The following is a 111,988-nucleotide window of genomic DNA, read 5'->3' as shown; positions in this document are numbered from 1 at the left end:
GTCGGAAGCACAGCCTACACTGTATAGACAATATTTTGTCAAATGGAAAAAGCACTGGGTATTGGTAGGATATGTGGAAAAATGATGATGTTGTTTTTATGCTTTTTTAAATCATCTACACCCTAGATTTGACAAACCTCTTTGAATATAAATACAGTGCTTTTCACTTTTTACATTGAGCCATCCCCTACATCTGTCGTCGTCGTCGCCGTGCGCTTTTAGACAAAACACAATTAGTGAAGAAATGTTTTAACTCTTGTCTTCAAACTTATAGAACTGATGAATATTCATTAAATACAGGGAGTGGAATCCTGCACCAATTCCACATTGTGTAATCATAGTTAATCAACATGATATTATGTAATTTGTGTATGTCCTGCATACATAAATATTATTTTCTGTAGAGGCCCATAGGTAGGCCTATGCCTGAGACAGATGCATATCACCTTTTAATATTGCACAACAATTAGTATGTAAATAAGAAGCAGCCACATGTACACATAGATTCCCTGTAGATAATCTGTATATAACTTGAAACTTGCCCATAATAAAGACACTTTTGATCTGAGACTGAAGATGTAAGGTTGTTCTGTTATGCTTCTCTGTGCACGTAAAGTGAAAGACTGAGTCGAATCTGGAGTCATGTCGGAGCCCATAGATTAGTTAATTCGTTAGTGGAAATACTTACACTGAAATTTAGTACAATTATTTATTAAAGTGAAAGTCATTTTGGACGGTTCGGGGTCTAGTTTTCGATAGGCAGCTTGGTTGGACCATTTTTTCTGCATATTTTGAAAATTAATGCTAAATTCAGGGGTAGATCCAGAGATGTTTTCTGACAGTCTTCCAAATTTTCTTTGTTACTTAAATAATAAATAAATAAATATAAGGACGTATAATATATATATATATATATATATATATATATATATATATATATATATATATATATATATATATATATGGTAACTTCAGTAGAGGAACGAAATTAATTTTGCAGAAACATTTCTCAAAAATCACAAGGAAGAGCTACTCTCCAGCTGCACACAAAGTCCGGGATCGACTTCATGTTCTTTATTTTTCCAATATATTTTGAATAAAATGTGTCACTTTTGGGTCCCAAGATGGTGGTGCATTTGGTAAAAATAAAAGCATTATAGAAAGGGTTTTGAATCATGAATTGTGTTAACCAAAGCCAAGGGAATCTATGCTGTGGGGGAGCATCGGTGCGCGGAAGTATCGGTGCGGGGATGTAAATAGGCGGGAGAATATCGGTGACGGGATATATAAGGACGTAACCGATATGATAATGTCTCTTTAGTGCATCTGAAATATTCTCTTCGGGTTCCCAGGTAGGATTCCTTATAACCATTCTATTTAACCTTGTAATGTCGTTTTTTTATTTATAGTTTTACAAGATAAAATTTTAATTTCATAATATTCGTAAGCGTAACCTACGTTCTTTCATCCCCGTACTAGCAAGGTATGAATTGTATATTTTTCAATGATTTATTTAAAAAAAAGCCAGATTTATCACTTGCTGTTATCAGAGATTCAGAAAAAGTAGAATTTGCGACTATATCTTTTACTTCATTTTTCACTATTTTTTGTTTTCTTCAAATAGACTTGTATGTTGAGAATCATCATCAATCATCAAGAACGACCCAACCCAACGTGCCGGCCCAACGTGCCCCCCTCGCAAAAACTCTCCATTGGTCACTGTCTTGTGCCATTCAGTCTGCTTGAAGCATGGACCCACAGAAGTCCGTCAGATCGTCGCTGTATCCCAGTTAAGGTTTACCGCGTCCTCGAGATCCGTTTTATAAGGAGCATTAAAGATATAGAAAACACTGATAAAAAATCTAAATATGGTTATGGACACTATATCTACCTGGCTGCAGTTGACACCCTGCTGTCCATATATTCCTATCGCATTGATGGCTATCTTGTTTTTTTTTTTCATATTTCCCATGATAGGATTCCCTAGACTTTTAGTATGTCATTTTGGAGACTTCATAGGAAAGCACTGTGGTAAAATAAAAACTGTTGCAATTACTTTCCAGATGGGCCCAAATATGGCTTAGATTGCCTGGACTATTCGTGCCCGTGGGAGATCCAAGTCCCACAATGAAAATGACAGTGTGTGAAAAAAGCCAATTAGACTGCTTTTCCAACCGGGGCTGCATTTTAGTCCTATGTTTCTTTTTTTGTAAGTTTGAGAATGATAAGTAACATGGTTTTCCCTTAATGGTCATCATTCCAGCAGTGTCCAAAATAGGATTTTCTTCAGTTTTGATGCAAAATTACATAATGCTTTACACCATTATGACCAATTTTAATGGTAAAATAAAAGTGTCCTGAATATTCATAAAATGAGGCTAACAAAGGTCTTGAAGCTCACGGAGGTTCAAATTTACACCTTGGAAATGCCATTATGTGAAAAATTAAATTTTCACAAAAAAATTGAAAATCTTCCAGAAAAATTAACCAGTCAGACTGGTGTTCCACATGAAGCTGTATTTCAGTCCTATGTTTCTTTCCTCTAAGTTTGTAAAGAGTAAGTGGAATGGTTTTTCTTTAAGCGTCACTCGGGCAGCAGTGCCTGAAATAGGGTTTTCTTAAATTTTGATGCAATATTACATGCTAGCATATTCACCAACAAAATATAATTATGCGCTGCAAGTAAAATGGATATTTAGAAAATTTGACTAGTAAAGGTCTTCAAGCCCATGGAACTTCAAAGTCACACCTTGCAAATGCCAAAATGCAAACAAGAGTTAATTGTAATGAAATTAGTTTAATTTTGCACTTAATGCCAATCAAACAGCTGTTTTGATGTGACACAGCAATCAGCATGGGACATAACTTCATTCTTATTAGAAATTACTACGGAAATGGGCATACTTGACCACAAAGTTATGGGCTTCAACATTTTGTGGTCATTTTGGTTTAAATATTTTTTTATTATGGAATTATGAGCCATAATTACAGATTTTCATTGAGCTAAGGCATTATTTGGCTTTATAAGCAATACAATCTAAAATAGAGCTTTTATAAAAATTGCTGGCAGGGTTTTGAAGAACTACCTAGTGTCATTAAATTGGTGTTGAAACAGTGTTCATGGGTGCTCAGGTAAAGAAATTTGAGAAATGGATTTTTCCATAATTCATCGAGATCTGAAGATTTATTTTTCATTAAAAATAATGCATGTTGGGCAGTAAATAAGGAAATTTCGGCAAAGACTGACAGTTTCTTTAAGTTTCATATATAAAATGGATATCTCAGGAAAATGATTAGATTTTTTTCATATCTCTCTGAAATTTTGGTCAAATATTATCCACCAAAGCATTACACAATAGATGAGTGATTAATCCAGTAGTGAACTAGAGGATCAGAGAGGCGATACCGCCTCCGAATATTGTACCACCAGCTGGGGTAAGCGCGATCGTATAGACCCCCACACACACAAAAAAGGGACACCACCACCAGTCTTGTGCTTGACAAGCTGTAAAAAATGCAATCAACAAGAATTCTCAAAATATGCAAAAAAATATATAACTAAAAATGGTACAATCAAAGTTCAGTTCATAGTAAGGTAGATCAAAGGTCAATTTCAAGGTCACAGTAAATTTCCAGTATATGACTTCCCATTCAAGTTCAATAGCAACTATGGACCTATCTCTGCCAGTTTTGGAGATAAAAGGGAACGGAAATTTGCAAAGTTCAATTCCTGATGAAAAGTAGGTCAAAGGTCAATTTCAAGGTCACATTTGTATTGCCAGCATATGACTTCCTATTCAAGTTCAATAGTAACTATGGACCTATCTCTGCTAGTTTTGGAGATAAAAGGGAACAAAATTTGCAAAGTTCAGTTTATGGTTAAAAATAGGTCCAAGGTCAATTTTAAGGTCACAGTAAATTACCTCGTATGACTTTCTATTCAAATTCAATAGTAACTATGGGCGTATCTCTGCCAGTTTTGAAAACAAAAGCATTAAAAAGTTGCAAAGTTCAATTTATGGTGTAAAGTAGGTCAAAGGTCAATTTCAAGGTCACATTAAGATTGCCAGTATATGACTTCCTATTCAAGTTCAATAGTAACTATGGACCTATCTCTGCTAGTTTTGGAGATAAAAGGGAACCAAAATTTGTAAACTTCATATCATGATGAAAAGTAGGTCAAAGGTCAATTTCAAGGTCACAGTAAATTGCCTCGTATGACTTTCTATTCAAATTCAATAGTAGCTATGGGCGTATCTCTGCCAGTTTTGAAAATAAAAGCATTAAAATGTTGCAAAGTTCAGTTTATGGTGTAAAGTAGGTCAAAGGTCAATTTAGATTGCCAGTATATGACTTACTATTCAAGTTCAATAGTATCCATAGACCTATCTCTGCCAGTTTTGGAGATAAAAGGGAACCAAAGTTCAATTCATGATGAAAAGTAGGTAAAAGGTCAATTTCAAGGTCACATTTAGATTGCCAGTATATGACCTCCTATTCAATTTCAATAGTAACTATGGACCTATCTCTGCCAGTTTTGGAGATATAAGGGACTAAATGTTATAATTTTGGAGTTACAATAATGTGCCATAAATTTCGTACAGAAAGAAATAATTAAAATAAAGAAAAGGTCATTTTGGTCAAAATTCTTGAAATGCGAGGTGCTCTGAAGTTCCAGATGTTCAAATTTGATGAAATAATGTCATTTTTAACCACAGGTTGTCTGCCTCGCCAAGCCTTATGTTTTATTTTTCCGGAGTTCAAAATTTATTATCCATTACCGTACTGCACATTTTGCTTTCACCACCAATATGTACTTTTTGATACAGCGTAACTCGAAAACCATATGGAATACAAAAAAACAGAGAACACCTTCAGTGTTGGGCTTTACATGCTCTACAAAAAGCAAAAAAGAATGGGTCTGTAGCATTAACGGTTCCCGAATTAGAGACAGTTTTCAGTTTCGGTATCTTATGGCCGCTACTCCCGTGAAAATGCACCAATTGACCCCAAATTCACGGAGATGAAAGATGACCTGAAGGGTAACACTTTCCAATAATATTATTGGTTAAGTCTGTGTGGTGTCTGAATAACAGGGCAAATAATTTTGCTTTTGTAAAAAAATTCGTTTTTTTGAAAATTTTGGCCTGTTTGACCTTGAAATAAAGGTCAAAGGTCAAATCCAAGGGCATATTTGAAATCTACACATATGACTTTTGGAAAGCCGTCTGTAGAAATTTTTCCCATAATTCCTTCCGTAGGGTAGATAATTAGCATTTAATTTTGCCCTATTTCGACAAGGGTGCATTGCAATGAGTGCCACACCTAGACCCCAATACCGACAAAGCCCAAATTTTACGTGGAACGAGTTGAGATTATAGGTGACCTAAATCCAAGAGATGGGTACGGAGGCCCTTACCGTCTAGGAGGAGAAGTGGTAACGGTAGCCGTCCGGCGGAGTCGGCGGAACGATCCGGACGGGACTAAAACCATGTGTACCGCCAGCGCTAACGCTGGTGGTACAATAAAATGCTAGTTTTTGGAATTCTGAAATGGAGGGTATTATGTAATTAGTGCAACAGCGTAAAACAATACCTGAGACAAGAACAGTATGTATTATTATTATCAATTACAACTTCAGATACATCTTCACATAAATTCATATTCTACCTGTAAAGCACAATATTTACAGTTGAAAGCTATTAATTTCCTAAATATGAAAAACGAAATGCCAGATGGCTGTGTATGAGGTAAATTACACTAACAGTGAACAGTCTGTATCTTTGGCCCTTTTTCCCTCCATCTTTGCTGAAACGTAAAATTTTAATCTGAAAATTGTAAATCATTTACCATACATGAGTATCATTCATATGATATTATTTAACTATATGTATTTTGAATTCGTACTTTGTATATTAATCAAAGTACAGATGTCAATAAAATGGTCGACATTTTCAACTAACAACTTATTGTGTTGTAATTGAAGAAATTCACGAAATTGCTGACAGCAAACTAGCCTCAGAGACTCCTCTCAATTCATGCACACATAAATTACACTAACCAACAGTAGAACCCGACTGTGATCAGGATAGAAAAGTTCTCTTTTTCATTATGATGACTTTTGTATATCAAAACCACTTCCATTCTATAAATTAAAAATAACTGATATTAAAAGTAACCACGCTGTAAAGTGCACACATTTATGCAGAATTCCATGACAATCCAATTTAAAATCCAATATGCAGCATACACTTGATATGTAACTGATGTGCTTAAAAGTCATATTCTACATCTGTATATTTGTACATATACAATAATGACAGACCATTTTAGGGACCTTTCCCATAACCTTATCAACTAGCTGGATCAATCTAACTCCTGGGCGATTCTCCCCAAATTGCATTCAGTTTAAGCAGGCTTAAATGTTTGGTACAGCCCCTTGTAACTTAAATTGGAAAAAAATTGTAGTCCGTGATGTTGTTGATGTTGCTTTGCAAAGGGGTGTGCCAGACAATTAAGCTGATGACAATGACTGCACCTTAGCAAGAATACCAGCTGATACAGATCAATCCTGCTAGTACCATAGGGTTATGGCTGGTAACACAGTCTTTAGCTGCAATATTCCTTTCATAAATAGTCTAACTACTGTAGTTTTATTCCAATAATATCAGGCAAACCATTACATCACAGCCAAAGTTATTGAATGATTAACCATTTTTATAAGATCTTTCACTAATTGGTGGTCTTGCTATAAAACAGAACAGATTTACAGATACTCTTGTTAAGTAACAGTGAAAACAGTTAAGTAGAAATGAAAAAAATACCCTGATAGTTATCATCCTGTTGTTTAACTATGCATGTGTACATTAGAAAACAAGTTCACAAAAAATTAGAGAAAAAAAGACATCTTACAGAATCTGATATAAAGATATACATCACAAGAAATCAAAAGCTTTTCTTCAAATATATGCAGACTGATTATAAGAATGATAAAATTACAGAAAACAAATAATTACAATTTTGTGCAGTTGAAGAAAGATTATATTGCACTAGGAATCCTAGGCTAAAAAAAAAATAAACATTAAAAAGATTAAAAAAAATTTAATAAATTATAATGAAGAAAATAATAAAAAATAAACAATGGTGATCATAATAATAAAATCATGGATTATTAAACAAGTGAAGTAAGGCCTCTTGTTCATGAGAACTATAAAATACAAAAAAAAAAAAAAAAAAAAATATATATATATATATATATATATATATATATATATATATATATATATATATATATATATATATATATATATATCAGTGAACAGCTAAAGCTATTTTATATATATATATATATATATATATATATATATATATATATATATATATATATATATATATATATATATTAGCCATACTGGGCCCTGTTTCGCAAATAATAAATGAATAAATAAAATAGCTTTAGCTGTTCACTGAAACAAAGCGATGAAGAGTGCAAACAGTAACAGTATTTTGAATAGGACATTACTATCTTCCATAACATACTTGGCATTACACCGAATAAATTTGTTTTATTCTGTGAAATTCAGGTAAACAAAGTTATTCTTGTATGTTATTCACTGATCTCCTTGGTGACATTCCTTTGTTATCCCAAAAGACAGCTATTGTATATTCTCATTACAAATGAGGGAACCCCCATCTATATTTGGAAAAGTCATATTTGATTGTCTGTTTACCTCAGCAATATAACTGTTATTGCAATGCTGTCATAAAAGTTATGGTTGATTTTAAAGATGCAATAGTCACATAATCCTTTGTATGCAAAAATCACTTTGGTAAAGGTGGAAGCTTCCTTGGGACAGCTACCCTCTGAACTTCTGGTTTTAGTTCTTTCTTCTTCTTCTTTTTCTTTTTGCGCCTGTATATAAAACAATGAAGCTTCCTAAGCTTTTATAACACATTTTAAAGCACGTGCCACACTTCCCTTACCTATACAAGGGGAAAACAGAGGGAGTGCAAGCTCGACAATGAAATATATGCTTTAAACAAATGAAGCTGACAAATATAATGTTATAGTTATCTTTATATATCTAGATAAAGCAACCAGCAATGAACTGTGAAAAATGTTTATAAGAGCAATTTTCTTCATATTTTTGGCAATAGGGGAATTTAAAATACAGAAATGTCAATACACATTGACTATAATTCAAACAGGATTAAAATTTGATTGTCAAAAAAAAATAAAAAATAAAAAAAATAAAATAAAATAAAATAAAAATAATAATAATAAATAAATAAATAAATAAATAAATAAAGTATTCAAAATAAGTTTGCCGCCCCCACTTACTTTTCTGTATCAGGCGAAACAGTGTTTTCATAATGATGGATTTCACTGCAGCCATTTCCACCTAAGATAATGGAAATATATTTGGAAGTACAATTAAAAATATTACAAAATCATTTTATTCGATCATTTTAACATATGCTACATGACATCGAAAATATGAAGTAACATGGAATAAAATGATTTGCAACATGGGTTAAATTTGTGTATTGATAAAGAGTGACCAAAACTAAATCATTCATTAGGAAAAAATTGTAAAAAAAAGTACACACCTGCTTCTATCAAGACATAATTATCTTAGCAGATAACTATGCTAGTTTACTTCATTTTATGAGACATTTATGTGATATATCTATAAATTAAAGCAATACATATGCCACAGTTGACCATCCTAACCCAAGCAGATTGGTGGTTATCTACCTAGGTGAGATTTTAGTGTATTTTCTAGCTAGCAATGCTTTATTCAATTTTATAAATACAGCATTTAAAAAGAAAAACAACATATTAAATCCCTACAACGATATACCTAATACAAAATATGACAATTTGAAATTTAGTTTAATACCTTCAAAACAATTTCTAAATTACTTGATGTTAATTTAAGTGTTTAAAGCACAGATATGCCAACAGAGTAGCAATTATTCTAAAGTCACAGATGCAACTATTTTAATAACTATGTGATCAGTATGATGAAAGTTACTGCAGACATTGGCTTTAGCTATTAATAATGACATTGTTCAAAACGCATCTCTTTATTTTCACCCTGAACTTATAGCACAGAAAGAAAAAAAGGTAATTTACACATAGAATATCAGAAAATCTTACAAACAAACAGGCAAGTGGCAGCTTTTAGCACCTTCTCTAATCTTTCTAATGCATTTTAAAACAAACAATAAATCACTTTGTTAATCCTATGACACCCATAATTTTATAAAAAACAAAGAGGGTCAGATGATTAAATCACAAAGGCAGACATACAGAATATAAACCATACAATTGTAAAAGTGTAAGTTTTTAGTATGAAAGCAGGTAAAACGTATCAAAATTAGTATTACTGTTAAGATCACAAAGCAAGCTGAACTGAGTCAAAGAAATTAGGCAATTGAAAATGTGTTAGACTTAAAGAAAATAGCAAAGCAATCAAATGTATTGATAAAAAGAGCACCTTCAAGTATTGTTTTATAAAATTATATAACTAATGAAAAATATAGTACCTGTACGTAAAATAACCATCTAAGTCGATTACTTTGTCCTCAAAAGTATGACCCATATATTTAACTGACACTAATTTTCAACTCTTTTCCCCCAATTTGGCAAATTTTTGACTCACAATTCATAAAAATCAACACTACATATGGTGTGATCAAACACAAAATATGGACAAACTATTTCTACTAAAATTTAACATGCCTAACCATGAGTTAATATAATTTCAAATTAGAATACAGCTATAATGCAATTTATATATCTGCAGTAACATGTACACTATGTATGAAGAGTATAGCCATCATGTATTAATTCACCATACTACAGCAACCCATTTGTTTCAACCAAATTAATTTGTCTTTAAGCAATTTCAAAAAATTTCTACTAGGAAGGAAACGTGATAATCTGACTGCATACCTTGAATTATTTTTGAAGATGGCTCCTCAAGTCACTTCAAAGGCCATAAAACTTTTTTACTTTCTGACTTGGAATAATATACCACACTTCAATACCTTGTATGTTCCACTTGCTTTTTTCAAGCTTAGTCCCATTAAATATAAAAGTATGCAACATTACAAAAAGTATCTTGGTTTCTTTTGTAGCACCGACAAATTTTGTGTTATGCAAATTAAGTCAACATTAGATAAGAAGTAAAGAGGACATTTGCAGTCCTCCTGCAACATCTCTCAATATATAATATCTAAAGTTCCAATGCATTGCCTTCCCTGTATGTAACAATCTAAGAATCAAATATCTACGTTTCTCACTCTAAATTCAGGAATAATTTGTGGGTCTAACATAAAACCAAATATTTACATAAAACTACAAGGCATGAAATTGATCAAACACATCTGTAAGGTAAAATGAGCTGTAATAACTATCTTCAAACATTCATTTTCCAAAGTGATGAAGGACTCTGGATCCATGTTGGATGAATAAGTAGAACACTTATACTCGTTGGCATCCTCCACCTACAAAACATTGATGTTAACTTTAAATATAATACCAAATTTATTCAAAGTGCGTCTTTCTTTAATATATATTTAGACTTGACATTTAATATGGAATATTTCAGTTTCAAGGTATGCCTAGGTAAAATGTGTTCTTCATAAAAAAAACAACTCAGATCTTATATAAGATATAATATGAATGGATAAGTGTGTAGTCAGGTGGGTCACTATCAATTAACTGACTACCATGTCTGCTGCACTGCTGCATTATGTATTGTGCAGTGATTTAATTGGCTGGTGCACCTTTGGGCTGGTAAAGTTTGGCTTTGGCGAGGCATGGTTCTCTCAAAAAAGTATCCATATGTAGGCTACTACTGAATATAAGAATTTGATATTTCACATGCAAGTGGTTGGTTTTGCAGTGCTCAAAATGAGTTAAGCAGTGTTTTATAAAATTGTTAATTTGTGCCAGAATGGCTCAAAAAAGACATATGCAGACATTGCCAAGCAGATTACTGTGTAACAAGGAATGGTCAGCACAGTTTTATAGAGCTATGCCCAGACTGATGTACCTACACAGAGGTCACACCCAATGGTCACACCCAGGGCTCACTGTCCTTCCAGGTATGCTGCTGCAACTAAATAAAAACAGCCAATTTTGTTCAGAATGAGGCAAATCGCCATCAGAATGCATTTTTCAAGGCCCTAAGCAGACATCAAACTGGTTTTAGATAACATTTGAGGAAGCCACTGTAAATAGCAAAACATCATTGGCTGTTTCTCGTATGAATTGGGGGCCATCACCGTTTCTGGGTAGAACACTGAAACTGCACGGCTTTCTTTATTGAAGTCAGATTCCATCTAGTCAAAACAGAGTTTACAGACATCTTAATGAAGCCTACAATGAAGCATGTGCCGTATCTAAGTGATTAGCCTAAGGGTCATTAAAAGCATCAGCATTTGGAGTGGATTTCACATTGGTGCCAAAAAAACAATGACAGTCATCTGAAAATATGAACATCAAATAAAGGAATAATATGGAAACTAATTTGCTATCATTTGATAAAAGGCACCTTTCGAACAATTTATCATGGCACAATGAGATTGCTGGTTCACACAGAGCACTTTTAATAGCAGATAACTTTGATCAACCAAGTGAATGAGCAGCTACTAAGGCCATCAAAATTGCCATATTTGAACCACATACTAGTACTAGGCAATATGTGGGTAGATCAATACTCGCCTAATCAATGGTCTACATGTCCCACAAAATAACTGAACCAAACTAGACAAGTTTTGACCAATGCCTGGAATGTTATTCCAGATTAAACTCTAAAAACCTATCCCAAGGAATGCTTTTCTGCTTAAGAGTCCTGGTAGCAACCAGATGAGGCCAAGCGTAACAGTGAACTTTTCTGTGACTAGACACTGACATGAGGGTCCTTTGTGAGGTATGTTACTCTTTTACACACGATAATTTGGAAAATATGGAGATCCAAAGTATAATTTTTAATGCTCGTTTAATGACTTAGAATAAAGAATGTATTTTTGTTTGCTTCACTGGTATGACCTGATGTCACAATAACATCAGAGAGATCATTATTTTAATCCTTATTTTAAGTTATCAGTCAGCAAAAAAAAAAAAAAAAAAAAGAAAAAAAAACTGATGAAAAATGATGTGGAAAAAATATTCCATATAAAATGTCAAGTCTGTATATTACATCCTAGTAAGTTATAAAATGTTCAAATGTTGCTACCTGAGTTTCAGATTCTGGCAGGCAAATTTTATTGCTGTTAATGGGGTTATAGTCTGCTTGAACTCTCATACTTTACAGTACCAAATAGGGGTCTAATAAAGTGTCATAGCTACACTGGTTTGTAACACCCACAAAATTGAACCATGAGAAATTCATGAACAGTTCAGTTGTGATTTCAGGTAAATAAAACCATCTAAAGCTACCACTAAGAAGTTGATTTATATAATCAGTAAATCATTCCCCCATATACAACTTCCAACATCTATGCAATCCAATGGCCTTGTGCAACCTTTATTAATTGGCAAAAAAGAGTTATAATAAAAATAAATGAGGGTCAGGATATACTTATTATATCATATACCATACCAGAAGCTGAATCTGATCTGAAGCTCAAGGTGCAATCGCAAGCCATTATTTAAAATTAACATCATTCTGTTTGGTGGGTTGAAAGGTTCAATGACAGGTGTACTACAGTCTTATGGAATGTACAGTGTATGCTATTTTAGGAAACTACTGACACTTCAAAAAGTAAGTTCTGGTTTCAACCACCTACTTACATGCAATACACCTATCATATTTGTGGTTTAAGTGCAGAATCACATTTTTTAAATCATTTTCTCATTTGGAGACAAATTCTGACACTTGAAATGTTTATTTGATGCCAAGATAACCCCCCAAAGAAATATATATTTATATACAAAAATAGAGTAAATACTAGTGTTAAGTTTAAACATATCATCCAATTTATTAATATTTCTAGTGTGATAATACTACTTCATCATTAAACAAACGAGTTGCATGATAACACTAAAAAATATTTGTTAAATATATGAAAACAAGGCAGCAAAGCTGTCAAATGTACAGACAAAAAACAGAAAATAAAGATGCAAAATAGGTCATTTTGTCAATTTTGATGCAATAATAAATAATGCTTATAATAGCACTGTCAGTCAACACTAAATTTTAATCATGCACAACAGGTAAAATGGTCAATAACATGAGTGGACCCAGAGATATTTTCTGACAGTATTCCAAAGTATCTATTTTGATCCATCCTCCATTTTGATGGTCTTCCAACAGAAGAAAAAATAGATACCAGGCAATATAAACTTAATAACCTGACTGTCTTCCGGAAGACCCAGAAGATGGTATCAATCTACCCTTTCAATAAGATTACAGTTTCAGGACCATGAGTTTAAATTCACATGATGAAAGTCTCAATATTTGAAAAATGATGACAGTGCATAAAATAATATTACATAAGTAACAATGTTTAAAGACATAAAAAACAATACAACTGCTTATGTGGAAATACAGAAATGTCAGAGGCTCAGGCGGATGAGAGTTAAAAGTCACAAATGCAAGCGTTTGAGAAAAAATTATAAAGGAAAACATAACAAAACTAGAAAAGCACTCCGAGAGTGCAGACCTCTGCCAAGGTAGCAATTGTTGATTATTATTGATTATTGTCCTCTTTGGCCCACTTCTGACAGTTCCTGAAAATTTCAGCAAAATCGGTCCATAACTTATGTTGATGACAAACAGGGGTGAAAATATAACCTCCTTGGCAGAGGTAAATATAATTCCAATGAAGCTGCTATTCAAACTTTTAATCTTTGAGTTTGATATATATATATATATATATATATCTTAAAAACTTATTTGCAATATTAAACAAAATTCACCTGCATAATTATCACTGCTTCCTTATTATTAATCTAGCAGAGAGCTTAACCTATGGGAGTTTACAGGGAAATATCAACAAGTGTGCTTTATGTAATCTCATTTAATGGCCGTTTAATTAGGCAAATTACTTTATAACACTGAAATTAGCTAAGTGATACCCAAGGGAAATTTACAGACTGACCCTCTCAAAGGTCTTTCAGGCCCATAAGTCACAACTTAAGAAAAGCACAAAATAGGAGACTACCAATTCTGATGCAATAATACATTATGTTTAACTGCACAGTCAACATCAAATTTTAATTTTGCACAACAGGTAACATCAACGAAAGTAAAAGCATAAGGCTTCAGGCCCATCAGAGTTCAAGTTTATACTTAGAAAGTGCCAGAATGAGAAAAATGAAATTTCACACAAAATTGCATAAAATTCAATAATAAATGATAACCCAATTGACCTGGCTTTCTAATTTGAACTGCATGCCAATCCTAAAAATCATACTTGTAAGTTAAAAATAATAATAAGTTACACAGTTTTCTTTTCATAATGTTTGCAGTAGCAGTGCAAAAAGATTGTTGTCAATTTTGATGTAACATTACTTAATAAATTACAGAATAATTATCACCAATTTTTGATTATTGACTATAAATAGCATGAACATGTAGAAAATTTGATTACCATCCATGTCCATGGGAGCTCCGAGTCCCACAATGAATATGCCAAAAAGATAATGAATATTTCACTAAAATGTATAACTTCCAGAAAAAGAAGCCAATTAGACTGCTTTTCCAACTCGGGCTGCATTTTATTCCTGTGTTTCTTTTTTGAAAATTTGACAATCATAAGTAACACGGTTTTCCCATAATGGTCATCATGGCAGAAGCACCAAAAATTGTGTTTTCTTCTATTTTGATGCAACATTACATAATGCTTAACAGCATAATACATCAATTTTAATAATAAAATATATGTGTCATGGATTTTCAGAAAATGTGACTAGCATGGGTCTTCAAGCCCGTGGAGGTTCTAAGTCACACCTTGAAAATGCCAAGAAGTGAAAAATTAAATTTTCACAAAAAAATGTTAAATTGCCAGAAAAATTTACCAAACAGACTGCATTGCCTACTGAAGCTGTATGTGAGACCCATGTTTCTTTCCTGTAAGTTTGAGAACAGTACGTGACATGATTTCCCTTAAATGGTCATCATAGGAGCAGTGCCCAAAATAGGGTTTTTTTTTCAAATTTTGATGTAACATTACATAATGTTTAACAGCATAATGACCATCAAATGTTATTAATAAAATATTAGTAACATGGACATTCAGAAAACATGACAAGCAAAGGTCTTCACAATCATGGAACTTCAAAGTCACACCTTAAAAATGCCAACATGTGAAAAATTAAATTTTCACAAAAAACTGTTTAACTGCCAGAAAAAGTTACCAAACAGACTGCATTGCCTACTGAAGCTGTATTTTAGTCCCATGTTTCTTTCCTGTAAGTTTGAGAACAGTAAGTGACATGATTTTCCTTAAATGGTCATCATCGGAGCAGTGCCCGAAATAGGGGTTTCTTCAAATTTTGTTGCAATATTACATAATGTTTAACAGCATAATTTTTAATTATAAAATATTAGTATCACAGATATTCAGAAAATGTGACTAGCAAAGGTCTTCAGGCCCATGGAACTTCAAAGTCACATCTTGAAAATGCCAAAATGTAAACAAGACAGCACTGTTCTGAAATGGGTTTATTTCCGTTTTTAACACTTTTTTAACATAAAACAAAATAAACATTTTACTGCCATTTTTTATGACCAACTAAGAAAATTGATGAGATGAGAAAATGTATCAATAGAACAGTGTTAAATGTCCAATTTCCTCCATTCTGAGATTCTGAACATAGTGGATGATTGAATCTGACAAACTGCAATGATATGAGTTTATTTCCGTTTTTGACACTTGATTACACAATACATGATAACAAGTTTACCATCATTTTTACATAATCAACTAACAATGTTGTAAAGATGCAGGAAATGTCAAACAAACACTTTTACGTATCTTATTACTTAAATAATAAGGCTATTAACATTCCTAAGAATTAAATCTGAGGAAATCTGAGGAAATGTGAAAAAACAGCATAACTTCTAAAATAATGCCCCGATTATGCTGATTTTTGAACTCAACCTGCGTTTTAGTAAGACTGACCATTCCTGTGAGTTTAATGACAATTGGGCTTTCTGTTTTTCTTATATTGTGTTTACAGTGTTGCATATATGCTGAACAATGAAAAAAACGCATAACTACTAAAATAGTGGCCTGATCATGCTGATTTTCGAACTTGACCTGCGTTTTAGTAAGATTGATTACTCCTGTGAGTTTCATGACAACAGGCCTAGTGGTTTTCCTTAAAATGTGTTTACAAGGTTGCATATATGCTGAAAAGTGAAAAAACTTCTACAATAATGGCCCGATCATGCTGATTTTCGAACTTGACCTGCGTTTTATGAATATTCATCAGCTCTGTAAATATAAAGCCAAAAAGTTTTACAAGGAAAGTGCACGGCGCCGGCGACAGCATCGGCATTGGCGACGGCAATGACAGACGCAGGTGATGGCAATATGTACGGACACATCTGTGTCTGTACATAAAAATTGAATGTTTTACTCTTCCTCTATATTTGTATATAAATGTATATTCTTGGGGAGTGGGGGATTGTCCTGGGGGGCATTGTCCGGCACTAGTGGGCTTGATTTGATCTTAAAGTGCAATTTAAGATCACAGATTGTCTTACATGAACTTAAACCACGAGTAAGGCTGTATTCCCAGAGCTTTTAGATCGATCTATCCCCACGGGGAGTCTCACTAGATTACTGTCAGATAATCCGGCTTTAATGTCCGTCCTGTCACATAGTGGTGCGTCATGCACATTATGTAATATTATCCAATTAGAATAAAGCGCGGCTGTGTGCTGCAGTTGAGTAATTATTAACAACGTGTCGTCTGGTGTGCGCTCCTCCGCTCGTAACATTACATGGTGTCAGGATCGGGATGAATGACTTCAAGCCCCCACCAAAGTTTTCTTTTGATGGCGATGTTAGCTAGAATTGGAGGGAATGGAAACAAATGTTCCAACTTTTTCTGGTAGCCAAAGAAGCAGTGGAGAAAACAGACGCCACAAAAATCGCCATGCTACTCACGTGCATGGGACCGGAGGGAGTAAAACGTTTCAACCAGTTTAACTGGAACGAAGCAGGTGATAAAGAGAGTTACGAGACAGTCTTAGATAAATTTGACACTGAACTGTGCGGTGAGAAGAGGATCGTTTTTAATAGATTCAGCTTTTGGAACTTAAAGCGAGACTCTATGCCTTTTGACGATTACCTGGTAAAGGTCAAGGCCATTGCGGCAAAGTGTGATTTTGCTGAGACCGACAACATGGTAAGGGACAAAATAGTGTTTACACAGGACAAAAGGCTGCAGGAAAGGCTCTTACGGGAGAAAAATTTGGACCTCGAGAAAACTATAGACATTTGCCGGGCGGCGGAGATCACTAAGCAGGAAGTTGACTCTATGTCTGGGCTCGCACGTGGTGCCGCAGCTGCAACTTCCAGTGTATCCACGATACAGAAGGGTAAGAGACAACCCTCAACGAAGTTTTCTCAGAAGAAAGATAATCGACACACCAAGTTATGCACACGTTGTAAGAGAATCCATGGTCCAAATCAGCACACAGACTGCCCTGCGTGGGGACGGACATGTTACAGGTGTAAAGGTAACAACCACTTCAAAAGTTGTTGTAGAGCTACTGTAAATGTCCATGAACTAAGTAATGATGATAACAGTGCAGTTCAACACAGTGATGAGTGTTTTATGGGAACAATAGAGCTGAGTATAGGCAGTGTGTCCAGGAATGAAGATCAGCGTGCATGGTTTGAAAATGTAAAGGTAGCTGACTCTCATATTAGAATGAAGATAGACACAGGTGCAGAAACCAGCTCCATACCCCAGAAAATATGGAGAAAGATAGCAGGTAGACCCAAACTAGAACAATCTCATACCATACTTAAAGCGTTTGGTGGTGCAGTGGTAGAGCACATTGGCAGAGCAAAAATAGATATGAGCATGTCAAATGGACGTAAAACCATTGGAGAAGTGTTTGTTACAAAACAAAAAACAGTGCCAGTACTGGGACTGCAAGCTTGCATTGCTCTAGGTCTTGTTTCAGTGGAGAAACAAAGGAATCTTGATTCAGTAACTGCTTCAATTACAAAAGATTCAATAGAAAAGGGATCTTATAAAAGTGCATTCACAGGCCTGGGAAAGTTCCCTGGGCAGTATCACATCTCATTGAAGCAGGGTGCCAAGGGTCACATTGCTCCTACACACAGGGTTCCACAGAAGTTGATGGCCCCATTGAGAAATAAACTTGAAGAAATGGAGAGACAAGGAGTTATTGAGAAGGTGGATCACCCCACAGATTTTATTAGCAATATTGTCATAACAGAGAAAAAAGACGGTTCCATAAGGTTGTGCCTCAACCCCCAACATCTCAACAAAGAGATAAGAAGAGAACATTTCAATATGCCAACATTCGAATCAGTAGCAGCGCAGATAGGAGGAAGTAAAGTCTTCACTATCATCGATCTCAAGGATTCCTACTACCAAGTGGAATTAGATGACTCCAGTTCAGAACTTACTACTTTTTCCACACCTTTTGGACGTTATAAATTTAGACGAATGCCATTTGGAATTTCGAGTGCTGCAGATATTTTGCAGAAAAATGTTTACCGTGTCTTTGGTGACATTAGAAATACATACGCTATAGCAGATGACATTCTAATAGCAACAGAGACAGTTGAGGAACACGATCGAATCCTGGGGGAAGTGGTCAAACGTGCCATGGAGAACAATGTTCGCTTTAATGCCAAGAAAACCCAATTGAAACAAAGCAGTGTATCATATTTTGGGATGATTGTTGGAGCGCAAGGAATACGACCAGACCCGGAGAAGATTCGCTCAATTCTGGAAATGCCAGACCCAACTGATACTGAGGGAGTGAAGCGTTTAACAGGAATGTTGAATTTCCTATCACCTTTTATTCCAAATAAGTCTGCTACCATGAGTCCAATCAGCAATTTGTTGAAAGCTGGAGTACCTTGGATTTGGGGACCAGAGCAGAAAGCTGCCATGCAACAAATAAAGGATGTACTCTCAGAAGAACCAGTGCTGAAGTTGTTTGAGCCAGCCAAGCCAGTGACAATACAAGCAGACGCGTCATCTACAGGATTAGGTGCATGTCTGTTACAAGATGGTCAACCTATTGCTTATGCCTCGCGTGCATTAACTGATACTGAGACGAGATATGCACAGATCGAGAAGGAACTTTTAGCTATTTTGTATGCAGCAACAAAGTTTCACCATTATATTTATGGCAATGAGGTTATGGTGGAGAGTGATCACAAACCTCTAGAGGCAATTATAAGGAAACCATTACACCAGGTGTCTCCTAGAATGCAAATGATGTTGTTAAAATTGATGAAATACAATCTATGTGTGACATATGTACCAGGTTCAAAGTTGTACATTGCAGACACGCTGTCACGTGCATATGTTGATGACACATCTAAGGAGAGCATAGATTCTCAGTTAGAAGAGGGACAGTACAGGATTCATACTGTTACCCAGTATTTGCCAGCATCCACGCACAGGATTCAGGAACTTCGAGATGCTACTCAGAGTGACCGTAGCCTCCAGCTGGTCCGTAACCATATTGTGAATGGTTGGCCTCAGCATAAGTCTTCCCTAGCACCAGAAATTCAGGTCTATTGGAGTTTAAGAGGACAAATGCATGTGGAGGAAGGACTGATATATGCTGGAGAGCGACTTATAATTCCTGTTGCCATGAGACAAGAAATGCTTGTTACACTTCATGAAGGACATGCCGGCAGTGAAAAGTGCAAAGCACGAGCCTCTGAAATTATGTATTGGCCTAATATCAACAAGGACATAGAGACCAAGATTGCTGATTGCCCAGTATGTGCCACATATGCGCGTCAGAATCCCAAGGAACCAATGATTCCACATTCTTTGCCAACTCGTCCATGGTCAAAGCTGGGTTCAGATATATTTGAGTTTGCAGGTCATGATTACTTGTTGATAGTTGATTATTATTCAAAGTTTCCTGAAGTTGTCAAGCTGCAAAACAAAACAGCAGCTGGTGTTATTGCAGCAATGAAACCAGTGTTTTCAAGGCATGGTATTCCAGATACCTTAGTTAGTGATAATATGCCTTACAATAGTGCTACTTTTAAGCAGTTTGCGAAAGAGTGGGGATTTACTTGTGTTTATACTAGTCCCACTTATGCTCAGTCTAATGGTCAAAGTGAGCGATTTGTGCAGTCAATTAAAGGAATGCTTAAGAAAGCACAAGCAGAGGGTAAAGATCCTCACATAGCTTTGTTAGAATACAGAAATACACCTTTAGCTGGTATAGGTTCATCACCAGCTCAATTGTTAATGAGTAAGGGTTAAAAGATAAATTGCCTACTACAAATAATTTGCTGCGACCAAAGGTGGTAAATGATGCACAGTCAAAGCTGCGCAAGCGTCAGCAAAAGCAGAAATTCTATTATGATTGAAGTGCTAAATATCATCAGTCATTTAATGTGGGTGATAGTGTTCGTGTGAATTTAGGACAAAATTGGGAACATGCCAGAGTGACGGATATTCATAACACACCGAGGTCATATGAGGTGACTACTTCGGATGGACATTCATATCGTAGAAACCAACGCATGATAAACAAGTCTCCTGACACGGTGCCCGAGTCGCATGTTATGGACACTGAACCATCAGATACTAGCATGAGTAAAACAGTGCACCAGAACAATGAAACTGGAAAACAAATTGCTCAGCCACAAATGTGTAGGCGTAGTACTCGGGAGAGACATCCGCCTAGGTGGCAAGCAGATTATGAAATGAAGTGACTGCATGTTTATTTGTTGTTATTTAAAAAAAAAAAAACACTTGTTGATTGTACACAGTGCCTGTAACCCATTTAAATGTGTTTGTAAGAAAACACTGTTGAAAAGTACTGCATTGACTTTATGCACTCAGGAAGATCAACATTGACTGTTTAGAGACATGTTGTGTTTAATGTTACTGCACTTATTATAAAATGCATTTTGCTGATCAAAGACAATCATAACAGAACTTTTACTCTTTATTTGTATTTTATTACTTTAACTATGGTAGTAATACAATGTTTAAGACAAGCATGTGTATCACATTTTGTAGCTAAACATATAAGTAATTGTTAAGTGATTGTCTGTACAGTCATAAGATTATGTATGTGTGCATTTATTCCATCTAACGTAAGAAGATTAGATACAATTATAACGTCAGAAAATACAATAGAGGGAGTGTGATAATGATAGGGTCGCTAAACGAATTTGACGGAATATAGTGACTAGCCTAATCCTCTTGTCGCCTGGTTAGGCACGCCCCCTTAGAGTACTTATGTAAACAAAATGTCTTCCATAGAGAACTATCCTTTTGTTCAACAGCTTCGCGCGTGCAGCGGATTATGTATATAGTGACGCTATACAGCTAACTGCAGTTAAATCTGTGAAAGCTGTTATTTAATTTATTCTGCTGTGTCGGACGTTGTGGGCCAGCCCAATGGTTCATTCACTCATTCTTTTCTGAAGATTGGTGATGCATATTTTGAATGCTTAATTATTTGCCCTCCTTCTTACAAGAGAAAGGAAAAGGGGAGAGAAACAGAGACAGTGTCAAATAAAAAGGGTAAAGAGTAATATAATACATTAATTAAAGGGACTCGCGGTAGGAGAAACGATAGACTGTTTTGCATCAAGGTATGCAATTATAATCCCACATGGCCATCGCATATACGGCATATACGCATATACGGTTTAAATACATTACTCATAGTTGTATTAAATTACATTATTTTGCTGAATAGACATACATTTTAAAGTTGGTCTTTCAGGAAATCGTTTTGTTTGAAATAACACAAACGACAGAGGTGAAATCACATATAAATTTATTCTGAAATAAAATGTTTCGCTAGATCGTGTTTACACTCAGCGAAATGCACATAGTGATTATATTCAATGTGCCACCATTTAATTGCTTTCTCGGTTTAATTAATTGACGATAATAATTGCAGTAAGCAGGAAGGAGGAAATGCTGAAGACAAAACAACGCCGTGGGTATGTGTGACTTTCTCCCTTAACATTTTCTATGATGCTGTCAAAGGAAAAATAACCGAGATAGCGATCATTTAAACCGCTGCTGTTTACAGGTGGACTTCTTCGTTTATCATTTAAATGCCCCCTCCCCCAGCAGACCCAACTTGAGGAATGCCATTGTAGCTACAGTACACTGTATATCAAACTCCGGTCCAAGTTATGAACTTTTTTAAATATCGATTACAACATGCTGTACAATGACTGAGTCGTGAAAGGGGTATTGGACTTCTTTACGTTAAAAACAAATTCATTTCGAAATCAAAAGAGGATTTTTTTTTTTTTTGGGGGGGGGGGGGGGGGGAGGGGGGGCGTGGGGGGAGGTAAATAGTAACTCATTCCGTAATCCTTATTGGACATTTATTTAATCGTATCAAAACGTTTGATATACAATGTTCACTAGTGTCATGATTTTGGCGATTTATTAAAACCATATTTGTACAAAATAGGTTAGCATAAGTTAGGCAAAAACCAGTGTGAAGAACAACTCCCTTTTTAAGTGAGGCAAGACAACCTATTCAAACTGATTATAACCTTGATAAAGACACAAGGCAAAGGAGTTATGTAAACTAGCGTGTGAAAACACATTCTTTGTCACTGTTACAAGACAATGGAGGCGACCAAGTGGAGTAATTACAATATACCCTTGTACAGTCAAAGAGAAATTAGTTATGCCAGCTTACTTCGGGTCAGCCCTTAATTTGCTTGTTCGAAAGAAAGAGATAGATGTCGCAACGCGAATCCTTTTATTAACCCTTCATGGGTTTGTGTAAAAGTGTGAAAGACAGCTAGGCAACGATCTCGAGTCGCTGTTGATATTGTTCGCAATTAATATTGGAGTACTACATGTAAACATCAGACAAGGCGTTGAGATCGATAAAAGTGGAGGTTTATCTGAAAAATTAGATGCCATTTTTGTGAAATGACTTATTAAATGATGTGCATGTACCTAACATGTTTAAATTCTTGATTCTTATTATTTGAAACATCTTCATACACGGCCTCATATTTATATTTCTCTCAGGCCATACTCATTTGCTTGTATAACATGGGACTCTAAAGCACAGGGCATTGTGAAAGTTAATTGGCTACAGAGACTTGTTATCCTTCATGTATTTATATAGCGTGGATGAACTAGAAACATGCTTTACTTAGCTTTACTTAAATTGACTTGATGTTAACCTAACACTGGTTTTAAAAGAAGAAATATTAATATGTTCGATGGATTAAATCACCGACACCGTTCTATTTTAACTTGGTCAAATACACAGTAACACAGATAATATTTATAAGTTGTCTGTCGTTCAGCACGCATTATAGGCGAGTAGCCAAACAGTGACGATGATCAATCCAAGTAAAATTTAGGCATGTGTTGTTTACAAAATGGATCATGATGAATAAACCTACGCTTTAATAAACAATCACCACACGGTTCTGTTTTTGTCACTTAAAAGCTTTCGTTTAAAGACGCTCAATGATATCAAAAATCATTCGACCCTGTAAAAATGGACCGGTTCAAGGGGCATTTTTTGTTTCAGCTAGGGGGATTTCAGGAAGAGGATTCAGTGTAGGTGTTTCCTCGGATGATAGCAGCATCACACCCTAGGTCTAAGCCAGTTGACTAGAAGCTTTTTGTCCAACCATCCTATTCCTACTACTAAACTTATAACTCTAAACCACAAAGGTTTATGCGGTAAAAATATTTAAACTAAATGAGGTGTATTGACAGAGGCACAAGTACAATCCAACGCCAACGTGCAACAGGGGAAAGTCTGTCAGTGTATTACATAATATATGAAAGTGCGGTCAATATTAACAGTGTAAGACATCAGTTAAAGAGGAGGGGGTCTTACTATCTTTTGTTAAACGCGACTGTTATTATCTCTCGAACAAGCTTAAACCATGCCTTATACAATTACTGTGTCTCTGGCTGTGCAGAAACGGCATGTCGAACATATTTTGCTACAGTTACAAACAGGGCAAACTAGCGACTTGTTCTAGATCGCTCTAGTAAGAAAGCATAAGTGCGGCGCCCGGGCAAAACAATCAACTACCCGGTATAACATTCATATCTTAGCGTTTACATATGACGCGCAAAGAGCTAAGTACATATGACGCGCAATGAGCTAAGCAATTAGCCTTAACAAAGTGGTCCGTTTTAAAACAACAACGAGAAAAAAGAACGCCTTGTCATAGTTATGAGACAAATCGCTTGCAACGTGCAACAAGGGGGATGGCTGACACTGTGGTCACACTACATGTTTATGTACGTTGAATTAACAGTCTTAGACATCGCCCAAAGAGGCAGGACTTACTATAGCCCTCAATCTATTGTTAAACGCGATCATTATCTGTTCTCATGCAACCTTAAACAAAACCTAAGCAATAAGATTGTTAAATCAGATAAGTGATGTAAAATCATATAGGAAATTTACGTTAACGACGGAGACTTTCATTCGCAAAGTTAATGAAACAAGACTGGTCCAAGTTAACTGCCCATATTGAATATATCTTAGGCTGATAAACCTATAGCCCTGCTTTACTTTGGTAATAGTTAATTAGTAAGCTAGGTTTATTCACATCACTTATGCTGCAAACAACCCATTTTGAACGCAATCGTCATCGCTCCAGAACAACCTGAAATCATGCCTATACAATATTAGGAGATGCACGTCGAGTAAAAGATTCAACACCTGGGTGCCCAGCACTATTATGAAAAGGAAAAATGACTTGATGTTTCATGCACAATCATCATCGAAAGCCTAATATCATTATGCTTCGTGCGCAGTCGATTTTTATCAGAATAAAAAGTGTGTTTTATACAAGCAAAATCTAACTTTCCTTTATAACTGTTACTGAACAGCGAAGAGTTACATACACCCGGTTATAATTTACAAATGTAATTATGAGGCTAATTTCTCTAATGTGGAATGAAATATTTTGTTGGCTTTCAAATGATAGGACACTCACTTTAATCTTAAAAGAAATTAGTTTATATGCTCGTTCCCCTAACGCGCGTGCAAAAAAGTCCCATCAAATAAACAGATACATATCTGTCTATACTGGCAACTAGTGAAAATCTATCTGTGGCCCGGATAATGGGTAGACTTCACAGCGATTATTAAATCAAAATTTATTTATGAAATTATTTAAAATAATTTATCTTTTATTTAATGATTTATACCATCTAATTTCTATCTATCTTTTTTATTTGATTCTTAATGTCATCTTATTATTTACTTTATTCTTTAAATAATTTATTTATTTATCAAGCCCGTAGCCAGCAATTTCAAAAGGGGGGGGGGGATCCTTTTCTGACAAAGTGGACCTTTTACCGGAAAATCTCCATGTAATTATGTCAAATTTTACCCAGAGTGGACTTTTTTTCAGCAAAAGGGGGGTCTTTCGAACCTCCCGAACTCCCCCTGGCTGCGGGCCTGTTTATTTATTTATTTATTTATTTATTTATTTATTTATTTATTTATTAAGACTTTCTATTATTATCCTTTGACGGATTCGCTCTCTTATTTTATATAAAATGTAACTTAATGTAGTAATTGAGGCAACACGTCAGCTTGTAATGTGAAAAAATTGTTTTAATAATGTTTCTTTCTTTGTTATTTCTAAACAGTTATCTATTTTTACACAGGAAGCGATGATGGAAATTTGTGTACGGAGCATCTTTAAACTTTTTGAGACGGGGTGATTTGTTGATCATGCTGATGTACGTTGCTGATACATGTATATCAAATTCAATTTTTGACCACAGAACACTTCATATTGAATAAAATAACTGATACTAAATTAAACTAGCAGTTTTCTTGCAACAATTAATTAATACATGATCTGCTGCGCGTGCCAAGCTAGTGAACAAAAGGATAGGTGGCCACGGGAGTGGCACGCGTTAGCATGGGTTCTAGCATCTTAAAGCTATAATCTTATCGCCGCAACAAACAATAGGCACCTTCTGGCTGATGTATCCTGCTGTTAATTACACCTGGTCACAGCGGATTGTCCCGCTCGCGCTGGACCACAGAAACAGGCGTCATGGGGTTCACTCGCCTAAGGTATTGTGTGTTATTACGTCTAAACTATTGTGTTTTGGCGTTCGAATTTTGAAGGGATTAGACGGCTCTCCATTGTTTGTCCGCCCCCTTCTATTCATAGGATAGGGATTAAAACGTTTCTGACGTTTTTAAAACGTCGTACAACGGAAACTTAATTTTTATTACTACTGTATGTTAATTAGTTTTTCCTTTAAAAGGGGGGGGATGTCACATAGTGGTGCGTCATGCACATTATGTAATATTATCCAATTAGAATAAAGCGCGGCTGTGTGCTGCAGTTGAGTAATTATTAACAACGTGTCGTCTGGTGTGCGCTCCTCCGCTCGTAACATTACACGTCCCGCCTACTACAAGCTGTAAGGCGTGAACACCCAGAGATCTAATCTCTGGAAATGGGGTCTAAGACCATTTCTAGTCTAACAGCCAATTTAGTTGTCTCCCCTTACACATTCTCCTATTGAGAGCAGAGGTGTCCTCTGTTGTGAGGGGAGGTGTCCCCCATTATGAGGGGAGGAAACTGCTTGACCATTTAAGTAGATGTTAGACCACTTTTGAACTTAAAAGCAGATTCAGTCCATTTTAAGACTACTGCTGTAATGATTAAGATCGCATAAGATAACTAGTTATCTTAAATTGCACTTTAAGACCATATCCAGCCCACTAGTGCGGGGCGGGGGGGGGGGGATATTCCTGATACCTGTTTATTTACCTATATAATATAGACAAATGGACAGGCATATCTAAATAAAGCTATGGAAACAGCCACAATACAAGATGACCATAATTTACCTTTGCTCATTTTGTACATACATATGACTTATGGTATATCTTCACATTTTGTATTAAAACTGATAATAGCCAGACATGTTCAGCATTACATACTTTGCAGGTCTTTCACAAAGCCATCATTTTAATTAAAAAAAAAAAAAAAAAAAACTTTGAGTCCAAAGCCTTGTACGGTAATGTGCCAAGTATTTCGACGGGCCCAGTCAATCCGACCACAAAAATTATTTTATAAAATTAATTTTTCTGGGCTCAAACATTTAGTCCATACGTCAAAATCATGCGACATAATTTTTTTCTTGTTCCGATTGTTCGACCACATCGTCGGCAAGACTCGGTAAATTTTCAAGCCAGTGAAATAGATGCTGCATGCCTTGGCCCTTTGTCAATTGTTGTTCTTTCAATAGCTCTCGTCAATGAGGAAGAAACAATTAATTGAAGATCTAATCTGGAAGCATGACGTACCTGTCATTTCTTTTGTCCCCGATGACAATAATAGTGCTTATAGACATACAAATTGTGCTAATTAAGCAGACTTGCCCTCGCTGACTGATTCATCACGCCCGTAACTGGGGGGGGGGGGGGGGGTTTAAAAAAAAAAGGTCTATTATGGATGAAACCAAGTATCGACAGTGGGTAGAATACGTGGTAAACACCTTCATAAAGACCATATACTAGTATTATAATAGCGTTTGCTGGCAATAAAAAAGTTTGGGAAGAATAAGCAATTTATTTTCAAGTTCGATTGAAATATATATGCAGATGGGGAAACGTTCTTGAAGTCAACACCGCAAGATCTCACATTTACTACAATCGACCGAAAGATCAGCGGGATCGACCGCCCAGACTTCTTGGCGCCAAATACCACGCGCTGTCAAAATCTGACGAACACGTGTAGCTGTTCACCTACATGGATAACTGATTTGTCAACAATAAAAATGACGTCTTCCTTAACTCCATGGGAGCTTCATAGAGAGTTCCACTGGGTATTTACGTTACCTGTGAGTCACTTTCTATTTCCCCAGGTGCCACCCTGAGCTTCAGAGATAACTTGACACTAACCTCTTCACAATAGCCTATCTTCATCGTGTCAAGTTACCTCTGACGAAAATAGTTTGACCTAGTTTATATAAGCCAATCGAATCCAAGTTTCAAAATTTTTCACCAAAGTTTGGTGAAAACGCTGATTGGTTGACCGTCAATCGGTAATCCTCGGCTGATTCCGCAAGCTCCATACTAACAACAAAGTTATTGTCGAGTGCGGAGACATCCGAGTAGTGCCGAGTGCATAACCGTACACAAAGAAAGCATGGCGTCTTCTACGAGTGACTACGTAAAATAATGTGTTAAGTTATCTCTTGATTCTTTGCAAAATATGAGTATATCGGAATTGAAACCAGAGCAGTTTGAGGCCCTGCATCATTATCTACTGAGGGATGATGTATTTTGCGTGCTGCCCACAGGTTACGGCAAGTCCCTGATATTGAGCCTTATCTCTGATTGGTCCGGATTTGAACAAAGCGCGCTTTGACTCGTTCGCGTTCATTGGCTAGATCGTTCAATGAGTCATTGAGTGCGGGCTTTAAATTTGGTTGGCGGGCGGCGCGGGCAATCGAATGTGGTCAGAGGTAACTTGACACGATGAAGATAGGCTATTGTGAAGAGGTTAGTGTCAAGTTATCTCTGAAGCTCAGGGTGCCAGGTGCATGAAATGTTGATAATATTTAGCGTAATCCACGAAAAAACTCCATTCCTGTGACCCCCCCTCCCCCAAAATGGAACCGTCTTCATTAACATGTGGTTTGCGCTATGCTAGATCAGACCGGATAAGACCAGTCTTTCTTTTCTGCATGTTCTCAATTCTCACGTCAAATTATAAAAGCACCTGTTTTGTGAAAATTATGGCAATTAAATGCTTTTTTACGTTCGGGTTGTATCAGTGGGGTTTTCAATATGCACCGTGGTTTGTGCACAGCGAGAGCATATAAGTAAGAAAATCGGAAGAGTGCCAGCAAGATACTGTATGTCTATCGGCACAGGTAGGCTTCGTATTTTGCCTTTTCCCAATATGTTTTAATATGACATGCTTTTTAAATAAAATACTTAAAAGTAATTTGAAGTTACACTGATTTTCGTTTGAGCACCAGTTGGTATTCTTTGATACGGGTGATTGAATTTTCTTCGGAAGTACTAGTACGTACGTCTATGCCTCGACGCTGAGCAAGCCTTGCGGGTTGAAAACAACTGATCTCAGACTGGTAAAAAAAATTCAATTCGGTTGATTTCAGTTGTCATATTAAAATTCAAATAGGGCGTACGTAGATCACATAACTAGTTTAAGTCCACTAAAGCTACCGGTTTCAAATATAAATGACCGGCCTTTGTTTACAACACCTGTCTCCGGGGAAATACTCGTCCCACTTGTGAAGCGCATCATGAAAATGATCGTAGGTGAGGGAAATATATAATTAGAAATTATAATTGTCGTCTTTTTTAATGTTAAGTAATGTTAGCACATACATTGTATTGTACACAGCAAAATAAGATTTCAGAAGAAGGATAAAACATGCCTGAAACACGTGTTAGGCGAAAATTGCGGCTTATCTTGCGTAACACTTCCAGTAAAATGCAATGCTTCCGGAAAGATGGACGTTTTGGCAGATGCCCCTAACAATCCGACGATATCAAAGGTTTCCAATTGCTGTATTTTAATCAATTCGACCAAACTGACATTTCCATGAAATTAATTAATTAATCTTGGTCGAATTGTTTGGCATATTACGTATATAGATTTAAAATGCTGACAGAGTAATACACATGTAGTGCATGTATGTTGCCCATATAATTCTACAATAAGTGAAAATTAAAATCATACCATTAATACATTTGATAATCTTGTCTACATGTTTTCCATCTTGATTAAATAAATTCACTGTAGCCATCTTGGTTTTTGGCTATTTAATGCATTAATTTTCATCATCATCATGAACCTATTTGCCATTTCCACCTCAAAGCTCATACTGGCCATGCAACTCAAGTATGTACAATGGGTGCATGATGTACTTACTAGTAGTTGTTAGTTTAGATGTAACTGTGCTATGAGCAGATATGGTACCAGTAGGAATGTACAATTTGATCAAAGAAAGAAAGAGTTTAGAAAGACATTGAATCAATCAAGTCTGAGTAAGTAGCACACAATGAAGACAAAAATGACAGAATTTTTGAACCATTTTCTTATTTTACTTAAAAAATATTTCTGACCAAAACTGAGAGAGGTGCATCAACATATGAGACTGAATACAAAATCTATTTCAGTTTTTTTATGCTTAAACAACACCAGGCAAATGAGAAAATATAACATGTTAAGCCTTCTATTGGAACATGTTAAATATGGCAAACCTGAAAAAAAATGTGCTAATTAATTCACACCTAAACCAGGGAAATTTTGTTGTATTCAAAATGAAAATAATCACACCTTACACATTTAAAAAGCTGCAGGTTGTGAAAAATAGATTATAGCAAGCTCATTGGCATTTTGAATTGACAATTTACTAAATTTGACCTTATAAGCACTAGTGGGCTGGATTTGATCTTAAAGTGCAATTTAAGATCACAAATAATCTAACACGGTCTTAATCATAATAGCAGTAGTCTTAAAATGGACTGTATCTGCTTTTAAGATCACAAATGATCTAACATCTACTTAAGGGGTCAAGGATATTACAAATATGTCTAAAACTCGATTTTCAGTTTTTTTATACGTTAGAAATAATCAATATTGAATCTAATACTCAATTAAGTTATATTTTTGCAACACGGACTAAAAATATACATTTGGACTAGTTTTTCTACCTGTCCGTGGCCTCTAGGCTCGGCCTCCGTTGTCAAGCACCGTTACTATGGGGGGCGGGGCAAGAATGGTTGTCTAACTTGTCTTAAGCTGTTACGCGTGCACTGGCAGCTAATAAGTCTTATGTCAGCTAAACTGAGATTATATTGTTTCCATTACATTGTTAACAATATATTAAATTTTCTCCCTTAGCGTCTCAATCACATCTAGGGAAAGACTCAAGATCACACTTGAGCTGCTGAGAATTCGTACAACATCTGGGGTTGTCAGAAAAAATCGTGAGGCAATCATTTTATTCACAAAAAAATTGTAACAGCAATCAAGTTTATGAATAATATTGCCACCCAAAACATTTTCAAACTAGCATATTATGGTCTTGGCACTCTCTGGCATCGTGGCTGATACGTACCCACATTTGGCCATTTCTTGGAGTAATTCTTTCTTTGCTTTCTCCATTTTCATGTCTTGGTGTGTAGAGTGGCGTCCACGCACGACGGGTGGCATTGTCCTCTGCTTGCACCTCAAGTAACTTTCTTTTTGTTTGTTAGCCCTTCCTTAGACACTTCCTAGACAGTGCACAGACTTCTACTGCGTCAGGCACAAGTATGATTAATTACGTCAGTGAGAGTAGGTAGGCCTACTCAGCTGTCAATCATTTCTCAGGGAAGAGCGGCTTTCATGGTGTGAATAAGTTTGCGTACAAAAGTAAGATTTTCTGGCATCTAGATAGAAACAAACAACCCACATAATGGTTTATAGACCTTCCCGATCAATAAGATGATAACAGGTGGAGGTGCAATTAATTTGCTAAATTAGCCCAATTACCTGAGCCAAATGGTTTATGAGCGATTTCTCAGCTTTGAAAATTGATAACATAGCCTAAACTTCAATCCCCATATCTCATTCTTTAACTGTCAGATTGATATGAAATTTGATGTGTCTGTGTTTCAGTATAATATCTAGTCAACAGAGTCTTGAATTTTTGATTGACCTTTTATTTTTGAAGTTATTAAAACTGAAAGTGGAAGGTCTATATATATTTCGTAAAATTCACGTTTTATCAAAATAAAATCAAAAGTAAAGATAATAAGAGAAAATCCTGACTAAGTTTACTGGTTTTTGTGCTAACCTTTAGCTATTTCAATCGTATTTATAGGGCTTTTTGTTTAAGAGAAAATCTTGATTTAAAAAATGACAATTTTAGCCCCAAAATGCTGATATTACGTCACTCGTGTTACACTGTGACTACAAACTTTGGAAAATTGCTTTGCTTGCTAGACCACATCCTTTAGTTAATAGGAAATTTGATTAGCTGCATTAGTTTTGGACTTTTTCGTTAATATCCTAGACCCCTTAAGATGTCAAGCAGTTTTCTCCCCTCACAATGGGGGATGCCTCTCCTCACAAAAGAGGTCACCTCTGCTCACTATAGAAGAATGTGTAAGGCGAGACAACTTAATTGGCTGTCAGTGCAGAAATGGTCTTACTCAAGATCACATAAGACTATTTGGAATCTTAAATTGCACTTTAAGATCAAATCAAGCCCACTAGTGAAGACTAATGCCATGTAAGGAACTTTTATCAAAAAAACCATTTGTATGTAGCAAAATAGTGGTACTTCTAAATCACTGTTATTTAACATACTATTTTATAATAATATGATATTCCTGCTCTTATATTGCACTGGGTTACCTGCACTTTAATTGTTATTGGAAAATAATTCCACTGAATAGATAATCATAAGGTTATAGGTACACACTATCTCTTACATAAAGATAATTACATACCAGAGGCAACCTTTAAATCAAAAGACATTTCTCCTCTTGGATCCTCCACACATCTCTCCCATCTACAAATATATTTCCCTCCATGCTCTTTCTTGATGGTTTGGATAGTCAAACAGCCATCCTCTCCAGATAAACCTGATTTACTGAAAGATCACAGCACATCAATGTTTAGGCAAAACTAAAATGGCATAGCTTATAAAGTTAATGATGTTTCTGTTATAATAATATGCTTGGTGATGAATAACTCAATAACAGTCCTATCTATTAAACAAAAAAATCTGGTTCAACATATCTTACTAATGGTATCCAGGTAAATCACAAACAACTGTACCCCCCCTAGCATATGTACATAGTTATCAGTTCAATGTATCAATTTATTTTAAGAAGCTCATTTATTTATTTTTTTTTTTCACAATTTACCTTGAATCAGAGTTTATTGCCCTTCCTCTGGGATCAAACCAGGAGACCTCCATTTGCTGGTTGGTTGTTTTGTCTTTCACAGTTGCAATCACCTTCAAAGTGTCACCAACATCTTTCTCTATTTCTTTTCCGCTTGGTTGAAGAATAAGGGTTTCACTACAGGAGCAAGATCGATTACCTGGGATAATGTAAAAAAGAAGTTAACAGAAAAGACCGCTGTGTCAGGAAGCAACAGAGCAAAACAAGTTTCATACAACCTAGTAGTGTTGAAAGATTAATTCATTTTGTGCACTCCTAACAAATAACTAATCCTTGCACTTGTGAAGTTTCAGAGATTATCTACTTAAAATGAAACACACTGTGACATTCAGCATTAAATAAAATCTATAATTAGCTATTTGCACTGCTAGTTTGTATTTTTTTTAGATTGTCACAAAATAACCAGTATTTAAAATTTACTGCTTTGGCTAGTTTCAACATAAATTAAAGGTACTAACAATGGACCTTGTCAGGGAGTCAAAAGACCATAACATAACTACTTAACAATATGATATCACTGCTCCTGTATCGCACAGGGTGTCTCACACTTAAATTTTTATTGAAAACTAGATGATCAGAGAGGCGATACCGCCTCCGAATATTGTACCACCAGCTGGAGCAAGCGCATTCGTACAGACCCCCACATACACAAAATAAGGGACACAGCCACCAGTCTTGTGCTTGACAAGCTGTAAAAATGCAATCAACAAGAATTTTCAAAATATGCAAAAAATATATATAACTAAAAATGGTACAATCAAATTAAAGTTCATCGTAAGGTAGGTCAAAGTTCAATTTCAAGGTCACAGTAAGATTGCCAGTATATGTCTTCCTATTCAAGTTCAATAGTAACTATGGACTTTTCTCTGCCAGTTTTGGAGATAAAATGGAAGCAAAATTTGCAAAGTTCAGTTCATGGTGAAAAGAAGGTCAAAGGTCACAGTTAATTGCCTCTAATGACTTTCTATTCAAATTCAATAGTAACTATGGTCGTATCTCTGAAAATAAAAGCATTAAAAAGTTGCAAAGCATTAAAAAGTTGCAAAGTTCAGTTTATGGTGTAAAGTAGGTCAAAGGTCAATTTCAAGGTCACATTTAGATTGCCAGTATATGACTTCCTATTCAAGTTCAATAGTAACTATGGGCCTATCTCTACCAGTTTTGGAGATAGAAGGGAAGCAAAATTTGCAAAGTTCAGTTCATGGTGAAAAGTAGGTCAAAGGTCAATTTCAAGGTCACAGTAAGATTGCCAGTATATGACTTCCTATTCAACTTCAATAGTAACTATGGACCTATCTCTGCCAGTTTTGGAGATATAAGGGAAGCAAAATTTGCAAAGTTCAGTTCATGGTGAAAAATAGGTCAAAGGTCAATTTCAAGGTCACAGTAAGATTGCCAGTATATGACTTCCTATTCAACTTCAATAGTAACTATGGACCTATCTCTGCCAGTTTTGGAGATATAAGGGAAGCAAAATTTGCAAAGTTCAGTTCATGGTGAAAAGTAGGTCAAAGGTCAATTTCAAGGTCACATTTAGATTGCCAGTATATGACTTTCTATTCAACTTCAATAGTAACTAAGGACCTATCTCTGCCAGTTTTGGAGATATAAGGGAAGCAAAATTTGCAAAGTTCAGTTCATGGTGAAAAGTAGGTCAAAGGTCAATTTCAAGGTCACAGTAAGATTACCAGTATATGACTTCCTATTCAACTTCAATAGTAACTATGGACCTATCTCTGCCAGTTTTGGAGATATAAGGGAAGCAAAATTTGCAAAGTTCAGTTCATGGTGAAAAGTAGGTCAAAGGTCAATTTCAAGGTCACATTTAGATTGCCAGTATATGACTTCCTTTTCAACTTCAATAGTAACTATGGACCTATCTCTGCCAGGTTTGGAGTTAAAAGAGACAGAAATTAGCAGAGTTCAGTTCATGGTGAAAAGTAGGTCAAAGGTCAATTTCAAGGTCACAGTAAGATTGCCAGTATATGACTTCCTATTCAACTTCAATAGTAAGTATGGACCTATCTCTGCCAATTTTGGAGATATATTTAAGGGACTAAATGTTATAATTTCGGAGTTACCTTAATGTGCCATAAATTTCCTACAGAAAAAATTAATTAAAATAAAGAAAAGGTCATTTTGGTCAAAATTCTTGAAATGGGAGGTGCTCTGAAGTTCCAGATGTTCAAATTTGATGAAATAATGTCATTTTTAACCACAGGTTGTCTGCCTCGCCAAGCCTTATGTTTTATTTTTCCAGAGTTCAAAATTTATTATCCATTACCGTACTGCACATTTTGCTTTCACCACCAATATGTACTTTTTGATACAGCGTAACTCGAAAACCGTATGGAATACAAAAAAACGGAGACCACTTTCAGTGTTGGGCTTTACATGCTCTACAAAATGCAAAAAAGAATGGGTCTCTAGCATTAACGGTTCCCGAATTAGAGACAGTTTTCAGTTTCAGTATCTTATAGCTGCTACACCCGTGAAAATGCACCGATTGACCCCAAATTTACAGAGATGATAGATGACACCAAGGGTAACACTTTCCATAAATATTACTGGTTAAGTCAGTGTGGTGTCTGAATAACAGTGCAAATAAATTTTTTTTCGTAAAAAAATTCATTTTTTTGAAAATTTTGGCCCGTTTGACCTTGAAATAAAGGTCAAAGGTCAAATCCAAGGGCATATTTGAAATCTACACATATGACTTTTGGAAAGCCGCCTGTAGAAATTTTTCCCATACTTCCTCCCGTAGGGTAGATAATTAGCTTTTAATTTTGCCATTTTTGGACAAGGGTGCATTACAATGAGTGCCACACCTAGACCCCAATACTGACAAAGCCCAAATTTTACGTGGAACGATTTGAGATTATAGATGACCTAAATCCAAGAGATGAGTATGGAGGCCCTTACCGTCTAGGAGGAGAAGCGGTAACGGTAACATGGCCACAGAGCCGGCAGAACGGACCGGACGGGACTAAAAACATGTGTACCGCCAGCGCTAACGCTGGTGGTACAAATAATTCCACTGATAATCATAAGGTTGTAGGTAAACATTATCTCTTACATAAAGAGAAAGTTTGAGAGAATTACATACCAGAGGCAACCTTTAAAACAAAAGACATTTCTCCACTTGAATCCTCCACACATCTCTTCCATCTACAAATATATTCCCCTCCATGCTCCTTCTTGATGGTTTGGATAGTCAAACAGCCATCTTTTCCAGATATACCTGATTTACTGAAAGATCACAACACATCATGTTTTGACAAAACTAACAATGGCATAGCTTATAAAGTTTGTTTCTGTTATAATAAAATGCTTGGTTATGAATACCTTCATAACAGTCCTATCAATTAAACAAAAAAGTCTGGATCAACATATCTAACTTAATAATGGCACCCAGGTGAATCACAGCTCAGACAACTGCCCCCCCCCCCCCTCCACACACACACACACCATATTACATAGTTATCAGTTCTACCGTATGTATCAATTTATTTAAAGAAGCTTATGCATTTGTTCTTATTTTTACACTGTACCTTGAATCAGAGTTAATTTTTCTTCCATTGGGATCAAACCAGGAGACCTCAATTTGCTGGTTGGCTGTTTTGTCTTTCACATTAGCAATCACCTTCAAAATGTCACCAACATTTTTCTCTATTTCTTTTTCGGTTGGTTCAAGAATAACGGTTTCACTAGAAGGGCAAGATCTTTGACCTGAGAGAATTTTAAAAACAAGGCAGCAAAGCTGTCAAATGTACAGACAAAAAACAGGAAATAACTATGCACAAAATAGGCTACTGTCAATTCTGATGCAAAAGTACATTATGTTAAACTGCAAATTCAACATCAAATTTTAATTATGCTCAAGCAGCACCCAAAATTGTGTTTTCTTCTATTCTGATGCAATATTACATAATGGTTAACAGCATAATGACCGTCAATTTTTAATAATAAAATATACATGGATTTTCAGAAAATGTGACTAGCATGGGTCTTCAAGCCCGTGGAACTTCAAAGTTACACCTTGAAAATGCCAATATGTGAAAAATTAAATTTTCACAAAAAAACTGTTAAACTGGCAGTAAGAATTACCAAACAGACTGCATTGCCTACTGAAGCTGTATTTTAGTCCCATGTTTCTTTCCTGTAAGTTTGAGAACAGTAAGTGACATGGTTTTTCTTAAATGGTCATCATGGGGGCAGTGCCCAAAATAGTTTTTTTTTTTTTCAAATTTTGATGCAATATTACATAATGTTTAACAGCATAATGATGAGTATTATGGATATTCAGAAAATGTTACTAGCAAAGGTCTTCAGGCCCATGGAACTTCAAAGTCACAACTTGAAAATGCCAAAATGTAAACAAGACAACACTGTTCTGAATTTTTTTTTTCCATTTTTAACAATTTTTAACATAAAACAAAATTAACAGTTTACTGCCGTTTTTATATGATCAACTAAGAAAATTGATAAGATGGAAAAAAATATCAATAGAGCAGTGTTAAATGTCCAATTTCTTCCATTCTGAGATTCTGAACATAGTGAATGTCAATGATTGAATCTGACAAACTGCAATGATATGAGTTTATTTCCATTTTTTGAAACTTTATTACACAATACACGATAACAAGTTTACCATCATTTTTACATAATCAACTAATAATGTTGTAAAGATGCAGGAAATGCCAAACAAACACTTTTACGTATCTTACTAATTAAATAATGAAACATGCATGTTAACATGCCTAAGAATTAAATCTGAGGAAATGTGAAAAAACAGCATTTCTTCAAAATAATGGTCCAATTAAGCTGATTTTTAAACTCAACCTGCGTTTTAGCAGGAATGACCACTCCTGTGAGTTTACTGACAATTGGCCTATCTGTTTTTCTTATTTTGTGTTTACAGTGTTGCATATATGCTGAAAAGTGAAAAAAAAAGCATAACTAAAATAGTGGCCCGATCATGCCTATTTTCTAACTTGACCTGCGTTATAGTAAGATTGATTACTCCTATGAGTTTCATGACAACAGGCCTAACGGTTTTCCTTGAAATGTGTTTACAGTGTTGCATATATGCTGAAAAGTGAAAAAACAGCATAAGTTCTACAATAATGGCCCGATCATGCTGATTTTCGGACTTGACCTACATTTTATGGATATTCATCAGCTCTGTAAATATACAGCCAAAAAGTAAAACTGCCTTCCACTTATCGCATTTACAATGAAAGTGCACGGCGACAGTGACAGTGACAGTGATGGCAACGCCAGCCACGACAGACGCAGGTGATGGCAATATGTACAGACACATCTGTACATATTTACTGTACTGTTTGAGAACAGTAAGTGACATGGTTTTTCTTAAATGGTCATCATGGGAGCAGTGCCCAAAATAAGTTTTTTTCAAATTTTGATGCAATATTACATAATGTTAAACAGCTTAATGACCATCAATTTTTAATAATAAAATATTAGTATCATGGATATTCAGAAAATGTGACTAGCAAAGGTCTTCAGGCCCATGGAACTTCAAAGTCACAACTTGAAAATGCCAAAATGTAAACAAGACAGCACTGTTCTGAAATGTTTTTTTTCTATTTTTAACAATTTTTTTAACATAAACAAAATTAACAGGTTACTGCCATTTTTATACGATCAACTAAGAAAATTGATGAGATGGGAAAAATATCAATACAACAGTGTTAAATGTCCAATTTCCTCCATCCTGAGATTCTGAACATAGTGAATGATTGCATCTGACAAACTGCAATGATATGAGTTTATTTCCATTTTTGACACTTTATTACACAATACACGATAACAAGTTCACCATCATTTTTACATAATCAACTAACAATGTTGTAAAGATTCAGGAAATGTCAAACAAACACTTTTATGTATCTTATTAGTAAAATAATAAGACTGTTAACATGCCTAAGAATTGAATCTGAGGAAATGTGAAAAAACAGCATAACTTCTAAAGTAATGGCCCGATCATGCCGATTTTCGAACTTGACCTGCGTTTTAGTAAGATTGATTACTCCTGTGAGTTTCATGACAACAGGCCTAACGGTGTTCCTTAAAATGTGTTTACAGGGTTGCATATATGCTGAAAAGTGAAAAAACAGCATAAGTTCTACAATAATGGCCCGATCATGCTGATTTTCGAACTTGACCTGCGTTTTATGAATATTCATCAGCTCTGTAAATATAAAGCCAAAAAGTAAAACTGTCCTCCACTTATCGTGTTTACAAGGAAAGTGCACGGCATCGGCGACGGCATCGGCATCGGCGACGGCATCGGCGACGACAGACGCAGGTGATGGCAATATGTACAGACACATCTGTGTCTGTACATAATAAGTTAACAGGAAAGGCCTTTTGAAGCAACAGAGCAACACAAGTTTCATACAACCTAGTGGTATTGAAAGATTCATCCATTTTGTTACTTCCTGAAAATACACTCATTCTTGTACTTGGGAAATAGCTTATCAATGAAACACTCAATGACATTGCATTCCACATTTACAAAAATTCATAGTCAGCTATTCGCACTGCTATTTTTGAAAGATTTAGACATATTTATACATTATCATTCCATATTAATTTGGCATCGATCATGAAATAAGCAACATTTAAAACTGCACTGTGCGCTGCCAATAGATGCCATCGGTATTTAAGCAGAAATAAACTTAGTTTATCTATGTGTAATAAATGTCTTAGTGTCGGTAAAATAGGATGTAATGCCTTATTTGTAAACAGATGATTTGCAATTTAATAATGAGTAACACTGCATATATTTTGCTTATATATAATAATATAATCAAATACAAATTACATTTAAGTGTGATATGTCTGTTTTTAGAATATTTAATCTGATCAACATGCTACTTTTAGTATTACAAATTAAAGTAGGAAAAGTTAATTTATTCAAAAAGCATTTTTATCAGAACTTTCCCTTGCCTAGTATTTTTTTATCCAGACATAACAAATATAACAAAATGCACAATGACGTTAACTAAAATGGTTAAGTGCTTTTTGCACCATTAATTAAGTGTTCAACTTTACCTTTTAACAACTTACTCGGTTTCTTATATATGACGATGGCAACAATAACAATACCAATAACAGCTACTACAATAACTGCGATTACTATTCCCACAATCTGTCCTGTAGTCAGACCATCATTCACACCTGAAAAGAAAGGAACATTGCAAATTTGGTGATTTTCTATAAGCTTCATTAATAATCAAAATCTTAATATACAATTTATCCTGTATCAGTATCACAGTATATATATTCAAGAGAAACAGTCTATGTGAAAAATTAAAATTTTTATCTTTCCAACAACATGAATTGTTATTGTTGAAATATGTGATGACTTAGGCAACTTCAGTTAACAGTAAAAAAGTCACAATATAACTGCATGTTGTTGTGAATCACAGTTGCCAATTGCAATATTGAGTTACTTCAGTTCTCTCCGATACAAATTAAAACAATCTAAACAATTTTAAAAGTACTAAATCCAACTTTAATATGATTTTTCAAAAATTATGTTTTAAAAACAAACGTAAGAGAAACCTAGAAAGAGCTGAGAATATGTAAGCCAAAAGAAATGGAATACACAGACTCCTAGCAGGAAGCATAACACATTGCTGCTGAGATAAGACATGTAGATATCATTTGAACTATTCTTTTCCTGAATGTCATGATCTAGGACAACAGGTAGTAACACTTCCCCATTTTATTGGCTAGGCTATGTATTCCAATGAATTTATCACTGTACAATAAACTCATACCACCACAAACATGTTAATCTATGACTTCCTTAGTAGGAGGTGAAGAAGGAAATACAAATGAACAAAACATAGTAAGTGCAAAGTCACTGCAGTGTAATCAAGTGACAAAAATATTCAAGGAGAATAAGAGAAAAATGAAAGCCAGATCACAAAATGGGATGAAAAGTTTGATTGGTCAAGACAACTGCAGCAATGAAATAAGCAAGTTATAGTTTATAAACTATATAATGATTTTGACCTAGAGGCTATCAATATTCAGATAAACATAAAGGCACTGATACTAAGAGCATGTGTCTAAAACAAGTAGTTTGAAGTTACAGAGTTACATAAGATTAACTCAAAAGAGAGACAGAGACTTGCTAGGTTAGGATACTTATTAAGTTGTAACGTAAATTGCATCCATCAACGTCTTTTATTTTACCTTCAACATGTATACACACTGTTCTATTTGCAGTGACTGCACTATCAATAGTTGTTATGCACATATAGCAACCTGCATCTTGCTCAGTAACATGCAGTAGTTGCAGTCGATATGTGGTAGACTTTACAGTGCCATCCTTCACCCACGTCACATTTGGTGGAGGATTCCCGGATACATTGCAGACCAATGCAAAGGCATCTCCTACTTGCAACTGGGTATCATTTGAAATCTCATCTATTGCTGCATAACCTATATTAATAATGCAGATCCTAATCTTTACTTCAAAATGGCATTGTCAATGCAATGAAAAACAAGGCAGCAAAGCTGTCAAATGTACAGACAAAAAACAGAAAATGAAGATGCAGAAAATAGGTCATTTTGTCAATTTTGATACAATAATAAATAATGCTTATAACAGCACAGTCAATCAACACTAAAATTTCATCATGCACAACAGGTAAGATGGTCATTAAGATTACAGTTTCAGGACCAAATGTGAGAGTTCGATTCACATAATGAAAATCCCAATATGTGAAAAATGATGACAGTGCATAAAATAATATTACATAATGTTTAAAGACATAAAAACCAATACAAATGCTCATGTGGAAATACAGAAAATGTACACAACTTCTGGTGAATGGTAGTTAAAAGTCACATCTTGAAGATGCTAGCGTTTGAAAAAAATAATCAAAAAAAAAAAATTAAAATAAAACATAACAAAAAATTCCAATGAAGCTGCTATTCAAACTTTTAATCTAGCTGTATTAACATGATATGAATAACCCCATTGAGTTTGAGAATAATAAGGCACTGTTATTCATCTATAGCATTAATGTTGGTGTTACACAAAATTTTTTCTTTTGTAAACTTGTTTGCAATATTAAACAACATTTACCTGCATAATTATCACTGATTCCTAATTACGTGACACAGTTAAGAAAGCTAAACCTATGGGACTTTACAGGGAAATCTCAACGTTTTTTTTATGTAATCTCATTTAGTGGCCACTGGAAAGTTAATAAGGCAAGTGACATAATAGCCCTTAATCTAGCTAGTGATTACCCAAGGGACAATTACACATTGACAACCATCCATATACAGTAGCACCATATAGCACTCTATAGAACTGCACTGCTTCCAAAACAGAAAACAATTGCACTGATTTTCCAACACCAGCTGCACTTCAGTCCTATGAAACTTTTCAGTAAGTTTTAGTATCATAAGTAACATGGTTTTCCCTTAAGCCCCCTTTACACTGGATGGCGTCCTTTCTGCTTCCCGAAGTGCGGCCCCACTTTAAGAGTTAAAAATAATAATATATTATGTGCCAACAACTGGCCGATCATTGAGCATTCATTCTGCAACCAAAGTGATGCTTGTGCCTCCTTTTTACGACCACAGCAATGCCAATTTCATGGTCACACAAAGGACGCAGAAAGGACGCCGTCCAGTGTAAAGGGGGTTTTAATGGTCATCCTGGCAGCAGTGTCCAAATAAGGTTTTCTTCAACTTTTATGCAATATAACATTATGCTTAACAGCATAATGACCAATTTTTAAAGCAATAATAACTCCTCCTTTGAGATTCAAAATTTCGCAAGAAATACATTGAAAACAATGCATGGAAATATATTATATTGCATTTTACCACTAAAACAGCTGTTATTGTAATAAAACTATAATCTGTGCTTGTCAAAAGGGCTTTCAATGCCTTTCTTCCCGGTTGTCAAGGCATCTGTTGCCAATGACGTTGGGGTGTCATGCGGATTCTCGAGTTCATTCGAGACCAAAATAACATATGGCAGCATAAGAAAGCAGACGTGTGATGCAATCCTCAGTCATAAGTTGCGAGTTTTTGTACAGAGCGTCGGATAATGAAAAGCCCAGAACTGCACACCTTGTAGATATAAATGCATCTTGAGCAATAAGACAAATATATGTTATGAACCTTATATTATTGTTATATAGTGTTGTTGTTGTCTGCTTTTCCCACGGTTTTAAGTAGGTCACCAGATATCGCGTGACTATGCAGTGTCAGAGAGGGCTCTGTCAGTTAAAATCTCTTAAGAGATTTTAACAAAAAACCAAACGTTTAGGAAAAAAAACCTGGACTAACTTTGAATGCAGGAATGGGGTCGTTGACCATTGGTAAGAAGGGGAAAATTGCCATTTACTCCTGGAAAATTCAATTCTTTGCCAAATGAGGAGTTATTGTGACTGAAATAATAAAGTAAAAGTATCATGGATATTCAGGAAATGTGACTAGCAAAGGTCTGGTCTTCAAGCCAATGGAAGTTCAAAGTCACACCTTGAAAATGTCGATATGTGAAAATTATAATTCTTATAAAAAACTATAATATTTCCAGAAAAGTTAACCGATTAGCCAAGTTTTCCAACTGAAGCTATTAATTAGTTCTATGCTACTTTTCTGTAAGTTTGAGAAAAGCAAGTGACATGGTTTTCCTTTAATGGTCACTATGGAGGCAGTGCCCAAAACAGGGTTGTCTTCAATTTTGATGCAATATTACATAATGCTTAACAGCATAATGGCCATCAATTTTTAGAAATAAAGTAAAAGTATTATGGACATTCAGAAAATGTGACATGGAAAGGTCTTCAAGGCCATGGAATTTCAGTCACACCTTCAAAATGCCAAAATGTAAACAAAAGATAACTGTACTGAAATGATTTTCTTTCCATTTTCAACATTTTTTTCATAAAACAAAATAATCAATTTACTATAATTTTTAAATGCTCAACTAACAAAATTGTTGACAAAGGAAAATATCAAAAGAACAATTTTAAATGTCCAATTTGCTACATTCTGAGATTCTGAACATCTGACAAACTGTTAAGATATAAGTTTATTTCCATTTTAGACACTTTTTTAAAAAATATAAAATAACAGGTTTACTAACAGCCCGGGAGCCACTGGCTGATTTGACGGTTATTTTGGAAAATATTAGATTTGGCCTCGTTTTCAAAACGTGGAGTGGTAGCCCCAAAAAAATTTGGCGGGAGACGAAGGCATAGAGACAGGTAAGTTGTACATGTGTTTGTGGAATGAACAGTAGATTTAAATACTAATGAATTTGACGGGACAATACAGTATATGCTTAAGTTACATTTTATACACCGAATAAGTCTTCGTGTATCGATTTCACTGAGTATTCTCTAAAGTTACTGGCGATTAGCAAAATGGCCGCACACAAAACGTCATTGTAAACATTGACTTTTGAACTGTGCCAAATGCAGCTTAAGGGTTTTTTTCTTTATCTGTTCCTGTTTTTTCATAGTTTGGCAATATTTTTTGAACATATCAAATTTTTAAGATGTGCGATGGCCTGTAATTTGTAGAATTTCAACATTTCCAACAAGCTGTATATTCACCGTGCCGGGTACCTATCATTTAGTTGATCGAGTGATGGCAGTGGCTTTCTGGTCTCATGCATGGAATGAATGTCACCGTATAAGTGAAATGTTTGAATCTTGGCTTCTCATGCAATTTCTTCGTGTTTTAATGTGAAAAGGATGAAGTGGATTGCGAAATAACATTGTCATCCAACCTGCATACACGCATGTGCATATCGTGGTGTTCCAGTACTTGTTTGCAAAGCGGTGGGGAGGGGGGGGGGGGCATTGGTACCAGTAGTTGTGAAAGATACAGTATTGTAAACTAACCATAGGCATGTTTTGAAATATATGAATCGTAAATTATGTCTTTTTTGCTGGGGGCGGGGGGGGGGGGTTAAATGTATCAATTGTGTTAATTTTTTTAGAAAAAAAACATGTAAACACAAAATAAGTTTTATTGCATTGTTTGGGGGTTTTGAGGACAAGAATGTCATAAAATGCAAGTTTAAAAAAGGTGAATAATATATGTATTTGTGTATGTACATTAAATGAAACAGGCTCTTCAATGATGAGGCCATATGATAGTGATGTGGTGCTCTGACTTGCATGTGTTTTCTAATTTTTTCATGCCTTGATTCAAATTGGGTTTTTGAATTATGATGGGTGTGCAGCTTTGCCCAAAGTTCAGTTTCAAGTGTTTTTTTAATAATCACTGTTATGAATTAAGTATAAATAGTGCAGTTTAAGGTAAAGATTGTAAATATAGTGCTGTTTAAGATTGATTGTTACAGTTTACCTATTACAAAGATTGCAATAAATTATGATTAATTTCAGTGTGTATGTGTGTGAGCAATTGATAAATGTAGTTAGAATTTGTTTATGATATTCTTTTAAAAACTCTATTATTTATTCTAGGCTTGAATAGCATGAATGGGACCAGGATTATTCCTTTTGCCGTGCAATTATCATAACAAAAGCGCCCATCATTTCCAAATGCTGTGTGGCAATGAACACCACAACCTCTGGGATACTTCTAAGGGATGAAAAATATGTGCTCTTGCTAATATAAATAGTTATTGGTTATCAGTACATAGAAATGCAGTTTGTGAAATCAATTTAGGTTTTAACCACATGAAGTTAGTTAAAAGTGTATGTGCAACTAAGTTAACAATACATTGTTTTATTTTTACTGTGCAGGTTTTTTATATATGTGTAGCTTATAGATAGTATCTACTTATCAGAATACGTAACAAGTAAAACAAGTTTATTCAAATGCAAATATGGATTGATACCTGGTATCACTGAAAGAAAATTAACATGACATCTTTGGGAAAATTTATGAAATTATATTATTTGTAAAAATTCTGGTCCACTGTGTAAAGGGAAATTGTGTGTTAGATGGTTAAATATATATAAATGTGTACCAATCAAGTAAAGTAGCATTGAATTATCACCTACTGGGTAATTAATGTACAATGTAATGTAAAATAACTATTTTGCAATGTACATGTCTCACTGGTAAAATATTTCAAGCTAGTTGAATTTTATGTAAAATTAAAATAAAATATATAGCAATGTGATTAAATGTAAATTGTCTTTCATTTGTTATTTTTCATATTTAATGAAAGGAATACCCTCATCAGTTGGCCTCATGTAATAAAAAGGTTTATCTACAATGAAAAAAAATGTTAAAGTTCATTTGTATTAGCACCGTGGTAAGTGCCAAGAAAAAAATTATTTCATTGTCCCCAATACCCAGTTGCTCTATATAAGTAATACTGTGTGAAGGAAAAACTAAAACGAGACTGAAGCTCATGAGAAAGCCCTAAGTCAAAGCGAGGCTTATATGCGGATATCGTAAGTGAGAGTTTTCAGGCTGACATGGCCGTGAATTGATTTCTGCCATTCACAGCTTAAGGCAAAGTTCTTTATATGCTTACATTGACAGAAAGCTGAATAAATTTTCCACAACTTGTAGTAATTTCAAGTTGTGCGGAGGCCTCTATAGGTACAAAAATCAAAATCAAAAACGAACTTCCGTAATAGCTTTAATAAAGTTTCGATTTCAAACTCATTTTTCAACATTAAATATGCTGTAGATCAACTTTTGGGTCATCTCACATTATTCGAAATTTATTTCTCAATATGACAATGTACATATTGTAACCCCAAGTACGTTAATAGCCGAGATAATACACCGTTTATGACACCCTATAAATCTCAAAAAATATTGCCCAATTCAAATTCTCGAATTTCCGGTTTGTTTAATAGCCACCTAGCGGCAGACCAGTGGCTCCCGGGCTGTAATCATTTTTATGTAATCAACTAGCAATATTGTTATGATGCAGAAAATGTCAAAAGAACACCTTTATATATCTAATTAGTTCAAAAATGAGACTGTTAACATGCCTTAAAATTAAATCTGAGGAAAAAAAAAACTTATACAAAAAAAAAAAAAAAAAAAAAAAAAGGCATAACTTCATCAAAACTTTCGAAATTGACCTGCATATTATGAATATTCATCAGTTCTGTAAGTTTCAAGCCAAAAGGTAAAACAGTTTTTCACTTATCGTGTTATGGGTTTTGCATATATGCTAAAAAAAGTGAAAAAACAGCATAGCTTCCATAAAAATGGCCTGATCATGCTGATTTTTGAGCTTGACCTGCATATTATGAATGTTTATCAGTCCTGTTAGTTTCAAGCCAAAAGGTAAAATGGTTTTCCAATAATTATGTTATCGGTGAAAGTGCAAGGTGTCGGCAGACGCAGGTGACAGCTATATGTACAGACACGTGTGTCTGTACATAAAAATTATCATGAAAGACACCCAAGACTAAACTATATCTTACACTTACTGTACTCATGCACATAATCATTTTCTAAATGTTCAAATCAGTAAGCCATAAAACATTTCAATTTTATATATGTGGTCATTCTCATAAATTAAAATATTTTAAAGATAAGATATATATTTTTGGTTATAGACTGACTACGATGATTTCAAAGATTTCATACCTTCTTTTGTATCTGTCACGCTTGTTACAGATTTGTTAGAATGTAATAAGCAATACTGAAAAATACACACATTCATCTACTTACTCTGGATACCATTTTCACAATAATTATATTACATTTGGAATATATAATTCTACAGATAATTTTTGTAACTTAAACCATGCCAAGCACTAGTGGGCTTGATTTAGTCTTAAAGTGCAATTTAAGAAAACAAATAGTCTTACATGATCTTAAACCACAGCAAGCACGTAGAACAACAGACTCGGCCGTGCTGTATTTGACAGACAAGCACGTCATGTACGAGTGCATTCCATGGTCTGTTGCATTACTAGTGTAGTAGCCAATCAGTGGCCGTGGTTTAAGCCTGCGGCTCGCCAATACACTCGTAATATTTCACGTACAGTTCGGCGACTCATATTGTATCTATCACTTAAAACATGAGTAAGACCATTTCTAGTCTGACAGCCAATCAAGTTGTTTCCCCTTACACATTCTCCTATTGTGAGCAGAGGTGTCCTCTAAGACTACTGCTGTAATGATTAAGATTGTGTAAGATCACTTGTGAACTTAAATTGCACTTTGAGACCAAATCTAGCCCACTAGTGAAGGCACTTTATATCAGTAGGTAAAAATGGGTTTGAAAATTCTGGAAAATTGCTTAATAATCATTCAACCACAATTACTTTGTAAATATTAAAACCTCTAAACTTCTTAAAAGGCAACTATATAATACAAAATTTTAAAAAGAAACCAAAACAATTTTTTGTAGTTATCACCCATCTGGATTTCTTACGGTAATGTGCCATGAATTTCGAACAGTAGAAAATAATTAAATTTGGGAAAAGATCGTTTTGGCCGAAATTCATGAAATGGAGGTGCTCTGAACTTCCAAACGTTCGAATTTCATGGAATTCTGTCAATTTTGACCAGAAGTTGTCTGTTCGTTGCTAGGCCTTCTATTATCTTCTCCCGACGATCTATTTAGAGTTACCATAATGTATGATGTGTGAGTGTCGGTAACTGTGACCAAAGGGATACACGTACTTTCACCCGATCACTGTGTACGGCCCAAGGTGCTAGATAACGAGCAGTACTGTTGTCTAGGGCCGCAAAACAGCATCGTTATCAATAGTGTCGTTTTTCAAAAGCGATTCTGGCAGCTAGAAACTAGTGTCGTTTTTCAAAAACGATCCTGGCGCTCAGAACCGGAGGGGACGGAGGGAGAGACGGCCGACGATTAGCATCTACCACGGCCAGATAACCTTTACTATGGAAGCTTAGTGTTACCGTTGCTCCTTTCTGTGCGCTGAAACCGAGACGACAGCCGATCGGTGTCTATGGCACACGTACAGGTAGCCTTCATCTGCGATAAGTGTCTTCCGCGACCAGGTTCGTTGCCTTTACCGTTGAAGTCGGGCGGAGCTTTACCCGCGAGTGCGTCCTCATCTCGCCGTTTGGGGTCAGTGGCTTCGACGCATACATACTGTAGCCTTCCCTGCAGAAGCCGGCCTCAGCACTACGGCTCCTCTCCTCCGTGCAGGGAGGCCACTACGACCGCAGATCGGTATGTGCGGCGCACAGGTAGCCTTCGCCACTGTGTATTACGGTCTCTCTCCGTTGTGGGCTGCGACCAAGATGACCGCTGATTGTTGTCTGCGATCAAATATACTAGGTTTGGGGGGGGATGCAGGGCCGTTTTATTTTCGCTCAGGCTACCCAATCTTGACCAGCAGCAGAAACTGATTTCCTGGCACATACATGTAGTTGCGCCAATGTACACATTTGAAAAGTGTGTACGTTTTGTCATTTAAACCATCTTCAAACAAACACGCGAGAGATAAGTAATTTAGAGTAAACTGAAAAGGCAGTTTTTACATTCGTTAGCAATTCGAGTGAGACAGAAAGGCCATTCAAGGGACTGGAAGATGGTCAATGGGAGATCGTGAGCGATCTGAGCGCGACAATAATCCAATTTCCACACTAGTACAAGGGACTTCGTTACTGTATTTGTCAGCAAGAGATCGTCAGCGATCCGAGCAAGCATAGAAGCTTGGACTTTTTGTCCATGCTAGCAGACAATTTTCATGTAGTCAGCGGGATATGGTTTGCGACCGGGGTGTAACCAGGCCTACGCACGGATACACTGTGCGTATAATTTTTTGGCCAGCCATGATAATTATTTTCTATAAATCTAGTGTACTTTTCATGGAATATTATCGAAAATCCCCTTCGATTATAAGTTAACGTCACCTGAATGTACAAATCCTCTGTATAATTTATATATGCACCATTGTTCTGACACCCTTCTCGTTTGATTTCACAGAACTGAGGTAAACAATACTAGTTATCTTAATCGTCCATCTAGCTGGAACTTCCTTTACCTCTTAATTAGAGGGTAAAGAGCCCTTCAGCTCACAGGTAGCTTTTGTCTTGAGTGTATAGAATGCACTCTCGCTGGTGATATTTATCTCAGATAAAAATCTACCTGTGTGTTATTTTTAAAGAGCTGCTCCAGCAGACCTGAGGGCACTAGATAAATCTGATCATCGGGTTAAACAAGGAGCCAGAGTAACAAAGGAAGATTGATTTTTCCCGGCAAAGCTTCAAAGAATTTTGACACGGACTTGATCCAGCTTAACCCTTCAAACTAACGGGGTGGCATGGGCAATTTTTACAAAATTTACAAACAATTAAACTTACATATTTTACAATTTTATCCTTTAATATAATTTTGGGAGGCATGCACCCGAGCGTTCAGTTTTTCAGATTATTTTTCGAGACTTCAGGATAGATACAGCAAACCCCAACAAACAGCAGTACCGCACCGTTTTCAGAATTTAGCTTGATACAAGCAGGCACAATCTATGTAAGTTGCCAAAGTTTGTGTCAGTAAGCCCCTAGTTAAATAAATATACCCTTATGAGCAAGGCTTTTCCCAGCGAACCGTCCAGCCATCATTTGGACAGCCGCTGACATCACCGGATGGCCTATATTTTCAAAGACGGCTAGACGGCTTACGACTTTTTTATTTGAAAAATGACGTTTTGGCTTGTCGGGACAGCCGTGGACGTTGTAAGAAATTTTCATAGAGTAATATCAACGTATCCAGCTTTTATGATGCGTCACAGATGAATGGTACTACTTTGTAGTGTACGCTGATATTCAGTCACGACAAAACTACTTCCCAAAGCTTACAAAACACAATAAAATGTTTCTATTAACTTTAAGATACACATTCCACGCCGTATGCAACAGTGACAAGAGTGACCTTCATGCGGTACAAAACACTCTAAGCAACTAACCGCCAATTTGTTAAAGGGGACACCTTCCGGACCTTCATACGCACGGCAACTGACAAACCTGATTGACAAAAAGGCAATTTTCAAATTTTCAGCGAGAGATCGTTCGCAATCCGAGAGAGACAGGAGGCAATTTTCATATTTGTTAAAGAGACTTCGTAAGCCAAAGGGCGAGACGAGAACGCAATTTTCGTATCGTCAGCGGGAGATCGTTCGCAATCCCAGCGAAACGAGAAAGCTCATACTTGTTCAGTGGCTTTGGTTTGCAGAAGATCGTCAGCCGGAGATCGTTTTAACCCTCCCTCCCCATTGGAATTTATAATTTTTTAAAATACTTGTCATTTCATTTGTACATTTCAAGGGACTTCATTAGCGGAAGATCATCAGTGGGAGATCGTGAACGATCCGAGCGAGACAAGAAAGCAATGATGGTTATCTTTATTGCAGCTCTTAATATTGCTTCTTTTGTTCTGTTATTGAAGTCTCTACTGTTAACTATGCTATTGTGCGCCTCAGCAAAACTACCGATCGCTATTCACACCGAGTACTGCGGTAAAGAAACAACAGCCCCACAGTACAACTCTCAATAGATTCTCCTGTTATCTGAATGAATGGATATGATAATGTTGTTTAGCGTCCTAAACTAACTGTACCGATCGTTATCTTGCACCTTGGGCCGCACACGTAGTACTCAGGTAAAAGTACGCTAGGGCAACATTGCCGACTGTTATATCATTATGAGCGAGAAAATAGCCCCGTGGCCGATTTTAAGGTGTACGAAATTCACGAAATCAAGATTGCGCAAAATTGCTTACTGGCCGAAATTCATGATCCAGAAAAAACTCCAGACGGCCGATTTTAAGATCGTTCGAAATTTAAGAGCCGTTCTAAATTCATGGCACATTACCGTATTTTAATAACAAAAAATGCACGTAGACCTTATTGTAACCTTGAAACTTTGTAAAAAGCGGCATACAAACCAAGAGAGGGTGCTATTATGGTTGTTGAGACGACATAAGAGTGGTGTCTAATACTGTTTACCTTAAATAATCAGCACCATCAGATGCATATATTATTCTCCAAAACATGGTTTCAACTTTGTTTTTTGTCCTTTCTTCTCGTTCAGTTTTACGCTATACTGTCTCTGAAAACAGTTTGCACGCACACAATTCAATCACTGCGTGGGCACTTTTCACTAGTAATACTATCAGGGCTTTCTAACCATTGCATCATTCAATGTTGTCTTAGTGCAAGGTCTCATAATGCTTTATGTCTTATTTACCTCTGTTGACGTGCCACTGCCCTCTCTATTACAATCCTACTTTTATTCATACAAGTTTTGCGTCATGCTCCTTTCTTCTTTATAACCTTCTTATGTGCTAAAAAGTTTTTTGACTGCAATGACTGCATTGACTTATTAAAATAGAGTAGTCACATGGTATGCCTGCTCACTCGGCCTTCACTGATAGATTGTAGATTGAGCAGTTTTTCCACACTTCTTCCCGCCCATTCATTCATAGGCTTGTATCTGAGTCACGTGACACACAATATGTATGTTACAATCCCAGGATGTAAATGCAATTTTTAGTTCTTTATTTCTATGTACTGGACGGCTGTTAGACACTAAATATGAAATAGATGGTGTTTACTTGAAGTGCTTGATTCTGTGGAAGTGCTGTTTTTGTGAATAATGTCCATCTAAAACTCCTTTGTATGCCCATTTAGACACTTTACCCAAATAGCAATCCAATTTCAATGACATTCATTAAGATACTATTAAAAGATTATGCGGCCTTCCTTTCGTGCAGGTCGGTCATATCTAGGCCTCGTCCTTGCTAGACCTCGGCTCTTCTCGATGTGAATGCTCTCTTAGTTCTGGCTTTTCTGTCAAGCTTTACAGTTAACTTTCAACAAACAAGGAAACAAAACTCCATTTAAAATGTGACAATGGCAGTGCTAACATAAGGGAAAAAATTTAACCCTAAAAACATAAAAAAGTGCATATTCTGGGGTAGCACTAACACTCGCCAATTTAGCCAAATGCTAAAACTGACTTAAATTGGCCAGGCAAAAAGGGCTTGATTTGACTAATTTTAGTCAAATTAGAACCATTTGGATATCAAATTGACATAAAAGTGGTGATTTGGCTAAGGGAAAAAAACTGCTAGCACTACCCCAGATATTGCAAACTGTCTCTCCTTTAAATGTAGATAATGAAACTATCATTTTGTCTGCCATTATGAAAATTGTCATTTTACCAACTTAGATGGCTGTTGTGAAAGTAAATCAGTTGTCACATAAGTGCTAAGCATCATATTCTGTTATAGAAAACAATGACTAATCAAAAATTTGTGTTTCAACCAACCCTATTTAATACAGGTATATACATGCATATAGTTACTGTATGTAGTACACATGCTTTGTATGTGTTTCCAAAAATGGTGAAATTACCGACCTAAAGAAAGCTCATAGCTCAAATTTCTCATCAGAAATTAACTTTTTCACTTATTTCGCCTCTAAAAACACTTGTTCCTCCAGAGATTTCTACAAAAAAGTTATTATTTTTCTTATCCCACTAGTAGGTCCAAGCACAGTCAATGTTCTTACCAAATATCTCCTAACATAAATAAGCAGTTCAATACTGATTAATAGGATAATGAAAAATTCAATCTTATATTGGACCTTACCTGAAGTGTACTAGTAGAGATGCTCGTTTCAAGTAAGATCCAGTATAAGATACAATTTTCCTTATCCTAATTAAAATGCAACTTTATGAATCAAAACATTCACTTTGAGTTCAATACTATGATATCCACATTTTATTTTCTAATAATCATCATGACTTGACATACAACACCATTTTTAGACAAAAAAGAGGAAAAATACAAAAAAAAAAAAAAGTTTCTATAAAATAGAAAGATCTTCAAAAAATAGCAAAACATACGAAACTGACACCCTGAAATAATAATAAATAAATAAATTCAGGGTCAGAGAATACTGCCATCAGGTATTGCCCAACCCAGGTTTATTAACCCCCATTCAAGTTCAATGGTAGCTTTGGGCATATCTCTTTTAGTTGTGGAGAAATAGGGTCTGGTAAAATGCAAAGTCCAGTTCATGATAAAAAGTAGGTCAAAAGTCAAACTCAAGGTCATTATCCTAATTAAAATGCAACTGTATGAATCAAAACATTTACTTTGAGTTCAATACTATGGTATCCACATTCTATTTTCTTATAATCAACATGACACATAACACCATTTTTAGACAAAAAAGGGAAAAAAGAATAGTCTCTAGAATCACTAAAAAAAAAAAAAAGCCTACCTATGTTTTAATTGTGCTTTACAACTTCAAAGGAAAAATAATAATAAATAAATAACTTCAGGGTCAGAGAATACTGCTACCAGGTATTACCCAACCAGGCTCTCTCTCTGTTTTATTAACTCTATGGGACCCATGGAAACTTAACAGCATTCATTTTAAATACTATAACTAATTCTGATGTATTTTTTTTTTTTTTTTTTTTGCTTTATTGTAGACAAGTATGGAAATCTAAGATCGTTTTATGTGGTTTTAAAGTCTATGCATCATTTTTTTAAATTATGGAAAGTGCTGTCTGAACACTTAAAATGAGTCAAGGGGATATATGGTCTAAATTTTTTACCCATCTTTTTTTTTTACGTTAGTTTGTCAATTAACTCATAAGTGGATGTAATAAAAGTATGAATTGTTATTACAAATTTGTGTTCTTAGACATCTCCCCCCCCCTCCTAAAAAAATGCTGAAATGATTTCCACTCTTTTTTTATCTTCATTTGCAATATTGTAACATTGATCATGATAGGTCAAATTTCATATCAAGTAACTGCTGGTTATACACGTGACTATCCATCTGTTTGTGATACTGTCATTCAAAAACACTGTTCAAAATGGAGTGTTCTTTTTATATGCACCTATACAGATACTTTGCACTTTAATACTTCCTTAACTTAATGAATTAAAAACATGATTACATGTATATTGGTGTTCTAACTCATCATTAGAAAATCAGCTTTCTAGGACATACATCTGAATGAAGAAACATACACAGCACTAGTACAAGGATCAAATCTTGAAAACCTTACATTGAAAAAAAAAAATTAACAATATTGAGTAATGTAAGAAATTGAGAAAAACTTGGTAGATTACTGCCTTTGATTTACATGTGTGTCATCTTCACCATAAACTAATGCGTTTTATAGGTATATCAGCAATATCCTCCATCAAAACCGCACATCTTAAGCAGTTACTGTAGTAAGGTAACCACATTCTTCAATTCTTACTAATCCTAGCCACTTCCTCTTCTTTTGTGAAGCCATATAATCATCCCAATGATTGCTGTTATAAATGCTATACCTCCAACAACAATAAGCAGCAGCACCCACCAGGCAAAATTTGTTGCTAAAAGTAAATGGGTATTTGTTTTTCTATAAAGAATGTTGTTTTTTATACTGAAGATTTGGGATAAAAGAAACCAGCTAAAACTGGCAAAATAACAATACAGATAATGTACATGTAACTTGGTTAAAACAAAACACTAGGGACGGAAAAACCCTGTGTTTTTAATAACTGCACCTGCTACATAACCCTGCATAGGACACCAATAAGAACTAGAGGATCAGAGAGGCGATACCGCCTCTGAATATTGTACCACCAGCTGGAGCAAGCGCATTTGTATAGACCCCCACATATACAAAATAAGGAACACAGCCACCAGTCTTGTGCTTGACAAGCTGTAAAAATGCAATCAACAAGAATTTTCAAAATATGCAAAAAATATATATATTACTAAAAATGGTACAATCAAAGTTAAGTTCATCGTAAGGTAGGTCAAAGGTCAATTCCAAGGTCACAGTAAATTGCCAGTATATGACTTCCTATTCAACTTCAATAGTAACTATGGGCCTATCTCTGCCAGGTTTGGAGTTAAAAGAGAAAGAAATTAGCAGAGTTCAGTTCATGATAATAAGTAGGTCAAAGGTCAATTTCAAGGTCACACTTAGATTGCCAGTATATGACTTCCTATTCACGTTCAATAGTAACTATGGACCTATCTCTGCCAGTTTTGGAGATAAAGGGGAAGCAAAATATGCAAAGTTCAGTTCATGGTGAAAAGTAGGTCAAAGGTCAATTTTAAGGTCACTTTTAGATTGCCAGTATATGACTTCCTATTCAACTTCAATAGAGACTATGGACCTATCTCTGCCAGTATTGGAGATAAAAGGGAATCAAAATATGCAAAGTTCAGTTCATGGTGAAAAGTAGGTCAAAGGTCAATTTTAAGGTCACATTTAGATTGCCAGTATATGTCTTCCTATTCAACTTCAATAGTAACTATGGACCTATCTCTGCCAGTTTTGGAGATATAAGGGACTAAATGTTATAATTTTGGAGTTACCATAATGTGCCATAAATTTCCTACAGAAAAAATTAATTAAAATAAAGAAAAGGTCATTTTGGTCAAAATTCTTGAAATGGGAGGTGCTCTGAAGTTCCAGATGTTCAAATTTGATGAAATAATGTCATTTTTGACCACAAGTTGTCTGCTTTGCCAAGCCTTATGTTTTATTTTTCCGGAGTTCAAAATTTATTATCCATTACCGTACTGCACATTTTGCTTTCACCACCAATATGACTTTTTGATACAGCGTAACTTTAGAGATAAAAGGGAAGCAAAATTTGCAAAGTTCAGTTCTTGGTGAAAAGTAGGTCAAAGGTCAATTTTAAGGTCACATTTAGATTGCCAGTATAAGACTTCCTATTCAACTTCAATAGTAACTATGGACCTATCTCTGCCAGTTTTGGAGATAAAAGGGAATCAAAATTTGCAAAATTCAGTTCATGGTTAAAAGTAGGTCAAAGGTCAATTTTAAGGTCACATGTAGATTGCCAGTATATGACTTCCTATTCAAGTTCAATAGAGACTATGGGCCTATCTCTACCAGTTTTGGAGATAAAAGGGAAGCAAAATTTGCAAAGTTCAGTTCATGGTGAAAAGTAGGTCAAAGGTCAATTTTAAGGTCACATGTAGATTGCCAGTATATGACTTCCTATTCAACTTCAATAGAGACTATGGACCTATCTCTGCCAGTTTTGGAGATAAAAGGGAAGCAAAATTTGCAAAGTTCAGTTCATGGTGAAAAGTAGGTCAAAGGTTAATTTTAAGGCCACATGTAGATTGCCAGTATATGACTTCCTATTCAAGTTCAATAGAGACTATGGACCTATCTCTACCAGTTTTGGAGATAAAAGGGAATCAAAATTTGCAAAGTTCAGTTCATGGTGAAAAGTAGGTCAAAGGTCAATTTTAAGGTCACACGTAGATTGCCAGTATATGACTTCCTATGCAAGTTCAGTAGAGACTATGGACCTATCTCTGCCAGTTTTGGAGATAAAAGGGAAGCAAAATTTGCAAAGTTCAGTTCATGGTGAAAAGTAGGTCAAAGGTCAATTTTAAGGTCACACGTAGATTGCCAGTATATGACTTCCTATGCAAGTTCAGTAGAGACTATGGACCTATCTCTGCCAGTTTTGGAGATAAAAGGGAAGCAAAATTTGCAAAGTTCAGTTCATGGTGAAAAGTAGGTCAAAGGTTAATTTTAAGGTCACATGTAGATTGCCAGTATATGACTTCCTATTCAAGTTCAATAGAAACTATGGACCTATCTCTGCCAGTTTTGGAGATAAAAGGGAAGCAAAATTTGCAAAGTTCAGTTCATGGTGAAAAGTAGGTCAAAGGTCAATTTTAAGGTCACATGTAGATTGCCAGTATATGACTTCCTATTCAAGTTCAATAGAAACTATGGACCTATCTCTGCCAGTTTTGGAGATAAAAGGGAAGCAAAATTTGCAAAGTTCAGTTCATGGTGAAAAGTAGGTCAAAGGTCAATTTTAAGGTCACATTTAGATTGCCAGTATATGACTTCCTATTCAACTTCAATAGTAACTATGGACCTATCTCTGCCAGTTTTGGAGATAAAAGGGAAGCAAATTTTGCAAAGTTCAGTTCATGGCGAAAAGTAGGTCAAAGGTCAATTTTAAGGTCACATGTAGATTGCCAGTATATGACTTCCTATTCAACTTCAATAGTAACTATGGACCTATCTCTGCCAGTTTTGGAGATATAAGGGACTAAATGTTATAATCTTGGAGTTACCATAATGTGCCATAAATTTCCTACAGAAAAAATTAATTAAAATAAAGAAAAGGTCATTTTGGTCAAAATTCTTGAAATGGGAGGTGCTCTGAAGTTCCAGATGTTCAAATTTGATGAAATAATGTCATTTTTGACCACAAGTTGTCTGCTTTGCCAAGCCTTATGTTTTATTTTTCCGGAGTTCAAAATTTATTATCCATTAACGTACTGCACATTTTGCTTTCACCACCAATATGTACTTTTTGATACAGCGTAACTCGAAAACCGTATGGAATACAAAAAAACGGAGACCACTTCCAGTGTTGGGCTTTACATGCTCTACAAAATGCAAAAAAGAATGGGTGTCTAGCATTAACGGTTCCCGATTTAGAGACAGTTTTCAGTTTCGATATCTTATGGCCGCTACTCCCGTGAAAATGCACCGATTGACCCCAAATTCACAGAGATGAAAGATGACCTGAAGGGTAACACTTTCCATTAATATTATTAGTTAAGTCTGTGTGGTGTCTGAATAAGACCGCATATTATTTTTTTTTCGGCAAAAATTTTGTTTTTTTTTTGAAAATTTTGGCCCGTTTGACCTTGAAATAAAGGTCAAAGGTCAAATCCAAGGGCATATTTGAAATCTACACATATGACTTTTGGAAAGCTGTCTGTAGAAATTTTTCCCATAATTCCTTCCGTAGGGGAGATAATTAGCATTTAATTTTGCCATTTTTGGACAAGGGTGCATTGCAATGAGTGCCACACCTAGACCCCAATACCGACAAAGCCCAAATTTTACGTGGAACGAGTTGAGATTATAGGTGACCTAAATCCAAGAGATGGGTATGGAGGCCATTACCGTCTAGGAGGAGAAGCGGTAACGGTGACTTGGCGGCGGAGCCGCAGGAGCCGGCGGAGCCACAGGAGCCGGCGGAGCCGCAGGAGCCGGGGGAGCCGGCGGAACATACGGGTCGGGACTAAAACCATGTGTACCGCCAGCGCCTACGCTGGTGGTACAATGATGGGGAAAAAATAACAATCTTAGAGTTACTGAAAAATTTAGGAAATTGCCCATCGATTTCCAAACAGGCAACCCAAGAATTTCAGCACCTATTACCTGAATAACAAAGTGTCAACAAGAACAGATTCACTGGTAACATCTAAACTAGACAGCAAAGCTGGCAAATATACAGACACTCTATACAGAAAAATGGTTTTATTATTTAAAATATTAAATTTGATGGAGGCCCTGAGGACAGTGCTCTCAATCTAAACCATGTGAGCACTCATCAGGTTCAGTTGCAAAATATCACAGTTTTAGTGAAAACTAATCAGATTGGGCATATTGAACATTTCACGGCCATTCAAATTAATTATATGCTTCAGATAAAAGACCATAACATGAAGTGTTGAATGTAGTAAATATCATTCTATTAGGTATCCAGGACTTGCCCCATTTGTCATCAAGCTCATTTTCATGCTGCACTGAAAGCTTCAATGATTTTTTATATATGTTTACAAAGAGGCTACCTGGTACAGTGTTATAGTGAGCAGTTCTCACTAGACTGTTCACTGTACACTGTCACATACCTTCAGTGTGACTGATGGAGTCCCAAGTGTAATGGGACGAAAGCTTGTACAGGTATGTTTCCAGCTTATGTGTAGAAATTGAACAGTTTTAAACTCCACAGGGATTAGGATGGGTCGCCTTTTTGCACTACTAGCGCGTACATTAATGATATACCAAAAAGCGCAACAGGCTATTGCATACATGCAAGAAATAGTGAATCCTGATAAACTCCGATACAATGCCATTATCCCAATCAAAATTGTAACCTGAAATAATTTAATTGACTATCACAGGAACATAGGTAAAGTTTTCTACTTTGTCACTTGTTTTTTACACAGTTTATAATTGACAATATGATCATTCCATGCTGCTCTTCTCTGGATTTCAGTAGCAACATGCACATTACATTTGTGATGACATTACTACAGTGCAAATAAATAGCATCATACATTTTAAACTTATTTTCATTTTTTTTTAGAGACAGTATTTGAAAGGTGGTAGGAATTAAGAGAATTTTTATTTCTGATGCAATGTCTGGACTTGAAATTTCTATAAATTTGGACATGTTGGTAAAATTGACTAATATACAATTTAGCCCACAATTTTTGAAAATAGCCCACCGTTCATGTTTAAATAATAAAGAGGTGTCCAATAACAGTGCATTTATAATAATAAGTCTTGTCCTACTTATTAGTAAGCTTGCAGGGGTCGAAATGTTGCTTTCCTGTTTTCCCGAGGGAAAGCTATTGCAATCTCGGCAAATCTATGTCATATCTTACTTTATGGGCGGCCAAAAGGGCAAAAATTCATGTCTTCGATTCAGTTATGTTTTGTCGATTCACTGCCTTCCCATCGATTCAGTTTCAAGTTTAAACGATCCTGTCATAAATTTAACATCTACTTTCGTCAATAATTGTCAAATATTTCTCATCTACGGTGTATTAAAACCAATGCTGTCACTATTTTCGTCGATTGTGTAACTATTCTCGTTGATCATCTAATCTCGTCGATCGTCCAACTAATCTCGTCAATCGTGTAATTATTCTCGTCGATCGTCTCATCGATCGATCGCCAGAGGGCGCTGCGGTACCAACACATGCTTCTGTCTGTCAATCCCGCGGTAATTTTTAACTCGGTCAGCCATTTTCCTGGAGTAAACAACAATTTTCCCATACTTACCAATGGTTAATGAATCCATTTTTACATTCAAAGTTAGTCCCTGTTTTTTTTCTAAAAAGTTTGGTTTTTTGTTCAAATCTCTTAAAGGGATAATAACTCTTCGTATGAGATCTATATTTCACAATAAAAACATTGTAAACAACTCCTAGAAATTAAATAAATTCTGTTGTACCACAAAAACGGCAGTTATAGCTATTATTTCGATATCTGAGCTTGTCTTTAGATCATGTGACCTCCACTGATGGCTATACTCTGTTATAATCTCTTAAGAGATTTTAACAAGGCAGCAAAGCTGTCAAATGTACAGACAAAGAACAGAAAAAATAGATGCAAATAAGTGAAAATTAAATTTTCACAAAAAACTGTTAAATTGCCAGAAAAATTTACCAAACAGACTGCGTTGCCTATTGAAGCTGTATGTTAGACCCATGTTTCTTTCCTGTAAGTTTGAGAACAGTAAGTGACATGATTTCCCTTAAATGGTCATCATAGGAGCAGTGCCCAAAATAGGGGTTTCTTCAAATTTTGATGCAACATTACATAATGTTTAACAGCATAATGACAATCAAATGTTATTAATAAAATATTAGTAACATGGACATTCAGAAAATGTGACAAGCAAAAGTCTTCAAGATCATGGAACTTTAAAGTCACACCTTGAAAATGCCAATATGTGAAAAATTAAATTTTCACAAAAAACTGTTTAACTGCCAAAATAAATAAATAAATAAATAAAAATACCAAACAGACTGCATTGCCTACTGAAGCTGTATTTTAGTCCCATGTTTCTATCCTGTAAGTTTGAAAACAGTAAGTGACATGATTTTCCTTAAATGGTCATCATGGAAGCAGTGCCCAAAATGGGGGTTTCTTCAAATTTTGATGCAATATTACATAATGTTTAACAGCTTAATGACCATCAATTTTTAATTATAAAATATTTGTATCACAGATATTCAGAAAATGTGACTAGCAAAGGTCTTCAGGCCCATGGAACTTCAAAGTCACGCCTTGATAATGCCAAAATGTAAACAAGACAGCACTGTTCTGAAATGGGTTTATTTCCATTTTTAACACTTTTTTAACATAAAACAAAATGAACATTTTACTGCCATTTTTATATGTCCAACTAAGAAAATTGATGAGATGGGAAAAGTATCAATAGAACAGTGTTAAATGTCCAATTTCCGCCATTCTGAGTTTCTGAACATAGTGGATGATTGAATCTGACAAACTGCAATGATATGAGTTTATTTCCATTTTTGACACTTTATTACACAATACATGATAACAAGTTTACCATGTTTTTTACATAATCAACTAACAATGTTGTAAAGATGCAGGAAATATCAAACAAACACTTTTAGGCATCTTATTAGTTAAATAATGAGACTGTTAACATGCCTAATAATTGAATCTGAGGAAATGTGAAAAAACAGTATAACTTCTTAAGTAATGGCCCGATTATGCTTATTTTCAAACTCAACCTGCGTTTTAGTAAGATTGACCACTCCTGTGAGTATAATTACAATTGGCCAATCCGTTTTTCTTATATTGTGTTATCAGTGTTGCATTTATATTGAAAATAGTGAAAAAACAGCATAAATTACCTAAAAGTGACCCGATCATGCTGATTTTTGAACTTGACCTGCGTATTATGAATATTCATCAGTTCTGTAAGTTTCAAGTCAAAAGGTAAAATGGTTTTCCACTTATCGTGTTATCGGTGCTGCATATATGCTGAAAAAAGTGAAAAAACAGCATAAATTCCCTAAAAGTGACCCGATCATGCTGATTTTCGAACTTGACCTGCGTATTATGAATATTCATCAGTTCTGCAAGTTTCAAGTCAAAAGGTAAAATGTTTTTCCACTTATCGTGTTATCGGTAAAAGTGCACGGGCGACGGCGACGACGGGGACGGCAGACGCAGCTGATGGCTATATGTACAGACACATCTGTGTCTGTACATAAAAAACCAAACTTTTTAGAAAAAAAACAGGGACTAACTTTGAATGTAAAAATGGATTCATTAACCATTGGTTAGTATGGGAAAATTGTTGTTTACTCCAGGAAAATTCATTTTTGGCCAAAATGAAGAGTTATTATCCCTTTAAGAGGTTTTAACAGAGTATAGCCATCAATGGAGGTCACGTGGTCTAAAGCCAAGCTCAAATATCAGAATAACAGCTATAGCTGCCGTTTTTGTGGTAAAACAGAATATATTATATTTCAGTGAGTTTTTCATAATGTTTTTATTGTGAAATATAGATCCCATACGAAGAGTTATTTTCCCTTTAAAATAAACAAATTTAATATCAGGGAAATCAGTTTTCATGATTTTGTTGTCAGGGAAAGCTACTCATGTACAAAATCACTTTCCCGGCAGGGAAAGTATGATTTTCTAAACATATCGACCCCTGGCTTGTAAGTGACACTGAACTGTTCCATGAACAAGGCAGCAAAGCTGTCAAATGTACAGACAAAAAACAGAAAATAAAGATGAAAAATAGGTCATTTTGTCAATTTTGATTCAATAATAAATAATGCTTATAATAGCACAGTCCGTTAACACTGATTTTTAATCATGCACAACAGGTAACATGCCCAATAACAGGAGCAGATCCAGAGATATTTTCTGACAGTATTCCAAAGTATTTTTGTTGATCCATCCTCCACTTGAGATATTTTCTGACAGTATTCCAAAGTATCTTTGTTGATACATCCTCTATTTTTGATGGTCTTCCAACAGAAAAAAATTGATACCAGTCAATGTAAACTTTAAAATCTGACCGTCATCTGAAAGACCCAGAAGACAGCCTCAATCCACCCCTGCAATAAGATTACAGTTTCTGGACCATGAGAGTTCAAATTCAGATAATGAAAATCCCAATATTTGAAAAATGTTGACAGTGCATAAAATAATATTAATACATAATGTTTAAAGACATAAAAACCTATGCAATTGCTTATGTGGAAATATAGAAAATCTTAAGAGCTTCAGGTGGATGGGAGTTGAAAATGCCAGTGTTTAGGAAAAAAAAATAACAAGGCAGCAAAGCTGTCAAATGTACAGACAAAAAACAGAAAATAAAGATGCAAAAAAGGTCATTTTGTCAATTTTGATGCAATAATAAATAATGCTTATAATAGCACTGTCAGTCAACACTGAATTTTAATCTTGCACAACAGGTAACATGGTCAATAACAGCAGCGGACCCAGAGATATTTTCTGACAGTATTACAAAGTATCTATGTTGATCCATCCTCCATTTTGATGGTGTTCCAACAGAAAAAAATAGATACCAGTCAATATAAACTTAATAACCTGACTGTCTTCCGGAAGACCCAGAAGATGATCTCAATCCACCCCTTCAATAAGATTACAGTTTCAGGACCATGAGAGTTCAAATTCACATTATGAAAGTCTCAATATTTGAAAAATGATGACAGTGCATAAAATAATATTACATAATGTTTAAAGACATAAAAAACAATATAACTGCTTATGTAGAAATACAGAAAATGTGCAGAGCCCCAGGCAGATGACAGCAATGCCCAACTTCCTCCATTCTGAGATTCTGAACATAGTGGATGAATGCATCTGACAAACTGCAATGATATGAGTTTATTTCCATTTTTGACACTTTATTACACAATACATGATAACAAGTTTACCATCATTGTTACAAAATCAACTAACAATGTTGTAAAGATGCAGGAAATGCCAAACAAACACATTTACGTATCTTATTAGTTCAATAATGAGACTGTTAACATGCCTAAGAATTGAATGTGAGGAAATGTGAAAAAACAGCATTACCTTTTAAAATAATGGACTGATTATGCTGATTTTCAAACTCAACCTGCGTTTTAGTAAGATTGGCCCCTCCTGTGAGTATAATGACAATTGGCCAATCTGTTTTTCAATCTGTGTTGCATATATACTAAAAAAAGTGAAAAAAAAACAGCATAAATTCCCTATAAGTGACCCGATCGTGCTGATTTTCGAACTTGACCTGCGTATTATGAATATTTATCAGTTCTGTAAGTTTCAAGCCAAAGGGTAAAACAGCTCTTCATTTATTGTGTTATCAGTGTTGCAAAAATGCTGAAAAAAAGTGAAAAAATAGCCTAAATTCACTAAAAATGACCCAATCATGCTGATTTTCGAACTTGACCTGTGTATTATGAATATTCATCAGTTCTGTAGGTTTCAAGCCAAAAGGTCAAATGGTTTTCCATTTATGGTGTTATCGGTGCTGCATATATGCTGAAAAAAGAGAAAAAACAGCATAAATTCCCTATAAGTGACCCGATCATGCTGATTTTCGAACTCAACCTGCGTATTATGAATATTCATCAGTACTGTAAGTTTCAAGCCGAAAGGTACAATGGTTTTCCACTTATCGTGTTATCGGTGCTGCATATATGTTGAAAAAAGTGAAAAAACAGCATAAATTCCCTAAGAGTAACCCGATCATGCTGATTTTCGAACTTGACCTGCGTATTATGAATATTCATCAGTTCTGCAAGTTTCAAATCAAAAGGCAAAATGGTTTTACACTTATCGTGTTATCGGTAAAAGTGCACGGTGACGGCGACGGCGACGACGGCGACGACAGACGCAGATGATGGCTATATGTACAGACACATCTGTGTCTGTACATAAAAAGAAAACACAAACAAAAAAAAAACAATAAAAAAATTCCAATAAAGCTGCTATTCAAACTTTTAATCTTGCTGTATTACATGATATGAATAACCCCAATGTGTTTGAGGATAATAAGGCACTGTTATTCATCTATAGCATTAATGTTGGCATTACACAAATTTTTTCTTTTGTAAACTTATTTGCAATATTAAACAACATTTATCTGCATAATTATCACCAATTCCTAAATATGTGACCGAGTTAAGAGAGCTTAACCTATAGAAAATACAGAAAATGTGCAGAGCCTTAGGCGGATGAGAGTTAAAAGTCACAAATTATAAAGGAAAACATAACAAAACCAGAAAAGCACTCCGAGAGTACAGACCTCTGCCAAGGCAGCCATTGTTGATTTTTATTGATTATTGTCCTCTTTGGCCCACTTCTGACAGTTCCTGAAAATTTCAACAAAATCGTTCCTAACTTTTTGAGTTATGTGGATGACAGACAAACAGGGGTGAAAATATAACCTCTTTGGCAGAGGTAAATATAATTCCAATGAAGCTGCTATTCAAACTTTTAATCTTTGAGTTTGATATATATACATATATATATAAACTCATTTGCAATATTAAACAAAATTTACCTGTATAATTATCACTGCTTCCTTATCATAAATCTAGCAGAGAGCTTAACCTTTGGGAGTTTACAGGGAAATATCAACAAGTGTGCTTTATGTTATCTCATTTTATGGCCTATAAATTAGGCAAATCACTTTATAACTCTAAAATGAGCTAAGTGATACCCAAGGGAAATTTACAGACTGACCCTCTCAAAGGTCTTTCAGGCCCATAAGTCACATCTTAAGAAAAGCACAACACAATAATGTACAAAATAGGAGACTACTAATTCTGATGCAATAATACATTATGTTTAACTGCACAGTCAATATCAAATTTTAATTATGCAGAACAGGTAACACGGACGAAAGTAAAAGCATAAGGCTTCAGGCCCATCAGAGTTCAAGTTTATACTTAGAAAGTGCCAGAATGAGAAAAATGAAAATTTCACAAAAAATGCATAAATACAATAAACATGATAATCCAATAGAGCTGGTTTTCTCATGAGCTGAAGGCCAATCCTAAAAATCGTACTTGTAAGTTTAAAATTATAATAAGTAGCACAGTTTTCTTTTCATAATGTTTGCAGTAGCAGTGCAAAAAGATTGTCAATTTTGATGTAACATTACATAATAAATTAGAGAATAATTATCACCAATTTTTGTTTATTGACTATTAATAGGATGGACATGTAGAAAATATGATTACCATTTGGCTTCATGTCCATGGGAGCTCCGAGTCCCACAATGAATATGCCAAAAAAGATAATGAATATAACACTAAAATGTATAACTTCCAGAAAAAGAAGCCAATTAGACTGCTTTTCTAACTGAGGCTGCATTTTAGTCCTGTGTTTCTTTTTTGAAAGTTTGACAGTCATAAGTAACACGGTTTTTCCATAATGGTCATCAAGGCAGCAGCACCAAAAATTGTGTTTTCTTCTATTTTGATGCAACATTACATAATGCTTAACAGCATAATGACCATGGATTTTTAATAATAAAATATAAGTGTCATGGATTTTCACAAAATGTGACTAGCACGGGTCTTCAAGCCCATGGAGGTTCTAAGTCGCACCTTGGAAATGCCAATATGTGAAAAATTAAATTTTCACAAAAAACTGTTTAATTGCCAGAAAAATTTACCAAACAGACTGCATTGCCTACTGAAGCTGTATTTTAGACCCATGTTTCTTTCCTGTAAGTTTGAGAACAGTAATTGACATGATTTTTCTGAAATGGTCATCATGGGAGCAGTGCCCAAAATAGGGGTTTCTTCAAATTTTGATGCAACATTACATAATGTTTAACAGCATAATGACCATCAATTTTTAATTATAAAATATTAGTATCACGGATATTCAGGAAATGTGACAAGCAAAGGTCTTCAGGATCATGGAACTTCAAAGTCACACCTTGAAAATGCCAATAAGTGAAAAATTAAATTTTTACAAAAAACTGTTTAATTGCCAGAAAAATTTACCAAACAGACTGCATTGCCTACTGGAGCTATATTTTAGTCCCATGTTTCTTTCCTGTAAGTTAGAGAACAGTAAGTGACATGATTTTCCTTAAATGGTCATCATGGGAGCAGTGCCCAAAATAGGGGTTTCTTCAATTTTGATGCAACATTACATAATGTTTAACTGCATAATGACTATCAAATTTCATTAATAGAATATTAGTCACATGGACATTCAGAAAACGTGACTAGCAAAGGTCTTCAGGATCATGGAACTTTAAAGTCACACCTTGAAAATGCCAAAATGTGAAAATTTAAATTTTCACAAAAAACTGTTTGACTGCCAGAAAAAATTACCAAACAGACTGCATTGCCTACTGAAGCTATATTTTAGTCCCATGTTTCTTTCCTGTAAGTTAGAGAACAGTAAGTGACATGATTTTCCTTAAATGGTCATCATGGGAGCAGTGCCCAAAATAGGGGTTTCTTCAAATTTTGATGCAATATTACATAATGTTTAACAGCATAATGACCATCAATTTTTAATTATAAAATATTAGTATCACGGATATTCAGGAAATGTGACAAGCAAAGGTCTTCAGGATCATGGAACTTCAAAGTCACACCTTGAAAATGCCAATAAGTGAAAAATTAAATTTTTACAAAAAACTGTTTAATTGCCAGAAAAATTTACCAAACAGACTGCATTGCCTACTGGAGCTATATTTTAGTCCCATGTTTCTTTCCTGTAAGTTAGAGAACAGTAAGTGACATGATTTTCCTTAAATGGTCATCATGGGAGCAGTGCCCAAAATAGGGGTTTCTTCAATTTTGATGCAACATTACATAATGTTTAACTGCATAATGACTATCAAATTTCATTAATAGAATATTAGTCACATGGACATTCAGAAAACGTGACTAGCAAAGGTCTTCAGGATCATGGAACTTTAAAGTCACACCTTGGAAAATGCCAAAATGTGAAAATTTAAATTTTCACAAAAAACTGTTTGACTGCCAGAAAAAATTACCAAACAGACTGCATTGCCTACTGAAGCTGTATTTTAGTCCCATGTTTCTTTCCTGTAAGTTTGAGAACAGTGAGTGATATAATTTTCCTTAAATGATCATCATGGGAATAGTGCCCAAAATAGGGGTTTCTTCAAATTTTGATGCAATATTACATAATGTTTAACAGCATAATGACCATCAGTTTTTAATAATAAATTATTAGTATCATGGATATTCAGAAAAAGTGACTAGCAAAGGTCTTCAGGACCATGGAACTTCAAAGTCACATCTTGAAAATGCCAAAATGTAAACAAGACAGCACTTTTCTGAAATGGGTTTATTTCCATTTTTAACACTTTTTTAACATAAAACAAAATAAACAATTACTGCCATTTTTATATGACCAACTACGAAAATTGATGAGATGGGAAATATATCAATAGAACAGTGTTAAATGTCCATTGTCCTCCATTCTAAGATTCTGAACATAGCGGATGATTGAATCTGACAAACTGCAATGATATGTGTTTATTTCCATTTTTGACACTTCATTACACAATACACGATAACAAATTTACCATCATTTTTACATAATCAACTGACAATATTGTAAAGATGCAGGAAATGTCAAACAAACACTTTTGCGTATCTTATTAGTTCAATAATGAGACTATTAACATGTCTAAGAATTGAATCTGAGGAAATGTGAAAAAAAGCATAACTTCTAATATAATGGCCGGATTATGCTGATTTTCATACTCATCCTATGTTTTAGTAAGATTGACCACTTCTGTGAGTACAATGACAATTGGCATATCTGTTTTTCTTATATTGTGTTATCAGTGTTGCATATATATGCTGAAAAAAAAAAACAGCATAACTTCCATAAAAGTGGCTCTATCATGCTGATTTTCGAACTTGACCTGCGTATTATAAATACTCATCAGTTCTGTAAGTTTCAAACCAAAAGGTAAAACCATTTTCCACTTATCGTGTTTACGGTGTTGCATATATGCTGAAAAAAGTGGGAAAAAAAGCATAAATTCCCTAAAAATGACCCGAACATGCTGATTTTCGAAGTTGACTGGCGTATTATGAATATTCATCAGTTCTGTAACTTTCAAGCCAAAAAGTTAAACCGTTTTCCACTTATCGTGCTTACGGTGTTGCATATATGCTGAAAAAATTGAAAAAACAGCATAACTTCCCTAAAAATAGCCCGATTATGCTGATTTTCGAACTCGACCGGCGTATTATGAATATTCATCAGTTCTGTAACTTTCAAGCCAAAAGGTAAAACGGTTTTTCACTTATCGTGTTTACGGTAAAAGTGTACGCCAACGGCGACGGCGACAACAGACGCAGATGATGGCAATATGTACAGACACATCTGTGTCTGTACATAAAAAGTAAGGTGCGTACGCAGATACTACAAGTAAGTCTCACCCTGAACAAGCATTTGCTATCCTCCTTGGGATGTTCTGGAGTTTATATCTGAACAAGAAATGTGCACCACTGTGGCACCAGCTGCAGGTAAAGGTGACAGGAATATGTACAGGCACTTCTGTGTCTGTACATAAATATTGCCTCAGCCAGGATCTATATAAAAGTAAGCCATTTGCATAACTCCTGTAGTTCTTGACACACAAAACAAAACCATGACACATTTAATATGGACACATTCTAAATCCTTTAAAATCCACAATTGTATTATTTTAAAAATTTAAGTTCTAAACAAAGCAGCAAAGCTGTCAAATGTACAGACAAAAAACAGAAAATAAAGATGCAAAAAAGGTCATTTTGTCAATTTTGATGCAATAATAAATAATGCTTATAATAGCACTGTCAGTCAACACTGAATTTTAATCTTGCACAACGGGTAACATGGTCAATAACAGGAGCAGACCCAGAGATATTTTCTGACAGTATTACAAAGTATCTATGTTGATCCATCCTGCATTTTGATGGTCTTCCAACAGAAAAAAATAGATACCAGTCAATATAAGCTTAATAACCTGACTGTCTTCCGGAAGACCCAGAAGATGGTCTCAATCCACCCCTTCAATAAGATTACAGTTTCAGGACCATGAGAGTTCAAATTCACATTATGAAATTCTCAATATTTGAAAAATGATGACAGTGCATAAAATAATATTACATAATGTTTAAAGACAAAAAACAATACAACTGCTTATGTAGAAATACAGAAAATGTGCAGAGCCCCAGGCAGATGAGAGTTAAAAGTCACAAATGCAAGTGTTTGAGAAAAAATTATAAAGGAAAACAACAAAACTAGAAAAGCACTTTGAGAGTGCAGACCTCTGCCAAGGCAGCAATTGTTGCTTATTATTGATAATTGATTGATTATTGATCCAGACCACCACCAAAAATTAATCATTGTCCACTTTGGCCCACTTCCGACAGTTCCTGAAAATTTCTGCAAAATTGGTCCATAACTTTTTGTGTTATGTGGATGACAGACAAACAGGGGTGAAAATATAACCCCCTTGGCAGAGCTTGAGGTAAATATAATTCCAATGAAGATGCTATTCAAACTTTTAATCTTCCAGTTTGATATATATATATATATATATATATATATATATATATATATATATATATATATATATATATATATATATATATATATATATAACTTATTTGCAATATTAAACAAAATTTACCTGCATAATTATCACTGCTTCCTTATTATTAATCTAGCAGAGAGCTTTACCTTTGGGAGATTACAGGGAAATATCAACAAGTGTGCTTTACGTAATCTCATTTAATGGCCTATTAAAGCAAATGACTTTATAACTCTGAAATTAATCTACTGATGCCCAAGGGTAATTTACAGACTGACCCACTCAAAGGTCTTCAGGCCCATAAGTCACACCTTAAGAAAAGCACAAAACCATAATGCCCAAAATAGGAGACTACCAATCCTGATGCAATAATACATTATGTTTAACTGCACAGTCAACATCAACTTATGCACAACAGGTAACACAGACGAAAGTAAAAGCATAAGGCTCCAGGCCCATCAGAGTTCAAGTTTATACTTAGAAAGTGCCAGAATGAGAAAAATGAAAATTTCACAAAAAATGCATAAATACAATAAACATGATAATCCAATAGAGCTGGTTTTCTCATGAGCTGAAGGCCAATCCTAAAAATTGTACTTGTAAGTTTAAAATTATAATAAGTAGCACAGTTTTCTTTTCATAATGTTTGCAGTAGCAGTGCAAAAAGATTGTTGTCAATTTTGATGTAACATTACATAATAAATTAGAGAATAATTATCACCAATTTTTGTTTATTGACTATAAATAGGATGGACATGTAGAAAATATGATTACCATTTGGCTTCATGTCCATGGGAGCTCCGAGTCCCACAAAGAATATGCCAAAAAGATAACGAATATTACACTAAAATGTATAACTTCCAGAAAAAGAAGCCAATTAGACTGCTTTTCTAACTCAGGCTGCATTTTAGTCCTGTGTTTCTTTTTTGAAAGTTTGACAGTCATAAGTAACACGGTTTTCCCATAATGGTCATCAAGGCAGCAGCACCAAAAATTGCGTTTTCTTCTATTTTGATGCAACATTACATAATGCTTAACAGCATACTGACCATCGATTTTTAATAATAAAATATAAGTGTCATGGATTTTCACAAAATGTGACTAGCATGGGTCTTCAAGCCCGTGGAGGTTCTAAGTCACACCTTGGAAATGCCAATATGTGAAAAATTAAATTTTCACAAAAAACTGTTTAATTGCCAGAAAAATTTACCAAACAGACTGCATTGCCTACTGAAGCTGTATTTTAGTCCCATGTTTCTTTCCTGTAAGTTTGAGAACAGTAAGTGACATGATTTTCCTTAAATGGTCATCATGGGAGCACTGCCCAAAATAGGGGTTTCTTCAAATTTTGATGCAATATTACTGTACATAATGTTTTACAGCATAATGACCATCAATTTTTAATTATAAAATATTAGTATCATGGTTATTCAGAAAATGTAACTAGCAAAAGTCTTCAGGCCCATGGAACTTCAAAGTCACATATTGAAAATGCCAAAATGTAAACAAGACAGCACTGTTCTGAAATGGGTTTATTTCCATTTTTAACACTTTTTTAACATAAAACAAAATAAACAGTTTACTGCCATTTTTATATGACCAATGAAGAAAATTGATGAGATGGGAAAAGTATCAATAGAACAGTGTTAAATGTCCAACTTCCTCCATTCTGAGATTCTGAACATAGTGGATGAATGCATCTGACAAACTGCAATGATATGAGTTTATTTCCATTTTTGACACTTAATTACACAATACATGATAACAAGTTTACCATCATTTTTACAAAATCAACTAACAATGTTGTAAAGATGCAGGAAATGTCAAACAAACACTTTTAAGTATCTTATTAGTTCAATAATGAGACTGTTAACATGCCTAAGAATTGAATGTGAGGAAATGTGAAAAAAGAGCATAACTTCTAAAATAATGGACTGATTATGCTGATTTTCAAACTCAACCTGCGTTTTAGTAAGATTGGCCCCTCCTGTGAGTATAATGACAATTGGCCAATCTGTTTTTCTTATATTGTGTTATCAGTGTTGCATATATACTGAAAAAAGTGAAAAAACAGCCTAAATTCACTGATTTTCGAACCTGACCTGCGTAGTAAGTATATTCATCAGTTCTGTAAGTTTCAAGCCAAAAAGTAAAATGGTTTTCCACTTATCGTGTTATCGGTGCTGCATATATAAATTCCCAATAAGTGACCCGATCATGCTGATTTTCGAACTCGACCTGCGTATTATGAATATTCATCAGTTCTGTAAGTTTCAAACAAAAAGAAAAAACAGTTTTCCACTTATCGTGTTATCAGTAAAAGTGCACGGCGATGGAGACGACGGCGACGACAGCAACGACGGCAACGGCGACGACAGACGCAGATGACGGCTATATGTACAGACACATCTGTGTCTGTACATAAAAACAACTTGAATAAGTTACTAGAAACCTTTTTTTTTTTTCCAGAGCTTTATACTAACTTTTTATATTTGGGAAAGTAAAGTTGCTGCAGATTCTTGAGCCAGTTACACAGCATTTGACTTGCTCTCCATCGTACCCGGTATTCACTTTAATATCAAACTGTGTATCTGTAGATCCATATAGTGGATCATACACTGGATTGCTCAGGTTATATGATGGTTGACTTCCACTTAATTGTTCCCCAGCTATTTCACAGGAATGCTTAACAAGCGGTCTTGCATGTGTGGATGAAACAAATAGTTTAAGGGTACCATCTTTTTCCAAATCCCCTGAATCTTTCCTCTGAACATATATACTGTCAGGATCAACTGAAGAAAATATATCAGTAAAGTAAACAATAATCAAGAAAAATCATCATTATGGGTCAAAATGTGTTATACAATTATGCAATACAGCTAGATCAACTTGCCCCATTAAACTGTAGAATCATGCATGCTCGTTATAGTTAGTATCTTTATTTTTATTAATTAATTTTTAATGTGTAAGTTGAAGCTATTGTGTCTGTGCACAAAGATATCATCAATGCACCGGTGTAAGTAATGAAAATATATCAGTACCTTGTATCATCATGTACACCTGTGATGTGTTCTTTTCTCCAGTGTTATAATTTTCTACTGAGCAGTTATAAGTTCCAGCATCAGTTGCATTTGTGAAAACAAAAGTTATAGAGGATCCATTTGATAACAGTTTGTTATTGTAACCAGGTCCATATGTACCGGTTGGCAATGTAGAAATTTTACTATATATTGGATCTACAACATCCACCTTATACCATTTAATGGCAGCAGGATCTGTAGAATTGTCAAATGTATATCGGCAACTCAATGTTACCTGTTCTCCAACTCTGCTCACATTCACTTGTGGATCGGTTGTCACCGTTACGATTGAAAAGGCACCTGAAAAAACAATCACAAACACATCAATGAGACCAAGGTTAAAAGTAACAGGGCAGTCCAGTCTCTTTGTAATGACCCTTTAAATATATATGATGACCTAAACTTCTAACGCAAAAGTGCCCAAAATTGTAACCAAAGTCAATGCAATGTACTGGCTGGCAGTACTAGACTACAGTAGTTAATTGGATTTTAACTGTTAAAACACATGTCGATTAAAAAGTTATTTATTGATTAGTAAGTATCTAGTAAGAATCTTATATTTACTTTAACAAGGCAGCAAAGCTGTCAAATGTACAGACAAAGAACAGAAAATAAAGATGCAAATAAGTGAAAAATTAAATTTTCACAAAAAACTGTTAAATTGCCAGAAAAATTTACCAAACAGACTGCGTTGCCTATTGAAGCTGTATGTTAGACCCATGTTTCTTTCCTGTAAGTTTGAGAACAGTAAGTGACATGATTTCCCTTAAATGGTCATCATAGGAGCAGTGCCCAAAATAGGGGTTTCTTCAAATTTTGATGCAACATTACATAATGTTTAACAGCATAATGACAATCAAATGTTATTAATAAAATATTAGTAACATGGACATTCAGAAAATGTGAAAAGCAAAAGTCTTCAAGATCATGGAACTTTAAAGTCACACCTTGAAAATGTCAATATGTGAAAAATTAAATTTTCACAAAAAACTGTTTAACTGCAAAAAAAAAAAAAAAAAAAAAAAAAAAAAAAAAAAAAAACCAAACAGACTGCATTGCCTACTGAAGCTGTATTTTAGTCCCATGTTTCTATCCTGTAAGTTTGAAAACAGTAAGTGACATGATTTTCCTTAAATGGTCATCATGGAAGCAGTGCCCAAAATGGGGGTTTCTTCAAATTTTGATGATTTCTTTATGATGTCCCATCTAATGTCATACTGGGTGTTATTTTCCGTTAATTTCCAAATGTATTTCGATAACTCAGTATCTGCAGCATATTTCTTGTCCCTAAATGACTTGGTATGATTATTGTATCTCAATTTAAATTGCCCACCACAAAGACCTATATTAAGTAATTATGATGGTTTAGGCTGTGCAAGTTAAAATCAAGTGTTTATTAGGATGGGCATAAAGGGTATATTTTCATGAATTATATATTTAGTTGGAGCAAAAAACGTGCACATGTTTATCTATTAGTATATTTTAATCTTTTTGCTGCATATAGACCTAAACCAACTAGGTACTTACATTGTACAGTGAGAGTAATATACCCAGTAGAGATAAGATCCCCATGTCTGGCCGAGTTGGCTGTTACACTACAGGTGTACTGTCCTGTATCATACTTGGTCAGTTGTTGTATAGTATGGTTAGCTTGTCTTGTTGTCCAGCTACCTTTCTGCCATCTATAGGAAGTGACAGTTGGGTTGCCGTTTGCTGTACATATTAAAGTAACAGACTCGTTGACCTCCCTGGTACTGCTGGGAGAGACACTGACCTGAACTATGGGGTGGTCTATGGAAATGTAGAATATGAAAACGACTATATAATACTAATTCATGTGCATAAATGAGAAAACAGTTATATAATGTTTGAAGATATGAATGTATGAAATATAAAAACCAAATTAGTAAGGAAAGTAGAAATAGCTTCTTCCAAATTTATTTCCAATCAAATTAATTACAGTATCTTTACATACATCACTATGGCAGTCCACACCCTGATATGCCAAAAAACACCAGGCCAAATTGACACCATGCACTGTACATACTTACACTGAACGTCAGGGCGTAGCGCCTTCTGAACAGTAACTCCCTTTGTTGTAGTGTATTCATTTGAAGCCAGGCACTTGTATTCCACTTGGTTTTCACTGATGTTTACAGACTGGAAAGTGTATGTTGTTGACCCTGGTACAGACACAGAGTTACGTTGCCATGACAACGTTGGTGTTGGATAACCACCAGTAGCCGAACATGTCAGCTGGGCATTGGTGGTTGGGTTCTGTCCTGTCGCCAACCACGGTAATGGAGGACTTGGTGTGATACTCACACTTCTTGGGGGATCTGGATGTTTAGATAGAAAAATAAAAGATTTGATAAACATACCTATCACAAAAATGTTTCTAGCATACTTATATCGAACACTGACAATTACCGGTACATATACATGAACTTACAACTGAGTATTGAGTCTAATTAAAAAGACAGAAAGCTATATTTTCACTTAATATTTAAGATAATAACAAATGTATTTTATTGATCTTATCTCATGATAAAATTTACTGAATACAAACAATTACTCACATATAGCAAGAAAAGTCACTTAACCAAAATTCGAAAAAATATATTACGTACGTATAACAAAGAAGGTGACTTGTCTCTCCCTAGATGAAGGTGTTCCCTGTGCATGTGTAGCACGACAACCACACGTGGTTTGATGGTGACTGGTTTGTACTGTAAACTGAAGTCTGATCTCTGACGTGTTTGAGGTGGACTGATCACTCCTTGTACCACTTGGACACCCTGAAGTCCAGCTTAAGGATGCTAAAGGATTCCCGCCAGGTGCACTACAGGTCAGGGTCACAGATGACTCCCCAGTGACCAGTTTGTCTACTGCTGAGTTGTAACCTGTCAGTGTAGGTAGGTTCTGCCAGTTGTCAGGGGCATCTGAAGAAAATATAATACCACTTTATGTACCAGTTCTCTTTTTACAATTGTATGAGGAGTGGACAGCTACTGCATGTAGTGCTGAGTTGTAACCTGTCAGTATGGACACTGAGATTAAAAGTATATACCCATTTATGTTTCAATGTATTACTTTATATTACCTTTTTTTACAGGTTAATGCATAATCGTTTAATGCAATCTCTGTATATGTTAATTGCTTTACACCTTCATGGGTCTGCTTTGTATAATAACTCTAGATTTCATTATTCGATCCCCTTTCTTTAAGGCTATATACATGTACTTATTGTTTAAATTCACTGAAAGAAATCATTCTAACAGTTAACCATCAATCGAAGTTGACAATTTTTGTTCAGAGACACTTACACAACACATTAAATGTGAATGTTCCTGACTGTTGCCATGATATGGTGTTGCTGACATTACATCTGTATGGTCCTGCTTGGTTTGGTTGTATATTGCTGATTGTCAACTCCCTGCCAGTCTGCTGTAATGGTGTATTGTTCAGGAGCCATGTATATGTTATGGGTGTCGATCCTGATGTTGTCGTACAACTCAGATATGCGGTGTCTCCCTTGGTTACATCATGTCCTGTGGCACGTGAACGGGATACAGAAACACCCCCAACTGGAACTAAAACAAAGCTGTTGAACTTTAAATGGGATTGTGACAAGAATTCATCTGAAGCAGATGAGAAAATAATATTCTGACATTTTTTGTGCCACGTTATTAACATACTCAGTTATATTACATAATCTGTTTATTATAAAATTGTTTTTTCATTCCCAGTAGAATAACATATGGTTTGTTTACATGCTCCACTTACATGTATCTTTACAGCAATATAAAATATCCATTTTCAATATTTTACAAGAATATGCAACATTGACAACTGTCGGATTCACCTGTAATAGAGAGGGTTGTATCTGATGCAAAATAGCGACTGTTAGCTGGTGAACATGTTGATGGGTATGTTAATGTTATCTTCACCCCACATGTGTAGGTCCCAGCATCTGCTGCAGTGACACCACTGATGACAAGTGAGGCTGGAGACTGGAATGACAACCTTCCATTCCATGCTGGCTGTAGAACACCCCCATTGGGACGTATTGCAGGTGTACCAGTTAAGTTACCTATAACTAGTTCATACTCCTCTGAATTCCACGACCACTTCACTTGGTACTCCACTGCATAAGGAGTAAATGTACACTGCAGTGTGACGCTGTGTCCAGTGCGTACAGAGTAAGACGAGGGTAGAGTAACACTGATGGCGTCATCACAACTTGGCAAGGAAGCTGGAATGACATAATTAGACAGCAAGCTACTTTCCTAGCAAATATGAGGTCTATTAATAAATTAATTCATTTACTTAATGCTTTTTTTATGGTTTGTATGTTGAATGTCAGAGTGAAATTGGGTTCATTTTCACGTATTGACTTCAACATCAATTGGGGTGATCACAATATGCAGAAAAGAGTGCACCATAATATGTTTTGGTCATTTCTGATGAGCTGTTACATAATGCTTTAAAACATCATAATTACTCTTGCCCTCTTACATATGTACTACAGGTAACATGGACATTGAAACACTAGCAAGTTTCACGGAACATAAAATCTCTCAGATCATAAAATCTTTCAACTTGAGTTTAAACAGTGTAAACAACTCGCAGAAATATAATATATTTTGTTTTACTACAAAAAGGGCAGTCATAGCTATTATTCTGATATCTGAACTTTTCATCAGACCATGTGACATCCATAGATGGCTATACTTTGTAATAATATCTTAAGAGATTATAAAAAAAAAAAAAAACACTTTTTAGAAAGAAAATTAATTATTTGCCAAAAAGAACAGTCAAGTTGCAAATATTGCACAACAGGTAGTATCAATAAAAGTTAAATGTTACATGTCCTTGGGAGTTTTAAGTCCCACAATTAAAATTCCAGTATGTGAAAGATAAAATTACACAAAATGTACAACAGAATAACATGGTCAATAAGATTACAGTTTCAGGACCATATGTGAGAGTTCAAAATTCACATAATGAAAATCCCAATATGTGAAAAAAGATGACAGTGCATAAAATAATATAATTAGACATAAAAACCAACACAACTCCTTATGTGGAAAAACAGAAAATGCACAGTGCTTCTGGTGGATGGGAGTTGAAAGTGATATCTTGAAGATGCTAGTGTTTGAAAAATAATTAAAAGAAAATGTAAAATAAAACAAAACAAAAAATTCCAATAAAGCTGCTATTCAAACTTTAAATCTAGCTGTCTAATTACTAACATGACTAACATTTACCTGCACAATAATCATTGATTCCGAATTATGTGACACAGTTAAGAAAGATATACCCAGGGGACTTTAGAATGAAATCTCATCGTGTGTTTTATGTAATCTCATTTAATGGCCACTTGAAAAATTATTAAGCAAATTACTTTATGAACGTGTGTTTTATGTAATCTCATTTAATGGCCACTTGAAAATTAATTAAGCAAATTAGTTTGTGACCCTGAATTAATATACTGCCATATACATTTATAGCACCACAGTTCACTCTATAGAACTGCATTGCTTCCAAAACAGAAAACAATCACACTGGTTTTCCAACACAAGCTGCACTTCAGTCTTATGAAACTTTTCAGTAAATTTGAGTATCATAAGTAACATGGTTTTCCCTTAATCGCTATCCTGGCAGCAGTGTCCAAAATACAGGTTTCTTCAACTTCCATGCAATATAACACAATACTTAACAGCATAATGACCATCAATTTTTTATAAAAAAAAAATAAAAGTATCATGGATATTCAGAAAATGTAATATGGGAAGGTCTTCAAGACCATGGAAGTTCAAAGTTCAAAGTTCAAAATGCCAAAATGTAAACAAGAGATAACTGTACTGAAATGATTTTCTTTCCATTTTCAACACCTTTTTACATAAAACAAAATAATCAATTTACTGTCATTTTTAAATGATCATCTAGGAAAATTGTCGACATAGGAAAAATATCAATAGAACAATTTTAAATGTCCAATTTGCTCCATTTGCAGATTCTGAACATAGTGAATGATTGGATCTGACGAACTGCAATGATGAGTTCCTTTCCATTTTTGATACTTTATTACACAATGCATGATAACAGGTTTACCATCATTTTTATACAATCAACTAACAATATTGTTAAGAAGCAGAAAATGTCAAAACAACATTTTTACATATCTAATTAGTTCCATATTGAGACTGTTAACATGCCTAAGAATTAAATCTGAAGAAAAAAAACACTTATATACAAAAAGGCTAATAACTTCATCAAAACTTAACTGATCAAGCTTATTTTCAAACTTGACCTGTATACTAGTCAGACTAATCACTGCTGTGAGTTGCAAGACAAAAGGCTGATTGGTTTTCCTTAAAATGTGTTATCAGTGTTGCATATATGCTGAATAAGGAAAAAAAACAGCATAACAGTTGTAAATATAGTCCAATCAAGCCAATTTTCAAACTTGAAATGTGTATTATGAATATTCATCAGTTTCAATCCAAAAAGAAAAACATTTTTACACTGATCCTGTTTTCTGTGTTACAAAAATGCTGAAAATTTTGAAAAAAAAAACTATCATAACTTCCCTAAAATTAGCTGGATCATGCTGAATTTCAAACTTGACCTGCCTATTATAAATATTAATCAGTTCTGTAAGTTTCAAGCCAAAAAGTAAAATGGTATTTTACTTATCGTGTTATCGGTGCTACATAAATGCTGAAAAAAGTGAAACAAGACAGCACTGTTCTGAAATGGGTTTATAACCATTTTTAAGACTTTTTAAACATAAAACAAAATAAACAGTTTACTGCCATTTTTATATGACCAACTAAGAAAATTGATGAGATGGGAAAATATCAATAAGACAGTGTTATATGTCCAATTTCCTCCATTATGAGATTCTGAACATAGTGGATGATTGAACCTGACAAACTGCAATGATAAGTGTTTATTTCCATTTTTGACACTTTATTACACAATACACGATAACAGGTTTACTATCATTTTTACAAAATCAACTAACAATGTTGTAAAGATGCAGGAAATGTCAAACACTTTTACGTATCTTATTAGTTAAATAATGAGACTGTTAACATGCCTAAGAATTGAATGTGAGGAAATGTGAAAAAACAGCATAACTTCTAAAATAATGGACCGATTATGCTGATTTTTCAACTCAACCTTCGTTTAAGTAAGATTGGCCACTCCTATGAGTATTATGACAATTGGCCTATCTGTTTTTCACTTATCATGTTATGAGTGTTGCATATATGCTGAAAAAAGTGAAAAAAAAACAGCTTATCTTCCATAAAAGTGGTCCAATCATGCTGATTTTCAAACTCGACCTGTGTATTATGAATATTTATCAGTTCTGTAAGTTTCAAGCCAAAGGGTAAAAAAGCTTTTCATTTATTGTGTTATCGGTGTTGCAAAAATGCTGAATAAAAGTGAAAAAATAGCCTAAATTCAGTAAAAATGACCCAATCACGCTGATTTTCGAACTTGACCTGCGTATTATAAATATTCATCAGTTCTGTAAGTTTCAAGCCAAAAGGTAAAACCGTTTTCCACTTATTGTGTTTACGGTGAAAGTGCACGGCAACAGCAACGGCAACGGCGACGGCGACGACAGACGCAGGTGACGGCTATATGTACAGACACATCTGTGTCTGTACATAAAAATAACAAAAAAATACAGGTAACTATATTACAAATGGTTAAGTGCCATTTCACGAGAAAATCAACCAAATAGCGGCAAGGTGGGGGTCAACAGATTCAACCCAAATTTTCTGTGTTTGATAACTGTTACAAAAGATGTTGAAAACACACTTTAAAAAAATTCTGAAAATTCTGGAAAAAATAGATATTGCCATCTGAAATTTGGGGGTCTTGACTACACAAAATATCGTAACAAAAGTAGTGGAAGTTTGCTTGTAAATTCCATGAAGGATTTGACATTTCAGCCTTAACTATTCCCTTTTTCTAAGGATCCATGCCAAGACCTTTCGGATGATATGTGACTAAATTGTCAATCACGTTGCTATAGTAACGAAATTGGCCCGTGAAAAGAGGGTACAAAATCAAGGTAAAAAATCAGCACTCGCCGATTGGCAAATTTAGCCTAACACGGCGTCAAATTTGAATAAAATAAGGCAATTTTTGAACAGTTAAGGACTTGAGCTTTGTAATTACGCAATAAAAAATACTGTACCTCGTCAGGATACGTTGGGGTGGACGTCTAGAATGAGGGGTGTGAGCGGTGAGTTATACAGTGATTCCGGTCGATAGTGCCGTTCAAATGCGTCTCATCTTTATAAATCGTACTTTTTTTGTTTATATTAACATAATAGAAAATATTTTAAAGTTTTTTCCGAATTATAAAGGTTATTGTAACGATTAGAGGATAAAGAAAATATTTCGAAACTTTCGTTTATGACTCTGCGTCATTGACCCCAAAATGTACACAACATGGCGGAAGGAGGCGGACTTAGATGTGAGATAGCGAATATTCCTGGTGCAGAAAGTATACCGTGCGGACTCAGCATTCCATACAATACCACAGGAGGTGTGTTTTGCTTAGGGAGTGTACCAGAGACGTTAAAAACCACTTAAAAACCTGAAAGTGCTTCATGTCCAGAAACAAGCTAAAGGAGCTTATTCAGGCTCGGCCATTTCGACTTTGCCCAACCTCACGTAAGCTTGATAATCACCAGCATGATAATGATAGTCACTAAACGTTAATCCCTTTCATTTATCATTTTCAAAGATTGGTAATGGCTAATATCGTCTGTTCCCCTCTCCGCGAAATCCATTTAGTTTGGTTTAGTTCAAAATTCCGCGCACGCGGTGTCAAAACTTTCCACATGGGTGCCGACATTAAAGCCTACATTTCCAACCAATCAAGCGCCATAAATAAATCACGTGCTACGGTTGTGACTAGATATTGTGTTGAAACGCAGCTCTGTCGCAATGGTTGAAATGCGACGTTCCTCTGACGCATCGTTCGTCCAGTCCGCGACCACGTTAAAAACGAGAATTCCGGAACAAAATATAGTACCAGAAAATTTTATAACTGGACGCAAAAAACCGGAATTCCGGTAAAAACCGGAAGACTAGCATCCCTGAAATTAGAGTAACTCACTTGCATGTATTCAATGATTGTTTGTGCACATACATATATATATATGTATATTATGAAACAACTTTTTATTAATATTGTAGAAATTTAAATAGTATATTTGACTGATACTTATTTGAAAGGTGATACCATTCTTTTTTCAGCTCTATAAAAGGTGAAAAGAGAAAGAGACTGCCCGTCACAGGTACGTCTCGATAGTCTGAAGGTCCCCTTGTCACCATAAGAAGTATACAGCAACTAAACATACAACTGTGGCTTCTATGTCTAAACTTTCCTTTCTTCAGCCCAAGAAGAAACTGATGTAAGTTATAATATCATTTCCATGCATAGTTTTAGCAATACTGTAATTATAAAGGTGCACACTACTGATATAACTATATAGCAATTCCTCCACTGTTCTCATATTAAAGTAGAGATTTTGTAAATCACTCAGTCTGTTTTTACATTGTTAAAGTATCGAGTTAATTTGTAAATCAGGACTTTGAGGTTTGTGACCATTTAGATCGTTTATTGAGGATTTGATATGAAAAGCTTCTTTTATTTAGGTACACCAATTCTTTTTTCACCTCTCCCATTATTAAGGTTACAATAACCAAAGAACCTCTGTTTTCAGCGTGCAGGGTTAGACATGCCAGTGTCAGGCAGCAGCAGCAGCTCACAAAGTAGTGGGAGGACAGACCTTGAAGCTTCTTGGGCCTCTACACCTGTAAAGCCAGGATCTGGGGAATTTGAATTATTTTCTTGTTCGTGGTGGGTTTGAACCAGCTATAGGTCAACTTAAGTCTAGCTATGATACTGCTGCCCTAAGAACGAGAAGGTATTACAAACAGAAAGCAAGAGAAGGCATCAACTTGGTTCTGAATTGTTTGTCACCTGGTCAGGAAGAAGCTGTATGGAGAGATATTCAGAAAGCAGATGAGGAAAGCAGTACCATTAACACACTGATAGCCTGTTATGAAAGTGCAGATTCAAGAACAACTAAACACATTAATCTGCTACTTTATATATATTTGTGCAAGACGTTTATAGTCTAATAAAAGGTTGTACAGTGCATTTTTTTGGTGCTTTTTTTTAATTTTCAAAATTACAATAAAATATATATCATTATCTTTAAGCAATCTGATTTTCTTTGAATGAGAAATGGAAATGAATAAAAACAGGTATCATGCACCTGAAATGAGTGCTTCAATAATAATTTTTAAAAATAAAAAGTAACATAAAAAGTACCACCTTGCTCCAAAGATAAAAATGTAATAGTTTACAATGGATACACTGTGGAGCATTATGTATACTTTTAAAGGGGATGCTGACATTGCATGCTTATATAACATTCTGCATCAGCCATATGGCTTGTTCCCAATGAAATATTATCCCACATAGGTCGATCCAACTCCACAGATAAACAGATTTTAAAAACATGAAAAATAACCAATGATTTGCTGAACACTCAGTTATGCATCCTTGTTTAACAGTTTCTTCTTTGTTTTTTATTCATCCTTTCTTATGAGACTTTAAGGGGAGCAATTTTTGTTCACATTTGTCCTCTCCTGCTTGTGCTGAACAAAAAAGCCTGTCTGTTCAGATAAAGCTGGTATCATTATGGACAAAATGTTGGAGCACAGTGATAGTACCCAACAACATCTAAACTAATATTTCTCCAAAGCTATCCATGTTAGTTTTCAGCTGGCAGACAGATTTATCTAGCAGAAATATAACTGCAACCCAGTTCTAACTGGCTTTCTCCACTCAGTTAATCTGAAAAACAAAATGAAAATATAATTTTACATATATATCCTTGCTTATAATTTTCTGGAAACTATAAAATTTACCCAGATGAAAGGCTTTTTATTAGCAGGGTCCTATCTAGCAATGATAAAATCCACATTTCAAGCTTTAGAATTATCACAACAAACATCAATGATATTGAAACAAACACTGATTGGAATACTAAACAACAATATTTTTCAAAGAGAAACGCATATAATAAGCACAATGAAGGTTTTTTTTTTCAGTAAAACTAATAAGACATATAAAGGATGATGAATCTAAGGCATGGCACAGAATCTTATTTACCTCATACCCTAGGCCTAGTGAGTAGGGCAAACAAATCTTTGAAATCTAGACACCAGTCGCTTGGCTAGCAAAGGGTTTTCCTTTCTTTGTGTGAAGTGGGTGTTGGCACTCTCTGGATTGAGTCTATTCCGTCCCTAGTCGAAATATACCGTTAGGCTCAGTAGCTCACACACGGAGCGTCTGAAGAATGTGCTCCCTATCATCCCTGATTTGACCCTGGACGCGAAGCACATTCAGATTCTCAACATGACTGGTTCACTCCCGAAGCAAGATACAACTCGTCTGATATTTGTAGACAGGTTTAAGTCCGCATGCTCCCTTTTCTGCATCAAAAATATTGACTTCTCACACCGACGTCCACATCTTACCGCCATGTTGATTGTGAGGAAGCACGCAGAGTTATGGACGTAAGTTTCGAACTATTTTCTTGGTCTTGAAACCAATTACAACGATGCTAATCATTCGGAAAACTATTTAGAGTATTGTCATTTGTGTTAACATAAGCAAAAAGTACGATTAATAAAAACCAGGCGTATTTCAACAGTACCATAGAAATGAACAACTGGTTCACTCCCGAAGCAAGATACAACTCGTCTGATATTTGTAGACAGGTTTAAGTCCGCATGCTCCCTTTTCTGCATCAAAAATATTGACTTCTCACACCGACGTCCACATCTTACCGCCATGTTGATTGTGAGGAAGCACGCAGAGTTATGGACGTAAGTTTCGAACTATTTTCTTGGTCTTGAAACCAATTACAACGACGCTAATCATTCGGAAAACTATTTAGAGTATTGTCATTTGTGTTAACATAAGCAAAAAGTACGATTAATAAAAACCAGGCGTATTTCAACAGTACCATAGAAATGAACAACCGCGTAACTCACCGCTCACACCCCTCATTCTAGACGTCCACCCCAACGTATCCTGACGAGGTGCAGTATTTTTTATTGCGTAATTACAAAGCTCAAGTCCTAAACTGTTCAAAAATTGCCTTATTTTATTCAAATTTGACGCCGTGTTAGGCTAAATTTGCCAATCGGCGAGTGCTGATTTTTTACCTTGATTTTGTACCCTCTTTTCACGGGCCAATTTCGTTACTATAGCAACGTGATTGACAATTTAGTCACATATCATCCGAAAGGTCTTGGCATGGATCCTTAGAAAAAGGGAATAGTTAAGGCTGAAATGTCAAATCCTTCATGGAATTTACAAGCAAACTTCCACTACTTTTGTTACGATATTTTGTGTAGTCAGGACCGCCAAATTTCAGATGGCAATATCTATTTTTTCCAGAATTTTCAGAATTTTTTTAAAGTGTGCTTTCAACATCTTTTGTAACAGTTATCAAACACAGAAAATTTGGGTTGAATCTGTTGACCTCCACCTTGCCGATTTTTGGCTGATTTGGTTGATTCTCTCGTGAAATGGCACTTAACATTTAACAAAACAAGGCAGCAAAGCTGTCAAACGTACAGACAAAAAGTAGGAAATAACTATGCACAATATAGGCTACTGTCAATTCTGATGCAAAAGTACATTATGTTAAACTGCAAATTCAACATCAAATTTTAATTATGCTCAACAGGTAATACCAATGTAAGTAAAATGTGTAACAAGCATAAGGCTTCAGGCCCATGGCAGTTCAAGTTCACACTTTGAAAATGTATAACTTCCAGAAAAAGAAGCCAATTAGACTGCTCTTCCAACTCAGGCTGCATTTTAGTCCTGTATTTCTTTTTTGAACGTTTGGCAATCATCAGTAACATGGTTTTCCCATAATGGTCATCATGGCAGCAGCACCCAAAATTGTGTTTTCTTTTATTCTGATGCAATATTACATAATGGTTAACAGCATAATGACCGTCAATTTTAATAATAAAATATACGTATCATGGATTTTCAGAAAATGTGACTAGCATGGGTCTTCAAGCCCATGGAACTTCAAAGTCACACCTTGAAAATGCCAACATGTGAAAAATTAAATTTTCACAAAAAAAACTGTTTAACTAGCAGAAAGAATTACCAAATAGACTGCATTGCCTACTGAAGCTGTATTTTAGTCCCATGTTTCTTTCCTGTAAGTTTGAGAACAGTAAGTGACATGATTTTTCTTAAATGGTCATCATGGGAGCAGTGCCCAAAATATTTTTTTTCCAAATTTTGATGCAATATTACATAACGTTTAACAGCATAATGACCATCAATTTTTAATAATAAAATATTAGTATTATGGATATTCAGAAAATGTGACTAGCAAAGGTCTTCATGCCCATGGAACTTCAAAGTCACAACTTGAAAATGCCAAAATGTAAACAAGACAGCACTGTCCTGAAATGTGTTTTTTTTCCATTTTTAACAATTTTTTAACATATAACAAAATTAACAATTTACTGCCATTTATATATGATCAACTAAGAAAATTGATGAGATGGGAAAATATCAATAGAACAGTGTTTAATGTCCAATTTCCTCCATTCTGAGTTTCTGAACATAGTGAATGATTGAATCTTACAAACTGCAATGATATGAGTTTATTTCCATTTTTGAAACTTTATTTCACAATGCACGATAACAAGTTTACCATCATTTTTACAAAATCAACTAACAATGTTGTAAAGATGCAGGAAATGTCAAACAAACACTTTTACTTATCTTATTAATTAAATAATGAAACTGTTAACATGCCTAAAAATTGAATCTGAGGAAATGTGAAACAAGACAGCGCTTTTCTGAAATGGGTTTATTTCCATTTTTAACACTTTTTTAACATAAATCAAAATTAACAGTTTACTGCCATTTTTATATGATCAACTAAGAAAATTGATGAGATGTGAAAAATATCAATAGAACAGTGTCAAATGTCCAATTTCCTCCATTCTCAGTTTCTAAACATAGTGAATGATTTAATCTTACAAACTGCAATGATATGAGTTTATTTCCATTTTTGACACCTTATTACACAATACACGATTACAAGTTTACCATCATTTTTACGTAATCAACTAATAATGTTGTAAAGATGCAGGAAATGTCAAACAAACACTTTTACATATCTTATTAATTAAAAATGAGACTGTTAACATGCCTAAGAATTGAATATGAGGAAATGTGAAAAAACAGCATAACTTATAAAATAATGGTCCGATTATGCTGATTTTCGAACTTGACCTACATTTTAGTAAGATTGATTACTCCTGTGAGTTTCATGACAACAGGCCTATCAGTTTTCCTTGAAATGTGTTAACAGTGTTGCATATATGCTGAAAAGTGAAAAAACAGCATAAATTCTACAATAATGGCCTGATCATGCTGATTTTCGAACTTGACCTGTGTTTTATGAATATTCATCAGCTCTGTAAATATAAAGCCAAAAAGCAAAACTGTCTTCCACTTATGGTGTTAACGCTGAAAGTGCACGGCGACATGATCAGCGATGGCGACGACAGACGCAGGTGATGGCAATATGTACAGACACATCTGTGTCTGTACATAAAAATATTGCTAACTATTGAATATAACAGCATTTATTTCTACCAGCACAAGATAGAATTTATAAATCAAACTCAATTAAAAAAGATCAAAGACAAATTTAACGCACGTATAACAAGAAAAGTGACTTGTATCTCCCTAGATGTAGGTGTTCCCTGTGCATGTGTAGCACGACAACCACATGTGGTTTGATGGTGACTGGTTTGTACTGTAAACTGAAGTCTGATTACTGACGTGTCTGGGGTGGACCGGTCACTCCTTGTACCACTTGGACATCCTGATGTCCAACTTAAGGACGCTAAAGGATTCCCGCCAGGTACACTACAGGTCAAAGTCACGGATGTCTCCCCAGTAACCAGTTTGTCTACTGCTGAGTTGTAACCTGTCAGTGTGGGTAGGTTCTGCCAGTTGTCTGGGGCATCTGGAGATAACATAATAACAATAATAATTTGAGCACAAAGAAAAGGTTTAAATTTACTGGCTCTCTAACTACTAAACAAGGCAGCAAAGCTGTCAAATGTACAGACAAAAAGCAGGAAATAACAAAATAGGCTACTGTCAATTCTGATGCAAAAGTACATTATGTTAAACTGCAAATTCAACATCAAATTTTAATTATGCTCAACAGGTAATACCAATGTAAGTAAAATGTGAAACAAGCATAAGACTTCAGGCCCATGGGAGTTCAAGTTCACACTTTGAAAATGTAAAACTTCCAGAAAAAGAAGTCAATTAGACTGCTTTTCCAACTCAGGCTACATTTTAGTCCTGTATTTCTTTTTTGAAAGTTTTTCAATCATAAATAACATGGTTTTCCCATAATGGTCATCATGGCAGCAGCACCTAAAATTGTGTTTTCTCCTATTCTGATGCAATATTACATAATGGTTAACAGCATAATGACAATCAATTTTTAATAACAAAATTTATGTATCATGGATTTTCAGAAAATTTGACTAGCCTGGGTCTTCAAGCCTGTGGAACTTCAAAGTCACACCTTGAAAATGCCAATATGTGAAAAATTAAATTTTCACAAAAAAACTGTTTAACTGGCAGATTGTATTGCCTACTGAAGCTGTATTTTAGTCCCATGTTTCTTTCCTGTAAGTTTGAGAAAAGTAAGTGACATGGTTTTTCTTAAATGGTCATCATGGGAGCAGTGCCCAAAATAGGTTTTTTTTCAAATTTTGATGCAATATTACATAATGTTTAACAGCATAATGACCATCAATTTTTAATAATACAATATTAGTATCATGGATATTCAGAAAACGTGACTAGCAAAGGTCTTCAGGCCCATGGAACTTCAAAGTCACAACTTGAAAATGGCAAAATGTAAACAAGACAGCACTGTTCTGAAATGTTTTTTTTCCCCATTTTTAACAATTTTTAACATAAAACAAAATTAACAGTTTACTGCCATTTTTATATGATCAACTAAGAAAATTGATGAGATGAGAAAAATATCAATAGAGCAGTGTTAAATGTCCAATTTCTTTCATTCTGAGATTCTGAACATAGTGAATGATTGAACCTGACAAACTGCAAGGATATGAGTTTATTTCCATTTTTGAAACTTTATTACACAATCCACGATAACATGCCCAGCAGGCATAGTTGCGTTGGATCATCGTTGAAAACAGGTTGATTCGTTGAATTGCTGTTGATCTACCTAAATTCAACGTCAAATCAACGTTGATCCAGCCACGTTGAAACACCGTCATAATGTGACGTTGACTCAATGTTGTATTTTGGTCAATGACACAACCTTGCAGTTATGGATTGTAATTTAAAATATTAATTATTGAAAATGTGGTACTTTGTTTATCAAAATAATAAGAAAATGATTTTAAAGTAAAATTGACAGTTGTTTTGTGTCTTTAGTGAACTAGTGAATTTTCTTAACTTGTTATTCAGAAGTACATTCCAATAAACTGAATTGCTTGCAAGGTCAGCTAACACTAAGATGAATAAGTTGCTGTAAATGTGATGGAGTTAACAGTTCTTGGTAACCTGTTATAGATAGACAGGTTGAGGTGACTGTGACTTTGTTATATATATATTTATATATATGGTTGTAGTTATCTTCTTATATATATATATATATATATATATATATATATATGTATATATATATATATATGTATATATATATATATATATATATATATATATATATATATATATATATAATTTTGGAAATTCTAACTTATAGGCCATACATTTATACCCTACATATATTTAGCCATCAAACATGTCCTACTGCTAAACACATCCAGGCTAATGTCCCGCTGGGTGGGGTTGATATAACATTGTTTTCTGACGTTGAAACAACGTTGTTATCTGAGGTTGACACAACTTTCAAATCCAACGTTTATTCAATGTCTACTCAACGTTATGGTTCAATGTTGTTTCAACGTTAAAACAACATAATTTGCCCGCTGGGTGTTTACCATCATTTTTACAAAATCAACTAACAATGTTGTAAAGATGCAGGAAATGTCAACCAAACACTTTTACGTATCTTATTAGTTTAATAATGAGACTGTTAACATGCCTAAAAATTGAATCTGAGGAAATGAGAAAAAACAGCATACCTTCTAAAATAATGGCACGATTATGCTGATTTACGAACTCAACCTGCATTTTAGTAAAATTGACCACTCCTGTGACTTTCATGACAATTGGCCCATCTGTTTTTCTTATATTGCGTTTACAGTGTTGCATATATGCTGAAAAGTGTAAAAAACAGTATAACTAGTAAAACAGTGGCCCGATCATGCCGATTTTCGAACTTGACCTGCGTTTTAGTAAGATTGATTACTCCTGTGAGTTTCATGACAACAGGTCTATCGGTTTTCCTTGAAATGTGTTAACAGTGTTGCATATATGCTAAAAAGTGAAAAAACAGCATAACTACTACAATAATGGCCCGATCATGCTGATTTTCGAACTTGACCTGCATTTTATGAATATTAGTCAGCACTGTAAATATAAAGTCAAAAAGTAAAACCGTCTTCCACTTATGGTGTTAACACTGAAAGTGCACGGCAACGGCGACATGATCGGTGACGGCGACAGCGACGACAGACACAGGTGATGGCAATATGCACAGACACATCTATTTTGATCCATCCTCCATTTTGATGGTCTTCCAACAGAAGAAAAAATAGATACCAGGCAATATAAACTTAATAACCTGACTGTCTTCTGGAAGTCCCAGAAGATGGTCTCAATCTACCCTTTCAATAAGATTACAGTTTCAGGACCATGAGAGTTCAAATTCACATGATGAAAGTCTCAATATTTGAAAAATAATGACAGTGCATAAAATAATATTAGATAAGTAACATAATGTTTAAAGACATAAAAAACAATACAACTGCTTATGTGGAAATACAGAAATGTTAGAATCTCAGGCGGATGAGAGTTAAAAGTCACAAATGCAAGTGTTTGAGAAAAAATTATAAAGGAAAACATAACAAAACTAGAAAAGCACTCCGAGAGTGCAGACCTCTGCCAAGGTAGCAATTGTTGATTCTTATTGATTTTTGTCCTCTTTGGCCCACTTCTGACAGTTCCTGAAAATTTCAGCAAAATCGGTCCATAACTTTTTGAGTTATGTTGATGACAAACAGGGGTGAAAATATAACCTCCTTGGCAGAGGTAAATATAATTCCAATGAAGCTGCTATTCAAACTTTTAATCTTATATATATTAATATATTATTTTAATCTTATATATATATTTATATATATTAAAAACTTATTTGCAATATTAAACAAAATTTACCTGCATAATTATCACTGCTTCCTTATTATTAATCTAGCAGAGAGCTTGACCTATGGGAGTTTACAGGGAAATATCAACAAGTGTGCTTTATGTAATCTCAAATCACAAGTGTGCTTTATGTAGCCTATCAATTAGGCAAATTACTTTATAACTGAAATTAGCGAAGTGATACCCAAGGGAGATTTATAGACTGACCCTCTCAAAGGTCTTTCAGGCCCATAAGTCACAACTTAAGAAGAGCACAAAACAATAATGCACAAAATAGGAGACTACCACTTCTGATGCAATAATACATTATGTTTAACTGCACAGTCAACATCAAATTTTAATTTTGCACAACAGGTAACACCGACGAAAGTAAAAGCATAAGGCTTCAGGCCCATCAGAGTTCAAGTTTATACTTAAAAAGTGCCAGAATGAGAAAAATGAAATTTCACACAAAATTGCATTAAATTCAATAATAAATGATAACCCAATTGACCTGGCTTTCTAATTTGAACTGCATGCCAATCCTAAAAATCATTCTCTTAAGTTAAATATAATAATAAATAACACAGTTTTCTTTTCATAATGTTTGCAGTAGCAGTGCAAAAAGATTATTGTCAATTTTGATGTAACATTACATAATAAATTATAGAATAATTATCACCAATTTTTGATTATTGACTATAAATAGCATGAACATGTAGAAAATTTGATTACCATCCGGCTTCATGTCCATGGGAGCTCCGAGTCCCACAATGAATATGCCAAAAAGATAATGAATATTTCACTAAAATGTATAACTTCCAGAAAAAGAAGCCCATTAGACTGCTTTTCCAACTCGGGCTGCATTTTAGTCCTGTGTTTCTTTTTTGAAAGTTTGACAATCATAAGTAACACGGTTTTCCCATCATGGTCATCATGGCAGATGTGGATGATTGAATCTGACAAACTGCAATGATATGAGTTTATTTCCGTTTTGGACACTTGATTACACAATACATGATAACAAGTTTACCATCATTTTTAAATAATCAACTAACAATGTTGTAAAGATGCAGGAAATATCAAACAAACACTTTTACGTATCTTATTAGTTCAATAATGAGACTGTTAACATGCCTAAGAATTGAATCTGAGGAAATTTGAAAAAACAGTACAACTTCTAAAATAATGGCCGATAACGCTGATTTTCGAACTCAACCTGCATTTTTGTAAGATTGACCACTCCTGTGAGAATAATGACAATTGGCTAAGCTGTTTTTCTTATATCGTGTTATTAATGTTGCATATATGTTGAAAAAAGTGAAAAAACAGCATAAAAAATTAAAAGAAAATGTAAAATAAAACATAACAAAAAATACCAATAAAGCTGCTATTCAAACTTTTAATCTAGCTGTACAATTACTAACATGATATGAATAACCCTATTTAGTTTGAGAATATTAAGGCACTGTTATTGCTTATTCATCTTTAGCATTAATGTAAGCATTACACAAATTTTTTTTTGTAAACTTATTTTCCATATTAAATAACATTTACCTGCATAATAATCATCGATTCCTAATTATGTGACACAGTTAAGAAAGCTAATCCGATGGGACTTTACAATGAAATCTCAATGTGTGTTTATGTAATCTCATTTAATGCCAACTTGAAAATTAATTAAGCAAATTATTTTATAACCCTGAAATAATTTGAAAATCAATTAAGCAAATTATTTTATAACCCTGAATTAACTGCCTACTATCCATATACATTTATTGCACCAAATAGCACTGTACTGCATTGCTTCCAAAACAGAAAACAATCACACTGGTTTTCCAACACAAGCTGCACTTCAGTCTTATGAAACTTTTCAGTAAATTTGAGTATCATAAGTAACATGGTTTTCCCTTAATCGCTATCCTGGCAGCAGTGTCCAAAATACAGGTTTCTTCAACTTTCATGCAATATAACATAATACTTAACAACATAATGACCATCAATTTTTTATAAAAAAATAAAAGTATGGATATTCAGAAAATGTGATATGGAAAGGTCTCCAAGGACATGGAAGTTAGGGTCACACTTTCAAAATGCCAAAATGTTAACAAGAGATAACTGTACTGAAATGATATTCTTTCCATTTTCAACACCTTTTTTACATAAAACCATAATCAATTAACTGTCATTTTTAAATGATCAACTAGGAAAATTGTTGACATAGGAAAATATCAATAGAACAATTTATAATGTCCAATTAGCCCCATTTGGAGATTCTGAACATAGTGAATGATTGAATCTGACGAACTGCAATGATGAGTTCCTTTCCATTTTTGATACTTTATTACACAATGCACGATAATAGGTTTACCGTCATTTTTATATAATCAACTAACAATATTGTTAAGAAGCAGAAAATGTTAAAACAACACTTTTACATATCCAATTAGTTCCGTAATGAGACTGTTAACATGCTTAAGAATTAAATCTGAAGAAAAACCACTTATATACAAAAAGGCTAATAACTTCATCAAAACTTAACTGATCAAGCTTATTTTCAAAGTTGATCTGTTTACTGGTCAGATTGATCACTCCTATGAGTTGCAAGACAAAAGGCTGATTGGTTTTCCTTAAAATGCGTTATCAGTGTTGCATGTATGCTGAATAAAGGGAAAAAAACAGCATTACTTTTGTAAAAATAGTCCAATCATGCCAATTTTCAAACTTGACCTGCGTATTATAAATATTCACCAGTTCTGTAAATTTCAATCCAAAAGGAAAAACATTTTTACACTTATCATGTTATCGGTGTTATAAAAGTGCTGACTGAAAAAAATTGAAAAAAAAAAAAAAAACAGGATAACTTCCATAAAAATTGCCTGCATATTATGAATATTCATTAGTTCTGTAAGTTTCAAGCCAAATGAAAAAACAGTTTTCCACTTATTGTGTTATCAGTGCTGCATATATGCTGAAAAAAGTGAAAAAACAGCATAAATTCCCTAACAATAATCGAATCATGCTGATTTTCGAACTTGACTTGCGTATTATGAATATTTATCAGTTCTGTAAGTTTCAAGCCAAAAGGTAAATTGGTTTTCCACTTATGGTGTTATCGGTGCTGCATATATGCTGAAAAAAGTGAAAAAACAGCATAAATTCCCGAAAAATGACCCAATCATGCTGATTTTCGAACTTGACCTGCGTATTATGAATATTCATCAGTTCTGTAACTTTCAAGCCAAAAGGTAAAACCGTTTTCCACTTATCGTGTTATCGGTGCTGCATATATGCTGAAAAAAGTGAAAAAACAGCATAAATTCCCTAAAAGTGACCAGATCATGCTGATTTTCAAACTTGACCTGCGTATTATGAATATTCATCAGTTTTGTAAGTTTCAAGTCAAAAGGTAAAATGGTTTTCCATTTATCATGTTATCGGTAAAAGTGCACGGCGACGGCGACGACAGACGCAGATGACGGCTATATGTACAGACACATCTGTGTCTGTACATAAAAATGTTAATGTGTGTGTGTGTGTGTGTGTGTGTGTGTGTTACTTCTATGTTATTTTACACCTGAATGGGTTTGCTTCAATTTGTTAATTCTTAAGTTAACAACAAAATATAACTTTTGGTAAGCACATTAACTTTTCTTCTTCCTCTTCTACTACTAATTATTTAGAAATACTCTGCAAATCATCATAACAGTTCACCTTTAGGAGGAATCCATTAATTGACTATATTTTGTTACAGTGCCACTTACACAGCACATTAAATGTGAATGTCCCGGACTGATGCCATGATATGGAGTTGCTAGCATTGCATCTGTATTGCCCTGCTTGGTTTGGTTGTATATTGCTGATTGTCAACTCCCTGCCAGTCTGCTGTAATGGTGTATTGTTCAGGAGCCATGTATATGTTATGGGTGTCGATCCTGATGTTGTCGTACAACTCAGATATGCGGTGTCTCCCTTGGTTACATCATGTCCTGTGGCACGGGAACGGGTCACAGAAACACCCCCAACTGGAACTAAAACAAAGCTGTTGAACTTTAAATGGGATTGTGACAAGAATTTATCTGAAGTAGACGAGAAAATAATATTCTGACATTTCTTGGGCCATGTTACTAACATAGTCATATTAAATACTAAGCCTGCTTATTACAAAATGTTTTTTCAGTCTCAGTCTTAATGGTCTATTTACATGCTGTGCTTACAGGTATCTTGACATATATATATATATATATATATATATATATATATATATATATATATATATATATATATATATATATATATATATATATATATATATATATTTTTTTTTTACAAGAATTTTAAATATTTTACAAGAATCTGCAACATCTACAACTGCCGGATTTACCTGTAATAGAGAGGGTTGTATCTGATGTGAAATACCGACTGTTAGCTGTTGAACATGCTGATGGGTATGTTAATGTTATCTTCACCCCACATGTGTAGGTCCCAGCATCTGCTGCAGTGACACCACTGATGACAAGTGAGGCTGGAGACTGGAATGACAACCTTCCATTCCATGCTGGCTGTAGAACACCCCCATTGGGACGTATTGCAGGTGTACCAGTTAAGTTACCTACAACTAGTTCATACTCCTCTGAATTCCACGACCACTTCACTTGGTACTCCACTGCATAAGGAGTAAATGTACACTGCAGTGTGACGCTGTGTCCAGTGCGTACAGGGTAAGACGAGGGTAGAGTAACACTAATGGCGTCATCACAACTTGGCAAGGAAGCTGGAAAAGAATACGGCTATAATACAGGTCAGTAGTTTTTACTATTGAAATTAAAGGGATAATAACTCTTCGTTTTGGCCAGAAAATGAATTTTCCTGGAGTAAACAAAATTTTCCCATACTTACCAATGGTTAATAAATCCATTTTTACATTCAAAGTTAGTCACTATTTTTTTTTCTAAAAAGTTTGCCTTTTTTAAATAATCTCTTAAGAGATTTTAACAGAGAATAGCCTTCTATGGAGGTCACGTGGTCTAAAGACAAGATCAGATATCAGAATAATAGATACCGCTGCCGTTTTTGTGGTACAACAGAATATACACTCTTGCCCAAAATGGTTGGTACACGGAATTTTGGGATGCATATCGCCCTGTTTCTTTCATTATTATTGATATTACCAAATTAATACCGTTTATATTGTTAAATATGTGAAGCTGGGGGATTGGTAAAGTCAAGGAGAAACAACCGATGCAAAAGTGAAAAAAAGCGGTAATTTATTCAGGTTTTTTTTTCTCATGCCCCCAGAAGGAGTACTTTTTTTACATAACAGTACCAAGTGAAAAATTAAACATAAATTTATACTTAATAATTAATATGAAATTAGGGGAAATTGTCAAGGAACATCTTCAGATTTCATTACTAATTTCAATAGCGGGTATGCCCACCCCGAGATTGAATAATGGCCGTCAGACGGCGTGGCATACTGTGAATTAGAGTTACAGCTCTTTGGAGAGGTATTCTGGTCCATTCATCTTGAAGGGCATCTCGCAGTCCATCTCGCTTTGCAGGGGGAGGGTTTCTCCTCTGAATAGCACGACCAAGTTTGTCCCACATGTGCTCAATTGGGTTTGCATCTGGGCTTCTTGCTGGCTGTGGCATCAGCTGAATGTTGTTTTGTCGGATATAGTCTGCAATTAAGCTGGCTATATGGGTAGTTGCATTGTCATGTTGCAATCTAAAATTGTCTCTGTATATCCCTCTTGCGAACAGCTCCAGGTTCTGCTGGAGAATGTCTCTGTATCTGGCAGCGTTAAGGTTTTCATCCAGAGGAAGCAATGGGCAAATACCGTTTCTGCAAATGGCACCCCAAACATGTACAGAACCACCTCCTCCAGCTATTGTTTCCTGGATATTTTCAGTCAACAGCCTCTCCCCTGGGAGCCTTCGCACTCCCATATAGCTGAATAATGAATATAATGAAAGAAACAGGGCGATATGCATCCCAAAATTTCCGTGTACCAACCATTTTGGGCAAGAGTGTATAATATTCCTGTGAGTTGTTCACTATGTTTTTATTGTGAAATATAGATCTCACATGAAGAGTATTACCCCTTTAATATATTTATTCTAGGTACGAAAACATAGGTTGCTTTATTTTGTTTGAACTGTTCAGTACGGATAGACTACTAGTATGTTACCGTCACGTAATCTGGCAGTAAAGTAGTCGTTGCAAATAAGTTATAAGGTAGGTGTAACTGGGAGTCATACGTAGGCCCTTTCATGCTAACAGTAAATGTAGTTCCCCCAGCAGATTGGTCAGAATTATAGGTTATTATCAGAAAACATTTTTGATATTGATTCAAGTCTGCGCGATAAAATAATACGTATCTAAAATTACTAAAATTAAGTGCATCCCACACATATGGTAAATATCACGGTTCGATAGAAATTTAAAAAAAAATCAAGAAAGTGCTTAGATACATGTATTGGTTTATGTCATGTATTTTTGATTATTTCAATTTGAACGTTTTGACCTTTTAAGTCGTAATAGATTACAGTATGTTAACCAAGACGGAGGCAATAAAGTTTTTACTTACACGAGGATTCTCCCCATGGAGTTTTGCCTCACATACACGTGTCAATAAATTAAGATAAAAGTTTACTGGTTATAACCAGTCATCTGTATCCTAAGACATTCAGACGTTTCTTCTCCCTTAACTTGTACTACGGACACATGACTATTCCTGTTTCGTCTAATCCAGTGTAGCAAAGCGTGTTTTTTAGCTTTTAAAATATGTAATCTTGTTAATTGAAAGCAAGAGGAGCGACTTTACCAGTAAAGCATCATCGATCTAATGATTATCTTTACCATAATACACAATGTAAAAACGGAAATAAACAAAATGATCGCTTCATCCTCTAATACTGTGTCTGAGTTTATATTACAAATATTTTATATAGTTTGAGTGTAATGAATTACAACATATCTACAAAATTAAATATTAGGTGTACTATACCCAACTGCAATCTGTGTCTTTTTGCAGATACACATATAAGTATAGTATAACTCATTTGAAAGGGGAAAAAACGTTCATAAAACGTTACTTTCAGATAAAACACATGCATTCTCATAGGTGAGTAACATTTTAGACACAATTTTACATTTTCCTTTTTTACCTGTTATGCTAGCAATGTAATATATCCATAAAACCCCTAGTTTCTCTACAATATATTTGTAGAACTTCGCCATCTCATTCTAAATAAAGAAGAAAATGTATTAGTGTACAATCCATTGTTCGAACACCAATCACCATTATCAAAATAACTTCGCCTTGGAGTACCTGTTAGCATGTTGCCTGGTAAGCGTGATATCTGCTGTGTTGAGAAAATCCAAGCAACTCAAATATTTTCAAAACGTATATAGCTCTCCATTTTTCCATCTGACAGTTATGACCGGTATAGTGACAAACAATTTCATTCAGCTGTTTGAAATGTATTAATACACACCATAATCCTCCTTCGGAGAAACTTCCGCAATTACATTTTTAATTTTTTCCGCACCTAGTTAGGAAATACAGTAGATGCACAGGGCGTTGCATATCCAAGGCAGCTTTAAAGTGCACGATAAAAATAAACCATCCCCCATTAGGCAAAACTATAGAATTTAATCAACTTAACTAAGGGGTATACGTAAGAAGGAAGCCCACGATCGGCATAAACACGACTGATACAAAGGTTACAATAGTTATACAGAATGTCACCACCTGTACAAATGTATTACTAAATCTTAATCAATATCCCACCAAATGCTGAGTTAAATGGTTGAAAATGGTGGTAGTTATGGATACATGCATTTACAAATACAAGCTTATGGTAATATTAAAATATTGATACGTACACGCGACGTTGTGCTTTTATATTCATGTCGTATTTTATGAACGAGCTGAACGTACATGTACATGTAATGTAAGCCTTACCTTTTGAAAATAAGACACAAATAAAATAAATCGGACATGAATTCTCCTACTAAGGTCGGTTGATTATTCATCGAGAACAGAACTGATTGAAGTTGACATTCTCGCCATATCACATATATAGACGTACTCCTTTCGTGAAACTTCTTGTAATTTAAAAATCCTTTGGTGTCGCCTACTTCCTCATCCTGGCTGTTGTTGCGTTGATTGACCTGACCTCACTGATAAATAGTACATTCGTATGCCTCGGTATAAAAATAGCGCTTAGGTCAACACATTCACTTATTCCACACAGGTTACAAAGCAGTGAGGCAGAGGATTGTGAAATGGAAGCTGATTTGTAAGTGGTTGTAAGGTGACATTATACGTATGAGCACTCTAGATGTGTTTCCCGTGATGTTTATCAATGTAATTTGAAAATAATTTTAAACCTTGCACTTCTTACTGCATCATGTGGTTAACTTGATAGATATTTATCACAGGCTATAGGCAGAGTCTAGGAGCAAATTCCTCGTCCATTTATTGACTTTAATTTTTTATTAATATTTCATATTCATCAATAAGCATCATTATTATTTTGGATCATGTCATTATCTTATATTTCACTTCAAATAGCTGTCAATTTGCAGCTTGGTATCTTATTATAATGTATATTTATTATTTTTACGCAGATATTTTAGATACCGATTCCAGTTAAGACAGTATACTATCCCATCGTGTTTCTCTGTTCATAGTAATGCGACTGTATTTTTGCCAGATTGTATACATTCCCTGTATTTTTTAACTTTTGATTAATATAACTTCTCCGTGATTACAGTTAATTACAATATCAAAATAAACAGACTACATGTACTTGTACATCAATAAACGTGTTTGAGCCTAAGCAGGCAAATTAAAGGCTATTACATTTAAGACTACAGCCATTCTTTTCTTTAAATTTGGAAAGACCAATGACGTCCGTCGCGATCGATAGACTCCTAGGAAATTAAAGGTACACTTTCTGGGTTTAAAAACCTGATTTTTGCCATCCACGGCTTTTCATAACACCTTACCTACGCCTTCAAAACAATTAAACACTTTACATGGATTAGAGTTCATGGTTCACCTTGCAGCGAAGGGTACATCTAAAATTATCTAGACTAATAAACAGTAAACTAAACCAAGGAGTTATAACAGAAGGAGATTACACGCAAGCCTTTCTATTGTCCGATGTCTGTTACGGTGGGCGGAGCTAGCTACGGGGGGCCTCCGGTCTCAAGGTTTCGTCTGCGTCGCTCTCCTCAGCTTGGAGATAAATTTCATATGCGTTATTTCGCGTTAGAATTCGAGATCAGTAATGTCAAAGCGCCGCTGTATGCTGACGATTTTTTCACAGGTAATTATTTGGACGATGTGCTGGAAGGGAACGATATCATAGAAAGCGATTATAAGGTGGTGACTGAGGATGGTCGCCATGAGCTTTTTTTAGTCGGTGATAGATGGCTTTTTTATGGCACAACCCGGTGAAAAATCACCAAGGAGAAGTCAAAAGAAAACGTCCCAACTGTGGTTTGTGAAAATGACATTCAAGTGAACGTCTGTCCTCACTGCCAAAGGACATAATATTAATACATTAACGTTTGGAACCTCCTGCCCTTGGGTCCCATAAACATATACATTGTGACAGTGCCTACGCTTTGTGTCTGGTTTTAAATTTCTTAAAGTATTTTTTCTCTCACTCGGTATAATTTTAATATTATAATGCATTTAATTAAAATTTTAATCCAAGGTTGAGGCAATGCCACGACACGTCAGTTTACTGAATACTCATTATAAATTTCTTTATCTTGGAAATTTCCCTTTTTTTCAGGATTATTTGACACGTACTAACACTGTTCATATTTGTCGGTAAACAAGTGCACAGTGCTATACATTAAGAATAATTTTTATTCATTCATAAATATATTTATGTACAAAATATATCAGAAATTTTAGTATTCACTGAGCTCTTTAAAGTGAAACAAATAAAGATGAGAATATTGAATTTCAAACTATTATTTACTATATTAACTTAAAATATCTTTTAAGTCAACTCTATACTCAAGCACTCTATACTCATGAAAGTAGCATCTGTGAGTAAAACTATTTTATTATATCAATAGAAGAACAAAAACAAAAATTTTACACATAAGCAGTAATAAATGAAGTCATAAGAATGATTAAGTTGCTACAGTTTTCCAGTTTTATGCAGTCTATGATGGCATTTTTTTCAACCGTGCAAATAGAAATAATTATATTCTTTTTTATCTGACTTGCTGATACCAGTCTGTGCCAGATACTATTCCACTTACAGGCCAGCAAGGTCTGAGAATCTAATGGGCCGAATGAAAAAAAAAATCCTAGAAGATAAAGTGGTTAATTCTTACAAATAGGATAAAAAAACATGGGATTTTCAAAAGGTTATTATAGATCAAGATAACACTTAGTAAGAACATTTATAAAATGTAACAGCTGAAAAAATTAACTGGTAAATAAGCAGAAAGTGACTGCTTTAAAGAAATTTCACTGAAACAGAAATTTCACTGGCAATCAGGTAGACTGTTATACCATGGCACTCAACAATTTATATATAGGTTTTGAATTTTTTTCCACGTAACAGTAACATAAAATTTTTGTCCACTTTTGCAGTGTCTAGAGTCAGTTAGGTGACTGAAAATATATTAAAATGTCATAAAGGAGCACTATTAATTTAATGCAATCTCTGTTGGCCAGTCTTATCCAGTTTCTTCTCAAAAAAGGACAACTCAAGTGAGAATTTCTTCAGGGCCTTTTCTTCTGCCTTGCTAATGCCATACCACTCAGAAAAGAGAGAAACCTGTAGGTTAGAAAAAAAATAATAATAGCATTATGAACTACTAGTATCCATGTAGACATTATGGAATTACGCAGTGAAGTTTAATGTGTCTTGTTATGACTTGACTGAAATAATGTTCACCACATAAATGAACAATTTACAACTAAATTTATATAGAACATCAAGATTCATGATCACAAGCTAATAACCCCAAGAAATTGAAAGAAATTGTACTTATTACAAGAAATTATTTAAATCCGCCCTGGTTCCTACTCTTCTGACAGGACAAAAAGGGGATTTCAGAGAGGCTGGTTGCTAAAAGGAAAATGCCCAAGGTTGTTGTATTTTGAAAAAAAATTAAAAAGGGTACTGTTGTTAGTGAATGTTTAATGCATCTTAGGCATTATGACAAAAGTAACTTACCCCAGACACACTGACCTCCTTTTTTCATTGACATATTTTAATTTTTTCCAGCCTGACCATAATTCATATATTCAATGCAGCCTTCTCCCATATCTATAATAGAAAAAAAAACTTGAGTAGTGTTAAGATATGCATGTCAAATTCATTATCAATTTTGAGAGAATTTCTGTTTCAACACTACAAGATGAAATATTTAATTTCAAGTAATGAATAAACCTTAATAGAGTTCTATTCTTTTGTAACCACCAAGGCAAAGCTTCTTTCTTAAAATGAACTGAAACATCCAAGCTTGCCACCTAACATGCCAAAGTAGTGAAGTATAATTTAAGTAGAGAAGCAAGTACCCCTTAATTATAGAGGTGTCTTACACAATAAGGTGTGTCTTACACACCTTGACTCAAAGAGAGATGTGTAGTGAGATAACAGGTAAAGTAATTGTTGGAGCCTAGGTGAACTTAAAACCTTAAGACTTTAAATTAAGAAGCACCAGGATTCATGTGTGTTCTTTTTTCAAAGGTTTAATATGAATTAAAACATATATAATTATGTAAAAAGAAGACGAAATAAGTTAAAAATAACTATACCAAAGACACTGTGAAGTCAAACTTCCTGTTAGACCGCCATGATGGAAAATGCTGGGTGGAGGCAAAATTTTCCAGTCAAAAAAACTGAGCACTTTACTTTAACAACAAAGTTACCACTCCAAAGCCACCCACCATGGTGAGAAGAAAAATGATGACCAACTGTCATGATAAGTCTTTTTAGATTTAAACATGAAAAAGGTGAAGGCCAAAATGGTACATTTACCCATAACACTAGAGTAAAAAATTGGTATTCTGAACAAATCAGGTCATTTTTTTCAAGAAATATTGGAGCAGTATCCATGCAATATATACCACGCCACGACCAAGATGTTCAAGAATCTAAACACACCAAATTTTTTTATAATCTTGCATTTGAAAAGTACAAAAAGCGGTAAGGCTTTTGGCCGTAACAAGCGTAACACTTTTTGATCGGAACTCATGAAAATTGTCAATTGTCGTATCCAAGCTAGACCACATGTAAAATCGCAAAAAAAAAAAAAAAAAACAATACTGCTCAAGCAAGTGTGTTGCACACATAACAATTAGTTAAATTTTATGACTGTCATGTGACACAAGTTTTAAAAAGTAGGAGGAAAATGTCTTTTGGAGTAATTTTTTTTTCGAAATATTAACAAGATGGCGGCTTAAGCATCTGCTTGTTATTCGGCTACTGAAAGTGCACCTAAGTTTTATTCTTTGCTATTGCCACAAATTACTTAACATTTGCAACTGTATAAAGACCAAACTTTCTTCATCTGATACTATATTTATAGGCACTTGTTATGAGTGGGAAATATTTTTCGTGCAATATTTATTCTCCACACACCACCTCGCGAGATCAACGTGTAGCTGGACACTTACACAGTGAGACCCTACGACATAAAAGTTGCAATTTATCTTCATATTTCGTGTAGTTATGCATTTAAAAGCACTTACCTGTTTTTTGAAAACCTTGTCCAACGTAATATCATATAAATTATGTATTTCTCTCATTTTTTAGAAACTTGGGACTCCGTTTCTGTTTCTGTCCTCAAAAATCAACAGACGAAGGCACAGATACCAACAAACGAGATTTAAAGGAGAGTAATTAAGCGTAACAGAGATAGGCATCCATTGTTCTCTGGGTTCTATTCATTCCGACCAATGAGAGACCGTAATACGGGCTCCGCCCCCACGCGTGTAATCTCCTTCTGTTATAACTCCTTGACTAAACTAACATGTCTCTTAGCACTTTTCGTCTGGTCTGTGATCAAGATCCACTTACAGTCTCTCTTCAAATTTCACTAGAGACAAAACGTCGTAATTTGCGGACAACAAAAAAGCGCGGATCTTCCTCCCAGCAAGACAGCATTATGTTATACCTGAATGAAAAAGATACAAATACTCAGTATCGTGATGTTTTGTGCAGAGAAGATGCCATTACGGATATGCTTACTTCAAAAACGATTAACTTGTCTTACGTACGCCCCTTAAGAGGACAAAAGAATTGTGTGAAAATCCGTAGGCTAAAGGACAATGCCGACTTACGTACATCCAAGGAGTTATAACAGAAGGAGATTACACGCGTGGGGGCGGAGCCCGTATTACGGTCTCTCATTGGTCGGAATGAATAGAACCCAGAGAACAATGGATGCCTATCTCTGTTACGCTTAATTACTCTCCTTTAAATCTCGTTTGTTGGTATCTGTGCCTTCGTCTGTTGATTTTTGAGGACAGAAACAGAAACGGAGTCCCAAGTTTCTAAAAAATGAGAGAAATACATAATTTATATGATATTACGTTGGACAAGGTTTTCAAAAAACAGGTAAGTGCTTTTAAATGCATAACTACACGAAATATGAAGATAAATTGCAACTTTTATGTCGTAGGGTCTCACTGTGTAAGTGTCCAGCTACACGTTGATCTCGCGAGGTGGTGTGTGGAGAATAAATATTGCACGAAAAATATTTCCCACTCATAACAAGTGCCTATAAATATAGTATCAGATGAAGAAAGTTTGGTCTTTATACAGTTGCAAATGTTAAGTAATTTGTGGCAATAGCAAAGAATAAAACTTAGGTGCACTTTCAGTAGCCGAATAACAAGCAGATGCTTAAGCCGCCATCTTGTTAATATTTCGAAAAAAAAATTACTCCAAAAGACATTTTCCTCCTACTTTTTAAAACTTGTGTCACATGACAGTCATAAAATTTAACTAATTGTTATGTGTGCAACACACTTGCTTGAGCAGTATTGTTTTTTTTTTTTTTTTTTTGCGATTTTACATGTGGTCTAGCTTGGATACGACAATTGACAATTTTCATGAGTTCCGATCAAAAAGTGTTACGCTTGTTACGGCCAAAAGCCTTACCGCTTTTTGTACTTTTCAAATGCAAGATTATAAAAAAATTTGGTGTGTTTAGATTCTTGAACATCTTGGTCGTGGCGTGGTATATATTGCATGGATACTGCTCCAATATTTCTTGAAAAAAATGACCTGATTTGTTCAGAATACCAATTTTTTACTCTAGTGTTATGGGTAAATGTACCATTTTGGCCTTCACCTTTTTCATGTTTAAATCTAAAAAGACTTATCATGACAGTTGGTCATCATTTTTCTTCTCACCATGGTGGGTGGCTTTGGAGTGGTAACTTTGTTGTTAAAGTAAAGTGCTCAGTTTTTTTGACTGGAAAATTTTGCCTCCACCCAGCATTTTCCATCATGGCGGTCTAACAGGAAGTTTGACTTCACAGTGTCTTTGGTATAGTTATTTTTAACTTATTTCGTCTTCTTTTTACATAATTATATATGTTTTAATTCATATTAAACCTTTGAAAAAAGAACACACATGAATCCTGGTGCTTCTTAATTTAAAGTCTTAAGGTTTTAAGTTCACCTAGGCTCCAACAATTACTTTACCTGTTATCTCACTACACATCTCTCTTTGAGTCAAGGTGTGTAAGACACACCTTATTGTGTAAGACACCTCTATAATTAAGGGGTACTTGCTTCTCTACTTAAATTATACTTCACTACTTTGGCATGTTAGGTGGCAAGCTTGGATGTTTCAGTTCATTTTAAGAAAGAAGCTTTGCCTTGGTGGTTACAAAAGAATAGAACTCTATTAAGGTTTATTCATTACTTGAAATTAAATATTTCATCTTGTAGTGTTGAAACAGAAATTCTCTCAAAATTGATAATGAATTTGACATGCATATCTTAACACTACTCAAGTTTTTTTTTCTATTATAGATATGGGAGAAGGCTGCATTGAATATATGAATTATGGTCAGGCTGGAAAAAATTAAAATATGTCAATGAAAAAAGGAGGTCAGTGTGTCTGGGGTAAGTTACTTTTGTCATAATGCCTAAGATGCATTAAACATTCACTAACAACAGTACCCTTTTTAATTTTTTTTCAAAATACAACAACCTTGGGCATTTTCCTTTTAGCAACCAGCCTCTCTGAAATCCCCTTTTTGTCCTGTCAGAAGAGTAGGAACCAGGGCGGATTTAAATAATTTCTTGTAATAAGTACAATTTCTTTCAATTTCTTGGGGTTATTAGCTTGTGATCATGAATCTTGATGTTCTATATAAATTTAGTTGTAAATTGTTCATTTATGTGGTGAACATTATTTCAGTCAAGTCATAACAAGACACATTAAACTTCACTGCGTAATTCCATAATGTCTACATGGATACTAGTAGTTCATAATGCTATTATTATTTTTTTTTTTCTAACCTACAGGTTTCTCTCTTTTCTGAGTGGTATGGCATTAGCAAGGCAGAAGAAAAGGCCCTGAAGAAATTCTCACTTGAGTTGTCCTTTTTGGAGAAGAAACTGGATAAGACTGGCCAACAGAGATTGCATTAAATTAATAGTGCTCCTTTATGACATTTTAAAATATTTTCAGTCACCTAACTGACTCTAGACACTGCAAAAGTGGACAAAAATTTTATGTTACTGTTACGTGGAAAAAAATTCAAAACCTATATATAAATTGTTGAGTGCCATGGTATAACAGTCTACCTGATTGCCAGTGAAATTTCTGTTTCAGTGAAATTTCTTTAAAGCAGTCACTTTCTGCTTATTTACCAGTTAATTTTTTCAGCTGTTACATTTTATAAATGTTCTTACTAAGTGTTGTCTTGATCTATAATAACCTTTTGAAAATCCCATGTTTTTTATCCTATTTGTAAGAATTAACCACTTTATCTTCTAGGATTTTTTTTTTCATTCGGCCCATTAGATTCTCAGACCTTGCTGGCCTGTAAGTGGAATAGTATCTGGCACAGACTGGTATCAGCAAGTCAGATAAAAAAGAATATAATTATTTCTATTTGCACGGTTGAAAAAAATGCCATCATAGACTGCATAAAACTGGAAAACTGTAGCAACTTAATCATTCTTATGACTTCATTTATTACTGCTTATGTGTAAAATTTTTGTTTTTGTTCTTCTATTGATATAATAAAATAGTTTTACTCACAGATGCTACTTTCATGAGTATAGAGTGCTTGAGTATAGAGTTGACTTAAAAGATATTTTAAGTTAATATAGTAAATAATAGTTTGAAATTCAATATTCTCATCTTTATTTGTTTCACTTTAAAGAGCTCAGTGAATACTAAAATTTTTGATATATTTTGTACATAAATATATTTATGAATGAATAAAAATTTTCTTAATGTATAGCACTGTGCACTTGTTTACCGACAAATATGAACAGTGTTAGTACGTGTCAAATAATCCTGAAAAAAGGGAAATTTCCAAGATAAAGAAATTTATAATGAGTATTCAGTAAACTGACGTGTCGTGGCATTGCCTCAACCTTGGATTAAAATTTTACTTAAATGCATTATAATATTAAAATTATACCGAGTGAGAGAAAAAATACTTTAAGAAATTTAAAACCAGACACAAAGCGTAGGCACTGTCACAATGTATATGTTTATGGGACCCAAGGGCAGGAGGTTCCAAACGTTAATGTATTAATATTATGTCCTTTGGCAGTGAGGACAGACGTTCACTTGAATGTCATTTTCACAAACCACAGTTGGGACGTTTTCTTTTGACTTCTCCTTGGTGATTTTTCACCGGGTTGTGCCATAAAAAAGCCATCTATCACCGACTAAAAAAAGCTCATGGCGACCATCCTCAGTCACCACCTTATAATCGCTTTCTATGATATCGTTCCCTTCCAGCACATCGTCCAAATAATTACCTGTGAAAAAAATCGTCAGCATACAGCGGCGCTTTGACATTACTGATCTCGAATTCTAACGCGAAATAACGCATATGAAATTTATCTCCAAGCTGAGGAGAGCGACGCAGACGAAACCTTGAGACCGGAGGCCCCCCGTAGCTAGCTCCGCCCACCGTAACAGACATCGGACAATAGAAAGGCTTGCGTGTAATCTCCTTCTGTTATAACTCCTTGGTACATCTTACTCACATCTTACGTACATCTTACCTAAGATCTAATAAACGGATATATTAGATCTTAGCTACGTCCTAGCCGGACGCAAGGAACCTAAAAGCCGTGCGTGGAAAACGTAGTTGGGACCTAAGCTTAACTTTTCGACATGATCAACAGCCGCTTCGTGCGATCTTGCTACGTCCTAGCCGGACGCAAGGAACCTAAAATACCGTGCGTGGAAAACGTATTTGGGACCTAGGCTTTAAATACTAACTGAAGGACGAATACGATGAAAGCGTGCCACATATAGATAAACAATGATTGTGTGCAGTCGGGCAGATAATCAGATAAGCGGTTGGGACTTGGGAGATGACAATTAAAGCTGTCACTCAGCAGCATCGGTAGAGGGAGAGGTGGCAATTAAGGCTGTCACTCATCACCTTAAACGAGGCCAACTCAACTAACTTCCCTTACCCCAGCTGACTTACTCTAAGCATTGTGTCCTATTGTGTTTACCCTGTAATTATGTGCAATTTGCGATACGTAAGTTTATCCATATCCGTAATGTCACCTTCTCTGCACAAAAATGTAGTTTTTATTTGAAAATGTCATTTTATTGACATTTGTACTTTGATTAACATACAAAGTACTTATTACAATACAGGTATTTCTATTTTTTATTTCTGTGTTTTTACCTTCGTCCTTGTCAAATCTTATTAATATGATGGGGTCATGCCGATACTCCCCCGCACCGATATTTCCCCTTAGTAAATTTTTGCATTATGCGCATCGATACGACCTCACACCAATAGATCCCTGCATCGATACATCCCCTGTAAAATTGCCGTTATATACGCGCACCGTAACTCCCCCACACCGATACTCCCCAGCATCATTACTCCCTCTATGCAATTTCCACGAAACTGAGAGTCTAGGTAACAGAGTCAATCTCTCTTTAATTATACAGGTTAGGGTTAGTCTGATGTAAGTGGGTCAAAATCAAGGGCGAGGCCTATGCAAATTAATGGGAACCGGACTGTCTACCATGAGGGAGTCTGTCGCCTCACACTGATATTGTTTCACAGATAGATTTGATTAATTGGTCAACGAGTGGGAAGCACGGCCTACACTGTAGAGGCAATACTTATTTCAAATGGAAAAACGAATTGGGTATTGGTGGGATATGTGGAAAAAAATGGCCGCAGGGAAACCCTTGATGTTGTTTTTATGCTTTTTAAATCACGTACACTCTGGATTTGACAAACCTCTTTGAATGTAAATACAGTGTTTTTCACTTTTTACATGTAGACATCCCCTACCCGGTACAATGTACATCTGCCGTCGTCTTCACCATGCGCTTTTAGACAAAACACAATTAGTGAAGAAACGTTTTACCTCTTGTCTTCAACTTATAGAACTGATGAATATCCATTTAACAGAGGGGTCTAGTTCGAAAGGTAGCTTGGTGGGACCATTTTTTCCTCATATTTTGAAAATTAATGCCAAATTCAGGGGTGGATCCAGATATGTTTTCTGACAGTCTTCCAAATTTTCATTGTTACTAAAATAATTTTAATTATTAAAAATAAATAAAAGGGCTCTAAGTTTGTGAAGAATAAGTGGCATGATTTTTCTTTAACCGTCACTCGGGCGGCAGTGCCTGATATAGGGTTTTCTTCAATTTTGATGCAATATCACATACTTAACAGAATATTCACCAACAATAGGGCCTATATAATTATGCACTGCAAGTAAAATGGATATTTAGAAAATTTGACTAGTAAAGGTCTTCAAGCCCATGGAACTTCAAAGTCACACCTTGCAAATACCAAAATGTAAACAAGAGGTAATTGTATTAAAATTAGTTTATTTCCATTTTTTCCATTAATTTCCATTTTAACACTTTTTTTACATA

At 34.9% G+C, this 111,988-nt stretch overlaps 1 protein-coding gene and 4 long non-coding RNA genes across 10 annotated transcripts; 2 read left to right on the top strand and 3 right to left on the bottom strand.

The window, feature by feature from the left end:
• Window positions 1–7,606: 7,606 nt before the first annotated feature.
• On the bottom strand, window positions 7,607–74,676 carry LOC147760887 (uncharacterized). 5 transcript variants are annotated; one of them, XM_087018224.1, is made up of 10 exons: window positions 74,355–74,676; window positions 73,797–74,105; window positions 41,388–41,636; window positions 40,236–40,361; window positions 36,707–36,884; window positions 36,262–36,404; window positions 33,117–33,294; window positions 32,697–32,839; window positions 8,342–8,402; window positions 7,607–7,912 (listed from the first exon to the last, which is right to left on the bottom strand). In XM_087018224.1, exons 1-10 carry the CDS (start codon window positions 74,365–74,367, stop codon window positions 7,822–7,824), a joined length of 1,491 nt encoding a protein of 496 aa, XP_086874350.1. In that variant the 5' UTR covers window positions 74,368–74,676; the 3' UTR covers window positions 7,607–7,821. The 5 variants fall into 5 exon arrangements, with proteins under 5 accessions (XP_086874350.1, XP_086874351.1, XP_086874354.1 ...); XM_087018225.1 differs by having other exon boundaries at window positions 7,608–7,912; window positions 40,251–40,361; window positions 74,355–74,674; XM_087018228.1 differs by lacking the exon at window positions 41,388–41,636 and having other exon boundaries at window positions 7,608–7,912; window positions 74,355–74,673.
• An 8,885-nt stretch (window positions 74,677–83,561) lies between these two features.
• On the top strand, window positions 83,562–84,594 carry LOC147760886 (uncharacterized). Its single transcript, XR_015335558.1, has 2 exons — window positions 83,562–83,842; window positions 84,155–84,594. It is a non-coding gene; the product is annotated as an uncharacterized LOC147760886 (long non-coding RNA).
• LOC147760885 (uncharacterized) lies at window positions 84,533–86,049 on the bottom strand. The gene is made up of 2 exons (XR_015335557.1): window positions 85,615–86,049; window positions 84,533–85,296 (listed from the first exon to the last, which is right to left on the bottom strand). It is a non-coding gene; the product is annotated as an uncharacterized LOC147760885 (long non-coding RNA).
• A 17,661-nt stretch (window positions 86,050–103,710) lies between these two features.
• LOC147760884 (uncharacterized) lies at window positions 103,711–105,764 on the bottom strand. Its single transcript, XR_015335460.1, has 3 exons — window positions 105,609–105,764; window positions 104,089–104,181; window positions 103,711–103,980 (listed from the first exon to the last, which is right to left on the bottom strand). It is a non-coding gene; the product is annotated as an uncharacterized LOC147760884 (long non-coding RNA).
• A 346-nt stretch (window positions 105,765–106,110) lies between these two features.
• LOC147760883 (uncharacterized) lies at window positions 106,111–109,145 on the top strand. 2 transcript variants are annotated; one of them, XR_015335461.1, is made up of 3 exons: window positions 106,111–106,476; window positions 107,905–107,997; window positions 108,106–108,375. It is a non-coding gene; the product is annotated as an uncharacterized LOC147760883 (long non-coding RNA). The 2 variants fall into 2 exon arrangements; XR_015335462.1 differs by lacking the exon at window positions 106,111–106,476 and adding an exon at window positions 108,403–109,145 and having other exon boundaries at window positions 107,436–107,997; window positions 108,106–108,179.
• Window positions 109,146–111,988: the final 2,843 nt, after the last annotated feature.

The sequence above is a fragment of the Lingula anatina genome, chromosome 7, assembly GCF_051362555.1.
Source record: "Lingula anatina isolate TDL-2025a chromosome 7, LinAna3.0, whole genome shotgun sequence".
Lineage (NCBI taxonomy): Eukaryota > Metazoa > Brachiopoda > Lingulata > Lingulida > Lingulidae > Lingula > Lingula anatina.
Note: the sequence above shows the minus strand (reverse complement) of the source record. Positions and strands in the feature narration are given on the sequence as shown.

Coding starts and splice junctions, on each gene's coding strand:
- LOC147760887 (XM_087018224.1), bottom strand. Junction 32,840..33,116: donor GCAATAAACTCTGATTCAAG/GTAAATTGTGAA, acceptor GTGATCTTTCAG/TAAATCAGGTTTATCTGGAG. Junction 7,913..8,341: donor GTTTCGCCTGATACAGAAAA/GTAAGTGGGGGC, acceptor TTTTATATACAG/GCGCAAAAAGAAAAAGAAGA.